Source organism: Microcaecilia unicolor, chromosome 2, assembly GCF_901765095.1.
Source record: "Microcaecilia unicolor chromosome 2, aMicUni1.1, whole genome shotgun sequence".
In the NCBI taxonomy this organism is placed as follows: Eukaryota; Metazoa; Chordata; class Amphibia; order Gymnophiona; family Siphonopidae; genus Microcaecilia; species Microcaecilia unicolor.
In genome coordinates, this window is record NC_044032.1 from 351,950,541 (window position 1) to 352,094,719 (window position 144,179).

A 144,179-nucleotide genomic window follows, 5' to 3' on the forward strand; every position below is an offset into this window, starting at 1 on the left:
CTACTAGGGCATCAGCCCTGCACCTGATTTCCCCTCCCCATCTCTGTTCTTCTGCTAGTAGGGTCAGCTTCAGTTTTGCCAGCCAGCAGCCCTCAGGTTCCCCAAAGACAACCGCTGCTGCTGGTGCTCAGCATCTGCAGCTTCTCCTCCCAAACCCAGCGGGGGATGTTGTAGTGGCTGGTGCAGGAGAACCTGAGGCAACCATAGAGGGGGTGGTCAGGGAACTAGAAACAACCCTGGAGAGGATTCTCAGCAAGACACTTTAGATCTAATTTCTCTGATCACATCCACTCAAGCATGCTCACACCCAACTCATCATATCTATGTTGGGCAGACTGGATGGACCGTTCAGGTCTTTATCTGCCGTCATTTACAATGTGACTATGTATATGTATGTTACCTTCTTGGACCTTTCCTTATCTCTCTGAGATCCTTTGTGTTCCCCTTGGTTTATATCTAGGGTTCCTCATTTTTGATTACAACTAGAAACCCCTGATAAAAGCCCCAATGGAAAATTTAGGCTTTTTGGTTAAGACCAATAAACCAAAAATTGATGGTCACCCTACTGTTTCTATCACAGCTGATAAATGTTCCTCCCTCCAACCATCCAGCTGCCACTGCTAAGCAAAAAGAACTTCTCTGCATTCACCTGTGAGGCTTTTAGTAGGTCTGAGCTGCCTAGTGCAGGAACTTCTGTACTAATCTGTCCCCAGTCCTCTGAAACTTCAGATCCTGAGATTAACACAAGAGCTCTTGCACCATACAGCTGAAACCTACTGAGAACTGCATGGGTGAAGACGTTTTGTTTTTTTAGCAGTGGTTTCATGTAGTTCTTGTCCTGACAGGAAAGCTTTAATCACTGTGGCTATTATTCCGAGCAAGCCTGGTCCCCAGTGATATGTATAAACTACCTTGGCATCCGTTAAAGGACTTGGCAAATGAGCAGTATTTACATCTGCTTCTGGGAATTTCAAACGTATCTATGCTGAATCATTTCGGGCACCACAAATGCCAAAAAGCTGCTGGAAATTCTGTAGCTCCTATCTGTAAACTCCAAGCAACACTTAAAAAAAAAAATCTCTGAAACTGAAATCAATAACAGCAATCAGACTTTGTGTAGTCCAGTCATTATCTTGATTTGAGAGGTGGGGACCGGAGAGGGCTGTTAGATGAGGAGACTGTCAGGGATAGGAGGGAATATGAGAGACACAAAACTCAGATAAGAGACTGAGAAAGACAGACTGCTAGAGATTGGGGCGGATAAGAGTGAGAGAGACTGGGTGAGGGCAGAGTAGTCAGAATGACAAAGGCAGGGAATATAACTGCTGGGGTTAACGATAGGGATTGAGAGCAGGAGAACGTGACTTCTGGATATGATGGAGTGAGAGGGGAACATGACTGCTAAGGATGATGAGGGGATTGAGAGACAGTATATCAATTTTAAATATTTAAGAAGGACAAGTAAAAAATGGAGTCCATCTAAAAGTGTTCCTGAAATTTTATTCATAACTTGGAAGCACCTGTATACACAGATTTTAGTGCCTTCTCAAAGTCCCTAATTGGCTTCAAAATAAACAACTAAATTTCAATTTATAAACACTAGAATCAAAAGATATTTTTATATTTCTCTATTGCTTCCTTTCCACTTCCCCCATCCCTGCTAGTTTTCATACTAGTACACGTAAATAAGTAGTTGGATTCCGTTTTTGAAAAAGCTGCTGTTATGCCTTCTTTTTCATTAATGGGGCCCCATCAATCATGACCCAAGATGGCAGGCAATATATATAGAAAGGCAGGAGGTGAGGACCCCATGAGACATGGAATCCCTTATAAATTCTTTTACATAGTCCAAAGGCATAGCCAGACTTCCAGGTGGGAGGGGGCCACAGACCAAGGTGGGGGGCACATTTTGGTCACCGCCGCCCCCCTCCACTGCCTCACCCCCCCACCACCACCCACTGCCACTACTGTCCCCAATCCCCACCAGCTGAAGCACCACCACTGCAAATACCTTTGCTGGCGGGGGTCCCCAACCACCGCCAGCTGAAGACTTCGTCCAGTGCTGGTCTGTAGTGGCGCCAACGCATTGTCTGCCCTGCTTTCTCTTCCCCTCACATCCGGCACGCCCCTTTTAGTGAAAATGAGCATGCTCAATTTCACTAAAAGTGTGTCTGACGTGAGGGGAAGAGAGAGCAGGGCAGACAATGCGTTGGCGCCACTACAGACCAGCACTGGACGAAGTCTTCATCTGGCGGGGTTTGGGGACCCCCGCCATCCAACCAGGGGCCCAGAGCGAATTTGGGGGGGCCCAGGCCCCTATAGCCCCACCTAACTATGCCACTGACATAGGCATTCAGAACCCCCCCCCCCCCCCTCCATATTAGAGAGGTATAGAGCAGCTGAGGTAGGGCTTACTGTGGGGTTAGGCAGCTAGGGAAAGACTCTTAAACACCAAGTCCTTTACTTCATTTTCTACCACTGAATAGGTCAAGGAATGCCCCCATAAAAAAGTACCACATACAAATTAGCCATATCTGCAAATGTTAGGGACCAAGGGGGTCTTTTACTAAGCTGCATTAAGCACCTAGAGCAGGCTTTACCACACAGTACACATTACCATGGACCTGCGCTAGTGTCTAGCACATGTTAAAGCCAGCAGTGTTGTACATAAGTCCACATTAGCTGCTTAACACAGGTAGGGATGGGAACCAGGCATGAATACAGCCGGTTGGAGGAGTGGCTGGCTGTGACATCTAGTTCATAGGTCAGTACTGCATGCTAGCTGTCACATCTGCCAACAGTATGACTGAACTTACTGCTATCTTAAAAGGAGGTGGCAAGTGCAGCGGTGCTATTGCATGGGCGTAGTTTGGGGGAGCGAGGGGTGAACTGCCCCCCCAAATGAGCTGATCTGCCACACCAATCCCCCAAGCCACCGGCAGCCTCTGCAAGAAAGCAGCATGCATGCTGCTTTGGACCTGCCTCAGAAGCCTTTCTTTCTCCTTCAACTTCCTGTTCCCGTATAGGCGGGAAGCTGTAGGAGAGAGAAGGGCTTCCAGGGCAGGTCTTAAGCAGTGTGCATGCTGCTTTCACTGAGGCTGCCAGCGGCTCGGGGGATTGGAAGACTTGGGGGTGGGGACGATACAGGGTGCCACTGGAAGACTCCAGTGCTGTGGTGGTGGCGGCGGCGGCGGTGGGAGGAGGGGGGCTCGAAGGAGATCAAGAGAGACAGGGGTGGGCCTGGGCAGGGAAGTGTAAAAAAGATGTGGTAAATGTCTGTCCTATGCATTAAATGCAGGACAGATGCTGGACACACCCCCTAATTTACCACACAGGCTTTGCACTTACTGTGCACTAGTACAAAAACTTACTACACTTTAGTAAAAGGGCCTCCAAGAATCACCACATGCATCTTCTTCATGGTAAACCTACTAACCACGCTTAGGAGCTGCAGCAGCTCTTACTCCAGCATCTAAAACTTGAGGGCACATGGGGACTCTTGGTTGCTATTACAATACCCTCCTCAGCACTTTGCATGCAATGGCAAGAATAGGCCTCCTTTGGCTGCTATTACCAGTTGTGTCAATAGTCAGAAGTATTCAACGGGGCAAAAACAGGACAAGGCAGATACTGGGGGGAGGAAGGGCAAACTGAAGTGGCATTTCCGCATCACACCCAGGACATCATAGTTCTCCACTACTCTCAACTTTAAATTAGCTATAAGAGATACTATAAGAAAAAGTTCCAAAGGTTTTCTATGCATAAGGTGGAGTTTCCCAGTCTTTTCAAGTCCACTGCAGATCTACATTTTCAAAAAGGTTGTGTGGCACACCAATATCCACGGACCAGGTGGTACAGACATAGGAGAGGAGACATATAGCTGAAAGATAAACTATGGGATCACTGAAAACTCCACCAGAGGCTGGAAAGGCTCATAGGAGGGGGAAGAGGAAGAGGTGTGTGTAATACTACTACTATTTATCATTTCTGTAGCGTTACTAGATGTACGCAGCACTGTACACATTATGGACTAGATTCAGTAAATGGCGTTCAAAAACTGGTGTTGAAAAAAGTCTGAGTGGAACGCTATTCTATTAACAGCACTCTGAGTTGTGTACAGTTTATAGAATAGCATGTAGAACCAATGTCTGCGCCCAGCTTTGGGCACAAGGATTGACACCAACTGAAACCTGGTGTAAATCCTGGCACGTAATTTAGTTGCAGATCCCCGGTATTCTTGGGTTAGAATATAGGGTTTATGCCGATGACATTCAGGTTCTTCAGAATAGAACAACCTTTTACCGAGACTTCAGACGCTTGTCATAAATTGAATTTGAGTAAGACACAAATCATGTTACTGTCCAGTCATCCTATTCCAACTTTTCCAATCTCTTGTGTAATTGAGGGAATTGAAATTAATTTTGTTCAGAAGATTGGATCGTTAGGTGTGCTACTTGATTCAGCCCTTACAGTGCAGGAGCAGGTTTTGTTACATTTGTTCCCCGCGCTTTCCCACTCATGGCAGGCTCAATGCAGCTTACATGGGGCAATGGAGGGTTAAGTGACTTGCCCAGAGTCACAAGGAGCTGCCTGTGCCTGAAGTGGAATCAAACTCAGTTCCCCAGGACCAAAGTCCACCACCCTAACCACTAGGCCAGGTTCACAATCTAAGTATATTGAGCCCATCAGGGACAGTGCAAGTACCTGTATAGTTATATGTAAACCACCTCGATTCGTGCTTCGAAAGAGGTGGTATATCAAATTGATAAATTTAAACTTAAGACTATTGGGGTGATCTTTCCTAAACTGAAAGTTGTCAGGCGTCTGAAGGATTTTCTGGATCCTGACAACTTTAAAATGGTAGTGCAACGCACCATCATTCCATATTTTGATTACTGCAATAGTTTGTTAGTAGGCATTCCTAAACAATTTATGAAGTATTTATAAGTGCTCAGAATACTGTGGCACGTGTCATTAAATGATTGTGGAAATCTGAACATATCACTCCCACCTTGGTGGAGTTACATTGGTTGCCTATTGAATATAGGATCGAATACAAGATTTTCATGTAAGTTTTTAAAGTTCTGATTGTTAAGATCTCTCCAGTGGATCTCCTTCTTTGCATTTGCATGAATCCTTGTGTTCTCTGCAGTCCTCTATGGCTAGTTTACTAGATGTGCTCTCATTTTGTGTAGTGCATCTTGAGGAATACAGAACTTCCATGTTCTACATAGTTGGACCAAAATTCTGAATCACCTTGCTGGTAAGCAACGTGGAGGGGCATAATCGAACGGGGCGCCCAAGTTTTCCTGAGGACGTCCTCGAAGGACGTCCCGGTGAAGGGACAGGGAAACCCGTATTATCGAAACAAAATGGGCGTCCATCTTTCGTTTCGATAATATGGTCGGGGACGCCCAAATCTCAACATTTAGGTGGACCTTAGAGATGGTCATCCTTAGAGATGGTCGTCCCCGATTTTCGGCGATAATGGAAATCGAGGACGCCCATCTCAGAAACGACCAAATGCAAGCCCTTTGTTCGTGGGAGGAGCCAGCATTCGTAGTGCACTGGTCCCCCTCACATGCCAGGACACCAACCGGTAACCCTAGGGGGCACTGCAGTGGATTTCAGAAATTGCTCCCAGGTGCATAGCTCTGTTACCTTGGGAGCTGAGCCCCCCAAAACTCACTCCCCACAACTGTACAACACTACCATAGCCCTTACAGGGGCACCTACATGTGGGTACATTGGGTTTCTGGTGGGTTTTGAAGGGCTCACATTTACCACCACAAGTATAACAGTTAGGGTGGGATGGGCCTAGTCCACCTGTCTGAAGTGCACTGCACCCACTAAAACTGCTCCAGGGACCTGCATACTGCTGTCAGGGAGCTGGGTATGACATTTCAGGCTGGCATAGAGGCTGGCAAAAAATATTTTTAAAGCTTTTTTTTAGGGTGGGAGGGGGTTAGTGACCACTGGGGGAGTAAGGGAGGTCATCCCTGATTCCCTCCAGTGGTCATCTGGTCAGTTCGGGCACCTTTTTGAGGCTTGGTCACAAGAAAAAATGGACCAAGTAAAGTCGGCTAAGTGTTCATCAGGGACGCTCTTCTTTTTTCCATTATCGGCCGAGGATGCCCATGTGTTAAGCACGCCCCAGTCCCGCCTTCACTATGCTTCCGACACGCCCCCGTGAACTTTGGTCGTCCCTGCGATGGAAAGCAGTTGGGGACGCCCAAAATCAGCTTTTGATTATGCCAATTTGGGCGCCCCTGGGAGAAGGACACCCATCTCCCGATTTGTGTCAAAAGATGGGCGCCCTTCTCTTTCGAAAATAAGCCTGATAGTAACATAGTAAATGACGGCAGATAAAGACCTGAATGGTCCATCCAGTCTGCCCAACAAGATAAACTCATTTTACATGGTATGTGATACTTTATATGTATACCTGAGTTTGATTTGTCCTTGCATTTCTCAGGGCACAGACCATAAAAGTCTACCCAGCACTGTTCTTGTACATAAGTACATAAGTATTGCCACACTGGGACAGACCAAAGGTCCATCAAGCCCAGTATCCTGTTTCCAACAGTGGCCAATCCAGGTCACAAATACCATAGTCAGAAACCTATAAAGAAAAGAAGCAGGCTGGAAGTCCTGGGAGGAAAAGAGAAAAGGCAACCCGAAGGATCAGAAATCGCTATCCAGCCCGGGGATTCCATGGAGGTGGTTGGAGCGATGGAAGCCCTCATCTCCACAGACATACTGCGCACCTCTACCCTGGTCAGGGGATCCATACTCCTCCACCTGTTTCAGGTGCAGTGGAAGAGGACATATAGCTCGAGACTGCCCAGATATAGGTGACGGTTCCATGGATGTGAATCTGGAAGCCACTCACAACTGCAATTTTGTGGAAGCTTCCCATCCAAGAAGTAGGAATTGCATACTACAAGTTGAGCTAGAAGGACACCCATACCAAGTAGTGGACTTCAGCAGTATTAAGACCCTTGTTCAAAGAGAGATACTTCATCGCTTGCAATTGAATTATGAGCAAACTGTGATCCTGGCATGTGTACATGGTGACCAGAGTTGTTCTTTAAAACTCCTTAGGGCAAGCTCATCTAGAAGTAAAAATCTTGCCTTGGCTACCTTACCCAGTAGTTTGGGGCCAGGATTTCCCCAATTTCGGGGCCATCTGGGCCCAGCTGATCGGAAGCCCAAAGAAAGAGGAGGACCTTTCCCTGAGATTCTGCCATTGGAGGACCCTGATTTGTATATCGAAACTCCACAGTTGCCCAAACTCCAGCAGTGCTTAGAGAAACTGCGTTGCTCTCTGAATCTAGGAACTACATTAGATGGAGATCTGGAGTCGGGGAAGATGGCGGGTCAGACAACCCTGACCCTTTGAACAGTCTACCTGAGTGGAGTGGTGAGGGAGCTGCTGGAAATTTTAAAAGGGAACAGCCAGAGGATGAGTCTCTTAGAGTAGCCTGAGCTAGGGTTTTTTTCAGTAGATGGGAATCCCGTGGGCAACCAGGACCCCTCTAAGGTAGCACTCCTGTATTTTGTAATAAAGAATGACTTGCTGTATAGGGTGGCCAACAGAACCCTGGAGGGGTAAGAGGTAGTGCAACTGTTATTCTCTCAACCCTAACATAGGCAGGTCATGCAATTAGCTCATAGTCACCTGTTAGTAGGTCACCTGGGGGAAAAGAAACCTGATTTTGGCCATGTTTTTCTGGACGGGTGTATTCAAGCAAGTTGAGTTCTTTTGTCAATCCTGCCCAATTTTCCAGCTGAGTAGTCCTGCGAGAGTTCCACTAGCCCCTCTCATGCCCATGACTCTTGTCAACACCCTATTCAAAAGAGTAGCGATGGGCTTTGTGGGAACCCTGCAACTCACCACCTGTGGTAACAAGTATATTCTGGCCATTTTGGATTATGCCACTTGTTACCCAGAGGCCATTGCCTTGCACAATATGAAAATCACCACAGTGGCTAATGCTCTGTGAGAAGTCTTCTCTTGGATAGAGATCCCAGCAGAAATATTGACTGACCAAGGTACTACCTTTATGTCCAGAGTTATGAAGCAAGTTTGTGCCTTGCTGAAAAAAGTGAAGACCTAGCAGACATCAGTTTATCATCCATAGACAGCCGGTCTGGTGGAACGCTTTAATAAGACTCTGAAACAGAAGCTGAACAAGTTTGTGGCTGAAGACAGGAAAAACTGGGATTCTCTACTCCTGTATATAGCATTTGCAATCCGAGAGGTGCTCCAGAGTTTGACAGGATTCTCTCCATTTGAACTGGTATATGGGAGGAGACCAAGGGGAATCCTGGTTGTGGTTTGAGAGGCTTGGGAAGAGGAACCCAGTCCGGGAAGGAACTTGGCCAAATATGTGCTCACCATGTAGGAGAGGTTAAAGAAAGCCGGTGAGGCTGCCAAGCTTTGCATGGAAAAGGCTCAAGTGGGCCAAGCCTGAGCCTACATCTAGCAGGCAATACAAATGAACCTTCCAGCTGAGGGGATAAAGTCTTAGTCCTTTTACCCTCCTCCAAGAGTAAACTATTATGCAAGTGGCAAGGTCCTTAAGTTACTACTACTAATCATTTCTATAGCACTATTAGATGCATGCAGTGCTGTACACATTATATGCAGGTACTTTCTCTGTCCCTATAGGGTTCACAATCTAAGTTTAAGTTGTGGAAAAGAAAGGACCTGTCAATTATAAGATGGCCTAACCTGACAAGAGAGATAAGGTGAAGATCTTCCACGTTAATTTGTTGAAGAAGTGGGTCCTCATGACTGCAGCTCTGGTCCAAAAAGATGACTTTGGGCCAGAAGTCTCGACAGAGCCCAGATCCTTGCAAGTTCCATATGGTGAACAGCTCTCCGTCTCGCAGAAAGTCGACCCGGAGCAGTTGGTATGCCCGAATGAAGATGTGTTCTCTGACCATTTTGCAACTTATGATATTATCACCGAGCCAGGAATGATAGTCCGGCAACATCCCTACCGAATCCCAGAAGCCCGGCAGCAAGCTGTGGTGAAAAAAGTTGTTGAGATACTAGAACTGGTAGTCAACGAAAAGTCAACCAGTAATTGGTCATTTCCCATTGTGCTGGAACAAAATGTGGATGGGAGCATTAATTTCTGGAAGGTGAATGCTGTCTCTAAACTAGAGGCCTATCCAATACCAAGGGTGGGTGAGCTCATTGAGTGGCTAGGAGGGAGCCCAATTCATTTCGACCTTGGACCTGACCAAGGGATATTGGTAGATAACTCTCACTCTAGCTGCCAAGGAGAAGACGGCCTTCTCAACACCCCAGAGTTTGTTCCCGTTCACAGTGCTACCGTTTGGCATTCATGGAGCTCTAGCTACCTTCCAGCACCTTGTGGATCACCTACTTAAACCCCATGGAAAGTACAAGGTTGCCTACTTAGATGACATTGAGGGGCATAATCGAATGGCGCCGGCAAAATAGATGGCCGGCCATCTATTTGGCCGGCGCCGCAAAAAGCAGTCTCGAACCGTATTATCAGAAAAGATGGCTGGCCATCTTTCATTTCGATAATACGGTTGGGGCCAGCCAAATGTCAAAGATGGCCGGGTTTGAGATGACCGGCATTGGTTTTCGCCCATAATGGAAACTAATGCCGGCGATCTCAAACCTGGCCAAATCCAAGGCATTTGGTCATGGGATGAGCCAGCATTTGTAGTGCACTGGTCCCCCTCACATGCCAGGACACCAGCCAGGCACCCTAGGGGGCACTTCTAAAAATTAAAAATAAAAATAGCTCCCAGGTGCATAGCTCCCTTACCTTGGGTTCTGAGCCCCCCAAGTCCACCCCAAACCCCACTCCCTACAACTCTACACCATTACCATAGCCCTTATGGCTGAAGGGGGGCACCTAGATGTAGGTACAGTGGGTTTTGGAGGGGGTTGGAGGGCTCCCATTTGCCACCACAAGTGTAACAGGTAGGGGGGGGGGGGTGGACCTGGGTCCACCTGCCTGAAATGCACTGCACTCACTAAAAACTGCTCCAGGGACTTGCATACTGCTGTCAGGGAGCTGGGTATGACATTTCAGGCTGGCACAGAGGCTGGAAAAAGTTTTTTTTTTTGGGTGGGAGGGGGTTGGTGACCACTGGGGGAGTAAGGGGAGGTGATCCCCGATTCCCTCCAGTGGTCATCTGGTCAATTGGGGCACTTTTATGAGACTTGGTCCTGAAAATAAATGGACCAAGTGAGCCGGAGCCGGCCATCTTTTTTCCATTATCAGGTGAAGCCAGCCATCTTGTAACCACACCCCATCCCGCCCCCGTCCCGCCTTCGCTACCCTGCTGAAATGCCCCCTTGAAGTTTGGCCAGCTCCGTGATGGAGCGCAGTTGGTGCCGGCCAAAATCGGCTTTCGATTATACCGATTTGGCTGGGTTCAGGAGATGGCCGGCCATCTCCCGATTTGTGTCGGAAGATGGCCGGCGATCTCTTTTGAAAATAAGCTGGATTGTCACCTATGGTAAATACTGGAGGACCCATCTCATCCAGGTAGAATCAGCAAATCCCAAAAAATGCTTCTTGGGAGGACAAGAAGTCCAGTACCTAGGGTACTTGGTTAGAACATGGCAAGTGAGACCCCAGATCCAAAAGGTAGAGGCAGTCACCTGGGTGCCAGTAATACAGATGAAGAAGCAAGTATGAGCTTTTCTCAGGCTCTTTAGTTACTACCGCCGGTTTATTCCAGGGTTTTCTGAGAATACAGAGCCACTGTAGGTGATTTACAATAGAAAGTAGTGGAATAAATACAGGTAGGGAGGGAGGGAGGTTCAGTAGATAGACTGTTAAATTACAGAGAGCAACTGCTGATTTACCAGGTCCAAACAGTGACACCGGGAGATTTAAATTTGGAGCTAGAATGGATGTCGTTGTTATAGGCCAATCATAATGAATTTTGCTGTGGCTGACCACAGAGTGGAGGGGGAAAATGATGTCACTTCCAGGAAGTAGTATTTAAACTTGTTAGTAAGATGCCGTCACCATCTTAGCAGGGGTTTCCCATAAGTTCAAGCTGAGCTGGCGCTAGAGATGGCTATGGGTAAGAGCTGTAGAATTGTACTTTCTCTATTTGGGAATAGTAAGGGATGATTTTCATGCAGTGATTTATATTTTTCAGGGAACAGTCCTTGAGACAGCCCGCGGAGGCGAAACATGCATTTTGGACATAGTGCCCTGTAATGGAAGTGAATTTTAAAGATTGTTTTTCAACCCTGTCTTGAACGACCAGTGCACTCGGAGTATGTATTATTGAAGAAGTAATTCTGTTTAAAAGTGATTGTTTAAGTGTTATCTTAAGGGATTGCTTTTCAACCCTGCTTTTGTCCGATAATACACTCTGAAATCTTGTCTTTGACTGAAAGTAACTTTTCTTGTAAATACAAAAATAAGTTGGAATGCAGAAGATAAGACACAGCTCTAACTAATTTGGTATGCAAAGGGGAGGATGGTTCTTGTTTCCAGGTCCAGCCTGGCCACCTGGAGTTGGAAATCATGTGACCATGTTCCCACAGACCTAAGCAGAGAAGCATTCTGTAATTTTCCTTAGCTCTGCACATGAGCTAAGAGCCTAATAAAAAGGGAGGGCTTGTCACAGCAGAGTCGGGAGCTCATCTGTGAGTAACGTACGTACTGCGCAGAGGGTCTGTTCCTGGTCTGAAGCTCCTAGCTCTCGCTGTAACAGCCCCCCCCCCCCCCAGCTGATGATAAGAGCCTAGATGACGGAGACCAGTGATAATTGTATGTATAGTGATGTCATTATTGCCTCTTTCCCTGGTCTAAGAACTCTTGGCATTGCTTAGATGTAGAGACCAGCGATGTAATGATTGTTTATACAGCTAATCATTGTGTGTATATGTCTTAACCATTGTATATATCCTAATCATTGTAGAATTTAGCTCCTCTAATAAAGGTTTTCATTTACTTATTACAAATCCAAAAGAATCCACAGTAATTATTGAGCAGTCTGTGTTAGTGAGACAGGCTGTAAATCCATAGCAGTTCATGCCCCCTGTCTGACAATATTTAAGGTGAGTACTAAATAGTTTCATTATTTGTAAATTAAATTTGAATTGCATGTAAGTTTGTTCTATTGGATGTACCAATCAGGAGGGGGGGGGGGGGCTGATTACTTTGCTAGTGTGATTGCACAGGCAAGTGGCAATGCTGAGGTCACCAAGAATTTGAAAATCATTCTTTGTTGAATACACTTTTGGAAGATCAGTCTGCATATTAATGTTGGACTTTGTATAAGATTGTGGGTATTGTTGATATAGTGGGAGTTAAGAGATTGCATTCACAACTGTAAAAGGGGGGGGGGGGTCCACTTCCTCCTCTTGGGTGGAGCAAGCAAGCTTGCGGGGCTCCCAGGATCCCTGGACAGAATACGGCTGATACTGGGACTCAGGGCCAAAGTATTTTATTATCAAGGCAATTTCATACCAAAAATCAAAATATATTCTTTAAAACAAAAAGGTACAGCCCTCTTAATATAGTCTTCAAAAGAAAAAGGTACAGTCCAGGTCTCGAAATCCCTCAGCACACTTCCAGTATAGTACAACAGTTCAGAACAAATCTTCAGGGACAGTCTTTGCACATCAAACCAATACCACAAATCACCTGCCTTTTCACAGCACAGAGGGGACCCTGTAAGGAGCAGGGTTGGCAGCTTCTTCCACCTCTCAACACCACGCCCGGTGTGGCCTCCTCCACTGCCATCAAGTGCAGGGCAACCTTTGAATTCTCCCACTCCATGGTAGCTGGCTCCTCTCCCTTAGGCAGCTCTAGTGGCAGGCTACTTCCTTCCTCCACATACTCCATGGAATCTCTCTCTCCATTCGTCTCCCCTCTCTCCTGGTGACTGAGAGCCTCCAGGAAATCTGCTCTCTCTTTCTCACAGCTGGGGGCAATTATATACTGATGGCGAAGCCAGGGAAACTGAGCTTCATCCTTCCCTCGCCCTCTAGTGGGGAAAGGAGTAACAGGCTCCCCCTGCCTCGAGCCATTGCTCCCCCTGCTGGGACTGGGAATCCATTCCATCTTTTTAGGACTAATCTCCTCACTCATCCTTGAAAAGACTTCTGGGACCCGTAGTTCTGGGCTCAACTGCTTCACTCTGGAATCTCTGGGGCTTGCCTTGTCACACAATGTAGATCAATCTTGTATATCTGTGACCCGGTCTTGTACGTCAATGACCCGATGCTGGCTGTATTTCAGCACCCAGCACCTGCATCAGGAGTCATATGACAATATTAGTCAAATATAAACATGCCCAGCATTCCATTTGAAAGCAAAAACTGAGAAACTCAATATTGTACCAAAATTGAAAAATAATGTTGCCTGAGCAGCAATATTCAGTGGAGGCAGTGCATTCATATCTCTCACATGACTATTCATTGTGGATATCCTGAAAATCTGACTGGCTGGGGTGCCTCCAGGCCCATGTTTGGGAACCAGTGCCTTAGCTTCATTGAAAAACTGTAACACCCTTATTTAGGGGCTCATTTTCAAAGCACTTAGACTTACAAAGTTCCATAGGTTATTATATAACTTTGTAAGTCTAAGTGATTTGAAATTTCACCTAGTTTTTCTTGTATATAAGCCACATTGAGCCTAATCTTGTTTGGGATAATGTGGGATACAAATGTTACAAATAAATAAATAAAATAAAATATAAGGAAAGAATATGCATTGTTTGCGAAGAGTGCACAGTCTTTTCAAAAGAGTGCACAAGAAAAAAACTTGAAATGTTATGGGTTTTTTTTTGCTTGTTTTCATTTGCCAACAACTTGAATTGACATTTCCTATGTTGTTTCAAATGAATGCACATCCTACTTAAATACCTAATCAGGTCCCGAAGGCACACTGTTTGAGAACTGTCCCAACCCTCCAACCCCCCCCCCCCCCCCAATTCACCTCTTATATTCAGCCACCCATTAAAAATGCAATTACAGCTATGTAATAGCAGCATTCCACAAATTCTACATGGAAATGAAGTCTAATATTTATAGAGAATGGGACAAAATCTCAGTATAAACCCGTAACCTCTACTGAATCAGTTCGTCAAGCTCCTGCTCTGGCCATATTCAAATTTTGGCTAAAAGCCCTCCTTTTAGAGGCTGCTTTTAACTCCTAACTCCTATTCACTTGTTCAGGATCCATGTCTGTTTTATCATCCCTACTATAAGTAATTCCCTAATCCCTTATTTGTCCTATTTGTCTTGTTTGCTCTGTCGAACAGGGACTGTCTCTTACATGTTCAGACTACAGCGCTATGTACGTCTAGTAACAGTAGTAGTAGTCCTGTGCATGCTGTCAGGATAGCGCCAGCACAGAACGAGAGTGACGCCTGGATTTTCTGCCTAACTCTTTGGAGAGCCAATAATATTCAGCCACTGTCTGTATAGCTATGAAGTTCAATGTAGGACAGCAAAAATGGCTGCTCTAAATTAAACCACATAGCTGCAGAGACAGCTGCTGAATATTACTGCAGTCTGTATATCCGGCAGAGATTAGCAGTTTGCATTTATATTCAGTAACACAGAATGTATAAGGGTTTTTTTTTTTACAATGCTGAGGCCAGCGTTTATTTGAAATAAATCCTCACCACAATACCTGAATATTAACCCATTTATTTTGTTAAGTATAGAACTAGGACATTTATATTTGTAACTCTCATAAACATATCAAATAGTTATTACAGATATATCTGGTTCTAGAAGCTGCTATGACCTAAGTTTCTGAATAGGTTTGAGAGTTTGCCAGCTGGAATTAGGGAATAGTGTTGAAAATACAAAGGTCAGCGTTATCTGGATTAGAAAAAATGATTATTTTCTGACTTTATAAAACATGGCTTGAAAAGCACTTCACATATTATTGTAAGAGAGAAAATAATTCAAAAGAAGGTTCTTCAATTTTCCATTTCTGACCTCTAGAAAAATGGGGGGAAACTGTTTTGTTTTTAAATGCCCCCCCCCCCCCACAATTCTTTACACCTCTTAAAGAGGCCAGTTTAGTAAGCATAAGGGGGGGGGGGGGGGTAGAGATTTTAATTCTATACTGTCAGTACAAGCTATGTTTATTTTAAAGGTCAAGCAATGTACATTCCCCACCTTCTTAATCATCACCATCAGCCTGGGACCTACAAGTTCTGCTGACTGGCCACCAAGCTCAGAGGAGATATGAGAAGAGGGGAGAAAGCAGCTACAGGAGGAGAAGGAGGATGAGGAGAAAGTGCATGGCCATATCTACAGTACTGTGAACCTGCTGAGCTGGTGGTGGGTACTGAGAATGTTTTACTGCTGCTGGAGCTGTTATTGTCACCTTCATGAAGAAAACAACCAGGTGCTCACACAACAGCTGCTTCTATTCTGTCACCAAAACTAGTGGTGCACCTGCCCACTGAAAGACAGGAATTGCCATCTAAAGAAGAAGCCTGGTCTAAAGGCCTAACCTCTAGAAGCATGGCCGGCCAGAAGAACCATACCTTCATAGTTCATCATGGACTATACTCTATGACATGAGAAGTCAGATGCCTGCAGGTGATGAGAGCATGTTCAGCATAAACATTTCACAAGCTCTCTTTTGTCTGTAAGGCAAGGTTGTCTAACATGAACTCTGCCAGGTACTAAAGGATCCACAAACACAATCTTCCACCTTCATCTTCAGCACTTGAAGCAGTCCCCCCTCACCTCACGAGAGGCGAAAGGTCCACCAAAGGGAGGGGAAGTGGGAGGGAGGAAGAAAAGGAATATGAAAAACTGAAAATGGTATGGAATTCAAATTCTAATTCTATCCAAGATTAATTATAAAAACATGACTATAAAAATATATTTGTCTATTTCTTGATTAGGACCAGAAGTTCTTAAAACTCTAGGGTGTTAAATATTAAGATAAATATTTGATTCATTCTTAATAATATCAGGTCGATATCACCTCTTCTTTTTGGAGGTTTAACAACTGAAAAGACACCAGTATGGTATTCAAAGGATTGTTTTCTTATTTATTTAGGGGTAAATATTCAAAGCAATTTAACTAGCCAGAAACAGCCACTGACTGGATAAATCGCTTGCTTGTAACTATCCGCTAATTTTTAGTAGCACTTAACCAGTTACTGCCGGATTCTATATATTGCGCCAAGAATTCCATGCAGAAATGGAAGCGTATTCTATAACAATGCGCATAATCTAATTTGTTAAGAAGCCATTCAGCGTTGATAATTGCCAATTAACAAGCAATTATTGACACTAATTGGCATTAATTAGAATTTATGCACAGAACTGTCTAGGTGCATCCTATAACATGCTGCACGTAAATTCTAAACGGGGGTGTGGTCATGGGCATGGAATGTGCCGGTAGTGGGCATTTCTAAAATCTATGCGCATTGTTACAGAATACACCTGGCCATGCCTAATTTAGTCGTCGGCATTTACACCAAGTTTTACTTGGCACAACTGCCGACGATTAAATTTAGTCATGCAAGCAGGCACGCGGCGTCTTCTAAATTAAGGAGTACTTTACAGAATGCGCTTAGGCGAATTTCATTTCTGCACCAAATTTTTAGGCATGATATACAGAATCTAGTCCTTAGTGCCACCGAAAATGGCCGGTTAGCACCAAACTCAAAATCAGCTAGTTTGGGGGCATTTGAGGGACAGAGTCAGCACTTAAACACATAAATGGGACCAAATAAATGTCAGCCCTGTCTTTGGGCTCCTTTTACAAAGCGGTGCTACCAATTAATGGTGCACTGAATGTAAAGAAGACCATTCAATTCTCATGGGTTTCTTCACACTCTGCGAATGATAATCGGTAGTGCTACTTTATAAAAGGAGCCCTTTTTGCGGAAACCAGTTGTTGTTGTTATGCTGAATATCAATTTAACAGGCTATGTGTAAGCTGGCTCTGCAGAAGCCAGATATTCAGTACCAAAACTTGGACATAGCCCAGCATTGAATATCCGGGAATAATACTGGGAGCAGTCAGAAAAATGCCCACTGCTGCCGGCTGAATATTAAATAAGAACATACGCATTGCCATACTGGAACACAACGAAGGTCCATCAAGCCTAGTATCCTGTTTCCAACAATGGTCAAATCCAGGGCACAAGTACCTGCCAAGATCCCAAAACAGTAAAACAGATTTTATGTTGATTGTCCTAGAAATAAGCAGTAGATTGTCCCAAGTCCATCTTAATAATGGCTTATGGGCGTTTAGGAAAGGATCCAAACCTCTTTTAAACCCTGCTAAGCTAACTGCTTTTAACACTTTCTTGAGTAACAAATTCCAGAGATTAATGACACACTGAGTGAAGAAATATTTTCTACAGTTTCTTTTAAATTTACTACTTAATAGCTTCACTCCGTTTTCCCATTCCTAATATTTTTGGAAAAAGTAAACAAGCGATTCACATCTACCTGTTCCATTCCACTCATTATTTTATAGACCACTATCATATGGCCCCTCAGCCATCTCTTCTCCAAGCTGAAGAGCCCTAGCCGCTTTAGCCTTTCTTCATAAGGAAGTTGCCCCATCCCCTTTATCATTTTTGTCTCCCTTCTCAATACCTTTTCTAATTCTGCTATATCTTTTTTGAAATGCAGCACAATATTCAAGGTGTGGTCGCACCATGGAGACATACAAAGACATTATAATGTCCTCATTTTTATTTTCCTTTCCTTTTCTAATAATACCTTAAATTCTATTTGGTTTCTTAGCCACCACTGCACATTGAGCAGAGGGTTTCACGTATCATCAATGATGACACCTAGACCCTTTTCCTGGGTGGTGACTCTTAATGTGGAACTTTGCATCACATAACTATGGTTTGGGTTCCTCATTCCCACATGTATCACTTTGCACTTACTCACATTAAGATGCCCAGTCTCCCAGTCTCATCTTGGTTGATCTATAAAATACTTATTTTGATATTTAAGATTTGGACAACTGGTATTCCTACTTACCTTGCACAGTATTTGATTGCTTACTTGCCTAATTGTCCTCTCAGATCATCCCAATCTAATTTACTGGTAGTGCCTGCTTATATTTCCATACTTTTGAAAACTCTTAGTAGGCGATTCTTTGGTATTATGGGACCCCAGCTCTGGAATGAACTTCTATTGCTTCTTCATTTAGAACTATCGTTGGGTAAGTTTAAAATAGGACTGAAAACGTATCTGTTCATGACAGTCTTTCCAGACTGATTATGTTCTGTTTTACCTCAGTCACTGTTTGACCTCTTCTGGTACTCTGCTACTCTATTGCTTTATATTTTTTCTCTCTCTTATCTATACTTTTATCTGTAATTTCTTTTACTATCATACTGTTTTCTTCCCTATTGATTTTGTAGTTCCTTTTTTAGTTTATGGTTTGTTATTGTAAACCACTCAGAAGGATTTCGATGGTGCGGTATATCAAACTGTAATAAACTTGAAACTTAAGGTCCTCTTGCAATTACTCACAATCCTCTTGCAATTTAACAACTTTGAATAACTTTGTGTCATCAGCAAATTTAATTACCTCTTTAGTTACTCCCATCTCTAGATCATTTATAAATATGCTAAAAAGCAGCAGTCCCAGCACAGACCCCCTGAAGAACCCCACTATCTACCCTTCTCCATTGAGAATACTGACCATTTAACCCTACTCTCTGTTTTCTATCTTTTAACCAGTTTTTAATCCACAGTAGGACACTACCTTCTATCCCATGACTCTCCAATTTCCTCAGGAGTCGCCCTCCGACTCAGTTTTAAAACCCAAATCCTTCATAAACCTCATAAATTGAGTAGCACTTTGATTCATCAAATCAACAAAATGCAAATTAAAATCTCCTAAGAGTAAAAGATTGGGAAACTTCACAATCAAATCAGCAATACTCTGCACAATCAATTCCCAATCAGCAGTAATTAATGATTGAGAACAATAAAACAAAGCCACATGGAAAGTTGAAGGGAAATTAACTCTAATGACTAAAACTTCTGGATAAACTAAAAATGGAAATACAATTCTCTGTATCTTTAAATGGGACCGAAACACCACTGACATCCACCCACCCTGACATGCCCAATAATTCCCTGGCAAATCATCAGTTAATATACTTTCCTCCCCTCCTTCAACTACGTTTCCGTAAGGAAGCATAGTTGCACATTCAGATCTTTCATTAAAATGGTGAATATCACAGCTTTATCCCTCAAGGTGTGACAATTCAACAGCAAAGAACTTAATTCCCTCTCAGTTCCCCCTTCACATCATTTTCCCCAACTCTATAATCAACCAAATATCTCCTACCCTCCCTAATCTCTCTATCAGTACTACCCTCCAACCAATGCCCTCACATTGCCAGAATCGGTTCCCCCATCTTCCCCCAACCTAAAAGCCTAACCCTAAAAACAAACTCAACACCAAAACCCAATTCTAAAATCATACCTAAACCTATACCTTCCACTCTCATTCTTCAGTCACCCTAAGGAGCACGACCTGCACACCTTTGTTGCGTGCTCGATGCAGATGCCGCTAGCATCAGTTTTAAAATAGTGGCAAGACAGGAAGTGCTCTGACATAAGAACATAAGTTATTGCCATACTGGGACAGACCGGGTCCATCAACTCCAGTATCCTGTTTTCAACAGTGGCCAATCCAGGTCACAAGTACCTGGCAAGATCACAAAAAAGTACAATACATGTAACGCTGCTTATCCTAGAAATAAGCAGTGGATTTTCCCCAACTCCATTTTAATAATGGTCTATGGACTTTTCTTTTAGGAAGCCATCCAAACTTTTTTTTAAACCCCGCTAAGCTAACTACTTTTACTACATTCTCTGGCAACAAATTCCAGAGTTTAATTACGTGTTGAGTGAAGAAAAGTTTTCTCCGATTTGTTTTAAAATTACAAATTTTGCAGCTTCATTGTGTCGCCTAGTCCCAGTATTTTTGACAAGAGTAACAAGCAACTCACGTCTACCCGCTCCACTCCACTCATTATTTTATAGACCTCTATCATATCTCCCCTCAGTTGTCTTTTCTCCAGGCTGAAGAGCACCAGCCGTTTCAGCCTTTCCTCATAGGGAAGTTGTCCCTTTTATCATCTTTGTTGCCCTTCTTTGTACCTTTTCTAATTCCACTATCTTTTTTGAGACACGTTGACCAGAATTGTACACAGTATTCATGGTGCGGTTGTGCCATGGATGATACAAAGGCATTATAATATCTTCGTTTTTATTTTATTTTTTATTTTTATTTTTGTTACATTTGTACCCCGCGCTTTTCCCACTCATGGCAGGCTCAATGCGGCTTACATGGGGCAATGGAGGGTTAAGTGACTTGCCCAGAGTGACAAGGAGCTGCCTGTGCCTTTCCTAATAATATGTAACATTCTATTTGCTTTCTTTGCCACCACAGCACACTGAGCAGAAGTTTCATTGTATCATCAACGATGACTCCTAGATCCTTTTCCTGGTCGGTGACTCCTAACATGGAACCCTGCATCACAGAGCTATAGTTCAGGTCCTCTTTCCCACATGATTCACTTTGCACTTGCTCACATTAAACATGATCTGCCATTTGTATTCCTAGTCTCCCAGTATGATGAGGTTGTCTTGCAATTTTTCACAATCCTCTTGCGATTTAACAACTTTGAATAACTTTTTGTTGTCGGCAAATTTAATTACCTCACTAGCTATTCCCATATCTAGATCATTTATAAATATGATATAAAGCAGCAGTTCCAGCACAGACCCCTGGGGAACCCCACTATCTACCCTTCTCCAGTGAGAATACTGACCATTTAACCCTACTCTCTGTTTTCTATCTTTTAACTGGTTATTAATCCACAGTAGGACACTACCTCCTATCCCATGATGCTCCAATTTCCTCTGGAGTCTTTCATAAGGTACTTTGTCAAATGCCTTTTGAAAATCCAGATGCACAATATCGACTGGCTCATCTTTATCCCCATGCTTGTTCACCCCTTCAAAGAAATGTAATGGGTTGGTGAGGCAAGATTTCCCTTCACTAAATCCATGTTGGCTTTGTCTCATTAATCCATGCTTTTGAATATGCTCTGTAATTTTGTTCTTTATAATAGTCTCTACCATTTTGTGTACCAATGTCAGGCTCACCGGTCAATAATTTCCCAGATCTCCTCTGGAATCTTTTTTTTAAAAAATTGAGGCTATATTGGCCACCCTCCAATCTTCCGATACCATGCTTGATTTTATTTATTTTTTATTTATAGATTTTAATATTACATTCATATAACAAACAGAAATGCTTAGCAATATCAACAATAGAATTAAAGGATAGGATTTAAACCTAAAATTTAGGAAAAAATTACCCTCAAACTTTGTCCACAACATGTTAGACCAAGATACAAGGAAATACTAAAATAAATACATTATAATCAAATGGAGCAGGGAAGAGCTGCAAACACTCGCAGTCAATTTAAACAGCATATTATTAACAGGTGGGAACATTCAAGGAAGCATCTCTTTCACCTTCCTTAGAAATAATAAATTCCTGCAATTTCTTTGGGTCAAAGAAAACATAATTAATCGAGTTTAGTGACACTAAACATCTACAAGCAAATTTTAATTCAAAAGATCCACCCAAGGTGAGGACTCTTGGTTTTAAGGCCAAAAATTCTTGTCTTCTTTTTTGCATGTCAGGGAAAACTTGAACCTTAGATCCCAAAAAGAGTGCATTCATATGTCGAAAATGTAGACAAAATATATTGTCTCTGTCTGGCTCTAAAGCAAAAGTCACTAGAAGAGTAGTTTGTTCAGTTATGACTTCCAAAGAGCTCTCCAAAAATTCAGTCAGATTTAATTCAGGTTGAGCATTCACTGATGAAGTTCTCAAAAATCCCATTATATATTGGACTCTGACTATGGGTGGAAAACTCTCAGCCGGAATTCCGTATTTCACAAAAATATCTTGTCAGCATTTCTAATGCAGGAATTAGTGGTGATTTAGGAAAATTTAAGAATCTCAAGTTATTCCTTCTTCCATGATTGTCTAAATATTCAAGCTTTCAAGCCAGTTTCTTAAAGCTTCCAGTACCACTAGAAGCAGCTCCCAGGTTATCAGATGTTGAAATTCCTGCGGATGAAGCAGCGGCAGGTCCTCCTCTTGCAGCTAGGGAAACCAACTCCATTTTGGGCGTCTCACCAAGCCAATCTGCTTCCAGGTCATGGGCAGCTGCGCTGGAGGGAGGGCTAAGTAAAACTCCCTCTATGCTACGATCCGCCGAAAGAACCGAGGATCCAATTGAGGTGAGTGCAGACTCTGCAAGCGTTTGAACGTCAAATCTCTCCAGAGTAGTCTGGCGCAAGGTAGGATTTTCTCCAGGGCTAGAGGAGGAAAGAGCCCTGGTTTTCCCTTTTCTTTTCCCCATGTCCAGCATGAGGAAAGACTTCAATGCATCAGGCACAATCACGGAGACTAAGGAGCTCAACAAACGCCTGACTGCTCCAAACGCCATCTTGGGAGAATGTATCCCATGCTCAATTTTAAAGATAAGTTACACATTACTAACAATAGTTCTGCAAGTTCATTTTTCAATTCTGTCAGTACTCTGGGATGAATACCATCCAGTCCAGGACATTTGCTACTCTTCAATTTGTCAAATTGCGCCATTACATCATCCAGGTTTATAGAGATTTCATTCAGTTTCTCTGACTCGTCAGCTTTGAATACCATTTCTGGCACCGGTATCTCTCTGAAATCTTCCTCGGTGAAGACCGAGGCAAAGAATTCATTTAATCTCTCCACTATGCAGGCCCACCAAGCTGGGCCTGGGGCAAGGCCGCCCCCCCTGCTCCCAGGCTGCCAGCGTTGCAGTCCCCGGTCTCACCTGCCTGCCCTCGGCTCCGTCGACAGCCCCCCTCCATCTGCAACTGGGCCCCCTGCATTAAAATCAACAGCACCTCAGCTCCTTGTGGAAAGGCATAGATTATGTACTACCATAGGTGCCTGGTATAAGAGGCTTGGGGAGGCTAAGCCTCCCCAGTCACAGCAGGAAAGAGTTAGGCGGCGCCGTGAGTCTCCCTTTTCCCTCCCCTTGTTTACTAACTGCCCCGTGCCATCTTTAATTTACCTGCGTCCCAGCGTCGGCCCGCCGCGTCATTTCAAAGCCCGCCCTGCTGCCTGTCTCTATTCTTCCCTCCCTTCGCGACGTGTTCGTTCGGCAGAGTCCAGCCCTCGAGGAAATGATGTCAGAAGGCGGGACTCTGCCGAACGAATCACATCGCGAACGGAGGGAAGAATAGAGACAGGCAGCAGGGCGGGCTTTGAAATGACGCGGGAGGCCGACGCTGGGATGCAGGTAAATCAAAGATGGCGTGGGGCAGATAGTAAACGAGGGGAGGGGAAGGGGAGAGGAGAATCGCGCTGGCGCTGGGTATGCATGGAGGGCAGGGGAGAGGAGGGTTGCTGGAATGGTGGATAGAGGGGATGGCATGGGAGAGAGGAGGGTTGCTGGAATGGGTGGATAGAGGGGATGGCAGGGGAAAGAGGAGGGTTGCTGGAATGGGTGGATAGAGGGGATGGCAGGGGAGAGAGGAGGGTTGCTGGAATGGGTGGATAGAGGGGATGGCAGAGGAAAGAGGAGGGTTGCTGGAATGGGTGGATAGAGGGGATGGCAGGGGAGAGAGGAGGGTTGCTGGACATGGGTGGAGGGGAGGTCAGGAGAGAGGAGATTTGCTGGACATGGGTGGGTGGCTAGAGGGGAGAGGACGGTTGCTGGACATGGGTGGCTAGAGGGGAGAAGAGGGTTGCTGGACATGGATGGCGAGACAGGAAGACAGGAAGGAGATACACATGAATGAAGGGGAGAAATTCTGGACATGCATGGAGGGGAGGGAAGACAGAGGAAGGAGATGAGATGAGGGAAACGGGGGAAAACCTGCACATCGATGGAGAAAATAGGCAGAAGCTGGATCCACTGGACAGTCAAGTCTGCAGAGGACCCAGCTTTTACTTACGGATGTAAGGCAAGAAATGAAGAAGAAAGGCAGAAAGTAAATAAATAAATGGAAAGGAAGCCCTGGAACCGGAGTTAAGAGGACAGATAGCAGCAGAATCGGATACTTGGCCAGCATGATCAGAAAAACAAAGTCACCAGACAACAAAGGTAGAAAAGATTATTTTATTTTCATTATAGTGTTTGGAATATGTCCACTTTGAGAATCAGGTGCTCAACATTAAAAGTTTATATTTACTTATTTATGGCATTTTATCCCACATTAAACATGAATTAGGGTGTTTTGTGGCTCTACATGAGAATTGTGATATTATGATCCCTTGTTTCATATTGTTGACAGTCTGCATTTTCCAATGGGTGGTATATTGGTGTATTAGGTTCTGCCCAGTGTAATACTTATGGTACAGTAAGGTTCTGAGTGTGTTTTTGCACAAAGTTGTGCATTGTGTTTTGCAGTTGAGCGATTGTGGTTAGTATATGCTTTGAGCAACCACTTTATTCTTTGACATATGATACATAACTAATATCTAAATTTAATAAAAGGTATTAATTGTGACTTTTATTTTTATTTATTTATTTTTTCTGTGTGTTATCAGACAATTATGGATTTAAGCTCCACCCCTGGCCCCACCCCTAACCCCGCCCCCTTTAGCCTCCCCAAACAGTTGGGCCACCGACCGCCTATGTGTACTACACTGTGTTTTGGGGGGGCAAGAGGTGGGAGTAAACTGATCCCCAAGAATGTGAATGTCTCCCAAACCCCCAGATCTCTATTCCAGACCATTGACCCACTCTCAAGCTTGACTGCATTTGTGCTGGAACTGATGACTAAGAGGAGAGTGGCCCTGAATGTGACTGCTGTGTTTTGTGGATCGGGGCTGGAGTTAGCGCACAGGACCGCCAAGAGGGGGAGCAAAATTCTCCAGGGCCTAGCCTCCAAGGGGAGCCCAGTGCCCGCCTGGCACTAGCATGGCTTTCCTGCTCTTGTGTGCCACAGAGAAGATTTATCACATTAACTCTGCTCTGCTGGCCACAGGTCCTTCTTCCTGCCAATGTCACGCCTCCTGTGTAAAGTACTTCCTGTTTGGACATAGCAGAAAGAGGGATCTGTGCAGCAGAGTGGAACTAGCAGGGAAAAAAACCAAGCAAGTAAACAGGCCTGGGGGGGGGGGGGGGGGTGCATGGGCCTGAAGTGGGGGCGGTGTGCGGATATGAAGGAGGCAGCACATGGGCCCGGAGGGGGGTGGTATATGGGCCCAGCGGGGTGTTTGCCCCGGGCCCAGCTTTGTCTCTCAGAGTGAGAAATGCAGAGTGATGCACCTAAGGAGTAGAAATCCAAGAGAGCCATATGTGTTAGACAGTAAGAGGCTGATATGCACAGACAGGGAGAGGGACCTTGGGGTGATAGTGTAACCTCACTTGTCTTAGAAATTTTTTAGGGCCCATCCTCTATTCTGATATATTAAAGTCCGGCTGGGGTAAACTCTGTGTGCTTGTGGTGGGGGAAGGAGCACAGTCTGTCGTTTTTTCTAATGAAGATACTTAATTAGATGCTACTCCAACTCACAACCTTGAGTTCCTAGTCATCCCCTCCCCCAGCCCCCCTCCCCGAGCATGTTGGGTTTGATAGTGGTACGAAGAACTGGATATTTTAGCCTTACTGAGGATTTTTTTTTTGGGGGGGGGGGGGGAAGGGGCAGTTATGTGACAATATTTGCAGCTACAATAAAGAGACTGAGAAATGAGTGTATGTTGGGGGGGAGGAGGTCAAACATTTCAGAAGAGGATAAATTAAGCCATTACCAATGCTGCCTCTGCCATCCCCTGGCATGTTCCATCAGTAGCCCACCTGTCACCTTTTCTCCCTTGTCATTTAACTAAACAAAGGATCTGAACAGTCTTAGGACAGAAAGGTATTAATCCGCAAACAAACCTTTTCCGGAGATGGGAAGGCGGTAGAGTTAGAGGACATGAAATGAGGTTGAAGGGGGGGCAGACTCAAGAAAAATGTCAGGAAGTATTTTTTTCATGGAGAGAGTGGTGGATGCTTGGGATGCCTTCCCATGGGAGGTGGTGGAGATGAAAACGGTAACGGAATTCAAAAATGCATGGAATAAACAGAGGAATCCTGTTCAGAAGGAATGGATCCTCAGAAGCTTAGCAGAGATTGGGTGACAGCACCTGTGGTTAGGAGGTGGGGTTAGTGGTTGGGAGCCAGGGCTAGTGCTGGGCAGACTTCTACGGTCTGTGTCCAGAAAATGGCAGATACAAATCAAGGTGAGGTATACATATAAAGTAGCACATATAAGTTTATCTTGTTGGGCAGACTGGATGGACCGTACAGGTCTTTATCTGCCGTCATCTACTATGTTACTATCTGAGGATCTGAAGGCGATGGAACAGTGTGACAAGGTGGTAGCTATAGCCAGAAGGATGCTAGGCTGTATAGAGAGAGGCATAACCAGCAGAAGAAAGGAGGTGTTGATGTCCCTGTACAAGTTGTTGGTGAGGCCCCACCTGAAGTTTTGGAGGCCGTATCTTGCTAAGGATGTAAAAAGACTACAAGCGGTTCAAAGGAAGATTACAAAAATAATATGGGTCTTACGCTAAAAGATGTATGAGAAGAGACTGGAAGACCTGAATACGCATACCCTAGAGGAGAGGAGGGACAGGGGAGATATGATACAGACATTTAAATACTTGAAAGGTATTAATACAGAAACAAATATTTTCCAGAGAAAGAAAAACAGTAAAACTAGAGGACATGAGTTGGTTGTGGGGTGGTAAACGTAGGGAGTAATGTCAGGAAATTCTTTTTCACGGAGAGGATGGTTGATGCCTTGAATGCCCTCCCGAGCAAGGTGGTGGAGAAAAAAACGGTGACGGAATTCAAAAATGCGGGGATGAATACAGAGGATCTCTAATTAAAAGATGGTTTAAAAAACAAAACTTAAATGCTTACATATGTGTTTGCATGTCAAGTGGTCCTTAGCCTCTGTCTTTAAAAATTAAGGCCGTTGCTGGGCAGGCTTATTTGGTCTGGTTCTCACACATGGTAATCCAGTTTAGAATGGGCTGGAGAAGGCTTTGACAGAAACTCCAGTAATTTGGAACATGAGGACAGTGCCAGGCAGACTTTTACCGTCTGTCTCGCAAATGACTAGATAGATTCGGATAGGCTGGAGTGGGCTTTAATGGCAACTCCAGTAGTTGGAACATAGGAACAGAGCTGGGCGGACTTCTACAGTCTATGTCCCAGAAACACCAAAGAAAGACCATGATCAAGTATATAATATCATGTTCATTGTTGATTTAATCATGAATTGATAATGAATGTGACTGTTGGACAGACTGTTCTGTATCTGCCGTCACTTACTATGTTACTATTCAAATTACTATGCGGACAGCCCGGACAGAAGGAAATGGTCATGGAGCCAGCCATGCAAGAGATCTGCATAGCTCAACAGGTCCCGCCTCCCTCTCATGCACAATTGAGGGCGGGACTGGTCAAAAGGTATGCAAAGAGCCTGCATGACTGGCACCGTGACCATTTTCTTCTGTTTGATCCACCTAGGGGAGAATATGGAGGGGATCAGGACACAGGTACTGCCACAGTTTGTGGCTGTTACAGATCGGGAGGAAGGGGAGATGCTTTATCATGTGGGAGAGAGGCACTGGGCCCCCTACAGCTCCTGGGCCCTTGGGCACTGCCCGGTTGCCCGTATAGTTATCTGTCCCGGCGCTAACCACTAATTTTCAGGGGTGATAACCTTTTAAGTGCCACTAAAAATTAATGGATAGCCCTGAACAAGTCAGCATCCATTTCCGGCTGGTTAAACTGCTTTGAATATCAATTTCAGTTCAACAATATTGCTATCTAAACTATGGAGGCTATAATAGTGACCATCCCAGTGGCTGGGTACCTTAACTAACTGAAAGGTCCTCCATATTTGTATACTGTGGCCCATAGGTGCAATTTAAATACCTTTAAAAGTGGCCACATTTTTTAAAGCAAGGAACTAGTTCATCTAGGTTCTGTATGGCTCATACAGATACACTATCCCATATGTTGTGTTTATCTTCTCACCTAAAGATCTACAGTTCTGGCAAACAGGATGGGAGTGGGTTTGGGCAACCTTAGACATTAGGGACATGTGTATATTGTAAATTTCTAATTTGGAAATCAGTAAACTAAATGCAAACTGCTCCCATCACAAAAAGAGGTATTTATGGATCTTGTACTATCTGTATTAATCAAACTTTATAATGAACATTTTGAAAAGTAATGTGCCTCACTCATAAATATGAAACTATATAGCTGTGGGAAAAGGTAAGAGATTTTGGCAGTATTGTATAATTTGGAAACCTATAGATATCTTTGTCTAAGCAGAAGATATGTAATTGGATTTCACTTCAGAGAAAAAGGTCTTAGGGTATATTTTAATTGCACTGTGTTGTATAAATGTGTTGCATCAGAAAGACAATAATGACAAAAAAAAATTTTTTAAGTGGAAACATTTCCTTAATGGAAAGAGGTAAAGTGAAAAATAAAGAAGATATAAGTTAGGTCTCATCAGCTGGGAAAAGAGATGACTGAGGGGGGATATGATCGAAGTCTACAAAATCCCGAGTGGTGTAGAACAAGTAGAAGTGAATCGATTTTTCACTCTTTTGAAAAGTACAACGACCAGGGGACACTCAATGAATTTACATGGAAATACTTTTAAAACAAATAGGAGGAAATATATTTTCACTCAAAGAATAGTTAAGCTCTGGAACCCGTTACAGGAGGATATAGTAACAGTGGTTAACATATCTGGGTTTAAGAAAGGATTGAACAAGTTCCTGGAGGAAAAGTCCATAGTCTGCTATTGAGACAGACATGGGGAAGCAACTACTTGCCCTGGGATTGGTAGCATGTAATGTTGCTAATATATGAATTTCTGCCAGGTTCTTGAGACCTGGCTTGGCTACTGTTGGAAGCAGGATACTGGGCTGGATGGACCATTGGTCTGACCCAGTATGGCTATTCTTATGTTCTTACAGATGGCATAATAAAGAAAAACACAAACAACTGACTAAAACCTTCTGGATGAAAAAATTCAAAAATCTGTAGGAGTGGGAATGAGTTGAATAGGACTTAAGTAACAGAAAATGAACAGAAAATGAGAGTGAGATGGGGAGGCTGGTGAGCAGAGAAGTGGAATAGTGACTGTTAGTGGACAGAGCAGATGTATTTCTGCTCCCTAATGCTGACCATGGATCATGGTTAAAAATATTGGACAGTTTTCTAACATTATTAACATTTTTGTGTATCATATAATTGAGAGATAACGTTAAAGAGAGATAGAAAAGGAAAAGCAAAACCATTCCTTTAGCTAGCTAGGTGCAGCTAGGCACTTACTGGCCAGTATTCAAATTGATTTACAAGGGTAGAAGAGACTCCTGCCCGCGTAAATCGCCTAGAGCCACCTAACCACCAATATTCAGCAGCACATAACCAATTGGTCCCGCTGAACATTTTGCAGTTTGCCTGAGCTGAAACCAGCTAACTTGTAGGCGTTCCATGAGTGGTTAAGTGCCGATGTTCAGTCAATGATGATGAAAAGTAAACGCGGGTGCTAGAGGCCATTAGCGCTGTACTAGCGCCCGCATTTACCAGCGCAGAATGATCAGAGGGGTCTAGCGCAGCAAACAACAAGCGCGCCAGGTCTTAGTGCAGATACGCTGGGGTTTACTAAGCCGTAGTGAGGCTGGTTGTGCGCTAATGTTGACACAGCCCATTCACTTTGAATGGACTGTGTCGGCAGTGCCGCGTGGAAGCAGCTAGCGTGGCTTAGTAAATAGACCCCATAGCATGAATGTAGTCAAGCTCCTATAAATAAGTGGCAGAGTGGCCTAGTGGTTAGAGCACTGGTCTTGTAATCCAGAGGTGGCTGGTTCAAATCCCACTGCTGTGCTTGTGATCTTGGGCAAGTCACTTAACCCTCCATTGCCTCAGGTACAAACTTAGATTATGAGCCCCCCTGGGACAGAAAAATATCCAGAGTACCTGAATGTAACTCACCTTGAGCTACTACTGAAAAAGGTGTGAGCAAAATCTAAATAAATAAATTTTGTATTCCTCCCCAATGATCAGAAACAAAGATTCCTTACCAATGCAAATAATAATGCCAGGTCAGAGCAGGCGTTAGGGTGTTGGAAGAGAGGGCTTCTCATGCTTCTTTCTGCTTAGTCTACTGGTTCCAATTGCTTTTGGAAGCAGAAGGAAGCCTGCGCAAGCCCTTGAGCGCTGGTTGTGAGAAACAGCAGACCCGAACGTGAAACACACATTGGCGTTCTTGTCCTGCATCTAAATTTAAAGCGGCCATGCTTTAAAAAAAAAAAAACCCCAAAGCACACGTTGGCATCTGTTACTTGCATCTAAATATAAGCATCCAGGGAAAAAAAATGAAACCACTTAAATTTAGGCTGCAGAAAACAGACACTAATGTATGCTTCACATTCGGGTTTTATCAGGCGCGTGCGCACAGCAGCTGAGCTTACCACTGAACTCTTCTGCGCATGCGCCAAGCACAATCCTCCCGCCGAACTCCGTAATGCTTAAATCTATGAGCATACCTATATTTACATCTCATTAGTTTTGAGCTTTAGGGCATTGTTCTTCTGTGCTGTTCTGGTGGTATTTTTATGGCATTCTGAGCAGTGCCGGCGTTTTGAACATCAGCCCCTCAGCCCTTTACCATATGAGATAACTGCATAAACTGGGCCACATAAATAATAGTCCTAACTTTAAGCGGGTCACCGACTCTATTCAACTTAATGATGATACCCTTGGCCAAACTACTTTCAAACCAAAACCTCAACCCATACATATACGCAGATGACGTAACGATCTACATCCAATTTAAACAAGATCTAACGGAAATTTCCAATGACATCAACCAAAGTTTATATATCATGCATACATGGGCGGATGCATTTAAGCTGAAACTCAATGCAGAAAAAACCCAATGCCTAGTACTCACCTCTCAACATAACATGAACAAATTCACCACCATTAACACACCAAAACTGAATCTCCCAACCTCGGACACCCTAAAAATTCTTGGAGTTACCATTGATCGACACCTAACACTTGAGAACCATGCAAAAAACACAACCAAGAAGATGTTCCACTCTATGTGGAAATTAAAAAGAGTAAGACCTTTCTTCCCAAGGACCGTCTTCCGTAACCTGGTACAATCAATGGTACTCAGTCATCTAGACTACTGCAATGCACTCTACGCTGGCTGCAAAGAGCAAATAAACAAGAAACTTCAGACAGCCCAGAACACTGCAGCTAGACTCATATTCGGTAAAACAAAATATGAAAGTGCTAAGTCGGTACCAGAAAAGCTACACTGGCTCCCACTTAAAGAACGCATCACGTTCAAAATATGCTCCCTAGTTCACAAAATCATTCACGGAGATGCCCCAGCCTACGTGTCAGACCTGAGAGACTTACCACCCAGGAATGCTAAAAAAATCATCCTGCACATTCCTTAATCTTCACTTCCCCAACTGTAAAGGTCTAAGATACAAACTAACGCATGCGTCAACCTTTTCATACCTGAGTACACAATTCTGGAACGCGCTACTGCGCAACTTAAAATCGATTCATGAATTAACTAACTTCCGCAAACTACTGAAGACCCATCTCTTTAACAAGGTATACCACAAAGATCAACAAATGTGAACTCCTCCACATATATCCAGAATTGCCTTATAATAACTGCTTGTTATACTACTATTATGTTTTATCATTACAATGTTAACCAAGATCCTTCTGTAATACTAAATGTCTATTTTCTTCTATATTTCCACTATTCATGATGTATTGTAAGTCATATTGAGCCTGCAAAGAGGTGGGAAAATGTGGGATACAAATGCAATAAATAAATAAATATGGTTAAGAGCTGAATACTGCAGTCAGGACCCTTTTACTAAGGCATGCCTAAATGTGGCATGCACTGGTGTAGATGTGTGTTTTGGATGCACACTGGTCCATTTCCTCAGCGCGCCTGAAAAAATGCCAACTTTTTATAAGTGCCGGAAAATGGGCGTGTGGAAAAATTAAAACCAGCGCGTGTCCATTTTGGTCCTGAGACCTTACCTCTACCCACTGACTTAGCAGTAAGGTCTCATGCGCTAACTGGGCAGTAAAGGTTCAATGCATGTAAGCTGCTGATTACCGCTGGCTAAGCACCATGCGGTAAAAAATAGAAAATATTTTCTACTGCGTGTCTTGGGCGCACCCCAAAAATAGAATTGCCATCCGGGGCATGTGTTGGACACACATAGGTGCCTACGTTAAAAGGACCCCTCAACCACATAAGTATTAACAGCCAACCTATAAGCGGATAGTCCATGCCAGTGTACGGACATAGCCTGGCATTGAATATCCAGGGATACAGCCAGCGGTGCAAATTAAAATGCTGACCACCGCCAGCCAAATATTGTCTAATATGGATTTATTTATTATGAGAGAAACCCTGCTGAGGCAGTGGTCTAGCAGTTTAGAGCAGGGGATCTGAACCAGATTCTCGGCCTACCCCCAACCAGTCAGGTTTTCAGGATATCCACAGTGAATATACATGAGATACATTTGCATACAATGGAGGTAGTGCATGTAAATCTCTTTCATGCATATTCATTGTGGATATCCTGAAAAGCTGACTGGCTAGGTGTGCCCCTAGGACTGAGTTGAGAATACCTGGTTTAGAGAATCCTGGTGTGGTTTTCTTCTCCCACAGGAACTGGACCCTCAGCATTGATCAACTAAGCAAAGTTACACAGCAATACATGGACGCATTGTTGAGTAGACAACATAATTGCAAAGTATGTGGCTTCTTGTACTGTGTGCACTCTGTAGCTAATTTTCAAAGGCAAGAAAGGCAGGTAGTTTTCCTCTGAAGATTAGCTGGGTTAAAGAAAGCGTGCAAAAAGTACCAGCTGGTTCTCCGGGCAGCTGGGGTTATGATGGGCAGAATAAAATAGTGTATGCACTCAAGGCCAGTTTTAGACATGATAGGGCCCAGGGTAGAAATTATGAAGGGGGCCCCTAATCCCTCTCCCCCGCCCCAATCTCCCCACCCGCATTGCTACTACGCGGTATGAGCATCTCTTCCCCTTCTCCACACCACAGTCTACCTCCTTTCCTTCCCCTCACCTTGCAGTACTCTTTCACAGTTTTATTTCCCTTCTCAGAGGGGCCCTGGCGCAGTAGCCATCCTCACAAGCTGCCTCTGGCTGTCCCAAAGCTTTCCCTCTGTACTGCAATCCAGATCCGCCTGCGCAGAAACAGGAAATTGGTCACAGGGGTGCGGATTTCGGCAGTGAAGGAAAGCTTCAGGGCAGCCACAGGCAGCTTGTGAGAATGGCTGCCGCTCCGGGGTCCCTCTGAGAAGGGAAATACATTTTTAATGAAGATCGGGAAGGGAGGAGGAGATGTACTGTGATAGGGAGAAGGGGAAGAGATGCCTGGACCACGAGGCCCCCTGGAGCTATGGGACCCAGGGCAGTTGCCCTGTTTGCCTCCCCCCACCTCCATTAACACTAGCCCTGCATGCACTTCTCTTGTAGGCCCACTGTTATTCACTCCTGACCTAAGCATACCTTAAGAAATGCCTCTTTGTGTGGTTCTAAGTATGCATTGTGCACTTCACACATATTTTTTAGTAGTTCTCAGAAAAGCATGTGTCAGACCCGGATATATAGCTGCGAAAATTGCCCTTTCTGTGATAATAATCTTCTTTCATGCCTTCCTTAATTCACACATTTTTACATTTACTTCTCTGCAGTTTTAGAGGTGTAAAGATATTACTGTGTTACTAAAATTATTCTGATAACAAACGAGCTTACTACCTAAAATAACACTGCCACGTAGCAGAATACTTATTTATTATTAGATTCTTGATAGGAAACTCATGTCATCAAGTACATTTAAAACTGAGATACATAGAAACATAAAAAATGATAGATAAAAACCATATGGCCTATCCAGTTTGCCCATCCATATCATCTACTATCCCATCCTCTTCCTTAGAGATCCTCTGTGCTTGTCCCATGCTTCATATCTACCACCTCTACCGGGAGGTCATTCCACACATCCAATATCCTTTCCGTGAAGAGGTATTTCTGTAGATGACTCCTGATTCTGTCCCCTTTCATCCAGCGGTGTACCGAGGGCAGGGTGGTGGGGGCGGTCCGACCCAGGTGCACGCTGCGGAGAGGGTGCAGGGAGCAGCCGCGCGGTTGTCGGCTCCGTGGGTTCCCCGTTCCCTCTGATGTTACCTCCTGTTCCGGGGCAGAGGGAGCAGGGAACTGGTAGAGCCGACAGCCAAGCAGCTGCTCCCAGAACCCCAGGAGATAAGAACACTCGGGGGAGGGGGTGTTTCGAGGATGCGCCGGGGGGGGGGGGCAATGCTGCATCAAGGGGGAGGGAGTGAGTGACGCTACACATGGGGGGGGGGGGGGGTGCAGCGGCAATCCACCCTGGGTGGCAATCGACCAAGGATCACCACTGCTTTCATCTTCATCCTATGCCTCCTCATTCCAGAGCTTCCTTTCAATTAAAAGAGACTCACCTCCTGTACATTTATGCCATGCAGGTGTTTAAATGACTCTTTCATATCACCCCTTCACCTGCCTTTCTTCCAAAGAATACATATTATATCTTTAAAACTCTCCCTATATGTTTTTTTTAACAAAAACCACTGACCATTTTAGTAGCCACCTGCTGGACTCACTTCATCCTGTTTATATCTTTTTGAAGGTACAATCTCTAGAATTGCACACAGTACTCTAAATAAGGTTTCCATCAGAGACTTATACAGAGTCACTATAATCTTTTGCCTGCTGACCATTCCTCAGCTTATGCACCTAAGTATCCTTCTGGCTTTTGCTGTCACTTTTTCTGCCCAGGACCAGCAGACAATTATTCATGCAGTAATTAGGCTGCATTTCGATTAAAGATTGTAATCACGATTAATCGCATGATTAAAGGACCGATATCTCCCTCTCTGCTGTCCCCAGGTCCAACATCTCTCCCTAACTTATAAGCAAAGTTGGAACACAGAGATAGGTAAGATAGAGTAACAGGAGTTAGAAAATAAGGGGACTAATTTAAAGAAAATGCACATGAGGTCGGAGAGGTGATTAAATATGATCTCAGCTAGGGTAGGAGTGGATAAACATGTCCTGCTGCAGTATGTGCAGCCCGTGTCACTCCTTGTGTGTGTGAGTGAGACTAACAAGTTAGTTATTTCTTCCATTAAAGGCCTGGTTAAAGAGCCAACTTTCACCTGCTTTCTGAAATACAGATTGTCTTGGGTTAAGTGGAGCCTTTCAGGGAGTGCATTCCAGAGTGTGGGGACTACTCAGAAGAGGGCTCACTTGCGAGTATCACATCGTGTGATATTTTTTGGAAAGGATGTGGTTACGGATATTCCTAGGGAGGTTCTTAGTGATCCTGTAGGAATGTAAAGGGTGATCCTGTTCGTCAAGTACTCAGGGCCATTTCCTTTAAGGGCCTTGAAGGTCAGACACAGAGTTTTAGAGTTAGCCCTGTATTGTACTGGTAGCCAGTGAAGTTTTTGCAAAAATGGTGTGATGTGGTCATGTCACTTACAACCTTCTATGAGTCTTGCTGCTGCATTCTGAATCAATTGGAGCTGGTGCAGGCCCTTTGTAGTCAGACCATTGTGTAGTGCATTACAGTAATCCAGTCTTGATGTTATCATGGCATGCACAACTGGGATAAGATTTGCTTTCTCAATGTAAGGAGAGAGGCAGCGTAGTTGTCGCAGATAGTAGAAGTAGCTCTTGAAGGTTGCTTTGATTTGGGGAATCAAGAGTTGAATCTAACCATATTCCAAGGTTTCTGCATCCCAAATGAATGATCCTGCATTTTTAGTATTAAATCTTAACTGCCAAATTTTAGACCATTTTTCAAGCTTTGCTAGCTCTCCCCTTATGTTATCCACACCAGGATAGGTTGCCTATATATAACATAGCACAAAGGATCTCAGTGGTGCCACTTAAAGGAATATCATCTTAAAGAGGCAGATAATTAGTCTATACACAGTGCTGCAGATCCGAAATAGCTTGAGGCTATAGGAGATCACATAGCCGATTCACTTGTTCTATGATGCCTCAATACTGAACTTACCTTGTGTATTTAACATTATATTTATTTTTTGTATACTGCTTGAGTAGTTTCACATGATTTTTCACCACCGTTGCTCTTTTAAAATACTTCCTTTTACTGTTTCAATCTTTTGTTTTGGAGTGTCACATTTTTCCCTTATTTTTTGGTGACTGTTTGGGTTTCTGCCAGTTTCTTGTGACCTGGACTGGCCAATGTTGAAACAGGATATTGGGCTAGATGGACCACTGGTCTGACCCAGGGTGGCTAGCCTTATATTCTTAATCTTATTTCAAGTGAAATTTAAGATCCTTATAATGGTATATTGGGTAAACTATACAGGTGTCCCCGCTTATTTGCATTCTCTTGTTCTATCTTATCAGCCCACTCGTAACCTGTCTGCACAACTCGCTATGCGTATTCTGTAATGTAATGTGCGTAAATTCCAAGTATTATAGTTCAAAAGGGGGCGTGGTTATGGGCTTCAAATGGGCGAGTCATGGGTGTTTCAAAAATCTATGAGTATTATTATAGAATACACCCTAATTTAGGCATTGGGATATACAGCAAGTGAAACATGGACTAAATGGATGTAACCAAACTTGGTTGTGTGGAGCAGGGGCGTAGCCAGACTTCGGCGGGAAGGGGGTGCAGAGCCCGAGGTGAGGGGGCACATTTTAGTCCTCCGCGGTGCCGCTGACCACCCCGCCATTGCTGACCCCCCCCGCCATTGCCGACTGCTGCCGCCGCCACCACCACCAACAACTTTGACCCACCCCTCCTGCTGACGACCCTCTCGACCCCCCTCCCGCCGCCAACCCTCCCTCGCCACCACCTACCTTTGCTGGCGGGGGACCCCCAACCCTCGCCAGCCGAGGTCCTCTTCTTCCAGCGCAAGGCTTTGTTCTGTTTCTGTGAGTCTGACATCCTGCACATTGTACGTGCAGGACGTTAGACTCACAGAAACAGAACGAAGCCTTGCAGATCAGCCAGCGAGGTCCTCTTCTTCCGGTGCAAAGCTTTGTTCTGTTTCTATGAATCTGAGAGTTGCTGGACATGGATGGATTGAGGGGAGGGAAGTCAGGAAGGAGATGCACATGGATGGAGGGAAGGGAAGAGAGGAGAAATGCTGGACATGGATGGAGTGGAGGGCAGGGAAGAGAGCAGAAATGTTGGACAAGGATGGAGGGAAGGAAAGACAAAGGAAAGAGATGCACACGGATGGAGGGGAAGAGAGAGAGGAGAAATGCTGGACATGGATGGAGGGGAGGGGAGTGCAGAGAAATGCTGGATATGGATGGAGGGAAAACTGCTGAATTTAAGGGCTGGATCGGAACACTTTGAGGGCAGATACTGAAACTCAAGGAAGGATAGGGACAGGGCTACAGATGGTAGACAGGACGCATAAGGACACAGGAGGATGGTGGGCATGGTGAGTGAAAAAATATCAAATGGAAAGAAGACACTGCATATAACAGAAGACACTGGGACCAAAGCGAATAGAAAAACTAAATGATCAGACAACAAAGGTAGAAAAAAGTATTTTATTCAGATTTTATTAATTGGAATATGTTAGCTTTTGGAAATGTGCATCTGTGATATTTTGCATGCAAGTTTCAATTTTTCTAGTATTGCTGCATACTGAGTCTAACTTCTTGAGGTAGCTTTCCAGTTCAGTATTTTGCCTTCATATCTGTTGTGTCATGTGTTTTTCATGTGTGATCAAGGTGCAGTATTCTGCTAGTGTGTAGTATTTGCAGCCCTTTTTGTTTTGTTTTTCATTAGGTAGTGTACTGGTGTTTTAGAGCCCGGTGTAATTACAGTGCTGCCTTTCCACGCATAAGGTTGTAGCTCGTCCTGTCCTTGGAATTAGTGCTGTTATGGTTTGGTAAGGTTATGAGTGTGTTTTTGCACAAGTTTGTGTATAGTGTTTTGCAGTGGAGAGATTGTGTGCTGGCCTTACTGAGGTGGCACCAAAACATCAGAGTTAGAGCCTAAATCATGACACACTACCTCTTGAAGGATCTACACTGGCATGGTATGGGAAAGGGGGTGGGGAAATACTACTGGAGAAAAAGAGGGAGTGCTGGGTAAGGAGGAAAGAAGGAAGGAAGGAAGAGCTGGCTTTTTTGGAAATAACCATAATGTATATGTATGAGATATCTCATACATATACATTATGGTTATTCCCAAAAAAGCCAGCTCTTTCTCCCTTCCTTCCTTACTCCATATGAGCATATTCATTTGCATATATATATAGCATTTATATCCTAAAATATGCCCCGCCCATCCTTTGACCCCCCCCCCCCAAATGAAACAGTCAAACTACGCCCATGATGCAAAGTTATTTTAATGAGCTAATTACTAGTCAAATGTGCATTAGTGATGCACAACCGGTTTCCTAGCAATGCACAGAAAGGACCGCCAACCTTTAGGATGAAATTTTTATGGGTGGTCAGGAGCTGTTGTTGCATAGTGACTGCTTCCTGGTAGTGCAGTCAACAGGATGATCCAAGGATGAGTGTAGCAGTTCAGAAGCCCCTGCTCACATGTGGAAGCCAGTTCCTGCTGAGGAAGGGCCCCGGTGCCGGGCACAGGAGGCACTCTGGCGGTCAGACTGCAGCACCATGCTGCTGCTGGGCAGGGGAAGAGCATATCTCTCCAGCAATCAAAGGCTCGCAATTACGCCGCTGATTTAAAAAAAAAAAAAAGCTACACACAGATTTTGTACACACTTGTATGTGTGTATGAAAGTTGTAGCATGCACACGCATGTGCAGAGTAGCCACTCTTAGTGATTGGCTGTTCTGCGCATGCTAAGCTGACCGATTGGCTTCCCTCCTACCAAGCTTCTCGCTGTTTTTGTGAGCAGCTCATTTGTATCCTGTTTCTTTTGAGCATCGCTCGCTATTTCCAACTCAGTAATTTATACCGAGGTGGAAATAGCAATCGGTGCTTTACTGGGACTTTGGTGAATCTGCCTCGTAGTCTCTAATTCTTCTGCTCTCTCCAAGCAGTCATTCAAGGACCTCTCACTGGTATTCAACCTGATTGAAACAGTCTATTTCAACAAGACAGCTGCACTTTAAATTGACTCCAAAGTCACCACCGCTGGATGCTGAACCACTGAGGACTCTCTATTCATAGGCCCCACTCAGACCTGGCTGCCCTCCATAGCAAAAAACTCAGTGCAAAGTCACCAATCAGCACCACAGTTTCTTATTGCACTGTAGCTGATTCCAGTGCAGGGCTGAGAGGGGAATCTTTCTGCCTAAACTTCCTCCTCTAAGTGCCTCCCTATGACTAGCTTCCTCAGCAGGTGGAGAGAAAAAATGCATCCTCAGGCACAACCAAGCTATGCAACAGTCGGGGCTGAGTGAAATCTTCACCTCAAACCAGGCTGGCTCTTCCAAGAGGCTCAGCCCTAACACTTCACTCTTGCCACTCTGAACAAACTAAGGAATCGTAGTTTGGCCCATGTGGATGCAACTGAGGAAAAAAGCCCCTGCTGCCTGACCTTCCTTTGTACTATTGGAAAAATAATAGCAGGGGGAAACTACATAGAACAGCAAAGCAGGAGCATTCACACACTAACGGTCAGCACCATCTTATCTACCCTACCACCACAAGGACCGGCTCAAGGGACTAAGGTGCCCTAAGCCAACTTTTGCATCAGCGCTCCACCCCACCCCCATCCTGTATCTTTCACTCTCTCTCAGTTCTACCCCCTCCCTCTTGCTGGTTGATAAAGAGGGGCATCTTCGAAAGGGATGTCCAAGTTGCGATTTGGATGTCCTTGCAAAACGGCGAAATCCAGGGGCGTGGAAACCCGTATTTTCGAAAAAAGATAGACGCCCATCTTTTGTTTCGAAAATATCTTCAGAGATGTCCAAATCCTTAAATTTGGAAGTCCCTAGATTTGGACGTCCCTAGACATGGACGTTTCTGACTTTCGGCGGTTTGAAACCAAAGACGTCCATGTCAAAAACATCCTAATGCAAGCCATTTGGGCATTGGAGGAGCCAGCATTTGTAGTGCACTGATCCCCCTGACATGCCAGGACACCAACTGGGCACTCTAGGTGGGTATTGCAGTGGACTTCATAAATTGCTCCCAGGTGCATAGCTCCCTTACCTTGTGTGCTGAGCCCCCCAAAACCCACTACCATACTGTACACCACTACCATAGCCCTTAAGGGTGAAGGGGGCACCTAGATGTGGTTACAGTGGGTTTCTGGTGGGTTTTGGAGGGCTCGCTGTTTCCTCCTCAAATGTAACAGGTAGGGGGGGTATGGGCCTGGGTCCGCCTGTCTGAAGTGCACTGCAGTACCCACTAAAACTGCTCCAGGGACCTGCATGTGCTGTCTTGGACATGAGTGTGACATCTGAGGCTGGCATAGAGGCAGGCACAACATATTTTTAAAGATGTTTTTTGAGGGTGGGAGGGGGTTAGTGACCACTGGCGGAATAACGGCACGTCATCCCCGATTCCTTCTGGTGATCATCTGATCATTTCGGGCACCTTTTTGTGCCTTGTTTGTAATAAAAACACGTCCGGGTGAAAACGGCCAAGTATTCGTCAGGGACGTCCTTGTTTTTTTTGATTATGGGTCAAGGACATCCAAGTGTTAGGCACGCTCAAGTCCCGCCTTCACTACACCTCCAACACAACCCCTTGAAATTTGGACGTCCTTGCGACGGACTGCAGTTGGAGACGTCCAAAATCGGGTTTCGATTATACCGATTTGGACGTCTCTGTGAGAAGAATGTCCATCTTCCATTTTATGTCAAAAGATGGACATCCTTCTCTTTCGAAAATGAGCCCGAAAGATGATAAAATCCAAAATGCTAGGTCCAGTTTCTATCTTTCCCCTCTGCCCCTCATGCCAAACTAAGATTTTGGTGCTCTTTATCACTAGCACCCTGAGCCAGTGCCTCACCTGGTCCATAGGTTGAGCTGGACCTAACCACCACGCCTCACATTCTAGTATATGTAGATTCAAGCTCTTGTATGTTTTATTCTTTCTGTTACCTGCCTTGAATCCTGATCAACAGAAGTGGGCAATAAATTAAACATAAATTAAATTAAAGCTTGAATTCCAAACATGTATTGCAACCAGTGCTCATATGACCTGTCAGACGCATGTGCCGGCATACTGCAGCAAAGAAAGAAAAAAGATGTTTATAGTCGGGAAAGAATCACAAATACTCTTATAAGACTAGGTATGGAGAGTTCTATGGTCTTGAAAGCAGAGAATGACCTTACATTTTTTATGAGAATCTGAGTCAGTAATTGCCTCTAAGTGTGGAATCTTGGCATTCATTTCAGACACTCTATTGATCAAACTTCAGTGAAGTGCCACTTTGGCCAAAGTAGTTATTTAACATCCTGAATCTGATAAGAAATCCATTATTGCTAAAGCAGTGTTCTTAATTTTCTTGTATTGAATTACTGCCTGATTTCCACTTTAAGCCACTTACAGACATTAAAAAGTGCAAAAATGGTCCAGAATGTAAATAGCTCTTAAGCTTTCTGTAATTTAGAAGCTAAATTTACACCACACTAATGAACTAATGAATGTATTACTAACGTTATAACCCGTAACAAGTTACAGTACAATAAAGAGTTAAATCTAATGAGGTCAATATTTATTAGGATGATAGTCTCTTAAAGATATATGAATAAGTTATCCTTATATCTTTATACAGACTTTCAGCCAGTCTATTTGTATGTCAGGCTGCTGAATATATGATCTCATCATTATATGGAAAACTTATCTGTATATCAAAATCTGTATAACTTGATATATAGAGATAAGTTATTTATGTACTGTAGCTTTGTAGAGATAGGTTATCCATTTAAAGTTAGGATTGCTATTTCTGTATTCATCCTTAAACAGATAACTTATATGGATAGTAGGTGAATATCACTGCTATCCATATTAAATTTTGGCCCTGCCATCAAAACACAACTGACCTCTCTTCAAGTTATTGGATATATTGTGGTCAAAAATTGACCTACTGGCCAAAGTTTATCTGTTTACTTACAGCTAATTGTCATACAATTATGCATCTGCACTTTGATGCTAACTTGATGCACTTGGGGTGTAAAAATAAGCACTGAATACAAGAACATAAGCGTTGCCATACTGGGACAGGCCGAAGGTCCATCAAGCCCAGTATCTTGTTTACAACAGTGGCCAATCCAGGTCACAAGTACCTGGTAAGACCCAGATCAGTAAAACAGATTTTATGCTGCTTATCCTAGAATGTGCAGTGGATTTTCCCAAGTCCATCTTAATAATGGCTTATGGACTTTTCTTTTAGAAAATTATCCAAACCTTTTCGAAACCCTGCTAAGCTAACTGTTTTTACCACATTCACCGGCAATGAAGTCCAAAGTTTAATTACTCATTGAGTGAAGAAACATTTTCTCTGATTGATTCATTTAAAATTTACTACTTAATAGCTTCTTTGCATGTCCCCTAGTCCTATTATTTTTGGAAAGAGTAAACAAGCGATTCACATCTACCTGTTCCACTCCACTCAGTATTTTATAAACCTCTCCTCAGCTGTCTGTTATCCAAGTTGAAGAGCCCTAGCCTCTTTAGCCTTTCCGCATAGGGAAGGTTTATATGATAGGGTGCAAGAGGCTGATAAGCACAGATCAAAAGAGGGACCTTGGAGTGATAGTGTCTAAGGATCTCAAGGTAGAGAAACAGTGTGACAAGGTGGTGGCCAAAACTAGAAATGCTATGCTACATCATACCAGCTGAAGAAAGGAGGTGTTAATGCTCCTGTATAGGTCTTTGGTGAGGCCCTATGGTTGTGTGTTCAATTTTGACAGCTGTATCTCACTACAGGCTTTTAAAAAAAAAAAGGGAGGTGGGGTCTGCTCCAATAAAGGTGAGAGAAGAGAATTGAAGACCTGAACATGTATAACCTAGAGCAGGAGTTCTCTATCTCTGCTTAGGACACATCCAGCCAGTCAGGTTTTCAGGATCCACACAATGAATATGCATGAAGTTAAATTTGCATTCATTGCCTCCATTTTATGCAAACTATCTGATGCATGTTCATTGTGGATATCCTGAAAACCTGACTGGCTAGCTGGATGTGTCCTAAGCACTGGATCGAGAACTCCTGCCCTAGAAGAAAGCAGGAATAGGGGAAATATGATACAGGCGTTTACTTGAAAGGTATTAATACATGAACAGATCTTTTTCAGAGAAGGGGAAATGGTAGAACTAGAGGACATGAATTAAGGTTGCAGGGCGGTAGACTTAGGAGTAATATCAGACAATATCTTTTTACAGAGAGGGTATTGGATGCCTAGAATGCCCTTCCGGTGGAGGTGGTGGTGATAAAAACAGTGACGGAATTCAAAGAGACATGGGATAAACAGAGGGGTTCCCTATAAAAATAGATCCTGGAATCAAGGCAAATCAAATGTCCTTCCAACTTTAAACAAAGCGTAGAGGGGTATAAGCTGCATGGAGCAGCAGGTACAACTCTGGCCTCAATTAGGGCAAATTGCCATTTATCTAAAGGCTAATTCCCATTCAACAAAGCTGTAAGAATTTGACAGTGGAATAGTTGACCCACATCTTTGATGGATGAGGTCCAAAGGCAGAACATGGAGGAAAAAACAATCGATAACTCCCAGATTTGGGAGGCGTGGACAGTTGAAGTCTTTGATAAAATGTCTCATTTGTGGGACTAGTGCTGTAACAGCAGTTTCAGTTAAGGAAAAATATGGCATCATATAGAGACTCCCTTATTCCATATGTACGCATTTATAACAATTCTGGGGAAACAAATCCCAAAGTTTGCAGCTTTCGGGTATTGTAACTGTGTAACTCAGATAATTACACTTGGGGCATTTTTGAAAGAACATCCAAGTCAGAATTGGGACGTTCTGCTCATAACATCCAAAGCCCCCCCCCCCCCCCCCCCCCATCTATCTCACAGGCATTTACAGGAAAAATGTTGGACTTTCCTATTTGAAAATACATGAGAAGGATGTTCTTGTGCTGAAAACATCCAATATTTATTTATTTATTTATTTATAACATTTGTAGCCCACATTTTCCCACCTATTTGCAGGCTCAATGTGGCTTACATAGTTCCGTAATGGTGATTACCAGTTCCAGAAAAGATAAATACATAGTTAAGGTAGAGGAGACAGAATTGATTAGGTATTCAGGTAAGGAAAGTTCATCTTATAATAATAAATGAAAGGTATTAGATTAAACTTCATTGGTGATAAATTAGCTTGAACAATCAGAAATATTAAACTTCAAATCATGATAAAAATAGCATGAACAATTAGGAAATAAAGAATTACGTTTTATGTAGGTCCAGTGTACATCTTGTTAACTGGTAATTAGGATGAGTTATTGTGGTATGCTTTCTTGAATAAATTGGTTTTCAATAATTTACAGAACTTAATTGTGTCGTGGGTTGTTTTTATGGATTTTGGTAATTCATTCCAGATTTGCGTGCCTATATAGGAGAAACTGGATGCATATGTTAATTTATATTTTAGTCCTTTACAGTTGGGATAGAGGAGATTCAGTAACGTAAGTGATGAGATAGTAGTTAGTTAATGGTAGTTAGTTAGTTATGTTTAATTTTATTTATTGATTTAATTTTATAACAAGAGTACACTTGTATTCAGAAACATAGCTAGGCAATTAACATCTTATTATTCTCAATATAGACAAATTTAGGAAAAACAGAAAAGGAAATAAATATAAAAATATGAGAACTAACAATTCAATTAAATAATATCTTACACTTTCTTAGACCTCAATACCTGAGGGGGGGGGGTAGTAGTTAGTTAAATGAACAGCCATTTTCTAAAATAAAGTGACCAAAATATAAACGCAAAAAATGCAGGCACAAAAATGTCTCTGGTATCATTTGTACAAAAATGGCCACACTGACATCCCTGCAGAGCAGAGGTGCAGCCTAGTGGTCAGTGCTGTGGACTTTACACAACGGGACTCAGGTAGAAATCCCACCTTAATTTCTTCAGATGTTATTGTGAGCCCTCCAGGATCAGATGAAAGGCCCACTACTACAATAGCCATCATGCTTGCAGATGTCTTACGAATTCAGGTACAGTAGGTATTTCTATGTTCCAGGAGAGCTCACGTATTTGTACAGGAGGAGACCATATACTCAAGAGATAAAGATGAAAAATCATCAGGGAATAAAGAAGCCAAAGAAGCAGTAGAATCGGGATCACGGTAGGCATATTGAAAAGCAGAATATACACTGGGGCTGTCAGGAGAAATAGAGGAAGAAAAGCAAGAAAACAACACTGCCCCTGTAACCAGAAAGTGATCAGTTCATGACAGAAGCAGAGAATGAATATTGGAGACTGAAAAAGAGGAGGAAGCCGAAGCTATCACAAGATCGAGAGTATGACCTACAGTGTGAGTAGGAACAGTAACAGCCTGAAAGAGACCGATATCATCCAAGAATGCTAAGAAAAGAGGCAGTATAGGGTGATAGCACATGGATATTGAAGTCACCAAGCACCAAAAGACTAGAAAAATGCACAGCTGCATCAGCAAGCGATTGTTCAAGAGAAGACCGAAAATGCAATGGAATAGAAGGAGGACAGTAACAAACAAGAATTGTAAGAGAAATAGGGGCCATAATAGACACTGCAAGAAGTTCTGGGTAGGGAAAAGTACTGGCAGAGAGCTCAACACACCGAAAAAATGAAGGCAGACAGAGGGCCACAACGACTCCTCTCCAAGAGGAGCGGGCAGTATGAAATGCTATAAACCCCGAAAGGGAGAGCCTGATATAAATAGTCCTCTTTGCCATCGCAAAGGCCAAGTTTCAGTGATAGCTAAAAGATCAAAAGAAGAAGTAGTGAAGAGGTCGTGCACTAGCGAAGATTTGTTCCAAATAGAGTGAACGTTGACAAGTCCTAAGTTAAAAGAGGTAAGATCACTTACCAGACTGACCGAAAAAGATTCAGGAGTAAAACTACACTGAATGAGATTTTCCATATTACGAGAAGAATGAGAGAGCTGCATTGTGAATAGGCCTAAGATTATCGTGTTTCCCCGAAAATAAGACACTGTCTTATATTAATTTTTGCCCCCCAAAATGCGCTAGGTCTTATTTTCAGGGGCTGTCTTATTTTTCAAGGAAACATCGGGGTTGGATCGGGGTTGGCCCGCCCGCCCTCCGTCGCTCCCGGAACTAACCTTAAATGCCTCCTTTCACCTTCGCAGCAAGCAGCAGCAGGGCAGGCCACTCCTTCCTTCCGTGTCCCGCCCTCGCCTGATGTAACGTCCGCGAGGGCGGGGCACGGAAGGAAGGAGAGGTCTGCCCTGCTGCTGCTTGCTGCAAAGGTGAAAGGAGGCGTTTAAGATTAGTTCCAGGAGCAACGGAGGGTGGGTGGAGGGGGGGGGGGCCCGGCGACCACGGGTGGGGGGGGGGCGGCCCGGGGGCGGCCTTGTCCGGCTCTCGGCAGCTCTGCTTTCAAACAAAAATTTGCTAGGTCTTACTTTCGGGGGAGGCCTTATATCTACCAATTCAGGAAAACCTCTACTAGGTCTTATTTTCGGAGAATGTCTTACTTTCGGGGAAACAGGGTACTAAGCACAGGAATTGGAAGGCCAACCAGATCCATAAATATTAGCCAGGAAAATAGACAAAACAGAGAAAAATTGAAAAGACAACCTACCACCAAAAGAAAGAGAACCCATGACAGCCCCAATTTGCCCTTGGAGCTCACCCCAAGGAGTTCAACCAAGTCCAATTTTTCTCTCTGAAAGTACCAGTACCATAAAATCTTCATACCATTGTCCCTTTGAACGAAGATAATATTAGATACATATCATGTGCATAGGCCCAGTATTTTAAATAGCCATTGGAATAAAGCTAGGATTTCTGCATTGGGGTGTTTCTAAAATGAAAATTTTAAGGATGTGCATTTGGTTTTGAATTATTGGTAGAACATGATAAATAAGGGCATTTTCAGTTCATACATTTTGTATGAATTGAATGAACAAGAAACTGGCTTGAATCGAATCCTCATTTATTCCTTTGTGTTTTTTAAAACAGCAAACACACCTGGGGTGGGGGAGTAGGGGATGGGGGAGTATGGGGGAACAGACAAACTGAAGCCACTTTGGGAGGAGAACGCAGAAGCATGAGGTAGTTCAATCATGTTAAAAGATTTTGAAAAGCAGCCATAAAAGCCTACCCCCTACCACTCATCCCCCAAATCTCATGGTTCATAATGTCACCAGCAATTGCCTAGGAAAGTAAAAGAGAGAAACAGAGAGGACCACCATTTTATGTCCTGTATTCAAATGCAGAAATAAGAGAGAAAGGTGCTAGGTTAAAAAAAAAAAGCCTCTCTGTCTCACAGCAAAGTAAAGACCCTCATAAAAAAATCTCAGGCTGTTTGGGTATGAGCAGTGAGCAGATCACAGAGTGACAGTAGGAGGAAAACCATACAGGACAAGGCAAGGAAACACAGGCCAGCTTGTGCTTCATCGGTGTCACAGAAAACTGAATTTTAAAATGTTTTGTGGGTCCAGATAGCCTGCTAATCTTCTATATACATAAAAGGCACTTTGAAGCCTCAAGCCGGAAACTTGAGGCGCCCGAGATATCCGGTTTGGCCTGCAGGCTCCAGTCACTGTAGCTCCGCCCTCGTGTCAAAACGCGATGATGTTGAGGGCGGGGCGGCCCTCACGTCAAAACGCGATGATGTTGAGGGCGGGGCGGCCCTCGCAACCACGTCACTGAGGGACGAAGGGACGAAGAGGAGAGGTGTGCAACTCGGAACGGAGGCACGGAGGGGGTGTCTGCAACTCGGGAGGGAGGGAGGACGGGGGGGGGGGATTACCCTGCTAGCGCCCGTTTCATTTTTGCCAGAAACGGGCATTTCTTACTAGTACATACATAAGCCACAAAAATATGAATCCAAAGAGTGCAAGCACAGCAGATTGTCTTCATGCCTCTGCCTGTCATCTACTAATACTTTATTAATTCTAAAATATTACTAGACATACATAGTTCTGTACAGACCAGTGCTTTTTTTGTGCTGGTGCAGTGTAGCAGCACCTTTTTTTACCTCCCGTTCATGGTCGCCATTTTCTCTCGCTGCATTCTTGAGAGTCTGGGCCCGCAATCACTCAGTACAACAAAGCCCAGCACCAGCACACTCAGCCTTAGTTCCAGCCTCTGCTCGTGGAGGCCCTGTTGGTACCACCCCTCTGACGCATACGTGCCAGAGGGCAGAACTAACAGGGCCTTGCCGAGCGCATGGCATTGGGCACGAAGGCTTCTCAGCGCTGAAACTAGGCCTTGTATTGGCTGATTACTGTCAGCCCAGGGGCCCGGACTCTCAAGCAGGCAGGCAGTGGGAGGAGGAGGAAGGGCAGTGGGGAGAGGAGAATCTCCTTTCTACAAGTTAGCGACAGCAGCCTGGTTCCATCCCGGTTAAGATGGAGCCCATTCTTTTGGACAAGGCAGAAGATAGTAGTTTGCATTTCACTAGCAATAACTGGATTAGTCAGAAAACTACACTTGCCTTCCTTTCTCTGATGGGACATTGGGGGCAGCTGGATATTGCAGGGATATGATGTAGGTACAGTAGGGCTGCACCAGCAGGAGGATACAAGTGGGCTGTACTGCACACTCAAGTGATGGTTGATGGCCATACCTTGGCCCACATCTTAGCAGAAATAAGGGGAATAATGGGGAGCTGGTAGCTAGGCTAAAGGGAGAGAACCATGGTTGCTGCCTATTTTGTAATAAATGGTAGGAATAACATGATTAAGACAGTTGGGGTGGGCTTTTATGGTATCCAATGATTTGCACACTTGCTGCACTAGGTACTAAGAGATTCTCTGGGCCTGGGGAATAAGACATGGGGTAACCATATCCTAAAGCTACTGACTGAAAAGTGCAGACAAAATAGGAGGGTATTTTCGCTGCAGTTTGAAGGGCAGACATGAACTGCATGAGAAACAAGAAGCACCAGAGGCAACTTTCCACCAGATCATTCAGGATGTTGGCAGAAGCTTGAATTCCACCTTTCTGGTGCTGGAAAGACAATACGGCAACAGACAGCCCTCCTTCAGATGTCACTGCAGTTCAAGATCAGTACTAAAACCCCCATGGAGATTCAGAATTCGACAAATATGACTCAGGTCATAGAATTCCTAAAGACCTTAAAGAATGCCGAGGGAAAACTTAGTTCAAGAAGGACCACCCTGAGACTTTTGAAGCCAATTGTGAATATCCCAGAGGCAAAGTTAAAGGGTTTTTTCACAGTGAGAAAGACTGACTGCAGAGTTCCTTGCATGTGTAAAAGAAAAATAGGATGAAACCCCTTACCAGTGGCGTAGCCAACAGTAGCACATATTTAGAGGTAGCTGGTGGGGATCTCAAGCTCCCTGATGGTAACGAAAACACTACTCTCCATGATACCGGCACCTGCGCATGCTCAGTTTTCAGCGCATGCCTGCTACAGACAGCCAAGGTGGAAAGAAGTATTTTCCCGCCAGCTGAGATATATTTTTGGTGGTAGTTGGGGGGGGGGGGGGGGGGATGAGCACTTGGTGCCCACCCACTTCTTGCCTAGGCCCACCCAAAATCTGTAGTCTGGCTACGCCCCTTACAAAGAAGGATGTTTACTTGCTAACCACCCTATGTGGCCCACAGATGAAAAGCAGTATCACACTCCAGTAATATGCACTGAGATACTGGAGGGATAAGCTGGTGATTCAGGAGGAAGAACGGCAGTGACAGAAACAGAGGGGCAGTAGGGATGCAGCAAGGGAAAGATAGGCACACCAATAAGACGTACTGGCAGCATGAGTAGCATCCTCTCAGGAACCACTTAGTCCCCAGTCCTGTGTGGGCATCACTAATCCATCTTTGTTGACACAGGCCCTTGATATGGTGGTTATCAGCAGAGACCAGCATCAGCCCAGTATACATTATATTACATTACAAAGCATTTCTATACCACTGAATCCACTAGGTTCTTAGCAATTTACAATAATTAAAAATGAACCAAGACAATCACTTGGGAAATTTAGATTAAAACCAAAACCGCAAAACATACCTGGGGTGACCAGTATTACTGAGCCTTGAGAGGGGGACATAGTTGACACACCTAAGTGGTCACGTGACCGTGAAATGTAAGAACTGCATTCTATAAATGAAACAACAGTTGCAGCATATGCACCAAAAGAGCACACCCAAGGAGCAGGGCTTGCTCCTTGGGTCGAGCTCCGGGGGCAGGCGATGTAGAATGATAATTACGATGAGATAGTGGTGTTGGAAGATATCTTGAAGGGGAAAGGGATGTGTAAAAGGTAATGCTTGGGTGGTAGGGGGGGTCATTGTCCGCCCCCCCAAACAATCTGGAAGGGGAATGGGAAGGAGATTAGCAGGCTTATTTTCGAAAGAGAAGGGCGCCTATCTTTCTACACAAATCGGGAGGTGGGCATCCTTCTCCCAGGGTCGCCCAAATCGGCATAATCAAAAGCTGATTTTGGGCGTCCTCAACTGCTTTCTGTCGCGGGGATGATCAAAGTTCACGGGGTCATGTCGGAAGCATAGCGAAGGCGGGACTGGGGCGTGCTTAACACATGGGCGTTGTAGGTGTATTTACCTGAGATCTCACCTTTGCTGGTCTTGGCCTATACAAGCCTGAACCATTCTTAGAACAATATGGATTCTGCAACCTGTGACCTGAATACATCTGTAACTATCAGAAACCAGTTTGGTTACAGAAAGGAAAATTACTGCTTAGCATTGCCTGATTACGTCATCCAAGGACATATTCTCTGTTTTGCCAATTAGCCCTGTTATCTCCTGGAAACGTTGGGGGAGAGAAGCTCTCGGCTACAGGAATATGCAATCATCCTGGAGGATCTGAGCTAACAAGGAGTTGGCATGACATCTATAACAAAGGTTTGCTTCTGAAACATGCAGGTGGCTGGACATGATGTCATCATAAGTGATTGGTCCATAGGTATCATCTGACCTTTTGGATACCAAAGATTTGGACAGAAGAAAGTTCAGTCAAAGAGGAGAGTTAGGAGAAGAGGAGAAGGAAGAACACCAGACGACTGGAAGGTGGATAGAAAGCTCTGAAGAGCCAGAGACTGTTTTCCTAAACCAGTGAACTGCATACCTTGTAAGCAATTGACAAGGTTAGCTCAGCTACAACAAGGCCTCATCTACTGACGGTGATATCTACATTCAGATACATAAATCTTGGACCTTATTCCCAGAATGAGAGGCTCGCTGAATCTTTCAGCTAAAGACTCTGAGGAATTCCGCTTCTCCACCACTGGGAGTCCGACAAACAGCATGGTGAGATCAAGGGTATATTCCTATGTTCTGGTATAGTTAGTTTTTAGTTGTGTTTGAAATAGAGAGGTTTACGTTAGGACTTTGGTCTGTTTATTCAGCTGCTAACTTGTATTCTGCATAAGACAAGTGATAAGTTTTCACAATAATCATTAGGAAATCAGTTGTGATTTGTATAATCACTCCCTTTAGTTAGTCTGTAGTATGATATATTGTATTATCTATTCTGGTGATAATCTAATTTTATAGCGAGTAATTTTGTATTTAGCTTGGCATTTTGCTTCAGAACTATTTATATATATTTTTCTTTACATAATAAACCCTAATATATTTCATCTGTGGCATGGTTTTGGTTTATTTTCACAGCTAAGCTGGTATGTTGTCAGGGCTATAAGAGGTACCCCCTAGACACGAGTCATAGTTTTACTATCTGGTAATGTTATCTGATATAAGTACCTCTAAGATCCCTACAGCGTCCTTGGCCGATAATAGAAAAAAGAAGGGCGTCCCTGACGAACACTTGGCCGACTTTACCAGAGGGAATCGGGGATGACCTCCCCCTACTCCCCCAGTGGTCACTAACCCCCTCCTACCCTAAAAAAATTTTTTTAAAATATTTTTTCCAGCCACTATGCCAGCCTCAAATATCATACCCAGCTCCATCACAGCAGTATGCAGGTCTCTGGAGCAGTTTTTAGTGGGTGCAGTGCACTTCAGACAGGCGGACCCAGGCCAACCCACCATAAACCCATTGTACCCACATATAGATGCCCCCTTCATCCCTAAGGGCTATGATAGTAGTGTACAGTTGTGGGGAGTGGGTTTTAGGGGGGTTTGGGGGGCTCAGCACACAAGATAAGGGAGCTATGCACCTGCATTTCCCCCTAGCGTGCCCGGTTCGTGTCCTGGCATGTGAGGGGGACCAGTGCACTACGAATGCTGGCTCCTCCCATGACCAAATGGCTTGGATTTGGTCATTTCTGAGATAGGTGTCCTCGGTTTCCATTATCGCCGAAAATCGGGGACGACCATCTCTAGGGACGACCATCTCTAAGGTCGACCTAAATGTTGAAATTTCGGCGTCCCCGACCATATTATCGAAATAAAAGATGGCCACCCATCATGTTTCGATAATACGGGTTTCCCCGCCCCTTCGCGGGGATGTCCTGCGAGGACGCCCTCAGGAAAACTTGGGCACCCCATTCGATTATGCCCCTCTAATTGTCCTAGTGTGTTTTGTTATGGGTGGGAATTGTCCTCCCTGGTGTGGTGGGAATTAGTTCATTGGAAATTGTCCAGGTGGGACTTGGTGGGTGGGAATGGTCCGGTGGGAACTGTCCAGGTGGCAACTGACCAATAACCATTTCTGTGACCTTCCCAACTTTTTAGTATTGCGCAGTTTGATTATCTGTTATTGTCAGCTACATTAATTATTGCTGCTACATGGTGTAAGAAGCTTTGGCAAATAAAGAAAGTGGAACAGCTTTTGGAACTTAGAGAGGAGAAACTTTAGATCCGTTGAATTAACGTGGGACCCCCTTCCAAAATATGCTGAGTATCATTCACTCAGCAGCACATTCCAAGCATAACAATAAGTACAATCCTGGAGCTTGATTGACTGTACCAGTGATTTGATTGTCTTCTTTCTTCTCAAATTGCATGCTTTGTTATATTCTGTTCTGTTCTATACCTTTTGCATAACAAAAGTTTAATAAAGGCAAAGTAATAAAAAAATTTTTTTCAATACTTGTCAAAATGAATTTGCAGCATATGGAGGATGTCCTTATGGAAGAAGTCACATCCCATAAAAAGAAGGCCACACATCTTTAAAGTTTTACACGTTCTTCACACCCAGGCATCAGGTGTATGTGCTCATATAATTTTATTGAACTCACAAGAATTTTTAGTATACAATTTTCATTTATTAAAAATAACATAAACAGTATTCAAAAGGAGATATATGTTTACTGGTGGCTGGTAAACATATACCCCCCCTTGTTACTAAGCCACGCAACAATGCTGACACAGCCCATGGCTTAGTAAACAGTGGGGATAATTCCTTAAACCACCAATTTTCAAAGGTACTATCCCCCTAATTCTAAAAACTTGCCTGCTTAATTTGATGCTTAGCGCGGAGTTGTATGTGAAAGTTATAGACTAGAGTAGTGGTTCCCTGGAGGCAACCCAGCCAGTCAGGTTTTCAGGATACCCACAATGAATATTCATGAAATATATTCATGCAGTACCTCCAATGCATATAAATCTATCTCATGAATATTCATTGTGGATATACTGAAAACTTGACTGACTGGGGTGCCTCCAGGACCAGGTTTGGGAACCACTGGAATAGAGCCAGTTATGCACATAGCTTAATTGTTAAATTAGCTGATAATTGGTGTTAACCAATCATTGGCTGTAATTGGTGTTAATTGGCATTACTTTGCAGTTATACATGTAACAGCCTTAGTTGATATTCTACAAATTGAGTATGCAAAATCCATAGCATTCAACTGCAAGAGAGGTGGACCTGGGAGGGGCATCAGAATTTGAGCTAATATAAATGCATGTACCTAAAGTTAGACGCTGTCGCCCCGTGCTGGTGGGTAGGCTGGTGAGGCCGCTTTTCAAGCCGGACACAGGATTCTTCTTTATACTCTATGAAGACTTTCTTAGAAACATACTCTCCAAGGAAGACAGGAAGTCAAAAACTTTATTTACACTCAGCATTTATAACTTCTCAGATGTTTGTACCCATGTTTCTTGGCTATAGTGCTCACGATGGACCCGGGACCACTTTTGCTATTTGATAAGTTTGCATTTACTGCACCAACTCCGGAAGGCTTCCAAGGTTTTGTGAAACGATCAGTATTGATAGGAAACAAGACTATTCTCCAGTGCTAGTTACTCCCAGAAGCTCCATCTCTATCTCAGTGGAGCTCCTTGATGGCGATTTAAGCACCTTTTGAACGCATGATGTAACTGACTTGGACTCTACAGCGGGGACTAAATTTTGTCATACCTGGGAACCATTTTGGAACTTACTCCCTCCACTGGCTAATAGCAGACTTCTGAATGGTTGAGTAGCTTGTGCGAATATTTCTTAAGTGTTTATAAGTTGCATGTGCCATCATATACTTTTAGGGAAGAGAGAATACAACTATTAAAAACAATTCTTTTCATATTAGCTGAACACAGATCTAAAAAAGTGGGCTTTAAGTAAACTTCTTAATGACATATAATCAATTGAGTGTCTGATATACTTGGGTAATGAGTTCCAGAGTTTGGTACTTTGGTAAGAAAAATTAGTATTATGGATAGTTCTTTAGGTTACATTTTTACAACTTGGGAACTGTAATATGAGATATTCTCTAGATGATGAGGTGGCATTTTGTGGTAATAACATAATGAGATCTATCGTATAAGATGGCAAGATACCATAAAGAACCTGATGAACAAGAACACATAGCTTAAATGAAATTCTTTCATTGATAGGTAACCAATGTAGATCCTTATGAAGAAGAGATGCTTTAACGTAACAAAGTGATCTATATATAAGGCAGGCAGCCATGTTTTGTGCAGTTTGTAATTTTCTTAGGAGATTCCGCTTACTACCTTCATAAATTGAATTGCAATAGTCAAATTTGGGTAAGACTAACAACTGAACTAAAGTGCAAAAGACTGATCTTGAAAAGAATGTAGATTTTACTTTTGTAAATGTTTTGTCTTTTAATTTTATATTCATGGACTCCTGATGCAGGCAACATTGCATATTATTGATGCTGAGTCTCATGTACCATCTATTTCTCCAAGGCCTCATTTAGATATGATGTTTCTGTGTTAGTTTTAATGTTAACAATTTTCTTTGCATATTGTGTGCACCAAAACCAAAAGAGGTATCAGCCTTTATGAATTCACCATCTAATCTGAGGAAGGATATTGAACAAATTCACCTGAATCAGATGAAACAGTATGAGAAACTGATTGAATCATGCAAGAGAAACAATGAACTTGAAGAGCCTCAAATAACAAATAAAGTGCAACGTATACCGCACAATCAGTCGTTTCCAAGCTCAGGCACTCAAGGTATAACGCAAGCTGCTCTGGATGACCTAATCATTGACCTCATTATTCACGATATGCAACCTTTCAGCATTACAGAATCAGCATCATTTCGAGATTTGATTATGTGCATTCTTACAAATTAGCCAGTTATGACAAGAAAAACTGCTGTACAATGGATTGATGAATGTTTTCAAGAAACGATGATGAACTTGATTCAAGAACTGAAAAATCAACAGTTTGTTGCTACTACAGCGGATTGTTGGTCTGTTCATCACAGATCCTTCCTTGGGGTTACAATCCACTGGATAGATCAGATGATGATGCAAAGAAGATCTGTGGCTTTGGCATGTTGTCGCCTAAAAGGATCTCACACATATGATGTTGTTGCAGCTGCATTAGAATCAATCCATTCTGAATTCCACTTCCAGGATAAAATTACCAAACAGCTACTGACAATGGGTCTAATTTCTGCAAAGCTTTTTAACCATTTTCCAAATATCAACAACATGCTAATGAAATTACATCAAGTGACGATTATGAAGATGAGATGGAGTTGCATAACTTGCACAATAACTTATCATCATCATCAGCTGGTGATTTTCATTTGCTGCCACATGCGCATTGTGCTTGCCACTCCTTAAATCTGATTGCCACACATGACGCTACAGAAGCAGAATCTGATTTGGTTTACAAAAAGCTGTATCGCTTGACTTTTGCCAAATGCCAAGCGTTATGGAACAAACAGTCACGAAGTGTGATGTCTGCTGAGGTTCATGAACAGGGTAGAGCGAAGGAGGATTCCAGACTTGGTGTCCGTTATTGGTTTAAAGTTCTGATTTTTCCCTTTCTGATGAAGACTTGTGAAACTTGGCCAGAGTTAAAGGGAACATTTATTGTGATGGCAAGTATGATTTGGATGAATGGATTATGATTTGATTTCATGAAGCACAAACATGAGCACGATATATCCTCAAGGGAAGTGGAAAAATGTTTATATATGTTTATGTCTTAATTTAGTAGTATTATATGTGGGGACTTCAATATCTGTGTCACTAAGCATTACATACCTCCCTATGGTTTAATCTAATATCTGTAGCACCTGCATTATAATGTATGTGTAGTTTCTCGAGCTCAGCTTAATACTATGTAGCATATATATATATCAATGTTTAAGAATGTACTTCTCTAATCTAGAGAAATTTAAATACTATAATGCAGTAAGACATATATGCCGAAGATCTTTTAGTTGGCTCTGATGTATGTATATACACGATAAGGAGGCCGAACATCGAATGTGCGATGATGGTTCCATCTGTGACACTACCACATATTCCTCTTGGGGATATAATAGTTGGAATGGGTATGGACTGAGCACATTTGAAACACATTTAAATGCATTTAAAACTTTTTATAAAAAAAGATTTTAAAATTATTTTGTTTATCCAAGTTCTAGTACAAAACAAATAGGAGCACAGATTAAAGTCTGCTCACTGACCAGAATAGAAAATAGTTAAGCAAATTCATAGAAAATATACATTTAATCAATGACTTTCTATCAAACTCCTCTATAATTGTACTAACAGTGGTCCATCTAGCCCAGTATCCTGCTTCCAACAGTGGCCATTCCAGGTCACAAGCATTGGAGCCGACTCTGTGGGTGCTGTGGGTGCTTGAGCACCCCAATATTGAAAAAATTCCTTGTTTGTGTCCAGGGAGGGGTTATTTCCATTGGGCTTAGCACCCCCAATAATTTTAAAAAGTTGGCTCCTATGGTCACAAGTACCTGACAGAAACCCAAATAGTAGCACTATTCCATGCTACAAATCCTGGGACAAGCAGTGACTTCCTCCATGTCCATCTCAATAACAGACTATGGAGTTTTCCTCCAGGAACTTGTCCAAACCATTTTAAAACCCAGACACGCTAACCGCTGTTACCACACCCTCCAGCAATGAGTCTCAGAGCTTAACTGTTCTTTGAGTGAAAAAGTATTTCCATGCAATTTCATTGAGTGACCTTTTTGAATGAGTGAAAAATCGATTGACCTCCACCCACTCCACACACCACTCAGGATTTTGTAGACCTCAATCATATCCCCCCTCAGCTGTCTCTTTTCCAAGCTAAAGAGCCCTAACCTCTTTAGCCTTTCCTCATATGAGAGGAGTTCCATCCCCTCTATCATTTTGGCCACTCTTCTTTGAACCTTTTCTAAATCCACTATATCATTTTTGAGATATGATGAACAGAATTAAATGATGATACACCACCATAAGACCCACCCTTAGGTCTTTCAACTAGTCCATTGGAAATCTAGACTCTAGGTTCTAGTACCTGGGGAGAGAATTACTCCTAAAGCCCTTCCATTCCCTCCTGACATGACAGTCATCCATAGGGTCAATGACAGAAGACACAAGGGTCACTGTTGGATATATTCAACTTACTTTTCCATTTCATTGTAAGATCTGAAGTTCTACTCACAGTGTCCCCTGGGTGTGATTCAACATAGCTTACCTTATGGTTGCATCTTGTAACAAGGAAGAGGCTGTCCTACCCTGGGTAGGCCCCTAGAGGGCGCTGTTGCCCTAAAACTGTCCAGGGAGAAGGGCTGGGTGAGTTGCTGAAAGGAGCCAGTAAGGGCAGGTATAGCTGGAGGTCGCTAGGACCGGGGAGAGTCCTGGAGGTGGGAACAGGTGCAGCCGGTTAGGGGCTGGGTCCTGTTTGGCCATTAACTACTTAACACCCCTCCTGAGTTGTGAGAGGAGGGAGGAGAGCCAGCAGCTGCAGAGGAAGGCTGGTAGCTGAAGCAGGAGGAACCCCATGAGAAGTACTGGCTGGGCCTTTTGGATGGGTGGTAGAACTCTGTGTGTCCCAGATGAAAAGACTGTGTCTAGAACAGTAGAGAGGTACTGTGTGTTCCCAGCTGAAGAGATTGTGTGTCAGGGGACTGAGTAGAGACTGAGCCCAAGGCTTGTGAGAGAGGGCTCAGGGGGAAGAAATCTATGACTGAGCCCAAGGCTTGTGAGAGAGGGCTCAGGGGGAAGAAATCTATAGATATTGAACTGTGCAAGAAGAAATGTTTAAAATGGAAGAGTGCACTGAGTAGGAAGAACTGAAATGGTTAAGCTGGAAGAACTGTTTAAGCTTGAGAAAGTGTTTGAAGCTAAAAGAAGTGTGCCCCAGGGGTTGGAATAAAGATTTGTATGAAAGAAATCCTGTTGATAAGACCTGACTCTGTTTGCCTTTGTTTGAGAACCAGGTCACCCCGAGTAGAAAGGGGTAGGATATTAATTTGCATAAAATCTGCATACTGAGAACCAGCTCACCCTGAGTGAAAGAGGGATCTGGGAACCTGAGGTGAGAGCTTCATCATCACAAGCCTCATCCTTTTTACAAATGGTGGCAGTGGTGGGATACTGTACTGAACTTCCATGTGGGAGCAGTTGGAGTCCAGATCAGACCAGATGAGGGGTTGGAGTGAGATGGAGGTGTCCTGGGAGGTTCCAGAGGCGGTGGTTCCAGAAGCCCGTCGAAGGGGCCAACACTAACAAAAGCGCTTTGCTCACCTACCCCAGGTAAAGGGTACCTAGGGGGGAGGTGAGGTTGGATACGTAAGTGAGAACTGGAGGCTTGGGAGTGGCTGTAGGGTATGGAGGAGGCCACAAGACCCTCCCCAGGAGGGGGGGAGGACACACAGGGAGGTGCAGCACAAGTGAGGGGGCCAGGCGAGTCAACAGGCCACACTTGGATTTTGTTTTGTGTGATTGCAGGCTGCACCCCATCGGACGGCCAGGAGGGAGGCCTGAGAAGCCGGAGAAAAGTTCAGCCGGAGAGGCGAAGGCACGAGCACTCACCTGAGTCAACTACTGCTGGAGAGGATCTATTAAAGCTGGACATTAAGAACCAGGTTTTGGGACTTGCAGGGGGAGGGTCAAAAGGGACCTACTGCAGGGGCCCAGCCTGGGGGAGCATGGTGGTGGCGGGCACCCTAGTGAGAGGGAAGGGCCCGGGCCATGTGTGGTGTAAGAGAAGAGTCGTCAGGTGACCCCTTTCTCGGAGGGATCGTGGTGAGGTCGGAAGCCCCAGGAGGTAGGAGGTGGCCGTGGTTGGAGGGTCAGACAGGACCTGCTGCGGTCAGGCACCTCAGGTCCCCGGGAATGGGGGGATGGGCCAAGCCATGTGAGGTGCTAAGAGGAAGATAAGGGACCTAGGCGAGCTAGGTGACCCCTCCCTCGGAGGGCTCATGGTAGCGTCAGGTGCCCAAGAGGTAGGAGGGGGCTGCAGGAGAAAAGGGTCAGGTAGGGCCCGCTGCAGTGGGAACCCCTCAAGGCCTGGTGAATGGGAAGGGCCCGGGGCCATGGGGTGTGCTAAGAGGGGGATGAGGAGCCTAGATGGGGGGTTGGTGAAGCCCAGGGATAGAACAGGGATGAGCCTGGAAAAGTGTATGCCCTCTTGGAGGAATTGCTGCTCCTCAGTGGAAAAGGCTTGAGAGAGTTGCTGAGGTAGAGCAGCAATTATCTTAAGGGTGGGGGTATGTAACAAGGAAGAGGCTGTCCTACCCTGGGTAGGCCCCTAGAGGGCGCTGTTGCCCTAAAACTACTTAACACCCCTCCTGAGTTGTGAGAGGAGGGAGGAGAGCCAGCAGCTGCAGAGGAAGGCTGGTAGCTGAAGCAGGAGGAACCCCATGAGAAGTACTGGCTGGGCCTTTTGGATGGGTGGTAGAACTCTGTGTGTCCCAGATGAAAAGACTGTGTCTAGAGCAGTGAAGAGGTACTGTGTGTTCCCAGCTGAAGAGATTGTGTGTCAGGGGACTGAGTAGAGACTGAGCCCAAGGCTTGTGAGAGAGGGCTCAGGGGGAAGAAATCTATGACTGAGCCCAAGGCTTGTGAGAGAGGGCTCAGGGGGAAGAAATCTATAGATATTGAACTGTGCAAGAAGAAATGTTTAAAATGGAAGAGTGCACTGAGTAGGAAGAACTGAAATGGTTAAGCTGGAAGAACTGTTTAAGCTTGAGAAAGTGTTTGAAGCTAAAAGAAGTGTGCCCCAGGGGCTGGAATAAAGATTTGTATGAAAGAAATCCTGTTGATAAGACCTGACTCTGTTTGCCTTTGTTTGAGAACCAGGTCACCCCGAGTAGAAAGGGGTAGGATATTAATTTGCATAAAATCTGCATACTGAGAACCAGCTCACCCTGAGTGAAAGAGGGATCTGGGAACCTGAGGTGAGAGCTTCATCATCACAAGCCTCATCCTTTTTACAATCTGAAGCAACTGAATGTAACTTATTCATTGCTTTAAGGTGCGCCAATGAGAGAGGTGGAATTTAAACCAAGCCTCCAATGGCTATTCCTCCAATTGGATAAGAACTATAGACTGACATTCATTGACTAGAACGTAAATGCTGCTGTAATGCACCTCTCAGATAAGGTTCCAGCTGAGGGCAACCCCAGAGGCAGGTACACATTAGTTTAGCGATAAACACTATACAATTCTCCACAAAATCCTTCAACAAGCACACAGACTAGTATAAGGGTCCCCTGATGACTGGCTATAAAATTAGAATGCAATTTCTGGGCAGACACACCAAAATCACTTTGAGAAAGTGAATGATTAAGGCTGTTAGGCATTCTAATAAACTCTAATTTATTTTATCCTCCCCAAATGCACAAATATATATATATATATATATATATATATATAGTAACAGGGCTATGAAAATAATGAGGCAGTCAGTCCATAAAAATAAAGTAAGACAGTTGCAAAAGATATCAGAATTGTTCAAAGTATTTATAGTCCTTGGTCTGTGCTGACGTGTGCTGCCTGCTTTATTCTCCTGCAATATCTTGTACTCTTTCAGTGATCAGGGCTAGCTTAACCTACGGAAGAGGTGAACCTCTGGCCCAGGGCACCAGAGATAAGGGGTGCCAAATGCCTGAGCCTGTGACATCACTGACCCTATAGGTTATGCTGACCTAGAGCTTACCTGGCAGCATTGCATATGCAGGGTAAAAAGAAGAGTCGGCATAACTGCTGTTACCACATCCTCCGGCAAAGAGTTCCAGAGCTTAACTATTTGTTGAGTGAAAAAATATTTCCTCCTATTTGTTTTAAAAGTATTTCCATGTAACTTCCTCGAGTGTTCTCTAGTCTTTGTACTTTTGGAACGATTAAAAAATCGATTTGCTTCTGCTCGTTCTACACCACTCAGGATGTAGTAGATCTCAATCATATCTCCCCTCATCCGTCTCTTTTCCAGCTGAAGAGCCCTAACCTCTTTAGCCTTTCCTCATATTAGAGGAATTCCATCCCCTTTATCATTTTTTCGCTTTTCTTTGAACATTTTCTAATTCTGCTATATCTTTTTTGAGATACAGTGAGAACCGAACGCAATTCTCAAGGTGCGATTGTACCATGGAGCGATACAAAGACATTATAGTATTTTCGGTCTTATTCGCCATCCCTTTCCTAATAATTCCTAGCATCCTGTTTGCCTTTTTGGCCGCCGCCACACACTGAACAGAAGATTTCATGGTATTAACTACAATGACACTTAGATCTTTTTCTTGAGTGCTGACCCCCAAGGTGGACCCTAGCATCAGGTAACTGATTCGGATTATTCTTTCTAATGTGCATCACCTTGCATTTGTCCACATTAAATTTCATTTGCCATTTGGATGTCCAGTTTTCCAATTTCCTAAGGTCTTCCTGCAATATTGCATAGTCCACACATTTTTTAACAACCTTGAATAGTTTTGTGTCATCTGCAAATTTAATCACCTTGCTCGTTGTTCCAATTTCCATATCATTTATAAATTTGTTAAATAGTACCGGTCCCAGTACAGATCCCTGTGGCACTACACTGTGTTTTGTGTACAGTGCTGTGTACATTGAGTACTGCTATAGAAATGAAATGTAATAGTAATAGTAGTAGTAGTAATAGCACCTGTTTCAAGTTTATTGAAAATGTTCTCTCCCACCCAACAAAACAACTATCTGGGCAGCGTACAGTCTAAAAAAAAGAGGGGAGATGGATGGAGATACCTTTCCTTTTTGATCGTGATTACTGTGGCTATTGCAACCCTGTTTTAAAGGTTAGATGTATTGGGGCGGACCTAAGATGGCGGCGCAATAGGTTGTACGGAACAGCAGCTCTGAACCCGACTTGGTAAAAAAAATTATTTCCTCGAGGAAGAATGCCACATACTAAAAGAAAGGGGACAATGAAGGTAGTTCCCCCACCTACCTCTACTCCCACGGTACCTCAGTCTGGTCTCGAGCGCTATTTCGCGCCTATTTCCCGAACAATAGGAGATACGGATCCTATAGCGGGGTCCTCTGGGGAAGCGGAGGCCCTGCTAGGAGAGGAAATATCCCTTTCACCACCTGCAATTGTGAGACCTCCATGCCCGGCGTCTACGACGAGGCCCGATGAACAGCGACGCCCTACCGGAAGTGTTTCGGGTGAAGCTGTTTGTGAGGGGCGGGAAGCGCCGGAGAAGACGCCGAAAGTACAAGAAACATCTCTAAGAACTACGAGAGAGGTAAATCTGACAATGATTTGGACAATGTTGGGAAAAATGGACGAGACATTACAACAAACTTCAGGAGAAGTGAGTACATTTAAAAAAAAAGTTTCAAGAGTTGAATTTAAAGGTGGACCAGTTAAAAATGGATATTGCTGAAAAAATGACTGATTTCCAAAATAAAGCAGACGCTTTTCAAGAGTTTAAAGTTAGTGTGGTTAAAGACAATGGAAGGAAACTGGATCAAATTGAGAACTTCAATAGAAGATTAAACTTGAGACTATTGAACTTTCCCAAACTCCCTGGGACTAATCCCTATGATTTACTTAAAAAATACTTAAATGAAGTTTTAAAAATGCCTCTGGAAGCAATGCCGCCTATTAACAAGATATATTATATTTCAAGCCCCAAAGGAGAGAACGGGAAAAAACAGAATGGTTTACACTCTAACTTAGACATTGAGAATATTTCAGCTATACTAGAACAGACGGTGGATGAAAATGCAGACCGGTCCACCTTGATAGTTTCCCTGGTTTTCGAACAGGACTTGAACAATATAATGAAACTTTATTTCAAAAATCTTCAAACCTGTTTTGGTGGGATAAAAGTACAAATCCCTGATGTTACAAAATCGACTCAACAGAGAAGGAAAGCTTTTCTAGCATTAAAATCAAGAACACTGGAAATAGGCGGGTTGTTTTTTTTTGCCTATCCGTGTAAATGTTTAGTTAGGTTGGGTCAGGTCAAATACACTTTTTTCTCACCAGATAGTCTAAAATCATTTCTAGATTCTAAACAAATTTAATAGTTAAATAATTTGGGAATATTTGCACCACCTATTTTCTTTATATAAGTTCAATTTAAAATTTCTTCCCTAACTCTGTTCGCCTCAGGATTAAATGTGGTCTAAGGAAGCTTAAAATATATGTCTATGACAATATGTATTAATTTCTTTTTAGTTTTAATTGCTTATATGGGAAATTATTGAATTTCTGTTAATGTAATTATTGCTGTATTTCAAAACAAGTGTAATCTTGTTAAAAATTGAAAATTAATAAATAAATTGGGGGGAAAAAAAAAAAAAAGGTTAGATGTATTGAAGTCTGCTGCTGCGTTAGTAAATAGGTCCTGTTGAATAAAATTGGATATGTATTAAACAGCCTGTGTTCAGGGTTGGTGTTAGGGGTGGGCAAACAGGGCGATTGCCCAGGGCCCCAATATCACTGGAGGCCCCAAACCTGCCTGAAGTCTGCAAGCAACCTTTGGGGCCCCCTCCCTATTGTCTGCCCTGGGCCCCATCATGTCTAGCACTGGCCCAGCCTGTGTTAGTGCATTTTAGTAAATCTAGCTCAGAATTTTACAGTAAAGTAGGGACTACAGCAGCATAAAAGCCCTCTTTAAAAAATCCAGTTCTTCATTAAACTCCTTTCTCTGCAGTTCTGTGCGCTTACTTGTGTCTCTATCACATAAGGATTGTCCTCTAAAAGCTTCTTATAACTTCTTTCCTTCATTAAGGTCTATTGTCTACCCTTCTGCATCTGTGAAAAGCTTTCCAGAAAACAATGATATTAAATGTAACCAAGTCCACAGCCTCAAACAAATTCACAGAGAGAAATGCAATGTACAGAAAGAAATACAATAGGCGTAGCCTTTCAGAAAAATAGCCCAAGGTATTTGCACTTCCCTCTTCCTTTTGTGCATTCCTGTTTACTTTTACAGATGTCCTATGTATTTTAGGGGTAATTCTGTAAAGAAGCACCAACATTTAGGGATCAAGAAGACATGTAAATGGCATATACGTAAGAATGTGTGTGCATTTGCGTATAATGGCAATATTCCAGCTATGTACTATTCTATGAAATGGCATCTAAATCCGACCGCATGTAGTTTGAAAGAGGGTGTGCACATGAGTAAAATCTGGGTGGAGTGTGGGTGAGGCACACAGTTACACACATAAATCATACAACACTATAATTTACACACATTTTCTTAGCAATCTACGCATGAGCATGTGCACCAGCAGCAGCTGTATGCACTGTTCCCTTTAAGCTGAGTGAGAGTCCTCCACCTACAGTCCTGCCAGTGGGTCGCGCTGTTTTACTATCACATTTTCAATAGTGAGGGACAGGCAATCTCTGCAGGACTCCAGGGCCATACCTAAATTATACACACAAATTTGAGCTATAAAGGAAGGTAGATATGACAGACTTGATCAACCTACCAACTAGAAACACATCCGAATCAACACGAACGTACCTAAATCTGCACCACCCAAGCTGCAAAGGACTCATATACAAATCAACTTACGCGTCCAGTTTTTCCTACATAAGCACACAAATGTGGAACGCATTACCAAAAGCCTTGAAAACTACGAATGACCACCTAAACTTCCGGAAAACACTAAAAACTAACCTGTTTGAAAAGGCAACACAACAAAACTAAAGAACGTAATGGACATAAACACAACAACAACTACTACTACTACTACTACTACTACTTAGCATTTCTCCTCCGTTGTACGATTCCCTAGTGTAGCTGTGCCACGTGAACTTTATCTTACCACAACATCGCTTTGTATTTGTTTACACCAGAGCCTGCAAAGGCCTCTCCGGTACTATGTAAGCCACATTGAGCCTACAAATAGGTGGGAAAATGTGGGATATAAATGTAACAAATAAATAAAATAAATAAGTACACACCCTCTTTACACACAGGGGTAAATTTTCAAAAGGTCACCAAAATGTAGCAGCCAGCGTTGATGTGCTCTAAGCACAAATTTTAGAACAGCAGTTGAGTGTGGAATTGCTGTTTTCAAATGCTAGTGTAAGTCTGCATTTAAACACCGAACACTAGGTGCAAGCATTTACCCTAGTTATAATAACCCGCGTGCATAAGTGCCTGACATCCCCAAATCTTGCCCATGCCCCTCCCAGGTCCTTGCCCTTTTGAAGTTGTGCACTCTGGAATTTGAGGGCACAACTTATAAAATAGCAACTAAGGGCAGTTACATGTGTAACTGCTCATTGCAGTGGCATATCTACCTTGGTTGCCACCCAGAGCGGAGCATACCCCTCCTGCAGGCACATCCCCACCCTCCCTCCTCCGAGCAAGGGGGTGTGCTGAGCACGCGCATGGCTGTCGGCTCTGCCGGTCCCCTGCCCCATCTCACATCAACTTTCTATTCCAGGGCAGCGGGTCAGCAGAGTCAATAGTCACATGACTGCTCAGCACACCCCCTTGCTGCCTGTATCTGGGGTGGACCACCCCCACTGCCCCGCCGTTGGTATGCTAGAGGCTAATTGGTGCCAATTTAGGCCAATGAAGTCAAATTATAGCCAATAATTGGCTGCTAACTCCAAAAGAAGCAGGAATGATGCCCACTTATTCCTGCATCCAGTGCTGCCATCTTCAAAATGGCAGCACCCGGTCCTGTCCAGTGCATCGTAGAAGGACCCGAGAAGGGTCAATCGGCATGACCCTTTGTGCAAGAAAAAAAAATTAGAGAAACTGAACTTAAAAATGGTGAAATTGGAGACATTTGATATTGTATTGATGAAAGACTGCTCAGTAATTAATAAGAAAATGGAAGCACGGGAAAACACAAGATAAAAAATATTACATTTTATTAACTTTCCAAAGTAAAATCATATATCTTCTATGACTTTGATGACTAGATACATATGTGAAGATATTAAAAAATTACGTCTGAACCTAAGATTGCTTGAGTTTATTATGTGCCTCTCTCTCTTCTGAACAACAGGAATCTGTTTCTTTTGATCTTTCAGACCATTTAAGTGTCTCTGGTTACTTTGGGGATTCATTTCAATATTCAACTTTATTTGTTGTATTTGCTGAGACTAATGATTGGAATATGGTCTTCAGAAAGTTTTATTTTTTTAAAGAAATAGGCAAAATTTGTTTTGTAATTCCGAGGTCTGGGTTTTTCCAGATGTGGCAAGAGGTACTCAGACTTGGAGAAGACAATTTATGCTTCTGAGGCCTGGGGCCTTACAAATAAGGGTTCAGTACTACTTGAAGTTTCCTTGTAAGTGTTTGATATGGTATAAAAATGTGAAGCATATATTTTTTGAGCCAGCACTGCCTTCCTTCTTTTTACCTAGTAAAAGCTTCATCATCCTTTTGTCAGATGGTGACAGCTAGGCATGCTCCCCTGATGGATCAACTTAATTTCTCATTGATATATGGTTGGGAATTGTTTAGCACACTTGCTTTTTGCTTCTAGAATATATAATTTCTTTTTCTTCTCCTTTATATGAATACTCTGCCCCATTGTAGTGGACTTAAAATATTGAGTCCAATATTCAGACTGCAGGAGGGTAAGAGGTGTAAGAGGAGTGGGGATCTAGCCCAAGGGGGTGGGTTCTGGGATAACTTGCAGAGGAAAAAGTGCTATTGAGTAATGATTGATAGATGGGGAGGAGTCAGATTTGGTAAAAGAGATTACAGAGGGCAACACAGTGTCTTTGGTTGCCTGTACTCCCACTGAGACCCTTGGAGGAGAGGGGTGTCCTGGAGTAGCAGACTAAACCAGGGCTGAATTAAGGAGAGTTGCTGCTCCTAACAGTGGCAACTGAGGAGTGAGGAGCTCCGGGTGAGTAAGGAGAACCCAGCCTGGGAGCAGGAACCAGAGCAGGGAAGCCTATTCAAGGCAGGGTGCAGCTTGAGAAGTGCATCGCTGGAAAGCGGACAGCCAAAAGGGTCTGTGTCTGAAGGAGAACTAGATTTAGCTTAGCAGGGTTTTAAAAGGGTCTGGATGGCTTCCTAAAGGAAAAGTCCATAGACCATTATGAAATTGACTTGGAGAAAATCCACTGCTTATTTCTGGGATAAGCAGCATAAAATGTATTGAGCTTTTCTGGGATCTTGCCAGGTATTTGTGACCTGGATTGGCCACTGTTGGAAACAGGATGCTGGGCTTGATGAAACTTTGGTCTGTCCTAGTGTGGCAATACTTATGTACTTATGTAGATTGTGATCAGAAGTATCAGGAGCAGCCTTGGATTATTGCCACAGGTAAAGGACAGGTGGAGCTATAAAAAACGTAAATACTTCGAGCTTTCTAGGTGAAACAAGTTGGAAAGTGATTGAGGTTGTATCACACAATCTTGAATGGACGGGAGGACTGTTGAGACCAAATGTTGACTTGTACAGAAGAAATTATAAAATGGTTTACCTGCTGGTTGCAGAAAATTCAGTAAAGTTGAATTTGCATAAAGACATAATCCTTGGAGTGCTGTGTGGTTCTATGGAGTAGGAGTGAGGATACTTGCTCCCAGGACTGGCAGAGAACCCTTTCTGAAGCCTGACTTCATTCCCCACTGCTACCGGATCTCTATTCCAGACCTTGACCTACACCCAAGCTCGACTAGAAAGGACTGTACAGTATGGAAAGTGTGGAGTGAGTGAGTGCAATGCTGTGAGAAAAGAAAAAAAAATCTTTTGGTGACCCTGTTTGGACACAGGAACTGAGTGAGCTAGCTAGTGGCGGGGAGCGAGACTCAGCTTACATATGCAAAAACTTCTGAACAGTGCATGGCCAAAATATTGGCATTTACATGAACATGTGTACACATATGTATATATTTGCTAGTATTCTGCATTCTTGGTGCCTATATTTTAGTACTCACTTTATAGAATTACCCTCCTAAAATATACCTGTATGTATAGTAATTCTGTCTCTGCTCTGTCCAAATGCCTTCCCTGAAAACACCTACTCTATACAAGCCAAATTGCAGCGCATATACTGTAATGCATAGGGTAATTTTATTTGAGGCCTTTTATGTGCGTGTACTGGCATATATGTGTATCAAATCTTTCAAATTATCTCCTAAGTGCCTTCTAAAGATTTGAGCTCTTGGACTAACCCTGGGGCTGGTGCAGAAAGCTACCACTAGCAGAAGCACATGGTTACTGTCAGTCTATGGTATGGTGAGCCTATGCACACAGGGTTTTAGTGCAGAAGTTAATTTGCATGGTACATATGGCTTTATTTTAAAACAGATAGTAATGAGTCCTTAAATTATGAGTTCATTTGGAACAGAAAAGTACCTGTAAATATAGTATATGTAAACTGTTTACAAAAAGGTGGTATGTGATAGGGTATATAGCCTTTTATGAAGAGCTGAGGAACCCTAACCCAAGAAATATGCCACAACTAAACTTCATAGATCAACCACCTAGATTTGAAGTTAGTCCCACAGCCCACCCATTCAGTTAAGGCGAAGACCTGGGACCCCCTGTGTGGGAGGTAGTAGCTTATCAGGGAAGGCTAAATGGGAGCTGACCAGGGGAGGGGGGAGGAGAAACTAACCCTTCTGGGGTTGGATTGAATAATTCCCTGAGCACTGGAAGTGAGAGGCAAGCATCCAGTAACTAAGGTATGATACTCATTAGCATAAGATTTGAATAGGCAAATCAGACTATGGACATTCCTTGCTGATAAGTTTGTTGAAGAGAGGTAAAACCCCTGTTGGTCTTGGGGGAGCAGAGGAGGGGATATTCCCACATGCAGGACCTTGTAGAATCCATAGGGGATGGATTGCAAGACCCCAAAGCTGCTGAATCTGAAGAATTGGAGATGATTCTGTTATCTTCTGGAAGGTGAGAGGCTGTCAGGTGGAGGAATGTAGGCTACCCTTTGCTTTGGATTTTTATTAAGGATTTGTAGATTCACCTTAGTTTTGTAAAGAGGATCACAGGCTAACTAATTTTACTGGATGATCCTGGTGGGTTGGAGCTGAATGTGGGAGGAAAGAGAGACCTTCACAGGTATTCAACCCATGCTTTCAGGTGTTTGGTGATGGTACATGGATACTTGGCTCACATTCTCAGGTGAGCAATGGACTGCTCGCCATCATCGATGGGATGTCTGGGGAGCACTGGTCCCTGATCCCCATTTCTTTTACAGTGACTTGGTACCTCCCGGTACCAAACAAGTTTGCAGATTCATCAGCTGAAGTTGTTCTGGGTTAGCCACTACCATCCCCTTGAGTCCTTCCCCTGAGGAACTTGTGGCTAGGGACTTGTCCCCCTCCTCTCGCATATCCATGTCCAGATGTAGCGCTGGTCACTTGCAGCCTTCTGCTCCTCTCCACCCTTCCTCTGGCTTGAGGTCTTCCCAGTAGGGATCACCGCACTCTTCTCTCTCATCTAGAAGTTCGCACCACATGCCTGGCAGCACAGATGCACTGGAAACGGGTCACTACAGTAGGTGCACCCCGAGCAGATGACTCAGCCCACGTTAGCGCCATCCTCCACTGACAGTTCAACTGTGGTTTGTAATCGATAGGCCATCTCCTCCGATATATTCACTCCTCCAATGATTGTGAACTCCAACTCCTCCATGTGCTCCACTCCAACTTTTATTCCTCTATGCGTCACCTTCGGTCCTCGTGCTCGACCTCCACCCTCATGCGCTGTGAGTCAGCAGTCCAATCGTAATTCACTCCCAGTATTCCATGCAGCAATTGACCGATGGTGCACTCTCCTCCATCCCCCCAACGCATCAAGTGAAGGAACGGTGGCCATGATGCTCCCTCAGATTTTTTCTGCCATTCACCTCAGGTACTCACAGTTCAGATGATATGTTTCAGGTTCATTCTGGTGGTTGTTATTGCCAGCTTCATAGTCCTCCTGGGTGGGAAAAATTCAAACTCACAGTTGTCTATCAAGTAGTCCTGCTCTGGTACTAGATACAACTGTAAAGTCCCAGGTCTGAATCAAGCTGTCTCTGGGCTTATTTTATCATCCCACATCACACTCCTCCGGTACCAAGCAAATCAAATTTGTAATCCTTAGATAAAAGTCCCTCCAGCTCAAACCCTATCACCACACATTACGGACATCATTTGTTTAACCCTGGTTTCCACCATACACACAGTTCCAGTGCACCATTTAGCTCATCGCAGGTCTGGGACCACCCTAGACCAGGGCCACAAAGAAAAAATACATTTCACACTTTACCAAGTTCTTAGTCCTTCTGATTCACTGAATTGGGTGCAGGCTGGAGACAGATAAAAACTGGAAGGCCATAGGGTTATGATTTGGGGCTTTATTTCTCTTTTTTTTCTCTGCTCTCTTTTTCCCAGTCTGGGAGTAAATGAATTCTACTCTCACTCAAAGAAGAGACTCCATTCCAGAGAGTTATGCAAAAAGAACCAAACTTTACTGAACATTCTGCAACAGGCAGTTCAGTTCTTCTTTGAAGCAGTCAATTTATAATCCACTTAAAGTCAAGAACAAATTGTAATCCAAAGCAAGTTAGGGATATGGTGTATCTTCACAAAGGCAATTTATAATCCAACAGTATGTACATATTTACAGCTCCTCCTTGTTCTGTCCTTTGACAGCCTTGCCTTAGCTATAGTAGGTTCCTGAAATGTGTTTAATGCGTTACTGCAGATCTGTCTGTAAGTTAGAGGAGCAATGCATTATGTGTAATATAGTTCACAGCTAGTGCAGACACACTTGTCTGTTTGTTTAAAAAACTGTTGTTGTAATGTTGCCTGAACCTTTTCTCCTTTTCAGCCTAGCTTGACTGCTTTGCTACCTGATGGCTCTGTCTCATTGGTCTTTATGCTTTTGTTCTTTGGGCTTGGGAGCCCCCCTGCTTTTCCCCTTGTTCTAGCTTTGAAACTTTCTCCATCTTGTTTTCTGTCAGTACTTGGCCTGATAAACTCCCTGAAGAAAACTTGTTTTTTTTTACCTTGTAAAATATATCTTGTCAATAAGATATAGCACGTTCCAGGCATCCATTTCTGAGCTGTCTCTGCCTGTTCATCTGTTTTCCACCTCAGCAGCAGAATTGTTTTTCTTCACACTTCTACCTCCAAGCATTGTTTCAGCCCAGAATAACGAAGTCTCTGTGCTATGAAGCATCCCTTCTGACTGTGAGTACATTGATGTGTTTATGCAATAAAGAAAATATCAGAAAAAGAAAGAGGCTACAGGGTGTGCTGGTGTGCCAAGGTTTATGCTTCAGGATATTAAGATTTTATTAGTTTTCAAGTCTTAAGAGAACTGAATAATCTTGTCTATTTCCATCCCTTCTGGGTGAAACAGTCTAAGGCTGTGCCTGCAGCACTTGTGCAGCAAGCAGATCTTCCATTTGGATCAGACATCACCTCCTCTCTTCCAAAGGAGTACTTCTATGGCTCCCAACAGCTCTTCACTGTTCCTGCTCCCAGGCTGGGAACCCTTATTTCGCACCTGGAGCACTGCTCCTTCTCAAGGTTAATGCCGGCATTTGCAGAAACCACATCTTTGGTCAGCCTTAGTTTCTTGAACCCATCCAGGTTTTCCACTCTCCTCCAAGGGTTCCAGCGGGGTACAGGCAACCAAAGACCTCATGCACTCCCCATCGCTAACATTTACCAATTTTAACTCATCCCCAAGAAACATTTCCCTCTGCAACTTACCCAGGAACCCACCCCTTGGGCTGAATCCTTTACCACCCACAACGCCAGATCCCTCATGTCAGAGACTCTGGAGCATTCTCTCAGATGACACTTAGCAATCCCCAATATAATGGGGGATTACACAAGGGTCAGCCAATTTTACCCCCTTCTATCCAGTGCCTCCTCTCTATCTGACCTTTTCCATTCAAATCTCCTCTTCTCTTACTCTCTCACCTCTTCCATCTATCATCTCCTCTCTCCCTCTTCCATCCAGCATCTCCCTTCGGTCTCTCCCCCTCCCATCTAGCATCTTCCCTGTCTCTTCCCCTTCCAACCAGCATCTGCCCTCTTTCTCTTCCCTAGCACTCCCCCCTTCCATCCAGTGTCTCCCCACTCTCCCCTTGCATTCAGCACCTCCCCTATCTCCCCTTCCATCAGTGTATCCCCTCTCTCTACCCCATACCATCCAGCATCTCTCCCCTTCCTTCCATCCATCATCTCCTCTCTCTGTATCTCTCCCTTCCATCCAATATTTCCCCTCTTCCCCCTTCCATTCAGCATCTCCTTTCTTTCTTTCATCCCTTTCATGTAAGGTGAGAATCCCCCAGAATGAATGAATGCATGAATGAATTACTATTATTGGCAGCATGATGGATCTGGTATGTCAGAAATCTATATATTATGGGTATGATTGGCATGTGTTTGATTGTTACAATCTTTCCTATCTATTACTGGTGTTCTTTTCAATCTTGCTGATTTTTATTATTAACTGCTTTGATGTGTGCACCAGTTTAAGCGGTATATCAAGATTTTAATAAACATAACATCCAGTGTATCTCCCTGCTTCCATTCAGCATCTCCCCTAGCTCTCTCCCTTCCATCCTGCATTTCCCCCCTCTCTATCTCCTTCCAGCCAGTGTTTTCCCTCTCTCCCCTTCCATTCAGCATCTTCCCTTTATTTCTCTCTGTCAATCCAGCTTCTCTCCTCTCTTCCCCTTCCATCTATCATCTCCTCTTTCTCACCCCTCTCCCATCCAGTATTTCCCTCTTCCTCTCCTTCCATCCAGAATCTTCCCCCCTCCCTTCCATCCCGTCTCCCTTTCTCTCCCTATCTCCCCATTCCATCCACATCTCCCCTCTCTTTCCATCCAGCATTTCCCCTCACTCTCCCCATTCTATCTACCATCTCCTCTCTTGCTCCTTGTTCCCTTTCCATCCAGAATATCTCTTCTCTTTCTCTACCATCCATCTGTCTCCCCTCTCCCTCCCCACTTCCATCCAACATCTCCTCTCTCCCTCCCTTCTGTGCATTTTCCTTCTCTTTCTCTCTCTCTCTTTCTCCCTTCCAATCCAGCATGTGCTTTATTTCCCTCTTCTGATCCAGCATCTTCTCTCTCTCTCTCTCTCTTTCTCTCTCTCTCTCTCTCTCTTTCTTTCTCTCTCTCTCTCTCTCTTTCACTCTCCCCCCCCCCCCCCCCCGCGGTTAGGTATGAGCATCAGATGGGCTACATAAATTTATTTTTATGGACTGGTTGAAGGTTAGGGCTAGCAAAGCTAGAAGGCCAACTGGCACAGAATCAACTCACTCTCTCTGCACACTTCTGACATTCAATAAATCGGTCAACACAGTTTAAAATATGCTCAAAAGTCTGGAGGGTGTAGTGACATTAGATAGCCATGTCTCCAACAACTATTTACACCACTTGTATATTTCAGTAAAGAAAATTAAAGTAAGCAATAACACTTGCAGTCCTATATAGTCTACTGTATTCTGCTTTCCTAATTATAGCTCTCAAAATAGAGCTGGTTTTTCCCAGTTGAAGGTTGGAGGTGTAGAGGAGCTTTTTTGGGGGGGTGATTTCCTTGACCCCAGCTGTTTTTTTGTAGCACTTCTCTTTTTCCTGCCTCTGCTCCTTTCAGGCAGTGGTAGAAAAACAGGTTCCCCATTCCTATGTTTTCTTGAAGCAGTCCTGCACTCTGAGGCTGGATCCCAGTCCTTGTTCCTTAAGGTCGGCAACTGTGTGAGTCAAAGACCTCTCTGAATAGAGTAGAAGATGCTGCAGCTTGGAGGTTAAAATATATTGTAGTCCCCTTGCATTGATTTTAGCAGAATGGCTAGAGACTCAGCCAAATCCTAATATTCTTCTACAGACAGATGGTGCTCTGGACAGGTATCAAAAACAAAAGACAAAGGCACTCCCCTGAGCTGGGTATTTATATCAGTCTAATTTTGCCTCCAAGAGCTGGCTCCTCCCACCCTGTCATCTCCCATCTCCCTGCTTCAATCCATCATTTCCCTTTCTCTTCTCTTCCATCCAGCATCTTCCCCCTTCCATCCAGCATAATCCCTCTCTTTCCCCTCCCCTATATCCCTCTAGTATTTTCTTTTCCATGTCCTGTGGCACCGTTACTGTTTCCTGGTGTCAGCAGCAGCAGTAACAGCATCAATACAATGAAAAAAGGTACACGACCTTTACCTCGATATGCACCACTACAGGTTCTGCTTGTCCCATCTCTCTGAAACATAGGGGTCCTTTTACAAAGCCATGGTAAAACGTGGTCTGCGGTAGTGTGGACGATCTTTTAGGCACATGCTAGGCCATTTTTTACCGTGGCTGGGAAAAAGAATATTTTATAATGGGCCTGCACTAATTAAAACCAGTGTGCGCATATTTACTGCCTGAACCCTTACCGCCGCTACCCATTGACCTAGCAGTAGAGGCTCATGCGCTACCCACGCAGTAACCATGCAGTGCGTGCCAATGTGGGTGTACTGCCGGTTACCTCCGGCAACGCTCCCACTGTAGAAAATAGAATATTATTTTCTACCGCGGGATTCGGCACATGCCAAAACTCAGAATTACCACCAGACGCACGCGCCAACCCGGCTGTAGTGCTGATTGGGTGCGTGCCACCTGCGCATTAGCCTTCCCACACCTTTGTAAAAGGGTCCCATACAGTCTAGCTCAGAGGCGGCAGGACTGGCAGAGCTAGCAACACTGCACATAGAGTGGAGGAGTGGCCTAGTGGTTACAGCACCAGTCTTGCAATCTAGAGGTGGCTGGTTCAAATCCCACTGCTGCTCCTTGTGATCTTGGGCAAGTCACTTAACCCTCCATTGCCTCAAGTACAAACTTAGATTGTGAGCCCTCCTGGGACAGAAAAATATCCAGAGTACCTGAATGTAACTCACCTTGAGCCAGGGCCGCGGACAGGGGGGGACAAAAGTCCCTGGGCCTGGGCCTCCAGGGGGGGCCCGGCGCTGCCGCTGCCGTGTGGCCCGCCTGCCCTCCTCGCTCCGGAACTAACCTTAAAATTCCTTCTTTCACTTCGCAAGCAGCAGCAGGGCAGGCCACTCTTTCCTTCCGTGTCCCGCCTTCACCTGATGTAACGTCCGCGAGGGCGGGGCACGGAAGGAAGGAGGAGGAGAGATCTGCCCTGCTGCTGCTTGCGCGAAGTAAAAGAAGGAGGCTTAAGGTTAGTTCCGGGCCTGGTAGCAGGTGGAGGGGGGGCCCGGCGACTTCAGGTGGGCGGTGACCTTGGGTGGGTGGGTGGGGGGGGCCCGGGGGTTGCCTTGTCCCGGGCCCGGCCCCGGCTCTCGGCGGCCCTGCCTTGAGCTACTACTGAAAAAGGTGTGAGCAAAATCCAAATAAATAAATAAAATAGAGGAGATGGCCCCATATGTGTTTTCAGGGCTTTAGTGTTGTTGTTTAGCCAGTGCTGGTCCTAGGAAGGAGGTGGGGAAGGTCATGGTTGGGGCTGGAGAGGCTTAGCCTTCCCCAGCTTCCTATATCACATGCCTATACAAATGAAATAAAGTGCCATGCTTGTGCTTCATTTTATCCAGTGTACTCCACTGCTAAATAACAGGCCCTAAGTTTCTATACTATTTTAAGCCTTCCCTTGAAGTAAGGACAGAGAATTCAATTAAATTGTGAGTGTAAAATATGCATTAAGCTGACCTGCATTTCCATTAAAAATAAATGGTAGCAATTAAAGGTAATTGAATAATGATCTTAATAACAGCTGTGGTGTTATATTTATTTTTTTTAATTTTCATTGTTTTCTTCCTAACATAACCATTGACCTTTCAAAGGCTCTAATAGAACATGTGCTGATTCTTTAACAGTACTGGCAAAAGAAACATATGGGGGTCCTTTTACTAAGTGGCAGTAAGCAGTACCCCATGCTTCCCACATGCCAAAAGCACTACCGAGGGACACACTCAGGCATCTGGTGGCAGTTCAGGCATGGAGAAGTAACCTAGTGGTTAGTGCAGTGGACTTTGATCCTGGGGAACTGAGTTCAATTCCCCCTTCAGCTCCTTGTGATTCTGGGCAAGTCACTTAACCCTCCATTGTCACTTAACCCTCCATTGCCCCTGGTACAAAATAAATACCTGAATATATGTAAACCACTTTGAATGTAGTTGCAAAAAAACCTCAGAAAGGTGGTATATCAAGTCCCATTTCCTTTTCCCTATTTGAGATTCTACATGGAATGTTGCTATTCCACTAGCAACATTCCATGTAGAAGCCTGCCCTTGCAGATCAGCAACGCGGCTGCGCAGGCTTCTGTCTCTGTGAATCTGTCAGACTCACAGAAACAGAAGCCTGTGCGGCTGCATTGCTGATCTGCAAGGGCAGGCTTCTATATGGAATGTTGCTAGTGGAGGAGTAGCCTAGTGGTTAGTGCAGTGGACTTTGATCCTGGGGAACTGAGTTTAATTCCCACTGCAGCTCCTTGTGACTCTAGGCAAGTTACTTAACCCTCCATTGCCTCAGGTACAAACTTAGACTGTGAGCCCTCCTGGGACAGACAAATATCCAGTGTACCTGAATGTAACTCACCTTGAGCTACTACTGAAAAAGGTGTGAGCAAAATCTAAATAAATGCATGCCTTACTAAAAGGGCCCCTGAAATAGGACATTTCAAATGTGGCTTATGTGTTGTGTGTCAGCAAACAATTGAATATAACCAGTTCTTACATTCACAATCAAAGTGGAAGACCAATTGTGCTTCCACTGGAGTTGTATATATTATAATATGCCTATGCCAGAAACTGTACATAGGTAAAACAATCCGTTCCATTAGACAAAGGATACTAGAACATTGTTTGGTTTTACATACTGTTAAAATTAATGCTCCTTTGGTTACATATTGGCAAGAAGCTAAACATGAAATTGAGGCTTTGAAATATATTGAACAGTTCTGACATCAAGCCGAGGCAAAAACTTAACTAGCCATTTTATCCAACGAGAACAAGAATATATGTATCGTTGGCAGACTTTACTTCCTTCCAGACTTAATCAGGAGATAGAATGGTCTGCAATTTTTTCTTAATGTGAATGGATAACTTGAGCTAAGCTTTAGTAGTGACAAATACTGATCCAAAAAGAATTCCCAGTATCTCGATAAAAGGAGAGAGAGAATATTTTACTTTGCCAACAATGATATTATCAATTAATGGATCAGGATTATTATCCAAAAGCAAAAATGTAGTCCTCTCAGAATTTAGTTTGAGCTTATAATTCAACATCCAAGAACCAATTACGAACATACAACTCTGAACAGATGGCGATATAGAATCCAGTGAGTCTAAAATTGGAATAAGGATAGTAATGTCATCTGCATAACTATGAGTAAAAAATCTACTAGTTCCCTTCCGAATGTATGTAGATATACATTAAAGAGTGTTACTCACTTATCTCCAAAAAGTTGAACAGTCAATTAAATTCCAAAAGGAACTGCCGCTCGGGTCAACTTTTTTGAAATAAATGATTAATATTAGGGGTGGGAAATGATTTAAAATTTTTAATCGCAATTAATTGTGCAATTAAAAATATTAATCACACAATTAATCGTGCTTAAGCACAGCATGCATTTTGGGCACCTGCTTCTCAACTTTTAATGTTGACCCAAACATCCTTTGAACATATGCTCAGTGTGGCTGATTATCCTACACAACATGTTATTCAATTAGACATGGGCAACAATGGAAAATTTTAATCAAAATTAATCATAGTGTTAAAAATTTTAATCACACGATTAATTGCAGCTCTGGACTGGATGGCTGGTACAAGTAAATTCCCACTGCATGGAAAAATTTTAATCCTATTGAGTATAATGCCCACAGTACATTGCTCCCCCTCCCCACCCTACAGGTCTCCTCTCAATTGCATCCTTCCCCTGTACATACACCCAAGTATCTCACCTTCTGCTGTTAAACCTGTTACCGCTGACACACAGACACCCATGTCTCTCCTCTCCTGTTGCTGCTGCTGACCCCCTCCTCCCAGCACACAGGTCCAGCATCTCATATACCAAAAATATCACAAGATAAGTGAACAGCAGACAACAAGCAGCAGACAGCTGATCCTCAGAGAGTGTGACACCAAAAGCAGAAACAAAATAATAAACCTTCAAAGGGCATTTAAATTATAGCAATGAAGTCACCTTTCTCAGATATTGAGGGACAGCATTCCACAGAGATGGTGCAAGACAAAAAAAATTGCCCCTTTCTGGAAGCTCTCAAATAAGCATCCCTCACTGAGGGTACTACCAATGAAAGCTCACCCTGTGATCACAAATTCCATAATAATACATAAAAACTCACTAAACCAGCCAACGGTTCGGAGACTTTTTCATGAATCGCTCTACGAGTAAGAACCATCAACTTAAATCTAATCCTGTAATAAACAGGTGACCAATGATCATGCAAATAATGAGAGGTAACATGATCAAACTTAGCTACCCTACCCAAAATCTGAATGACTGTATTCTGGAGTGTCTGCAATTTCCTATGATTGTCCTGAGAGACCCCCACCAGTATAGCATTAGCATAGTCCAACTGGGTCATAAAAAGAGCATGCAATAACACAAGGACATTTTTTCAATGGTTCAGCTCTTTCTATAAGACCATATCTGCCCTCCCCCACTTTACCTTCACATTCTTTCAGTTCTGTATAACCCAGGGATCAGAACTGGCACCTCTTTTTTTTGACATTTTGTTTTATTGAAACAGCAAACCAGTAACCAGAACCTTACAAAATGAAAAATCCCCCCTCCCCCCCCCCCCCCCTCACACACAGTTCAAAAAGCTTGTTGGAACACCCAGCCTCTGGACTTGGACTGCTTCAGCGGGATTGCTCTCCAGTGTCCAAACCATAGCTCCTTCTCCATGTTTCATATTTATCCCAAGTCTTTTGAAAACTATGCAGACCATCATATTTAAGTGCGGTCAATTTTTCTATACGATATACATAATGTAGTTTAGATAGCAATGCATCCCAGCCTGGTAAATTGGTTTGCTTCCAATTCCCCACTAAGGTCAGGCGAGCCACCATAGCAACTAAATGGATCAACACCATATCTTGTTTAGGAGTCCCAGCTACTGGGCTATTAAGTAACTAAACCTTCATAATATGTGCAAGGGGAGACCCTAGAATATCTCCCATATGTTGAAAAATAGTGACCCAAAAGGTGGTGACTTTGGGACAGGACCACCACATATGCTGAAAGGTCCCAATATGTTCACAGCCTCTCCAACAAATTCAATTCAATTCAAATCAATTCTTGTATACCACTAATATCCCTTTTCCAGGGTTCAGTGCGGTGTACATTCTAGGTGAAACAAAAGCAAATAGTGATAATGTGAGGTAGGATAAACATTAGAGACCATTGGATTGATGCATGAGACTAAAAACATTAAGGAAAGGATAATGGATGATACTAGGAGGTAGAAGTCATGATGGATTGATATGAAGCAGTCTTTGGGAAGAGAAAGGTTTTTAGCCTCTTCCTGAAGTTTTCTGTTCTGATGGGAATAGGTAGAGAGTTACATATTTTGACTCCAAGAACGGGGAATAAAGAGCTGAAAATCTTCTGATTTCTAATTGTCTTTTGGAATGATGATGCTAGCATCAGTTGTTGTTTCAGTCTACTAGACTGGACCAGACATAGCATAGTGGTCTTAGTAAGCAGTTCAGAGGTGAAGTCCTGTAGGATTTGAAAAACTAAACGAACAGTTATGAACCTGAGTCTTTCTGCTACGGGATTCCAGTGCAGTTTGTTTAGATGAGCTGAAAAACTAGTATATCTATTCAATCTGTATATTTATTTATTTATTTATTCATTCATTTATTACATTTGTATCCCACATTTTCCCGCATAGCAGTAGGCTCAATGTGGCTTACAGATTCCGGAGAGGAGAGTACCAACTCCGGGAATATATACAGAGTGGAAAATAGAATAACAGTAGGTGCAAGGAAGCTGAAAAGGTTCCGGAAAAAAGAATACAACTCTGGGACGAATATATAGTAGTATATAGAGAAAGGTAATCCCAATGAGTCTGATAAGTCTCCGGGGAAGGGACTACAGCTTCTATTGAGCAATACAGAGTAGGGTAAGGGTAGAAGCAGCTGTGTTCTGCATGATTTGCAGTTTTTTTCTGATTTTGACACTTAATACCAAGAAATAGAAAGTTACAGTAATCCAAGTGAGGTAGGACTAACATTTGGACTAGTAGTGTGAAGGCTTTTAGGTCAAAGAATGATCTGACTAGATGTAGCTGTTTCATTTTGAATAGTGTTTTCTTCCACAGCTGGTTAATATGGGAAGCGAAGGTGAGTGAAGAATCAAGTAAAACCCCTAGTACTCTGGTTTCAGATTCTACTGTAAAGATTTGACCATTGGTCAAAGATATTGATGATGGAACCTCAACTCCGTGATTTCAGAACTACAGGACCCTGGTTTTTTGTGCATTCAATTTCAGTTTATTGGTCAGGGCCCAGGTGCTGACAGCTGTCATACTATTCGTTACAGATTTGGATCTATGTTTGATGCTGTCACTGGTAAGAGAAACAGGATGTCATCTGCATAGGACAATAGTAGTTCATTAAGTCCCAGGTGTATTGAGGCAAGGGATGACATAAAGAGGTTGAACAGGATAGGTGAGGGTGGAGATCTCTGCGGGACACCGCAGTTAGGAGACCAGAAGGTGAAAAGTTGGTAGTTTTGCTTGACAGAATAACTTCGATTTGAAAGGAATTCGCTGAACCATTTGAACACAGTCCCTGTTATTCCTATCTGATCCAGGCATTCAAGTAGCAATGTGTGGTCAACGCCGCCGACATATCGAATTGGAGAAGAATTACTTAGTCACCTTTGCATAGATGTTTGACATTTGTAGTTAGAACTAGCAGCAATGTTTCCATACTATGTGACGATCTGAAGCCAAATTGTGACCAGTGTAAAACAGATTTTTTTCAGATATAAAGAAAGATGTTTACTAAGGTAGGTTTCTAATACTTTAGTAAAAAGTGGCATGCTTGCCACCTGATGGTAATTTGCAGGCTATGTTAAGTCTAACCCAGATCCCTTCAATAGTAGAGTGAGAACAATTTTGCCCATGTCAGGAGGAAGAGAGCCAGTTTCTAACAACTCATTGAGATTATCAACTAGCCAGTTTACTGCTTCCATAGGGATGGATTTGAGTAGGTGTTTTGGGCATTGATCCAGGGAGCAGTTGGCTCAGGAGCATTGCAACAGCATTGATCTTACATTCTGAACTATTAGTGGGTGAAAAGATTCCCAGTTTTGGTCAGTTTTGAGTCCTTGGGTTGTAGGATCTCTGGCATTTAAGGCTGAACTTCGGGTTGGACTATTTTTCTCTGTTGGTATAGTTTTAGATAGTTTGGACCTAATTTGGAGGATCTTATTGGTGAAATGATCAGATAGGTCTTGGGCGGTGGGATATGTTTTCTGTGATTGTTCATCCTTATTAGTGGAAGCTAGTGCTTTAACTAAGGAGAAAAGTGTTTTGTTGACCTATTAGGCTGCTATTGTATTGGCGTTCTGAGTCATTAACTTTCTTTTTGTAGCATTGGAAGACTGACTTCCATTTGGATTTATCAGTAGTATCTTTGTTCTTTCTCCATTGCTTTTCAAGGTGTCAACATTCCTTTTTTAGGATTGATAGTTCCTCTGTAAACCATGGCGAATTTCTGGATGTCTTGACCTTTTTAGTGGTAAATGGAGCAATTTTGTCTAGTATGGCTTTCACTTTGGTGTCCCAGCAGGATTTGATCGAACAATGTGTAGGAGATGTGGTAGTGAGGACAGACCAGAAAATGGCCTAGTTGATTTTATCTCTGTTGGAGATGAGTTTGGATGACTTGTGTCTGGTTAAGGTTGACATATAGATATCAATGGTGAAATCCAGTTGGAAGTGGTCAGACCATGGTACTGGCTTCCATTTGAATGAACTAATCGAGCTATTAGGATAGGAAGTCATGAAGTCTAACATATGGCCTTTTTCATGAGTTGCATTCTCAGAGAATGTAGTTAGTTCACAGTCCTTCAGGAATGATTTGAAGTTGTGGACATTGGTGTCTGCATCGTTTTCCAAGTGTAGGTTTAAGTCTCCCAGGAAAATAATCCTTGAAAATTGTGAGGAAATAATCTCTTCAAGTAGAGGTTCTGCCTTGTACCAAGCTCCCGAAGAATGGTAAATAAGGACAAGGGTAATCTGATTTGCCTCTTTTGAATCATCACAGAATTTGCACAGCATGTACAGTATTCCAGTTCAGGGAAAACCCCAGAACCAACTAAAGACACAAAAATGAAGAATACCATAACTGGGTAGATAGATGTGGGGCAGTATCGGACTATCAACTTCTGTGAACCATCTTTCTGAGATAAACAGAAAGTCCAGATCTGAAGATTCTAGCAGATCCCTGAGTAAGAGAGCCATGTTCCCCACAGACCTGGCATTGATATAAATGGTGGGGACAGGAGTGAGTTGAGACTTGTGTTCCAAAGGGGAGAATTGTTTGGACAATTGCAAAAGGTATCGAGGTTTTTTAGGCCGTCGAATGTTAGCCATTTGGTTCTGGTCTTTAACCATAGTAGTATTCTGATGGTATGTATTGGCATTGTCTAGCAGATATCCGACATTACAATTAGGGTGTTTCTTAGTACAGAGTTTTTAGACCAGTTATAGATTACGGGGCAAGGATTAGGCACACAACCTATGATATAACTTTCTTCTTCATTTCTGGTCCTCAGCTTCTGCCTATTTTCTTCATCCATGTGCAGTTTTTCTCCTCTCTTCCTTTTCCCTCATCTCATCTCCTTCCTCACTTTTCCCTCCCCTCCATCCATGTCCAGCATTTCTTCTCTCTCCCCTCCCCCTGCCCTGCGACCCTCCTCTCCCCTGCCCTCCATCCACCCATGTCCAGTGACCCTCCTCTCCCCTGCCCTGCATGCACCCATGTCCAGCACTGACCCTCCTCTCCCCTGCATTCACCCATACCCAGCGTGACCCTTGGTTCTCTCCCCTCCATCCACCCATGCCCAGCGACTCCCTTCTTTCCCCTGCCACCCCCTCCTGAATTGTTCCGATAATTCTCCTCCCTCCCTCCAGATCCTGACTCTTCGAATTCTTTGGGGCAGGCAGTTTTGCCTGCCCGCTGCGAGCGCTGACTCTCCCCCGCTGGCGCTGCCGGTGTTCGCGCATCAAAATGGCCGCCGAGACTTACAGAAGTCTCGCAAGGCCTCTGGAAGTCTCGGCGGCCATTTTTAAAGTGCGAATGCCGGCAGCGCCAGCGGGGGGGAGTCAGCGCTGGCAGCGGGGTGGGCAAGCAAGACTGCCTGCCTCGAAGAATTCGACGAGTCAAGTTGGTGACCGGATCCGGAGGGAAGGGGGGAGGGAGGAGAGCCGGCTCGGTGCGAGCCTGCTCCAGCACACCACCGTCGCTTTGGCTGGGGAGGCTTAGCCTCCCCAAGCCTCCTATACCGGGCGCCTATGCTGGAGACCTTTGGCATTGCAAAGGCCCTGAATGAATGTCCTTACCTTCCCTATGAGGGCCTTCACTGATGATGTCACAACTGCAGGAAATTGGCTTGAAACACACAGAATACCAGAGTGAGGCTTGAGGTCCACAGAACACCAGAGTGAGGCTTGAGGTCCACAGAACACAGAAGAAGTGGTAACAGAGGCAACAATGCAAGGAAAATACAGACTGGAGCCGTCTCTGAAGCTGACCACTGGGAGACAAGGTGAGACTGAAAGTGGGATCATGACCACAGTCGTGACACAATTACTATATTTTGATTAATATTACCCGTTTTATTAGCAGAGGCAATAATCAAGTTGCTGAAACTCGTGGTTTATTTATTTATATTCCACCTAAATTTCAGGCAAATCACAATGTAACACCCATAAAAACTTTGCACATACACAACAGTAAAATTCAACATAAAACAAAAAGTAAACTGAAAAGCTGTCCCACAGTATACCTGTACTCTCCAGAGGATATGCTAACAGAAACCAGTAGGCCTGCGCCTGCCTCTTAAATTGGGTCACTTTTGTGGCAAACTATTTCTACGCAAGTGGGTCCTGCAGTAGAACATGCAGCTGCCCTCATCTCTGCATAACACACTTCCCCCAGATTTACGATTTCCAAATAGTTCACATCCACTGAACGCAAAGGATGCATTGGTTGATACACCTTAAAAATCTGTGAAAAATACCAGGAAGCTGTCTCATTAATAGCCTTGTATATGAGAGTCAACACTTTGAATGAAATCCTACTAGACACCAGCAGTCAATGAAGCCGCTTCACTATTGGAGTTATGCGCATGTACCTAGAGGTTCCAGTAATTAAGGGGCCCCTTTACAAAGCTGCCTAGGCACCTATGTGTGCCCAACGTGTCAATTTGGAGAAACTGCCCAACTATTGCATGGCCCTTGTGGTAATTTAATTTTTGACACGCGACTGCTACGTGCGCCGGAAAATAATTTTTATTTTCTGGCAAGTGGCAGAAACCAGGTGGTAATCGTCATTCTACACGCACAGACAATTACCACACGGTTAATGCATGAGACCTTACCACTAAGTCAATGATTGGCGGTAAGGTCTCAGACTCAAAATGGACGCGCACCAATTTTTATTTTGCTGCACATCCGTTTTTATCAAAAATTTTAAAAGGCCATTTTTACAATCACGCTGAAAAATGGATCTGTGCATGCCCAAAACATTTGCCTACACTAGCGCAGCCCATTTTTTTGGTGCACCTTATTATAAAAGAGACCCTAAATGTGCTGCATTATTTAAGCGACCTGAAAAGCCTTGTAGTGAGCAACAGAAACCTCCAGGTACAATACATTGCAATAATCCTACTTACTTACTGACTACTAAGCTCTGAGCTACAATCCTAAAGTTATAACCTGCCAGCATCGGTTTCAATCTGCTCAGCAGATGGAGCTGGTAAAAAGACAAACCTGTCCTATTTGCACACATAATCCTGAGTCCAATACAACTCCCAAACGCGTCACACATTTCTTCACCGGAAGCCGTATACCCAGAACCCCAACCTCCCTTGGTACCTCCCAATCTATACATCTACCCACCAGCGTAAGTTCTGATTTCTCCACGATCAATACCAACTGGTTGTCTCCCATCCATCTCCCAAATTTCTCCAAACACAACTTTAGCTGTTTGACACACTGACATTGACCTTGCACAGGAAAAAAGATGCAAATCATCCACATAAAGCCGATAGGTCACCCCGAAATCCCTAAACACCTTCCCCATCGGGACCATATAAATATTAAACAGAAGGGCTGACAGTGCTGATCCTTGTGGTACTCCAATAGACGCAGGGTAAACCGGAGACACCGTATCTCTAACCTTCACTTACATTGATCACCCTGTCCAGCAAGACACAAACCACTCATAAACGCACCCTCGAAAACCAAGCTCAAAACAACAACACATCAATATTGGCCTCTATTTACCGACGCGTAGCATGCAGTATCGCCATTATCGTGCATTGCCTGTCACTAGGCCCATTGAATAAAATGGGTTTTGTTGCAGCTAATGCCCAGTGGCCCCATTATTGCACTGTAAGCTTTAGTAAATATGGGACATTTCGTTTGAAATTCTAATATTAGCGGTGGTGTCTGGACCCGGCCATTGTGGAAAAAGAAAAAGAATAGCAATTTAATGTAATTTAAAAATTCATTTTCCACCTTTTCAACAAAGTTATCACAAGGCAGCTTACAACTTAATATCAGAGAATGAAAATGTATCCAAGAAATTATAGTATAGCTTTTAGTTTTGAACATATCATAAATTCAATGAAATTCTATCCTATCTGAATATTGCAAAATTAGATTTACTCAATTCACTGAGCTTTTATCATTGAAGTATACCACATGTACAAAAAATAGCACTTTCCAAATCAAATAATAGTCCATTGTCTGCCAAGCAAAATAATAGAATTTAATGATTTCGGCACATCATATACTGAATCAATTACTGCTATTATGCTGCATTATAACTGAATTGTTCTGGCAATTAAAGTACTTTACAATCAATCCTCTATTTCCTAATGTAGGAAAATCGAAAGAGTTGAGTCTTTATACAGGTCATTTAAAAGCTGTCACAGAAAGGAACAATTTTTTCTTAGAATTTTTCTAAATGATTTAAGAAATAATCCCTGATGTCCTGTTTCCTCTGTATTTTTTGCTCACACAATCCTGCTTGAAGTAGGAGTCAAGCTTTTGTTTTTTTTTAATTAGTCTATAACCAGCAGTGGATTTTGAATTCCTTAACCTTGCTTAAAGTATGAAAAAAGATTTGAATTTCTTTTGGCTGCTATTCACATTGATAGATTAAGACACTGCATATGGGAATGATAATAAATATTAAATATTATATTGACATGCCAAATCTTCTCTTCTTGTGCTATAAATAATTCTATTCTTTTATACTGCCTGCTGAGTCTTACAAATTTAGTTTCTGATTTACTAGGCCCTTTCTTCCATTCTTTGTCTGCAGGGAAAATAGTAAATCAGATCCTCATTCCGTTCATAGGGTGCATTTTTTTTTATAGAACATTTACCTAAGGGGTGGATTAAGCTTTTAGCCCATTGGCCACACTAGAATAGTGTCAGGGTCTGAGTGGACCATACGTAAGTACATAAGTATTGCCATACTGGGACAGACCAAAGATCCATCAAGCCCAGCATCCTGTTTCCAACAGTGGCCAATCCAGGTCACAAATACCTGGCAAGATACCAAAAAGTACAAAACATTTTATACTATTTATCCCAGAAATAGTGGATTTTCCCCAAGTCCAATTTAATAATGTTCTAAAAACTTTACCTTTAGGAAGCCGTCCAAACCTTTTTTAAACTCTGCTAAGCTAACTGCCTTTCATTCTCTGGCAACGAATTCCAGAGTTTAATTACACGTTGAATGAAGAAAAATGTTCTCCGGTTCATTTTAAATTTACTACTTTGTGGCTTCATTGCATGCCCCTAGTCCTAGTATTTTTGGAAAGCGTAAACAGATACTTCACGTCTACCTGTTAAACTCCACTCATTATTTTATAGACCTCTATCATAGCTCCCCTCAGCCGCCTTTTCTCCAAGCTGAAGATCCCTAGCCGCTTTAGCCTTTCCTCATAGGGGGTCCAAAGAGTGAAATACAGGGCCCATTCTAGAGGTCATGGAGTGAGGAAAGCCAGTGGAAGACTTGCAGATTTCCAAATGGCTGACTGTCATTTTGGGCATGCAACTCCTGCTTGCACTTTCTCCAGGTGGTTTCAAAGTTCTAGATTTGGCCTATGGACTCTAATTTTTCCATCATTGATAAAGGGTCCTACTGTATTTATTAAGCTGCATGAAAATTACTACTACTACTACTACTATTTAGCATTACTATAGCGCTACAAGGCATACGCAGCGCTGCACAAACATAGAAGAAAGACAGTCCCTGCTCAAAGAGCTTACAATCTAATAGACAAAAAATAAAAAATAAGCAAATCAAATCAATTAATGTGAACGGGAAGGAAGAGAGGAGGGTAGGTGGAGGCGAGTGGTTACAAGTGGTTACGAGTCAAAAGCAATGTTAAAGAGGTGGGCTTTCAGTCTAGATTTAAAGGTGGCCAAGGATGGGGCAAGACGTAGGGGCTCAGGAAGTTTATTCCAGGCGTAGGGTGCAGCGAGACAGAAGGCACGAAGTCTGGAGTTGGCAGTAGTGGAGAAGGGAACAGATAAGAAGGATTTATCCATGGAGCGGAGTGCACGGGAAGGGGTGTAGGGAAGGACGAGTGTGGAGAGATACTGGGGAGCAGCAGAGTGAATACATTTATAGGTTAGTAGAAGAAGTTTGAACAGGATGCGAAAACGGATAGGGAGCCAGTGAAGGGTCTTGAGGAGAGGGGTAGTATGAGTAAAGCGACCCTGGCGGAAGATGAGACGGGCAGCAGAGTTTTGAACCGACTGGAGAGGGGAGAGGTGACTAAGTGGGAGGCCAGCAAGAAGCAGATTGCAGTAGTCTAAACGAGAGGTGACAAGGGTGTGGATGAGGGTTTTGGTAGAGTGCTCGGAAAGAAAGGGGCGGATTTTACGGATGTAAAGAAAGAAATGACAGGTCTTGGCGGTCTGCTGGATATGAGCAGAGAAGGAGAGAGAAGAGTCAAAGATGACCCCAAGGTTTCGAGCTGAGGAGACAGGGAGAATGAGAGAACCATCAACAGAAATAGAAAACGGGGGGAGCGGGGAGGTGGGTTTGGGGGGGAAAATGAGAAGCTCGGTTTTGGTCATATTTAATTTCAGGTGGCGTTGAGACATCCAGGCAGCAATGTCAGACAAGCACGCTGAAACTTTGGTTTGGATGCAAGGTGAGATATCAGGGGTAGAAAGGTAGATTTGGGAGTCATCAGCATAGAGATGGTAGGAAAAGCCATGGGATGAGATTAATGAACCAAGGGAAGAAGTGTAGATAGAAAAGAAGAGGGGACCAAGAACAGAACCCTGAGGTACGCCGACAGGCAGAGGGATAGAAGTAGAAGAGGATCCACCAGAGTGAACACTAAAGGTGCGGAGGGAGAGGTAGGAAGAGAACCAGGAAAGGACAGAGCCCTGGAATCCAAGTGAGGACAGGGTATCGAGAAGTATGCTGTGATCGACAGTGTCAAAAGCAGCGGAAAGATCAAGAAGAATGAGGATGGAATATTGACCTCTGGATTTAGCCAGTAATAGGTCATTGGAGACTTTAGTAAGTGCAGTTTCGGTTGAGTGGAGAGGGCGAAAACCAGATTGTAATGGGTCAAGAATAGCATGTGAGGAGAGAAAATCAAGGCAGCGGCGGTGAACAGCACGCTCAAGTAATTTGGAGAGAAAAGGAAGGAGGGAGATGGGTCGGTAATTAGAGGGACAAGTAGGGTCGAGTGAAGGCTTCTTAAGGAGAGGTGTGACCACAGCATGTTTAAAGGCAGCAGGGACAGTCGCAGTGGAAAGTGAGAGGTTGAGAATGTGACAGATAAAAGGAATAAGAGTAGGAGAGATGGCATTAAGAAGGTGGGTGGGAATGGTGCCATTTTAATGCTAGCCACTGCTTTTATGACTAGATTTGTGAAACTGCAATACATGTGAGACAGCTAAAAGCTTTAGGTCAGCTGCAGCCAGTTGGAGCTGGCAGGGCAGGGGCAACTGAGCATCGTTTATGTCCCAGAAGAAAGGCACCCCTTGGATAATGAGAGGGTTATGGGGAATTGGGGGAGGGGTTGGGTGCCCTGGGAGTGCACATTTTTTATGCGTAAGTCACACGGGGATGAAATTTTTACTGCCTAGCTATATTAGAGGGACAAGGGGTTATGCCACTATGCCAAAGTAAGGGCAGGTGCAAAGGCAGTTTTGATTTAGAAGGAGGAATTTGGTAAAAGGAGAGGCCAAGATGAGGCTAGCTGCCTCTTTAAGTATCTTGGAAGGAAACCCAGAACCATTGGCCAGAACATTAGCCTAACCATGTTCTCTGGGGATTGCTATCTACTCACTCCTCCGGATTAGCACAGACTGTAAACTGCATTACTTACTCCATGTTAAAATGAATGTGGTGGACCTCTGAGAAACATAGGGCTGAGAGAAACCCCAGAGGCAGATACATACAGAAGATTAATGGTGTCTGTGGCTAAAACACACAAAACTCTTTAAAATGCTTCTAAGCTCACAGACTAGTCAAAGCATCCCCTGATGGTTGAGTATTCACTGTGAACAAAGTCTCTGCCAGACACCACAACAACACTTTAAATGCAAGAGAAAGGAGGCGGCTGCAGAGTATAAATAAAAGACTAATTTATTTAATCCTTCCCAGGGGCCAAAATATATATAGTAACAAGGATATGATAAGGCCAAGAGCACATAAAAGCAGAGTAAAGTATTAGTTGCAAAAAAAGTATGAAAGATGCTTAAAATATTAGAAATTATTGGTCTCCCTTGAGATGTGCTTTCTCCTAGGTTCTCAGACATCTCCTCCAAGCTGTCTCAGCCTGCTTTGGCTGTCACCTGCCTTGCCAGTTTCATTTAGGGGAGGCTGGATGCCAGCAGAACCAAAAAAACAGCCAATGTAAGTGCTGGTTTTCTGCTAACGGACAACCTCAGAGGTGGTTCGGTCCACTCTCTCCCTTTCTTACCTGTCAGCTGACACTATCATTGCACTTTCTTGGATTCCTCACCCCTTCTCAGGGCCTGCAGCAGCACCAGCTGTAATAACAGAAACAAAACACAAACGGCCTCATTCAGACTGTGAATACAGAAGGAAAGTCTCTGCCTTATCCTACTCCCATAGAAACAGGAAGTATGTACTGGAGAGCACAGGACATGGCAGAGGTTGTCCTTAAACATGCTCGAAGGCTGAATGAACCCACGTGTTCCCTTTCTGTTATTACTGCAGGTACTGGACCAGGGGTGAGGAATCCAAGACAGTGCAGTGGTGGAGTTGGTTGACAGGTAGGGAAGGTAGATAGGTGTTGCTAAATTTTAGAGGAATTTGACTAATCAGGCTGGAGATCCTGGACTGGGCCTGGCTGAGGAAAGGTTTGAGGAGAATAGTGGCCATGATGAGGGAGGGGGGAGGCAGGAATAGGGACATTAAACATTGGAAATGAATAGGGGAGGAGATGGAGATGGAGGGAATTGCTGAACATGGGGAATATGAAGATGTCAACAATGCAGGATAGGGGGATGGGAACATGCTGGATATGGGGGAAGAGAGATACTATTTAACGTAGAGGTTCTGTCCTGCTTTGGTGTTCCTGGATGGGAAATAGGAACATGATAAATACGGGAGGGGAATAGGAAGATGGGGAGTTGCTGGATATGAGAAAGAAAGGGAGATGGAGAGATACTGTATAAAGTGGATAAGAAGATGGAAGACATGCTGGTCATGGTGGGAGGAATAGAAAGATGGAGAGATAGTGAACATGGGAGGAATAGGGAGATGGTTGATGTGCTGTTCAAGGAAGGAATATGGAGATGGGGGACATGCTATGCCCAGGGAGGGGGCTGAATAAGGAGATGAGGGAGATGCTGGACAGAACATGAGAGGGAAGAGTAAGGGAGATAGGGGAGATGCTCAACATAGTAGGAGAGACTAGGGAGATGAAGGAGATGCTGGGCATGGGAAGGGAGAATAAGGAGACAGAGAGGAGATGCTGGACTTGGGGGAAGGAACTGGAAGACAGAGAGGAGATGCAGGACATAGGGGGAATATGGAGATGCTGGCTAGGGAGGAGGGGGAGAGAGGTTAGTGTTAGACAAATGCTATCTAAAAAGGCTGGGGAAGGACAGAGTGATAACAAATGGGAGGCCTGGGGTGAGAGAATGAGAAAACTGAAGGTGGGGGCTGTAAAAAAAGGAAAATAAGGAGTGGTTGGAAAGGAATGAAGTCTGGATAGCAAAGCAGAAAAAGAAATAGAAGAGAGCTACAAGGAAGATATCAATGTCAGAGATGGATGTAGTGGAGAAAGTGAAGACAGGAGGAGAGGGACAAATGACAAATGGACAGGGCAGAAGACTTTGAAAAGGGAGTTTTAAAAGATGGACAGAGGAAAGCCAAAACCAGAGCCTGAAGCCAACACAAGTAGTAACATAAAATGATCAGAAAACAAAGGTAGCAAAAATGTATTTTCAATTTTGTAATTGAAATATCAGGTTTTTTCCAATGTACAAATACTATCTTTATACTTTGTGCAATATAAGGGGAAATATTTCCATTTTCCTGGTGTTGTACTCCAGGCAAGAGTCTGGCTTCTTGGGGTTTCAGTTTAATTTTTGTCTATATATTTATATTTTCAATTTTCAGTCACTTACCCACTGATATTCAAAATCATTTCACCAGCCAGGACTGGCACCTGGCCAGTTAAATGGTCCTTAGCAGATTCTCTAGTGATATTCAGTGGGAGGTAGCCGGCTGTCTCCTGCTAAATATCGCAGGATAGCAGCTAACTGGTTATCTTATCCGGCTATGTCACATTACATAGCCAGTGACCAGGCTAGCCGCTAAAAACTAATATTCAGCCAAGATAGCTGGCTATCTGACGCTGAATATAATCACTTAGCCGTCTTAAGGCTATTTAACCAACCAGGAGCCATTCCTGGCTGGTTAAATAGCGCAGAAAATCAAGCAGGATGTGCCTAAATGATAGATTAGCGCTGTGCACTCAGTTGATCTTACATGCCTAAATGTCCATTCACCTATATTCATTCTATAATCGTGGTGAGGAAGATAGTGACCCTGGGGGGTCACACCATGCCTACAGGATTTAATCTTAGAAACCCATTTGCAGTTTCCAAAACAAATATCTATTTTCTGCAGAGAAAAAAACTGTTTTAATTCATTTGAACCACGGGCTCTTAACCTTACTACAGGGTACATTCTCTAAGCAGCTCACTCATAAATCAGCCAGTCATTTAATAAAGTAAAACACATTTTTAAAACTTTCTCAAAGGGCAATAAACATTGCATCTATTTAATGACATAGTGCTTTTAATGTTGCATAGCATAGACATAAGCATAAACATGAATACACTATACTGCCATCGAGTGGCTAAATGCTGGAAGCAAATTAAGCAAATTTAACACTATCACAGCAAGAAATTCTGCCTTGTATCGATCAACAAAAATTAGTACATTCCTGTTGTGCAACATTTCAAACAGTTTCTCACACAATTATTTTCCTTCATAATTACGTAGCACATTATCGTCTTCATCCTAGATGTTAATAAGTGATCTAATTGTGCAGAAAATGCATCAAACTATCGTGCATTATTAGCAGCAGCTAATTCAGAGTTTGTCATATGCCTTCATTTAACCATATGTTGCATATGATTTTATTGAAAACTCATTTTTTCACAACTGCATTTGATATTTCTCTTGGTGATGTGAGGAGAGTTTACTGATGGGTCTATGACAGGATTTCTTTATATTTAAGTATTGAGCAATTTTTTTAAATTATATGGATGGGTGATCTTTTAGTGTGTCTGATTTAGGTCTTTTCTATATAAAGTTTGGAATTCTTTTATGCATTAAGGGCTTTTTTACTAAGTTGTGGTAAAATGGGTCCTGCGCTAGCAGCGGGGGCCGTTCTTGCCACGTGCTGAGGCCCTTTTTACCGCAGCGGGCTAAAATGGAGAAAAAACATGACCATGAGGTAAGATTGCTCTTACCGCATGGCCATGCGGAGGGGAGCACTTACTGCCACCCACTGAGGTGGCGGTAAGGGGTCCCAGGCTAAACCAGCGGAAACTGGGTTATTTCTGCCAGTGCTTAAAATGCTGTGTGCTGGGGGTGGAACTACCGCTGGCACCCACGTTGGGCTGGTGATAGCTCCAGATTGGCACGTGATAAGCCTTTGGTGGGCTTCCCACCGCTTAGAAAAAGGGCCACATAGAGGGGCATAATTGAACAAAAACGTCTATCTCCATGGGCGTTTATCTCCGAGAACGGGTCCGTGAAGGGGCGGACCGAACCGTATTTTCGAAAAAAATAGACGTCCATGTTTTATTCGACAATTTGTGAGCTGGGCGTTTTTGTTTTTCAGTGATAATGGAAAATGAAAGCGCCCAGCTCAAAAACAAATAAATCCAAGGCATTTGTTCGTGGGAGGGGCCAGGAGTCGTAGTGCACATGCCAGGACACCAACCGGGCACCCTAGGGGGCACTTTTACAAAAAAAAAAAAAAAAAAAGGTAAAAGAGCTCCCAGGTTTATAGCACCCTTCCCTTGGGTGTTGAGCCCCCCAAATCCCCCTCAAAACCCACCGCCCACAAGTCTACACCATTACTATAGCCCTAAGGGGTGAAGGGGGGCACCTACATGTGGGTACAGTGGGTTTGGGGGCGGTGTGGAGGGCTCCCATTTACCAGCACAAGTGTAACAGGTGGGGGGGGGATGGGCCTGGGTCTACCAGCCTGACGTCCAATGCACCCCCTAATAACTGCTCCAGTGACCTGCATACTGCTGCCAGGGAGGTGGGTATGACATTTGAGGGTGAACATAAAAAGTTGTGAAACGGCATATTTTTGTGGTGGGAGGGGGTTTGTGACCACTAGGGGAGTCATGGGAGGTCATCCCCGACTCCCTCCAGTGGTCATCTGGTCATTTAGGGCACTTTTTGGGGCCCTATTTGTGGGAAAACAGGGTCCAGGAAAAGTGCCCTAAATTCTCGCTAAAAACGCATATTTTTTTCCATTATCGGCGAAAGGCGCTTATCTCTGATCGTCCGATAACCACGCCCCAGTTCCGCCTTCACCACGCCTTTGACACGCCCCCATCAACTTTGTCCGCATCCGCGACGGAGTGCAGTTGAAAACGTCCAAATTCTGCTTTCGATTATACCGCTTTATTCGTTTTTGTGAGATAAACGTCTATCTCCCGATTTGGGCCGCAATATAGGCGTTTTTCTTTTTCAATTATAAGCTGGATAGTATCTTATTGTAAACTGTCGTGATCCATTCAGAGCAGGCAGTATATCAAATTTTAGTAAACTAAACTAAACTAATCCGTTTTTCCTTTGCCTGACAACTTCCTGGGTTGTCCAGGTACCAGGGAGAAGCATTTTAGAAAGGATGTCCAATCAGAATGTGGACATCCCAGTCAGTGCATCACAAATAGATGCTCATTTCGCATGTATTTTTATAACAGGATACAGCCTGTTCTAAACTACATGTAAGATGGACGTCCACATGATGGAAACGTCCAGCATAAACATCCATTTTACAAACTGAAACTTCCAAATTATGAACGGGGCACAATGAGAGACACAAGTGTGTATGGCAGCACAGGACCATCCATCATACAGATTTCTATGTCCAGGAATAGCTTCATGGGTAAAACAACCTACTGAAAAGCAGAGCAGCAAACCAGCACTGAAACTTGAACTCACAACCTCAGGAAATCAAGATGGGAAAAGGGTAAACAATATGACAAGGCAGTGGCCAAAGCCAGAAGGATGTTACACTGTGTAGAGAGAGGCATAACCAACAGAAGAAAGGAGGTGTTATTGCCCTTAGGGAGGGAGTAGAAACCATGAGAAAGGATCTCCAATGTTGGAAGAATGGTCAGGGGTCTGGCAGTTAAAATTTAATCTATAATCCACAGGGGCTCAATGTATATTACTCCTCTTTCCCCATTTTAAATTATTTACTCCCATTGTACTGAGTGGAAAAATTGAAACCCTTGAAGTTTACTTATGCTTAAAACATTATTTATTGAACTTAACATATAATATCATAACAATCCAAATAATACAAATAATAATACAAATTATTCCTATTTATTTATACACCTGTGCTTGCAAACTTCACTCTACAAAGCAATGGACGCCTCAAGTGATTGCATACTTTGTGAATCAATCAATCGCTCATGAGATCCACACAAAACATCAAACTTCATAAGCAAACCAAGCCACTTAGTCCTCTTAAAGGTTTAAGATCAGATGTTCCTTCTTCTTCAACTGGCTTTCTCTCCTGAGGAAGAAATGGTGTGTTTGTCATGCGCTCCCTCGGGCTCAATTGCCCATTCTATTCACTTTTGATCACTGAGCTTGATCACCATTTCAAAAGCCAATCTACTCCACTATTTTTCTTTGTGGTTAGGCATAATCAAAATTGTAATCCAATCAGTTAACCCCCAAACTTTCAAAGGTTAATCTGGCTGGCCCATGAAATGTCCATCCTCTGTTTATAACAAAGTCTTCACTAATGTGCATCCTTGACTCTGGCCGAGTTTCTCATTAATGCTTTCTCAAAAGGCACACAATAGGGCTCATTTTCGAAAGAGAAGGACGTCTATCTTTCGACATAAAACGAAAGATGGACGTCCTTCTCCCAGGGTCGTCCAAATCAGTATAATTGAAAGCCGATTTTGGACATCCCCAACTGCTTTCCATCGCAGGGACGGCAAAAGTTCAAGGGGGCATGTCGGAGGCATAGCGAAGGTGGGACTTGGGCGTGCCTAACACTTGGACGTCCTTGACCCATAATCGAAAGAAACAAGGATGTCCCTGACGGACACTTGGATGACTTTACCTGGTCGTATTTTTCTTACGAACAAGGCACAAAAAGGTGCCCGAAATGACCAGATGACCACCGGAAAGAATCAGGGATGACCTCCCCTTACTCCCCCAGTGGTCATTAACCCCTTCCACCCTCAAAAAATATCTTTCAAAATATTGATTGCCAGCCTCTATGCCAGCCTCAGATGTCATACTCAGGTCCATGACAGCGCTATGCAGGTCCCTGGAGTAGTTTTAGTGGGTGCAGTGCACTTCAGGCAGGTGGACCCAGGCCCATACCCCCCTACCTGTTACATTTGTACCAGGAGTGGGTTTTGGGGGGCTAAGCACACAAGGTAAGGGAGCTATGTACCTGGGAGCAATTTATGACGTCCACTGCAGTGCCCCCTAGGGTGCCCGGTTGGTGTCTTGGCATGTTAGGGGGACCAGTGCACTACAAATGTTGGCTCCTCTCATGACCAAATGGCTTGCATTTGGTCGTTTCTGAGATGGACATCCTTAGTTTCGATTGTCGCCAAAAATCAGAAACGACCAAGTCTAGGGACGACCAAATCTAGGGATGACCAAATTTAAGGATTTGGATGTCCCTGACAGTATCTTCTTTCAAAAATATGCCCCTGGTTCGGATGTTTTACAAGGGCATCTATATCAAAACATGGACGTCCCTTTCGAAAATGCCCCTCAATATCATTTCCTACAAACATACACAAATGAAAACCCATTACATTAAGTAACACTTCATGAATCAATTCTTCCACCTTCTGTACCATACAAAAAATGCATGAATCATGCGCCAAGTAAGTTCGCATATTGCAGCAACCATACCATGTGGGTGGGAACCCAAATCATAGAGACTCCCAGTTCTCTCTGCTCATGTTGACTCCCTAGCTCCTTTATATACCATAGAGGACAATCTCCTGTCTTACCTATCCCACTCAATCTCCTTATTAAGTCCTCAGGTTGGGTCATGTTCATAGGGAACAGTACATATGTGGAACAATGGAATAAGGCTATTTCACAGTGCGAGTTAGATTTAATGCTACTGACTATAGATTGCTTACAGGGATTAATAGGGGAGCAAAAAAGTGAATTAGAAATAAAAATGAAATGTTTGAAATCTTTGGAAGAACCAACCCTTTATGCGACCAATTTGAGGGAGCATACTAAAAAAATGGAATAATATGAAAAAGAACAGAGAGGGAGTAAAATCAATAAGTTTAAACGTGACAAGTATGACTATAGAAAGGGATATGTTTATCTATGAATGGATAAAACTAGACAGGGCTGCAAATATTGGGGCCAAATTGGGTCGTCAAAAAAAGTCACGTTTAAACTTTTGTCCTCTAGTGAATCCTCAGAGGAGGAGGGTACATCGAGTACATCGAATAGAACACAAAAGGAGGCTGATGGGTTGCACTAGAATCCACAGGGGTTATCTGACTCATTTTTGCAGTTACCCGGCACTAATATGGAGGTCCCTTTAGAGGCAGTACAGCCCATAATACAGAAAGTGAACAAGCCGAAAGGGGCAGAATCAATAACGGGGGTCATTAATATCTCACAAAATGACTTTTTGCCTGAGCAACTTGCGCTGTTAGATTTGGCTGTATCCTTTGTGCCCACAGAATATTATGATGGGGTTGAAACGCGACGCCATCTGAATAGATTTTTCAGAATTTTGAAGTTGAAAGCGTATTTTCATACGCAAGGGGGGGGGGGTTGGGGGAAACTCTGGATCACTTTATTATAGGGAGATTAAGATGTAAGTGGACACTTCCAGGAGCCCCAGACCCCTCAATAGTGGCATTTGAACGATTAGTACTCCAGGGTGTTCAAGCAATTGAACAGCAGGCCAGAGGTGTACACTCTAATTTATCCTATAAGCAGAAGCAGTCGTTAAAGATGTTTAGGAGTGACATAAAGGAATCCTGTTCAGAAGGAATGGATCCTCAGGAGCTTAGCCGTGATTGGGTGGCAGAGCTGGTGGTGGGAGGTGGGGCTGGTGGTTGGGAGGCAGGGCTAGTGCTGGGCAGACTTCTACGGTCTGTGCTCTGAAAAAGACAGGTATAAATCAAGGTAAGGTATACACAAAAAGTAGCGCATATGAGTTATCTTGTTGGGCAAACTGGATGGACCGTGCAGGTCTTTTTCTGCCGTCATCTACTATGTATGTTACTATGTATGACCCCCCCAATCATTAATAAAAGAGCTGATAAAGGGGGCGCAGTTGTGTTACAGGACAAAAGTTCTTATTTACACGAGGCAGCACGTCAGCTTTGGGACACTGCTTATTACAGGGATGTAGCTGTAGATCCGTCAGTCTCTATACAGTCACAGGTGAGTGAATTATTGCTTCAGGCAAATAATTAAGGGGTTATCTCCAGTAAGGAATATCAGTATTTGTTTAAGAAACATTATTCTATTCCATATGTTTATTTTGTTCCGAAGGTGCACAAATCCTTGAGTTGTCCTCCAGGCCGCCCCATAGTATCGGGGAGCGGCTCCATTTTGGAGCCCCTATCGGAGTATATTGATCATTATCTCAAACCGTTTGTAGGTCAGGCTCGCTCCTTTGTCAGAGATTCTTCCCACTATTTACTGCATTTAAATGCTATGAGCATTCCCAAGGGGGAGGAGGTGTGGTTAGTTACGATGGATGTCAATGCGTTATGCACCAACACCCCCATGGGCGCTGCATTGCAAATTATTGACCAGTATTTACAGCGGACACAGTTGTCTGAACTAAAGCGAGCTTTACTTTGTAATATGAGTGAGTTGGTGGTCAAATATAATTACTTTGTCTTTGAGGGACAATTTTATATTCAGACCAAAGGCGTGGCAATGAGGGCTACAGTAGCCCCCGCCATTGCCTGCCTTAATATGAGCAGGTTTGAGGACCTGTATGTGTATGGATCTCAATATTATACTCATATGATATCATGGATGAGGTAAATTGATGATGTTATCATGATATGGAGGGGCTCGGAGAAACAACTCAAGGAGTTTGTGACCTACATTAATCATGTGGATCATAATATTACATTCACGGCCATGTGGGACAAAGAGAAAGTAACTTTTTTGGACATATTAATAACTCTGACCGATCAGGGCAAATTCAGTACTTTGGTGTATAGGAAGGCTACTGATAGAAATACAGTACTTCACTATACCAGTTATCAAATGAAAGCGTTATGAAACAGCATCCCGGTTGAACAGTTCCTCTGACTGAAAAGGTTGTGTTCCGATGTCAATCAATTTAAAGTACAGGCTCGGGGCGTGTTCCTGAGGTTCTGTCAAAGGGGATACCCAAGGAATGTAGTGAAAAAAGCCTATAAAAGAGGATTATATGCAGACCGACAGTGGCTGCTACAAGGGGTGACTGAGAAAGAGAAGAGTAATGCACCAGTTTGTGTGCTACCCTCTTCCCCGCAGGCTAACAAAATTGCATGAATTATAAACCATTATTGGCATGTGCTGGGCATGTCAGGAGTGTTCACTGACTATCCCAAATTTGCCTACAAGCGAGGCAGAAATCTTGGACAGTTGTTGACTAATCAAATAAAGTCCTAAGGGAGGATAGGGGCCATTACAGGTGTGGTAAATGCAACATGTGTCAATATGCTGTCCAGACTATGGAGGTACAGATTCCTCATTCTCAGAGGATGTTCCATTTAAACTCCAGAACAGATTGCAATTCGGAGGGAGTTATTTATTGTGTGATATGCCCATGTGGGCTTTATTACATTGGGCGGACCACCAGGAAGACAAGGGTGCGCATAGGTGAGCATGTTAGTAACATCAAAACCAACAAAAAGGATGCCCCTCTTTCTGCGCATTGGCACAAGCAGCTGCACCACATGTCGGATTTACGATTTGTGGTGCTCTTGCAGTTGCAGTGGCACTATTAACCCTGATTGACTAATTCAGAAGGAACAGAGATTGATTTACATTTGGAACACGACCCAGCCGGGGAACTTAATAAGGAGATTGAGTGGGATAGGTAAGACGGGAGTTTGTCCTCTATGGTATATAAAGGAGCTAGGGAGTCAATGTGAGCAGTGAGAACTGGGAGTCTCTATGATTTGGGTTGCCACCCACATGGTATGGTTGCTGCAATATGCGAACTAGGATGATTCAAGCAAGTGATGTGTTTTTTTGTATGGTACAGAAGTTGGAAGAATTGATTCATGAAGTGTTGCTTAGTATAATGTAATGGGTTTTATTTGTGTATGTTTGTAGGGAATGATAGTGTGTGCCTTTTGAGAAAGCGTTAATGCGAAACTCGGCCAGAGTCAAGGACGCACATTAGTGAAGACTTTGTTATAAACAGAGGATGGACATTTCATGGGCCAGCCAGGTTAACCTTTGAAAGTTTTGGGGTTAACTGATTGGATTACAATTTTGATTATTTATGCCTAACCACAAAGAAAAATAGTGGAGTAGGTTGGATTTTGAAATGGTGATCAAGCTCAGTGATCAAAAGTGAATAGAATGGGCAATTGAGCCTGAGGGAGCGCATGACAAACACACCATTTCTTCCTCAGGAGAGAAAGCCAGTTGAAGAAGAAGGAACATCTGAACTTAAACCTTTAAGAGGACTAAGTGGCTTGGTTTGCTTATGAAGTTTGATGTTTTGTGTGGATCTCATGAGCGATTGATTGATTCACGAAGTGTGCAATCACGTGAGGCATCCACTGCTTTGTAGAGCGAAGTTTGCAAGCACAGGTGTATAAACAAATAGGAATAATTTGGATTATTATTTGGATTATTTGGATTGTTATGAGATTATATGTTAAATTCAATAAATAATGTTTTAAGCATAAGTAAACTTCAAGGGTTTCAATTTTTCCACTCAGTACAATGGGAGTAAATAATTTAAAATGGGGAAAGAGGAGAATATACATTGAGCCCCTGTGGATTATAGATTGATAATACTGCACAGGCATATGAGAGAGTTATTTCCCTGCTTTGGCAATTGTTAAGTTAAAATTTAATGCCAAGAAGTGCACTTGTGGTTCAAAAATCCAGAAGAGATATACCAGGTAGGAGGGGAGAGATTGGTAAGTTCAGCTCAGGAGAGGGACCTTGGGGTGATTTTGTCGAGGATCTCAAGGTGATGAAACAATGCGACAAGGCGGTGGCTGCGGCCATAAGGATACTAGCCTGCTTATAATCGAACGAGAAAAACGCCCAAGTTCCGACCTAAATCGGGAGATGGGCGTTTTTCTCACAAAAACAAATAAAGCGGTATAATCGAAAGCCGAACTTTGGACGCTTTCAACTGCACTCCGTCGCGGATGCGGACAAAGTTGACGGGGGCGTGTCGGAGGCGTGGTGAAGGCGGAACTGGGGCGTGGTTATCACCCGAACAGAGATGGGCGCCTTTCGCCGATAATGGATACGTTTGTAGCTAGAATTTAGGGCACTTTTCCTGGACCCTGTTTTTTCACGAATAAGGCCCCAAAAAGTGCCCTAAATGACCAGATGACCCCCAGAGGGAGTCGGGGATGACCTCCCCTGACTCCCCCAGTGGTCACTAACCCCCTCCCACCACAAAAAAAATGATGTTTCACAACTTTTTACTTTCACCCTCAAATGTCATACCCTCCTCCCAAGCAGCAGTATGCAGGTCCCTGGAGCAGTTGTTAGGGGGTGCAGTGGACGTCAGGCAGGTGGACCCAGGCCCATCCCCCCCCTACCTGTTACAATTGTGCTGCTTAATGCTTAGTCGTCCAACCCCCCCAAACTCACTGTACCCACATGTAGGTGCCCCCCTTCACCTCTTAGGGCTATAGTAATGGTGTAAACTTGTGGGCAGTAGGTTTTGAGGGGGATTTGGGGGGCTCAACACCCAAGGGAAGGGTGCTATGCACCTGGGAGCTCTTTTACCTTTTTTTTTGTTTTTGTAAAAGTGCCCCCTAGGGTGCCCGGTTGGTGTCCTGGCATGTGAGGGGGACCAGTGCACTATGAATCCTGGCCCCTCCCACGAACAAATGCCTTGGATTTATTCGTTTTTGAGCTGGGCGATTTCATTTTCCATTATCGCTGAAAAGCAAAAACGCCCAGCTCACACCTTGGCGAATAACACATGGGCGTCTATTTTTTTTGAAAATACGGTTCACTCCGCCCCTTCACGGACCCGTTCTCGGAGATAAACGCCCATGGAGATAGGCGTTTCTGGTCGATTATGCCCCTCTAGGCTGCATAGAGAGGGGTATAACCAGCAGAAGAAAGGAAGTGTTGATGCCCCTGTACAAGTCATTGGTGAGGCCCCACTTAGAGTATTGTGTTCAGTTTTGGAGGCCGTATCTTGCTACGGATGTAAAAAGACTTGAAGCGGTTCAGAGAAAAGTGACAAAAATGGTATGGGGTTTGCATAGCAAGATGTGCAAAGAGAGACTTGCTGACCTGAACATGTATACCTTGGAGGAAAGGAGAAACAGGGGTGATATGATACAGACATTCAAATATTTGAAAGGTATAAATCTGCAGAAAAACATTTTCCAGAGACGGAAAGGTGGTAGAACTAGAGGACACGAATTGAGGTAGAAAGGGGTCAACTCAGGAATAATGTCAGGAAGTATTTTTTCACTGAAAGGGTGGTAGGTACCTGGAATGTCTTTCTGTGGGAGGTGGTGGAGATGCAAACGGTAACGGAATTCAAAAATGCATGGGATAAACACAAAGAGATCCTGTTTAGAAGGAATGGATCCAAAGATAGCAACACCGCTTAGTGGGAAGCAAAGCCAGTCCTTGGCAAGATTTCTATGATCTGTGCCCTGATTGTGGCTGAAAAGATTTGGATGGGCTGTAGTGGAGCTTTTCAGGGGCTTCAACAACTTCAGAAATTTAGAACAAGAACAGTGCCAAGCAGACTTCTATAGTCTGTGCCCAGAAAATGGCAAGGACCCATCAAGATAAGGTATACATATGAAGTATCACATCATAACATATGTAATGAGTTTATCTTGTTGGGCAGACCGGATGGACTGTACAGGTCTTTATCTGCCATCATCTATTACTATGTTACTTAGAATAAGTCATTGGTGAGTCCCACTTGAAGTACTGTGTACAGTTTTTGGAGGCCATATCTCGCAAAGGACATAAAAAGACTTGAAGCGTTTCAAAGGATGGCGACATGTGAGAAGAGAATTAAATGTATATCCTAGAGGAAAAGAGGGACTGGGGAGATATGATACAGACATTTAAGTACTTGATAAAACTAGAGGACATGAATTGAGGTTGCAGGACTGTAAAATTAGGAGTAACATCAGGAAATACATTTTCATGAACAGGGTGATGGATGCCTTGAATAGCCGCCTGGGGGAAGCTGTGAGAACAAAAGCAGTGAATTCAAAAACGCAAGGGATAAACACAGAGGATCCCTATATAGAAAAAGGATGGAATCAAATGGTATTTTTTGCATGCAGATTTTATAGCCCTGAGTAAGTCAAGAAGTGAAACAGCAGGCCTTGGCTGGGGATGAATTAAGCTACATGCTGTTTTTTTTTTTAATGATGAATTGTTAACAAAGGCAAGAACTAAAAATAATGTTTTGTACAAAAAATTTTAGAAAAGTTATGGAGGTTTTTCTAGACCAGTGATCAAGGGTACAAAGAAGCTACCGAGGTCTTTTGCCTCTAAAATTACCACTGCTACTTATCATATCTATAACACTACCAGATGTATGCAGCACTGTACACATTATATCTTGCCAAGTATGTTCTCTTTCCCTAGTGGCTCACAATGTAAGACGGGCCTTTTGGTATCTGGAACATCAGCCGTGCTGCATCGTATTTGCTGCACGGGAATCATGGGCACGGTTTAGTAAAAGAGGACCCTAAGGGGTCCTTTTACCAAGTTATGGTGAAAAGGGCCCTGTGCTAGTGGCAGTGTGTGTTTTTGGCACGCACCATGGCCCCTTTTACCGCAGAGGGTAAAAAGGCCAAAAAAGAAATGGCCAAGCTGCCATTTCGAGGCTCCTGCACTAACCCAGTGGTAAAAATACAGAAATAAATTTCTGTTAACGCTGGAAATGGTGCATGTTGGAGGCATACCAATCCTTTAGTAAAAGGGCCCCTAAGTGACTTTACCCAGGATCACAAAGAGCTGAAGTGGGAATTGAATCTAGTTCCCCAGGATCTCAGCTCACTGGCGTAGTGAGGGCGGCTGCCACCCGGGGTGGTTCGCAGCTGCGCACCTCCTTCCCCCAGGTGCAGCATGACACCCCCTCTCAGCGCATCAACCCCCCCTCGGCGCATCACCCAAGCCCCCCCCCCCGAGTGCATTCTTGCCTGCCGTGTGGACGCCACTAGGGGGGGGGGTGTCGGCTCCACTGGTTCCCTGCTCCCTCTGCCCCGGAACAGGAAGTAACGTGTTCTGGGGCAGAGGGAGCAGGGAACCATCAGAGCTGACACCCCCCCCCCCAGCGGCGTGCACCAGGGGCGGACCGCCCCACCGCCCCACCCTTGCTACGCCACTGCATTAGGCTAATCCTCCACTTCCTTATATAGCAGCATGACCCCTGGTGGTAGAACTAAGGAACTGTCACTAGGGGTTACCAATGCCATTTTGAACCCAGCACCGACAAGGGGCAGCAGTAACTGGGGATTTCTCCTACCCCAACCGCAACCCCACTAGACACTATCTGATCAATATTCGGCTGGCGGCAGTTATCGTACTTGAGGTTCTGCAAGGCTGCCACTAGAGGTTGCAGCAGCTATTTTGTAGTGGCCTTGGACATGGACAGGTGTGAGTAGGCATCACTCCTGCTGATTTACCACTGGACCACCGGAGATTCTTCAAGATAGGCCCAAGGGGAGACTAGTGGAGATGAGGGACTGGACCTGTCTTGCCCAGTGGCATAGCTACATGGGGCCACGGGGGCCTGGGCCCCCATAGATTTGGCCCTGGACCCCCTGCCGCCAACCCTCTCGACCCCCCTTCCGCCGCCAACCCTCTCCCACCGCCGTCGTCGCCTACGTTTGCTGGTGGGGGACCCCAACCCCCGCCAACCGAGGTCCTCTTCTTCCTTCATTCTGTTTCTGAGTCTGATGTCCTGCACGTTCTAAGTGCAGGACGTCAGACTCACAGAAACAGAACGAAGCCTTGCAGATCAGCCAGCAAAGTCCTCTTCTTCCGGCGCAAGGCTTCGTTCTGTTTCTGTGAGTCTGACGTCCTGCACATACAACGTGCAGGACGTCAGACTCAGAAACAGAACAAAGGAAGGAGAGGACCTCGGCTGGCAGGGGTTGGGGTCCCCCACCAGCAAATGTAGGCGACGACGACGGCGGCGGCGGGAGGGGGGTCGAAAGAGTCGTCAGCAGGGGGGGTCAAAGTTGTTGGTGGTGGTGGTGGCGGTGGCAGTGGGGGGGGGGGGGGGGTCAGCAATGGTGGGGGGGGGGGTCGGCGGCGCCAGGGGGGGATAAAATGTGCCCCGTCTCCTCGGGCTCTGGACCCCCCTCCCACCGAAATCTGGCTACGCCCCTGGTCTTGCCATATCTTCAGGTGGTGGGTGGGAGGGGGGATCGGGCTTGGGGGATGTTTTCCATTCCAGGGGTGGGTAGATCAGGATGGGGGTAGCCAGGGCCGCTACCTGAAAGGTAACCAGGCACTGGCTGACATTCTGACCGGTGCCAATTTACCTTCACCGCATAAAGTTAGGACAGCCTTTTTTCCTGTCCTAACTTTATGCCGGTTCCGAGACAGTTAGAGGGCTGAATATCACCACTAACCGGCTAGATGGCCACTTCGCCCAAACTCCACCCCCAGCCTACCCCTAACCTCGCCGGATACGGGTTGGCCATTAAGAGGCAATATTCAGCATTACTGTCCAGTTAAATGCCACGGAATACTGCTGCTTAGTCCCAGACCAAGCGATTTAAATGGCCAGCAGTCTGTCCTTACAGTTTAAATTGTTTCAATATCAACCCACTAGAGATTATGAAATCTCTAGTGGGCCCTAGGGGGTCTAAGAGAGGTTGAGGATGTGTGGGGGATGTGATTTGGGGGTATCAGGGAAAAAGGAAAGGGGAAGTGCCTGGGTGAATCGGACCGTGGCTTTGTGGCCCAGTGCCCACAATATGGAAAAATACTTCCAGATTTTGCAGGAGGCATTTTTCCAGAAATAATGTGGCTTGTAGTGTTCACTACAAGCCACGTTATTCAATTTACATAGTAATCACCTGTTTTGCATGCATTTTCTTGCTTTCCATTCCATCACTGTGTAACCCACGGTACCTCACATTAACATGCTTGACAGTAATGTAATGTACGTTATTACCCTTTATCACACATTAAGGGGCAAATAGCACATCTTATGACTGTAACACACCTTAACACACCTTAAAAACTAACCCACTAAATCTCGAAAAGAAAAAGCCCAACTCTTAATTTAATTCATGTTTTAGTTTCCTGCAAAATAAACTTACAATGTTTCTTAAATGTTAACTTTATCCTCTCTGATTCAAAATAGAAGTTTTTTTCCAACTTTATTATAATAATTATCACTGTCACTTAGCAGCAAGCATATTTTCATATTCATTAAGTCATTCATCAGAGCAGTTCATGGCAGAGTGCCTTGTGATTCCACAATATCAAACCACGTCTTATTTTCCAACTCTGGGCAATCTACTTACATTTGCAAAATGCTTCATCACATTCTACTTCCAAAAGGCGCACAAAACTTTTTTGAAAAAAACGCCTTCATTCAAACTTGACCAATCATAAAATTAGAAAGAACCCAATTACTTGGCATTGTACTTTCATTTTAACATTTTAGCTAATTAGTACAATGTTACTTCATGAAGCTGTTTTACTGCCTTGTCGCTGCTGGCTGTTATAAGAAAAGGTTTCAACTTGACTCATTGACTCAAAACCAAATGTGTTTTAGGACACAGCTTTTCACTCGTCCCCTCATTCTATAACATGTTGCTTAAATTTATGCACTGATTGTAGACATAAATTTATAGGAGTCACTATTCAGCTGGTGGTGCTCAGCATTCTTCCTGGATATTCAATGCCGGGCCATATCTGGGCTTCAGCTCTGAGGGGCCCTTTTACTAAAGCGTATAGGCGCCTATGCATGTACAACGCGCATCAAATTAGAACTACCACCCGGCTATGTAGTAGAAGTGAATTTTAAAGATTGTTTTTCAACTCTGCCTTGACCGACCAGTGAACTCGGGGTCTGTATTTTTGATTAGAAGTAATTCTGTTTAAAAATGATTGTTTAACTTTGATTGTATGAAAATAAGTTGGAATGTAGAAGATAAGACACAGCTCTAATTAATTTGGTATGTGAAGGGAGAGGTGGAGTCTGTTTTTGAGTTCAGATTGGTCACCTGGACTGGAAAACATGTGACCACATTCCCACAGTATGGCTTGTTTCTCAAGCATTCTGTAATTTTCCTTAGCTCTGAACATGAGTTCTAAGCCTAATAAAAAAGGGAGTTTCTATCAGTGAAATTGGGAGCTCATCTGTGAGTAACGTATGAACTGCGCAGAGAACCATATTTCCTGGTCAAAGAAACTCCTGGCTTTCGCTATGAACAGGGCCCCCCCAGCTGATAAGAGCCTAGATGATGTAAGGACCAATGATGATTGTTTTATTGCTTCTTTTCCTGGTCTGGGAACTCTTAGCATTGCTTAGATATAGGGACCAGTGAAGTAATGATTGTTTATAGATAGGTTTTCTTTAATTACAGATAGAATGATTATAGGTATTGTTTCTTTTCAGTTATATAGCTAATCATTCTATATATATCTTAATCACTGTATATATCTTAATCATTGTAGATTTTAGCACCTCTAATAAAAGTATCATTTACCTAATACGAATCCAAAAGAATCTACAGTAATTACTGAGTAGTCTTGTGTTAGTGAAACAGGCTGTAAATCCATAGCAGTACAGGCTACCACATGCCCCAGGCAGTAATTTTATTTTTGACGGTCATACCAAATGCTTTTTCTACAGTATGGCACTAACTGGGCAGTAATCAGCAGTGTACGTGCGCCAGGGGCATAGCCAGACACCCAATTTTGGGTGGGCCTGGGCCCAAAATGGGCGGGCAGAAGAACCCCACCCCATCCCATCGGTGATTTGGTCTCTTCTCTCGCTTGCATGCCATATGGTCTCTCAAATATCCCCCCTCTCCTGCACACCTTTTAAATTTCAGATTTTCACCGGCAGTGAGGAGCAACTAATACACACTACTCATGTAGGCCATACATCCTTCCCACTGATGCAGCTTCCTGTTTCCGCATAGGTGGGAATACATCAGAGGGAAGGCTGTGGAGCCAGTGTAAGCAATATGTATCAGTCGCTGCTTCCTGCAAGCGAAGATCTGCTGTTTATAAGGTATACAGAAGGGACAGTTGTTGGGAGTTTTCAGCTTGGGAATCTCTGCTGGCCACATCATAGGTTTGCTGCTACTGGTGGACCTGAGCTCAAAGTGAGTGGGCCTGGGCCCACCCAAGCCCACCCTTGGCTATGCCACTGACGTGCGCTGACGTGAGACCTTACTGGTTTTAATTTTGCTGCATGTCCATTTTCGGCCACACACAAAAAAAGAGGCCTTTTTTGCAGGCACGCTGAAACATGGCCCTTTTACTAAGCAGTGGTTATGATCACTGTGGGCTTACTGCACAGCAATCCGGAACTACCACCGGCCCAACGCAGATTCTGGTAGTAGTTCCATCCCCAGCATGTGCCATTACCAGAGCTAGGGAAAACAGGTCCCTAATTGGCAGCATCTCAATGGGTGGCGGTAAGTGCTCCCCCCCTCATGATCAAGTGGTAAGTGCAATCTTACTTCATGGCCGTTTCTTTTTTTTGGCTTTTTTACCTACTGTGGTAAAAAGGGCCTCAGCGGGTGGCAAAAATGGCTGCCGCTGTTAGCGCAGGGCCCCTTTTACCACAGCTTAGTTAAAGGACCGCAAAAAGGACTGTGTTTTATGTGGTCTCATTTATGCGCTAAACCTGACCAGTTAAGAGCTGAATATTGCCATTTAACCAAACAATCGCTGACTCTGCCCCCGAACACCCTCAAAATAGCCGGTTTACAATTAGCCACTAATTTTCAGAGGAGATAACCATTTAAGTGCCACTGAAAATTAGCAGATAGCCCCGAACAAGCGATTTAACCGGCCAGTGGCTGTTTCTAGTCAGTTAAATGGCTTTGAATATCAATCTAACAGAATACTGCCATCTACTCTTACGTACATAAATGGCAGTATAACACTTAAATGCTATTTTATTATTACATGTTAAATTTCCATAGCACATAATTACACAATAACATTTAGGTGCTGTCAAGCTTCCTGTGAAACCACTGGGTTAGTGAGCCCTTGGACCCCTGCCGAGGAGCGGCAGCAGCAGGAGAATCACCCAAAACACAAGACAAGTGTATTATGTATATGTCAGTTTTTGAATGTGCGTCTGCCAGAACTGGTTTTAGACATTGCTGGAGCCCACAAGAAAAACCTCACTCATTGGCCTTCAATCTCCAGAATAGCGGTGGTAAATCTCCAGCTTTGAGATGGGCCACCCTTGGCATCGCTGAACTCCTCTACCTTTGCTGGAAGGGATACTGAGCCCCACCAGCCAAATAAATGGACTGCTGCTGCTCCCCGCTACTTGTTTCTGGCTCTGAGAAGCATGCCAAGACTTCTTGCACAAGTATGCATTCATTCAGCACCCACAATCATTTTGAAAAGTTGGCTCCTATGTGTGCAGATAATGTCCTATTTATCTGTGTGTCCCCACTATGTTCTGTTAGCTATTAAGTGTTTTGTGGCCAGATTAGGGAACTATAAGGGTGGGGCTGACTGCGGTCTTATATTGGCATGTTTTTGCCTAACACTGTCCCTTGCAGTGGCGTACCAAGGGGGGGCGGTGGGGGCGGTCTGCCCCGGGTGCACGCCGCTGGGGGGGTGCCGCGCGCCGATCAGTGTCATTCGTTTCCATGCTCCCTCTGCCCTGGAACAGGAAGTCACCTGTTCCGGGGCAGAAGGAGCATGGAGACGAACGACGCTGACCGGCACGCGGCACCCCCCCCCCCCCCAGCGGCGTGCACCTGGTGTGTGGGGGTTCTTTTGCTGGGGTGAGGGGGTGTCCCTTCGCCGGGGGGGTCGCACTGCATGGGGGGGCGGGGTGCATTGGCAATCCGCCCCGGGTGTGAGCGCCCCTAGGAACGCCACTGGTCCCTTGTCAAAACCCTTCTATCTTTCTCTTTAAGTGTCTGCTTCTCCCTCTTAGTAGAAATTCAAGGCTGTAGTTTCAGGGATTAAGTAGATTGATGAGGTGATGTGAGTGATGCAATACATGTGATAGTGTATAAATGAAACGTCAATGTAAATTATGTACTTTTTAGGATAATTGTGATATGCTTATTTAAGAAGATTATTTCAGTTAGTACAGGAAGAGGTGAAGAAATAAACATTTCTTGAAGTGTTTTCCTTTCTGAAACTAACGTCTTAAGCATTTCAGGACCTTTTGGACTAAGTGCACCCTGTGGGGCTCCATAAGTGAGGTAAGGTTCAAATATTTTTAAGGGGCACGTCTGCTATACACTGGCCTGGAAAATGATATCTATTCTATTCCATTCTATCTGGGTCTTGTATACCAACTGTTATTCCAAAAAAAAGGATTCACAGCAGTTCACAAAGAAATCTCTACAACAAGAGAGAATAGCAAAATCACAAAACAGTACTGCTTACTAATATAAACTCATAAACTAAAATTCATATAAATAAGACTTTAGAATCTTCCTAAATGCTAAATATGAAGGCAGAAATGTCAAACTGACAGGCAATGCATGCCAATAATATGCCCCTTGAAAAGGGAGGGAATTCACAAGAATTGATTTTAACTTCACATTTTTCATTGTAGGATAACTTAGTATAAGAATGTGGTGAAAGCAGAGATTTCTCCTAGAAGACGGAATAACCAACAAATTCACTAATCATCCTGCATATAATCCAAAAAAGTGATTTAAAAACTAAACATAACATCTGAGATCTAATGCGTTGACATATTGGTAGCCAATGTAAATCATTAAGAATAGGTGTCACACTGTCAAACCTACCCACTCCAAATATTAATCTAGCAGCTGTATTCTGTAGAAACTGCAATCATTTTTTTAATTTGCAGGTAATCTGAGAATATAATTATGAATTGCAATAATCCAACTAAGGAAGAAGACCCGCCTGAACCAAGACCCTAAAGTTATCTTTCCACAGAAATGATCGTATCAATTTTCTTCTGCCTTCAAAGACTATGTGTTGAAACCTACTAAACTGAAGTACAATCTGAGATTTTTTGTTTTTGTTTTCTTTTGTGGTTTTTTTGTTTAGACAGAACTATGTTTTAAATCCTGCAGCTGGAAAAAGCCCAGGTTCTGGCCTCTTATAAGCATACACTGTTTTTTTTTTCCTGGGAGAATAATTTTTTTTTTTTTTTTTAGGACTACTGTCCTAGAGAGAGAATCATGAAAGCCCCAGATCTTCCCATGAGCGAGCCTTACAGTTTGAGAACTCAAAGTTATTTTGCTGATCTGAGTTCCTTGTTTATTTGTTTATTTATTTATTTATTTATGGAACGTCTATCCGACATTAGCCCAAGTGGAACTCAGGTTCAATGTGAATTGCAATATAAACATAAAAAAAATAAAATAGAGTTACATTTAAAGAATACATCATAAAAATATGATAAAAGAAGTGAAAGGGGCAAATCCTTCCTGGTCAAAGTTGCTACATTATCACCTGCTACTCCCTGTGCATTCTGCCTGACTTTCCAGCTGACACCATTGGGATTTGACAGTATATAAACTGATTCAATGAAATTCTAGAGAACTGGGCTACTACTAAAGCCAATGGGGACAGAAGAAGATGCTGCTTTGGGAAATAAATATGTTTACCATTATATACATCTTTAGAAAGACTTTAAGAACATTTCTATTTGGCTAAGTAAAGATCTGTCATCATAATTATTTCTACAGAGATTGTTTTTATTTGATTAATAATTTGTCAGTATTGTACGTTCCTAAAATGTTGAAGGTATTTACATTATTAATCGCTATGAATCCTAATTGCAAACAACATCAATTGACTAGAATAGAATAGAAAATACGATACTAATAATCATGCCCTAAGCCTGTACCTGAAATGGCTGCATCTGAAAAAAAAAACTTGACTGTGGAAAAAGATGAATTACTTTATCCTTTGATTGTTTATCTACTTTCAGGAACGCACCCCCTAATGTTGCACTGACTATAAAAGAGAAGAAAAAACGTTTTGGCAATTTGGTATCATCCACAGTGTCCTGAACATACCAAAGCAGTGGTCCAAGCCTGTCATTCATAGGCTGCTGGAAAGGAAGGGCAAGTTTACAGATCAACTCCTGCACAGCTCCCTAAACCTTGGGAGTCATTCCTGTACATACAGATTGATTACACCAAGTGGCCTCTGGCCAAAGGGGGGCTTAAGTATCTGCGAGTGGCTTTCGACAAATTTACTACCATGCAGAAACTGATGTCAATTTCTTTTTCTCCCTTTGGTAACCTCTTCAGTTTGTGCTTTGAATCAGTAGTGTACTAAGGTCAGGGCAGTCCGCCCTGGGAGAAGACAGCAAGGGCTGCGCAGAGCAGGCTGTCAGCTCTGCCGGTCCCATACCCCCTCTAATGTTACTTCCTGTTCTGGGGCAGGGGACTGGCAGAGCCGACAGCCACATACCTGCTCTGCACACACATAGGTGCCCCGTATAAGAGGCTTGGGGAGGCTAAGCCTCTCCGGCCCAAATGCAACCTTTCTCTCTTCTTTTGGAGCACTGCTTCCCAATCTCTGGCAGCAGCATACCATTATGATTCTACTGAGACAGGCAGGGGAATGACTGGGACTCGCTTCTGATTGGCCTGTCAGGGATTGAGATGACGTCTGAAGCAGCAGAAGTCAGGCCTATTTAAACTTACCTCTCCCTACAGCTGACGCTCTAGCGTTAATTCCTGTCAGCTGAGCCCTGGTTATCTTACTCTGTCTGTGCTTGTGGCACAGTGTGTATTTTGAGGAGTTTTGCTTGCTGTCCTTTTGTTTGTGGTCTCCGTGTTTGTGTGTGCTGGTTGTAACCAGTGTATCCTTGATTGCTTCTCTGCAATGCAGCTGGGGCTGTCTTCTGCCTCCTTTCTCCCTGCCTCTGTTAAGCAGCCTTTCTGTCCATGGTAAGCTCCTTCCTGCTTTGTTTGTTTAAGTTTCCCTTTACTCAGTGTTAACCCTTTATGTGCAGGGCTTGATATTTGCCTTCTGTGAGTCCTGCTCCTGTTAGGCAGCCTTTCTGTCTGTGGTAAGCTCGTTCCTGCTTTGTTTATTTCCCTTTACTCAGTGTTAACCCTTTATGTGCAGTGATGGTATTTGCCCTCTGTGAGTGCTGCCTCTGTTAGGCAGCCTTTTTCTGGTGTCTGCCCTATCCCTTTCTGTATTCTTGAAGAGAGAAAAATGATAAATGGACAGGAGATATGGAAAGAGTTAAAAGAAGACAGAAAGGCAGTAACCAGAGATTGCAACCTGCACAATTAGAAAAATTAGATGCCAGATAGCAAAGGTAAAATTATTTTAATGTAGAATGAAGTAGCCATGTTAGTCCACTTTACAGGTTAATAAATAAAAATAAAACAAAAAATGTAAAATAAGATGACAACTTTTTATTGGTCTAAATACATTTTTGACTTGCTTGTAGACATCTAAACCTCGTTCCTCAGGTTAGTAAACTCCAAAAAGCTAGTCAAAAAAATTATTAAATTAGTTCAATAAACTGGTATCACCTTATTATACATTTTTGTTTCTAATATTTATTCATTTTTTTAATTTAGTGAGTGGAATGCGTCAGTTTCTGAAATTTAAATCTGTTGGTCTGATATGTTACAGTCAATTTGCTTTATAGGTCCTGAGTGACTTTTTTAAGGTTTCACATTACTTTTCAATATGCCTAATATTAGAATTTGGACTTGATTTAGCTCATAGCATTCTCAGTAGTAGCTCAATTTTCACTTGCTAACCTTGAATCTCACTAATTGGGGTGGTACTTTTCACATTTGGGATGGGTCACCCTTGGTATCTCTGCACTCTGGAAATTGGACCTTAGCACTGGTACTTTTGTGTCATCCAAAAGTTCTGGCTGCCTATTCTGTAGAAATGCACTTTCCTTCCAACTATACTGTTCAGCCATCAAGCTCTCAGACAGTTTGAGCAACCACTTTATTCTTTGACATATGATACATATCTAATATCTAACTCAATAAAAGGTATTACTTTTTACTATTTTACTTTTACTTATTTGCTTTCTGTGTTGTCAGATAATTATGGATATAAACCCCACCCCTGGCACCGCCCCCTGACCCACCCCTTTAGCCTCCCCAAATAGTAGGGCCACTGATCGCCTAAGCACACACATTCTTGCTGGGAGGAAAGGTCTGGTGATGTGCATCGGGGAGGAGGGGTGTGATGTGCTTGGGGGAGGGAGTGCAGCGGCAACCGGCCCCAGGTGGCAAATAGACTAGGAACACCACTGCCTTGATTTTACTGTTTTGAATTAATTCTGTATATTTTCTAGAACCTTCTTTTAATATTTGTTGAGGCCTTCCATTTACAGGTTTTTTTTCCAAAGGAGGCCAGACTAAATGAAAGGTGCCACAGTGCAAGATTTCACTGAAACCTTATGCAGAAGGTCAAGAAGGCCCATAGTACTGAGGCCCATCATGAATCCGTATGATTCAGTCTTGAGTGAGCTCACTGTAATTAAGTGTGGCCCAAAACTTCCTCGCTGGAAGCTTCTGTATATACTACTACTACTATAAATCATTTCTATAGCTACTGTGAGCTTTCTTTCCCTTGGCTTCTCTCAGTGGGGAGAAACGGATTGGGGGTTGTTGCTTGTCTAGGTGAGATCCACAAGCAATCAAGGGAAAAATAAAACTTCCGAATCAACAGCTATCTGCTGAACTGCTGTTAGGGTGTGCAAAAGTGATCTTTTCTTTCTTCTTCTTTAAATTCAAACAAGCTGACTAATTTCTTTTTGAACTTGCCAGGTTTATACATCATGCAATCTGTGCAAATCTTTTTTTCAGATGGAGCCCTTATTGTTTTGGGGCCTGATTCAGCAAGATTTTTGCCCGTAAGCAAACAAGGAATAAATTACATCCCCAATCATTGTGAGACAGCTCTTTGTTTTCGCTCACATTCTTCTAAAATATTTGGTTTGCCCTGTGCCCCTTTGTACATTTATAGCAGCAATCAGGTTCTTTAGTAAAGAGTATTATAATTACAGTTCATGAATACAGATACAGATGGTTAACTTATAGCCCGCCAATACCAGTCATATAGTTCACAGCGGGTTAGAGTAAGAGAACTTGAACACACAAATGTCTAGGATGCAGAAAGAGACAGAATACATCGAAGTTAAAGCCTAACCAAAGAACTTGATCAATCGTTTCTTTGCTACATATTTCTCAAAGAGTAATGTCTTTAAACCCTTCTTAAACATATCATAACTGGTCAAAAATATCAAATCAGCTGGTAAAAAAAATCCAAAATGTTTGTGGCCTGATACGCAAATAAACATGTAAAGAACTTTTTAGATGTAATTCCCCAAGGATTAGGGAAACCAAAAACAGAGAGCTTCATAGACCATGCATACGTCTCACCGATGAATAACATAGCATAGGAATCATATATTGTGGATTCTTCCCATTCCAAAGCAAAACAGTGTAAATGCAAGTCAACAAATTTCAAGTAGTAAATGAAGTTATCACTTTTTCCTAATGTATTCGGTGCTTCTGATGGAATGCAGTCACAGCTGCCTTGCTACATAAAATGATTGTTTAAATTTTAAGTTTCCACATAGAGAGAGGATAATTGCTAGGATGCGTTAAGGGAATAATCACAGTTTTGGCCAAATAATGCACATTACAGACTAGACTCAGTAAATGGCACCCAAATTTGGCATCGAAAAATATGAATGCTAAGTGCTATTTTACAAACGGCACCCCAAGTTGGATGCTGTTTACAGAGCAGTGCGTAGTGCCGGGATCTGCACCCAACTTTTGGTGCGAGTATTTACACCAACTGAAACCTGGTATAAATCCTCGCGTGTAAATTATTTATTTATTTATCTCCAAGACTTTCTATACTGCTCTAAGGGGCCTTTTTAATAAGCTGTGATAACAAGGGCCCTGAGCTAGTGGCGGCGGCTACTTTTGTTGCATGCTGAGGCCCTTTTTACTGCAGCGGGTAAAAAGGCTGAAAAAAGAAATGGCCATGCAGTAAGATTAAACTTATCGAATGGCCATGTGGGGGGGGGAGGGGGTAGCACTTACCGCCACCCATTGAGGTGGCAGTAAGAGCTCCCGTGCTAACCCAGCGGTAACCCCCTGTGGAAATATTTTTCAAATATTTCTGTTAGCGCCGGAAATGCTGGGCGTTGGGCTTACTGCCGCTTAGTAAAAGGACCCCTAACTGACAGGCAGAGTGGTGTACAGGCTACATGAGGAAACAAGAAAGGAACTCCATTAAAATACACCAAGAGGCTCATTTTCAAAGCACTTAGCCTCCCAAAGTTCCATAGAAACCTATGGAACTTAGCCTCCCAAAGTGCTTTGAAAATATGCCTCCAAGGGTGTCACGTACCTGAGACATCAAGTTTGGAGCCAAGCCTTCTCCCCTCAAACAAACTTTATTCTTCCCTTCTGACTTCTACACTTTGGACACGCCTACACTTAGGGTGCGCCTGTACTTTGGGCATGCCTACTATGTTGTCAGTCGCCTTCACTTTAAAACCAGGAACTTCTCCCTACTTCGTTGCCTCAGCTACAACCTGTTTGGTGTCTGATGTGTTTTTCTCGTTGCTGTTCTGCCTGATCTGACTACTCCCAGGACCTGACCACTGCTGGATCACTGCCTGACCTGACCTCTGCCTGGATCTGACCACTGCTGGATCGCCGTCTGCCTCGACCACTGCCTGGTACTGACTTTTGCTCTGCTCTGTCTTTGCCTCCTTCTGTCTGAGCTGAGTCCTCTTCCTCACCTAACTGCTAAGTCCTGTTGGGCTCCTGAACTCAGGGGCTCAACCACTGGGGAATGGTGGTCGCCGCAGCTGAAGCGTTGGGTTTCTGACTGCTGGTCTTTGGATCAGCACAAGGGCTCACTTCTACTCCTGACATTGTGACAAAGGGAGAAAATAAGAGAGGGGAAGAAAGGGAGAGGGGAAAAGAGGGTAGGCAGCCTACGCAAATACAGCTGGTAAATTCAATCACACTGTCCATAAGCTATTTGAAAAAGCCAAGTTTTAGGTTCTACCTTAAAATTCCTGAAAGAAAGATTGCTACGGAGGGTTAGAGGGAGATTATTCCAAGTATGGAGTGCTAGAAAGAAAAAGGCACTATGATGTGTAGATTCCAAGCAGGCAGTGTTGGGCGGGGCAGAAGTAAACAGTGGTCGTGTAGGGAGTGTAAAGACCTAGCAGGACAGTGGCCATGGATCTCCTATATTCTATAATACTGTATGCATCTTTAGTGAACTCTCTTGACCCACCCATGCTCCTCCCATTGCACTGTAAGATTTATGTGTGCATCTTTATAGAATAGCACTTGGTGAAATGTGTGTGCAAATCCAAATTGTTGCCAATTAACACCAAGAATTGTTAGTGCCAAATTATTGGCATTAATCGGCTCATTACTCAATTAAATTTACTTTTCCTCCATTAAAGAATCTAAGAACTAGGTTATTAGATACTCTCTTCTCGTATCAAGCGACTTGTCTAGAAAAGGATGTTCAACCTTTATTAATGTCTGTGACAAATTGCAGTCAGTTTTGTAAGCAAATTAAAACCTATTTATTTAGAAAGTTTGTTTTGAATTGTAATGACTAGTAATGTTATAATCCTTTTAGTTAAATTGTGTATTGCCATTCTATCATATTGACTAGTCCTTTGTACATCCTGGAAATGCCCAGCTTCTTTGTATCTGTAATCCACATTGAACCGAGAGGTATATGGTGGAATATAAGTTTACTGTTAATGTAATGTAATGTAATGTAATGTAAATTGTGCATGCAGATTGGATGCCATATATAAAATGTGGGGGTAAAAGGGCAATTCTATAATAAAAGGGTCAGCTGACTCCCGCGGTCTGTGCTAAGCCTAGATATTCAATGCCGGGCTATTTCTGATGACGGCATTAAATATCTGGCATTAAATATCCAGGTTATTTTGGATGGTTTGAAGAAGGGAATACAGGAGGGCCAGAGGCTGGATGAGGGGTAGAGAGGGGTCAGATGCTGGATAGAAGGGGACAGAGAGGTGGCAGATGCTGGATATAGGGAAAAAGGAGGGCCAGATGCTGGATGAGGGAGAGAAAGGGGACAGATGCTGGATGGAAGGAGTAGAGAGATGGCATATGTTGGATATAGGCAGAAGAGGAGGGCCAGATGCCAGATAAGAGGGAGAAAGGGGACAGATGCCGGATGGACAGGGGAGAGAGATGGCCAGTGCTTTTTTTGTGCCGGTACCGGCACCTTTTTTGTGAGGTCCGGCTCACCTGCCCGCTCCCTTCCGTTCGTGCATCCATGCTCCCCCCCGCCCTCCCTCAGATCCCCCCTCCCTCCCTCAGCCCTCAGCTTCCCCCCCCTGCCCGGCCTCCCTCCCTGACTTTCCTTGAAATCTTTAATTTAGCCGAAGTCGCGGTGAACCGGCAGTAAAAACAGCTGGCAGGCAGGCAGGCTTGCCTCCTTGTCGCTTCCCTTCCCTCTCAGTGCATCCCGCCTTCCTCTGATGTAATTTCCTTTCCGCGAGGGTGGGACACGCTGTGAGGGAAGGGAAGCAACAAGGAGACAAGCCTGCCTGCCTGCCTGCCTGTCAGCTGTTTTTACTGCGGATTCGCTGCGACTTCGGGTAAATTAAAAATGTTAAGGAAAGTCGGGGAGCTGAGGGAGGGCGGAGGGCTGCGGTTTGAATGAATCGCTGGACATGGAGGGGACAGAGGGCAGGGGAGAGAGGAGAATTGCTGGACATGGAGGGGAGGGCAGGGGAGAAAGGAGAATCGCTGGACATGGATTTGAAGGGAAGGCAGGGAAGAGAGAATTGCTGGACATAGATAGGAGGGGAGGGCAGAGGAGAGAGGAGACATGCTGGACACGGATGGGAGGGGAGGGCAGGGAAGAGAGAATTGCTGGACATGGATGGAAGAGGAAGTCAGGGGAGAGCGGAGAATCGCTGGACATGGATGGGAGGGAAAGGCAGGAGGCAGAGGAGAATCGCTGGACTTGGATGAGAGGGGAGGGCATGGGAGAGAGATTCGCTGGACATGGATGGCAGGTGAGGACAGTGGGCAGAGGAGAATCACTGGACATGGATGAGAGGGGAGGGCAGGGGAGAGAGGAGACATGCTGGACATGGATGGGAGGAGAGGGGAGGGGAGAGGAGAATTGCTGGACATGGATGTCAAAGGAGGACAGGGGCAGAGGAGAATCACTGGACATGGATGAGAGGGAAGGGCAGGGGAGAGAGAGGAGATATGCTGGACATGGGTGGCAGGGGAGGACATGGGGCAGAGGAGAATTGCTGCACATGGATGAGAGGGGAGGGCAGGGGAGAGAGGAGACATACTGGACATGGATGGGAGGGGAGGTGAGCAAAGAGAGATTCGCTGGACATGGGGGAGGTCAAGGGAGAGAGGAGAATCGTTGGACATGGATGAGAGGGGAGGGAAGGGGAGAGAGGAGAATCGCTGGATATGGGAGGGAAGGGCAGGGGAGAGAACAGACATTCTGGACATGGGTGGAGGGGAGGGAAGACAGGGAGGAGATGCACATGGATGGAAGGGGAGGGCAGGGGAGAAAGGAGAAATGCTGGAAATGGATGGAGAGGAGAGCAGGAGATAGAGGAGAATTGCTGGACATGGATGGATGGATGAGTTGGCGGGGAGAGAGGAGAAATGCTGGACTTGGATGGAGTACATAAGTACTGTACATAAGTAATGCCACACTGGGAAAAGACCAAGGGTCCATCGAGCCCAGCATCCTGTCCACGACAGCGGCCAATCCAGGCCAAGAGCACCTGGCAAGCTTCCCAAACATACAAACATTCTATACATGTTATTCTTGGAATTGTGGATTTTTCCCAAGTCCATTTAGTAGTGGTTTATAGACTTGTCCTTTAGGAAACCGTCTAACCCCTTTTTAAACTCTGCTAAGCTAACCGCCTTCACCATGTTCTCCGGCAACAAATTCCAGAGTTTAATTATGCGTTGGGTGAAGAAAAATTTTCTCCGATTTGTTTTAAATTTACTACACTGTAGTTTCATCGCATGCCCCCTAGTCCTAGTATTTTTGGAAAGCGTGAACAGACGCTTCACATCCACCTGTTCCACTCCACTCATTATTTTATATACCTCTATCATGTCTCCCCTCAGCTGTCTCTTCTGCAAACTGAAAAGCCCTAGCCTCCTTTGTCTTTCTTCATAGGGAAGTCGTCCCATCCCCGCTATCATTTTAGTCGCCCTTCTCTGCACCTTTTCCAATTCTACTATAACTTTCTTGAGATGCGGCAAGGAGATGAGGAGAGGGGAGGGAGAATTATTGCTTTATATGGATACAGGGGAGGAAAGAGAGAGGAGAAATGCTGGACATGGATGGAGGGAAGGAAAGAAAAAAGAAGAAGATGCACATGGATGGAGATGAGGGGAAGGGAAGAGAGAGAAAAACTGCACATGGATGGAGAAAATAGGCAAAAGCTGGATCCACGTTATACCTCCTCCAGTCAATTCCACGGAGGAGGACCCAGCTTTTACTTATGGATGTAGAGCAAGAAATGAAGAATAAAGGAGGAAAGTAAAGAAATATATGGAAAGGAAGCCCTGGAAATGGAGTTAAGAGAACAGATAGAGAGCAACAGAATCAGAGACTGAGACCAATATGGATAGAAAAACAAAGTCACCAGACACGAGGGAGGGCTGGCGGCAGGAGGGGGGGTCGAGAGGGTCATCGACAGGAGGGTCCAGGGCCAAATCTACGGGGGCCCAGGCCCCCGTGGCCCCACGTAGCTACGCCACTGGATACAGCTAATATAGAAACACATATTATCTATATTAGCTGTACCTAATTTTTAATAACCATTTTCTAAAGGCTAGCTGAGCTGAAGCCTGGTGACCATTTGGCAACCTCCCAAAAACATTGCTAGGTAAATTATTTTATGGTTGCCAGTAACCTCAGGATTTCTGTTATAGTGCTGCTGAACATCACTGTTCACATGGGCAACGGGAAGATGCTGGATGGGTGAGCTAGGGCTGACAGAGTCAAGTATTAAAGTACCTGTGTATATTTCCAGAATACTGAAAAAACATTTCTGTTTAATATGCTGCATTATTAGCCATGCATTATTGCCTGTCCCTATCCTACTATCCACCTGTCCTTATTTCTTTTTGTACATAATTTTTTGAAGTGTATTACATAATACCATCAGTGACAAAGGTAGTGGAGGAGGCAGAAGGTAGACAGTGAAGGGGTCCTTCCCTGTTGTGTTCAAAAGTGCCCCTATTGTCCCTTTTGAACAATACAATACAGAGAGAAGCAGTGCTCCCTCTAAGCTACGCTATTCATCCACTGAGTAAAGTTCAGAGTAGCTATAAACATAGTTAAACTACAGGTGAACAAGGAGGGAAAGCATGCAGAGCGTGGCTCATGGAATTCTTTTCAGCCTCCCTGTGAGTTTTTACATATGTGTGTGTATACTGTTTGAAGACGTGCTCACAATGTAATGTAACAGAAAAGTTTTGCTCATGTCAACTTCGGTCCTTAGAGGGCACATTGCTCCAACTTCTCCTCTCCATCTTTCTCGCCTCCTGCAACAAGTTTACTACCTCACCTTCCTTCTCCAGGGTGGCGATACTCCAATTGGCCCAGCACCAAAAGCACTGAGGTTGGCAGGCATGGGGTCTTGAGCATGAAATAGGAAGTTTGGAGGGGGAGGGTGTAGGCAGGCCTTAAGCATGCACAGATGCTCAAGGCCCTGCACCCACTGGTCTTTATGCTTTTGGTGCTGTGCCAGTTGGAGTATGGCCACCCTGGGGAATGGAGGTAAGGTCCTAAACATGTCGTGGGGGTGGGTAGGTGGAGAGAAGTGCTGGAGACTAAGGGAGAGTTGAGGATAGAAATACTGGGCACTATGGTGGGGAGTTCAAAGGTTGGGAAGGATGCTGGATGCCATGGGAGGGAGTGACTATGGGATGTTAGGTAAGGGAAGATACTAGAACTGGGGGCAGAGCATGGGTGGGGTGACAGCAGAGCTCCCCCCCCCCCCCAAATAAAAAGGTATTACGCTACCCCTGAGTAGCAGTAGCTTCTCTTGCCTTTGCTGCTGTCCGCTTCACCCTTCTCCCTCCATTGCGGCTCCATCTCCCTCTCTCGAGGGCTAGGGGGCAGTTTCATGAATGTATGAAAGCTCTGTTTAGGACACATGGCTTTAACACATGCACAAAAATAAACTAAGAAACCCCTATACACAAATGCCTCTTGCTTGGGTCCTCTGCCTGTCCGGTAAAGAGGCAGCGGCTGCAGGTTTCCGACTCTGAGGCACTTTCAAGATAGTTAAATGACAAGAGGAACATGAAAGAAAAAAGGGCTGTGACAGTCCAGCTGATGTGCCTTGAGCTCTGCTTCCGCGGATCTGGTGCAAAAGCGCTTTTCTACAGGCAGCGCTAGCCTCCTTCCCAGGACACATCATAAAATCTGTTCTTCTGCGTCAGCCCTCACTTATTGGAGGGCTTTCATGTGCTGTGGTAAGCATGTCTGCATTTTAAAAAGGTGTAGCATCCCAGGATTCCCAATCAAAGATAACCTCCGCTCCCAGCACCATTATTAATATTGCCATCTTGCCTGGGGCTAATCCGCATACAGAGCATGTGCAGAGCTTAGTGACTGACGGCTCTGATCATGCCCTGGCAGCCTTCCCTATCGAACTGCATAGTACAAGTCTATGCAGCTCATTTGCAGATGATATTTTTGTGCATCACTCACTATTTGCACCTCGGTAATTTTTACCGAGGTGGAAACAACGATCAGTGTTCTACGGAGACTTTTGTGCATCTTCCCCTGAGAGCAGTGGCATTCCTTGGTTGGCTGCCACCCAGGACGGATTGCCACTGCGCACCCACCCCCGGGTGCAGCACGACCCTCCCTCCGGGAACAGCATCCCTCCCCCAAGGCACATTCTTCCTACCTGCTGAGAGCAGCTGCGCGGCTGTCGGCTCCGCTGGTTCCCTGCTCCCTCTACCCCGCAACAGGAAGTAACAGCAGAGGGAGCAGGGAACCAGAGGAGCTGACAGCCAAGAGACAGAGGACAACTTTTGGGATGTGGAATGGGAGGTGTGGGATTTTGGAGACAGTGAGAGTTTAGTGAGGGAAGGGGGCAAGATACAGAGGAAGAGATGGGTGTGGCTGGGGGGGCTAGCAGGTGCAGGCAAGGACCTAAGGAGGTGAGACACAGAGGCGGCAAGTCAGGAAATGTAAGGGTCAAAAGTTTCAGACTGGAGCAAACACACAAAGGTAACAAAGCACTCAGCAACCCTCCACTCTTTCTCACAAATGACCATTTCCACCTTTCTACTCTGCAACTCAACAAAATCACAAATGAGTCTAAAAACTGGTTTGTCCTTACCCGAGACGCTTTTAAAGCAGGTCTAGCACTGGACGTTTTTCTTCCTACCAATAGGAAGCTGTTTTGCTATCCATTAAGGGCTGAAGACATTCATCACGTAACCACATCTTGCCCGTGAAATGCCCCCTCTGGGGATGCTTTTTTTGGTAAATGACTAGTGGTCTTGGCTGTTCTTATCCCCTTTCTTCAATTATATGCTAGAAAAATATCCGTCTGCTATGCCATTCTTTGGATGTTTTTCTTTTTTTAAAACTAAGCCCCCTAATCTTTTAACTAAACAAACATACACAAAGAATTTCTGAATGAAATAGAGGAAGGCTTTTACATATTTTCAGGATATTACCTGAAGGAATTGAAAAGAAAGCTGGTTTATGTTACCTACATAATTTTTCTCACGTGTGCAAAAGGTTTATGAGTGCCCAAGTTATTCCCATATTTGAAGATAAATGAGTGTGATGTCACTCTAGCCCAGACATACACTAGTCTTCAGCAAAAGCCACAACTTGGTTAGGTTTTCAGAGTGTCCCTAATCAACATGCATGAGATGGATTTACACACTGTGGTGCTAGCGTATGTGCAAATCTCTTTCACACATATTAACTGGGGATATCCTGAAAACCCATCCTGTTTGCATCCCTTGAGAAACGTCATTAAATACACCCCTGTTGAAAACATTTGATTTGGAGAGACTATTGACATTTTCAAGAAGACTAAAAATTTCAAGTTAAGTCTCTTCTGTTTGTTCTCAAGTCCTTAAGGGCCAAATTCCCTTTTACTAAATTCTGAATTCGCATTCTCCGTTCCCATCTGGGAAAGCAGAGATTCTAATTTAGCCACATGATTCACAAAGTCAGCATTGTAATCAGAGACAATTTAAATGGAATATCCTTAGAAGAATCAGAAGCTTTATTGAAATTTTGAATAACATTTTTTCCATTAAATTTTATAAAAACAGACAGTAACAAGCATTAAGTGTGAACAGTAACAATAGCAGGAAGTAAAAAGAGAAGAATGATACATTTGCAATAAGAGGCTATTATGCAAAGCAGGCCAAAAACAAAAAAGGAAGAAAACAAGTAACGAGCTTTGATCCCAGCATCCTGGGTTCGATTCCCACTGCAACTCCTTGTGACCCTGGGCAAGTCACTTAATCCTCCATTGCCTCAAGTACAAAAACCAAGATTGTGAGCCCTCTAGGGACAGAGGTAAACTGTACAGCACTGCATAACCCTAGTAGCGCTTTAGAAATGTCAAGTAGTAGTAGGTAGTACCTGCTTATAATTGGATTGTAAGCCACATTGAACCTGAACTCTGTTTGGGATAATGTGGGATACAACTGTCATCTCTCTATATAAAACGCACCTCCAACATTCTAATGAAGCCTCACTTTCCCAACGTTCTAAAGTGAGGCGGCAGAGACCACTTTTTGAACATCAGTGTTTGCCCCGCCCACGTGCTGCTGATTGGCTGTGCCTCAGGTGATGCACACAAAGTACGGTTCCACCTCCCAAACACTCACATGGACTTAGAAACCACCAAGCCTTTGAATGGGACCGGTGCTGCAGAGGAGCAGGAGTGGGACAGCGAAGAAAATGCAGCGGCGTTCAGGAAAAAAAAAAAAAAACACACACGAGTCCCGCCCCTTCCTGAGGAGGGGGTAGCTACCAGCACGGGGACCAACCGCGAGGAAAGCGCGGACGAAGAACGCCACTAAACAACCACTACATCACGGACCTTACTCTGCAAGCTGTTCATGCGGTGAGTCTCCAAGCTGGCGTTCAGTGCCTACAACAGAGACTTCCAAACACATGCGCCCTCAGCCCCGCCCCCCCTACAGAACGCCACCCACATTCCACACTAAAACCAAACCAACCCCCCCCCCCCAAAAAAAAACACCCAAACGTAAACCTCCGGCGCCCAACCCCCCCTAAAAAAAACGGATCACAGCCCACCTGAGTGCCCAGCTGAAATCAGTGCCTACAAGGAGACCTCCAGATACATGCGCCCTCAGCCCCGTCCCCCCCTACAGAACACCACCCACATTCCACACTCGAAAAAAACCCATATCTACTCCTACTGCCTGCCTGCAACGGATCCCTCTGGTTTCAACAAAACACAAGTGCCTACAAATACCACATCAGAGTGCCCTGCTGAATTAAGATTACTGTATCACACTCACACGCAGAGAATCACCCCCTACCAGCCACAAAAAACCCCCACATCTAATATGGACAATCAGCATCACTCACTAACACACATACATACAACCAAACTGCCCACCACCCAAAATGCCACACACTGCCATGGACAGACAACATCTTGCTTTCACACTCATACACACACACTCCCTCCCCCAACCCCCTCCCCCTCCCCCAATACAAAAACTGAAACAGTAAAAACCTACATCTCTCTCTTACAAACACCCACAGACTCCCATAATCCCCCCCCCAAAAAACACAAACACTCATACAGAACAACCCTACCCCACAAACACCCCCCCACAAAATGGCACACACACCCACAGACACCCACAACCCCCCTCAAAACCACAAACACTCATACAGAACAACGCTACCCTACCCCACAAACACCCCTCCCCCCCAAAAAAAAATAGCATACACCCATAGACCCCCACAACCCCCCCTCAAAACCACAAACACTCATACAGACTTTACAACTTTAAAAAAAAACCTCTTTTCCTTTATAAAAAAAAATATATATCCCTTAATATCAAACAGAAAAAGAAAACAAACAAAAAAAAAAACACATGCTAGCGCCCGTTTCATTTGTTTTGGAAACGGGCCTTTTTTACTAGTAATAAATAAACCTCATATGCAGACATACTACTACTAATCATTTCTATAGTGCTACTAGATGTATGCAGTGCTACCTCTACACTTTATATGCAGTTACTTTCTCTGTCCCTAGAGGGCTCACAATCTATGTTTTTGTACCTGGGGCAATGGAGGGTTAAGTGACTTACCCAAAATCACAAGGAGCTGCAGTGGGAATCAAGCCCTGCTCCCCAGGTTCTCAGGCCACTGCACTAACCACTAGGCTACTCCTCCAACACACAGAGACATATGGAGGAGCCTATTGATCAGATACTCGTAAAGTGCTCGTCTATTCAGCATGAGGGGACCAGACTGTGCCCTTTTTTGACAAGTGATCCCTTAAACTCAGCAGATGTTAGTTCAGATTTATGATACCACAGAACTGATTGCCACCAAAAGTGCTTGTTTAGCATATTAGCGCTTTTCCAGTTTGCTAAAATCATTTGCTGTACTATTGTGATCAATAAATCAAATAGAGCTCAATGGCAATCAGGTAAAACAATTGAAGGACAGCAAGACTTAAATATGATTAAAGGGAAAGAGATAAGAGACCGTTAATCTTGAACATTTTGAATATAAGAATAGTCATACTGAGTCAGACCACTGGTCCATCTAGCCCAGTATCTTGTTCCAACAGAGGCCAAATATGGAGAACATATTTTTGAGTCTCAAGTCACATCTTTAGGCTTTATTAGATCACTGCACTGCTTTGTTTAGTCTGAACTAGAGAATGACACGGGGACAAAGTTTGTCTCCATCCCCACCCTGTCCCCATGGGTTCTGTCTCCGTCCCCACCCCATCCCCGCAAGTTCTGTCTCCATCCCCGCCCCGTCCCCGCAGGCCCTGTCTCCATCCCTGCCCCATCCCTGTCCCTGCCCATCCACGTGGGCTCTGTCCTCATCTGCAGAAGCCTCGAACATTTATGATTTTATATTTAAATCTTTTTATTAAAATATGAAAAGGAACAATATGCTGTGCAACTGTTGTGAATAAATTACAAATAGAGAACAATAATAACAATGAGCAGCTATAATAACCACCACCCTCTACCCTCTACCCTTCCAACCCCAACAATAGCTGATTTCTACTACACCAAGGAATCCTAATTCACACTGTTAAAATGTCCAGGGGTATAAAATACAACCCATTCTATATGCCTTAGAGGGGGAAAATATGCCCTACAAAGCACTGTTTTGTTTTTTTAATCTGTCGACAAATACAAAGTCATCAACAATCTCAGGATTCAATCTAGCTCTCCTGTCTTCCACAGTCCTTCCTGGAATAGAAGTTGTCTTCTTAGAAGATGTGCTGGTAGCAGGATGTACAGGATCTCCCATGCAAATTTTGCTTCTTTTTCCAAAAAATCAAAATATCTTTGTAGGCATCAATTAAACATAACAGTCCAGTTCATTAACAGGCTTCAAAGTAGAAAATGACATAGGGACAAAGTTTGTCCCCGTCCCTGTGGGCTCTGTCCCCATCCCCGCCCCATCCCTGTGGGATCTGTCCCCATCCCCGTGGGATCTGTCCCTGTCCCCGTGGGATCTGTCCCCGCAAGCTCTGTCCCTGTCCCCATCCCCGCGATTACTGCGGTTCCCCGTCCCCGTGTCATTATCTAGTCTGAACTCACAGGAAAGTTTCCTCCTCATTGCTGACCTGAGCCACTGTCAGAAGCTTCCTAGTTTGTGGCTTCTTCCAGTGGTGTAGCCAGGAATATTTAACAGGGGGTACGTCTCCCACGCCCTCCTGTGCCCCCATCCCCCCTGGTACCTTGAAATCACCTCTGCTTCAGTTTTCACCCGGGCAGTGCCAATGGAACTCATAGGCTGCCTGCGGCCTGCACTGGGACTTTGTGTCAGAAGGGGTGGGACAATTCAGAAAGAAAGTCCTGGTGCAGGCTGCAGGTAGCGTATGAATGCCACTGGCACTGCCTGGGAGAAGACTGGAGCAGAGATGATTTTAAGACATGGACGGGGGGGGGGGGGGGGGGTAGGGGGGCCGGGTCTGACAGGGTTTGTACACAACACACGCAGCTTGAATAAATACACCACTGGCTTCTTCACAGTCACTCTTGGGCATAGGCATCTATATTTCAAAATGATTAGGGGTTCCAAACACAATACAAATGACCCTTCCCTAGACACAGTGAAGGATCTTGCTCGATATTGGGGTGTTCAGCACCTACTGGTACCCACTGAGATGGTTCCTATGCCTTTGGGTTTGCCTCCATCCTCTTCAGATTTAAGCAGAAATAGCTTTCCCAGGACCCTTGCCAGGCTCTGCAATATTGTCTCTTCTTTCTGATGGTCTAGGCCACTTCTTTTCTATCAGTTTTATAGCAAGAAAACTGAGACATCTTTCCTGCTGCCCAGCATCTTTAGTGGGTAGCTGCACTTTGGGGCACAGTGTTGTTTCCAGCTACAGTTGCCAAGTTTCATTCATTAGGATTACGTCACACAGTTGAAAGCTCTGTCACTCTCACGCACTCTAAGGACAAAATTCTATAAATTACGCTGGAAAAAAAAACACGCTCAAAGTTAGGCACCGTTTAGAGAATAGTGCTTAGCGCCAGGAATCATGCCTAACTTTAGAGATGAGGATTTACACCACATAAATTTGGTATAAATCCTCGTGCCTAAATTAGATGCAGATCCCCCTTATTCTATACCAGCATGCATAAATTGCGGAACACCCCTGATCCACCCATGACTGTCCCATGGCCACACCCCTTTTTTGGAGTCACACGTAAAATTTATGCATGGATCCCGGCGCCAAAAAAATGCACACGTAAATTTTAATTCATGCTGTTATAAAACAGTGAGTTTTTAAGCCTGTGATAATTGTTTTGATATTTTCCTGCAATGTATTTCTCTAGTTTGGCCAGCAGGTGGTGCATATTATATTTTAAGCTGTTGCAGAAAAGTGAATGATTCCTCCTTTAGTTTAGAAAAGAAGTGGCCTAGAGAGGAAGTGCCTGCAGTAATGTGGCCAGCTATTTTCAAATGTTGTTGTTCTGGGCTCTGATTGGCCTGGAGTTTGAAATTGCCCAGGAGTTACTGGTTTTGCCTTCAGTTTCTGCCAGGGAGAAGAAAATAAGATGATACCTTTTTTATTGGACATAACTTAATACATTTCTTGATTAGCTTTCGAAGGTTGCCTTTCTTCGTCAGATTGGAAATAAGCAAATGTGCTAGCTGACAGTGTATATAAGTGAAAACATTCAAGCATTACTATGACAGTCTGACAGGGTGGGAGGATGGGGGTGGGTAGGAGGTATGCATGGAGACATCAAAGCATATCATTGATATTCTAACAGGATGGGTGTGGATAGGTGAGGGGTGGGGTGGGGTGATCAACAGAGACATACAGCTTTATGGTTTATAATGGGCTAGGAACCCCAGATCCTTGTTAAGTCCTTTCTGTTGGGTGTTAAAATATTCAATCATTCTGACTTCAAAGGTCTTACGTTCTTGTATGGTTTTAAAGTTACCTTTCAGGATTCTCACTGTGAAGTCACTGGTACAGTGTCCTGGTCCTGTAAAATGTTGACCAACAGGTGTGGGAACCCTACTGGCACCAGCATTGTTCATGTGATGTCTATGTAAATTGAATCTTGTCTTAAGCATCTGGCCTGTTTCTCCAATATAGCATCCTTCGTTACATTTTTTACACTGAATGATATATACCACATTGGAAGATGAGCAAGTGAAAGATCCCTTTATGTTGAATATCTTTCCTTTGTGGATGACTTTGGGGTCCTGTGAAATATTTTGGCATAGTTTGCAACTGGATAAATTACAGGGAAGTGTGCCCTTCTGTTCCTTTTCAGTCTGTGATGGAAGTTTACTTCTGATTAGCTTGTGTTTTAGTTGGGTGGCTGTCGGAAGGCCAGTACTGGTGGGGATGGGAATATCTCTTTCAGTAATTCATCCTCCTGGAGTATAGGTTGTAGATCTCTTATGATTTTCCTCAGTTTTTCCAGCTCTGGATTGTATGTTACTACAAGGGGGATTCTGTCTGTAGAATTTTTCTCCTTGTACTGTAGCAGATTCTCCCTGGGTGTTTTGAGCCTTGTACTGTAGCAAAACACCCAGGGAGAATCTGCTACAGTACAAGGAGAAAAAATCTACAGACAGAATCCCCCTTGTAGTGACATACAATCCAGAGCTGGAAAAACTGAGGAAAATCATAAGAGATCTACAACCTATACTCCAGGAGGATGAATTACTGAAAGAGATATTCCCATCCCCACCAGTACTGGCCTTCCGACAGCCACCCAACTTAAAACACAAGCTAATCAGAAGTAAACTTCCATCACAGACTGAAAAGGAACAGAAGGGCCACTTCCCTGTAATTTATCCAGTTGCAAACTATGCCAAAATATTTCACAGGACCCCAAAGTCATCCACAAAGGAAAGATATTCAACATAAAGGGATCTTTCACTTGCTCATCTTCCAATGTGGTATATATCATTCAGTGTAAAAAATGTAACGAAGGATGCTATATTGGAGAAACAGGCCAGATGCTTAAGACAAGATTCAATTTACATAGACATCACATGAACAATGCTGGTGCCAGTAGGGTTCCCACACCTGTTGGTCAACATTTACAGGACCAGGACACTGTACCAGTGACTTCACAGTGAGAATCCTGAAAGGTAACTTTAAAACCATACAAGAACGTAAGACCTTTGAAGTCAGAATGATTGAATATTTTAACACCCAACAGAAAGGACTTAACAAGGATCTGGGGTTCCTAGCCCATTATAAACCATAAAGCTGTATGTCTCTGTTGATCACCCCACCCCCCCCTCACCTATCCACACCCATCCTGTTAGAATATCAATGATATGCTTTGATGTCCCCATGCATACCTCCTACCCACCCCCATCCTCCCACCCTGTCAGACTGTCATAGTAATGCTTGAATGTTTTCACTTATATACACTGTCAGCTAGCACATTTGCTTATTTCCGATCTGACGAAGAAGGGCAACCTTCGAAAGCTAATCAAGAAATGTATTAAGTTATGTCCAATAAAAAAGGTATCATCTTATTTTCTTTTCCATGTTTTATTTTGTTTGATTTCTATTGATAACCTTAAGAGTGGACTAACATGGCTACCACACTCCTCTAGCCAGGGAGAAGAAAGAGAAAGATCTTTGTTGAAGCCCTGTAAACAGTTATATTTGGTAACTTGTGAGCAGCTATATGTCCTGATCTCCCCAGGTATATTTAGATAGTTAACAAATATTTAGTAGTGTTATAATTGATCCATATTTCAGTTACTTGTTACTGTTTGCACCTTTTCTATTCATTGTTCTAATTTTTCAGTCAATAAACATTTTTTTTTTTAGTTTATTGCTTCTGCCTGTCTGGACTGACTAAGAATCCTGGTGGTTTGTGTGTTGGATCTGTGAGTGTTTTTCAGGAACTGTGGGACCACAGTAACCTAGAAATCACTGGGGATAACTGGAGAGCGGGAGACTCACCCAGAGGCGGTTGGAACCCAGTCAGTGGGAGGCAGATGCTGATGTAGAGTACAAGCGGCAGGTGCCGGTGGACATGAGCTGTGCTAGGGATAGACCCTCTAAGTGGCCGGGGTGGCTAGGCATTCCGTGACAAATGCCAATTGGCACCGATAATTGATTGGACCAATTGTCAGTGCTGATTGGCTCATTATTCAATTAAATTGCACATGCAAATTGGGTGCATGTCCAAATTTGCCAGTGCAGGGAGTAAGCCAATAGGCATCAAAATGAAGTGGTCCACAAGAGCTACGGCCTGACCAAAATTGCAAACACAGTTGCTTGAGGCCAAGTGTAATTCTTACTCCTCCTAACCCAATTACTACCTTATTCAACGTGCATCAGCACTGCCATAAAAGGAGGTTTGCCACATGCTGCTCACTCCCCACAGCAGATCTCGGCCCCACTAAGGCCAATCGCACCTGTGAGGCTGCACAGGTCACACTGTCCCACGACGCAGATGTAGACTGTAATACTGCCACAGCCACCAGACCTGCATCCGTCCACTGATGGACTTTGAGTTATACCTGTCATTGCTAAGAAGTGCCAGAGAGACCTGGTCCTCCACTGTGACTACCAAAACAATTTGCATCAGGTCAGAGGCAAGTCATGCGAAAAATCATTTCAGCGATTGCACCACATTTTTGGGATAGTGTACTTAACAATAATATGAGTATTTTTGATTATGTAACTTTTCATAAACAATGTGGCAAAACTGAGCCTAGCTGCTTAACACAGCTTAATAAAAGGGTCCTCCAAAAGAACATATTTTTCAGCTTTTAAAACATTAACAATCTGTTAAGTTTATTCATCTTATTAGAAAAGTGTAAACAACTGAATAGGTACATCAAATCCTTAATTAATAGAGAAAATCCCACGTTAAAGGTGAAATCTTTACTTAGTTTTGTCTGAACCTTTAAATCCTATTGGGACTGAGAACAAGATTGGGAAAGTTTCTTTTTAAAAGGAAAACAGTGGTATTGCTATTGCTGCTGTAAAGGTAATATATAGAAATAAAACAAAACATAACTCCCCCCCTCCCAATATTTAAAGCTATTCAACTGGCCAGAAATAGGCGTTGACCAGTTAAATAGCGTTTTGGCACCTAACCACGAATATTCAACATGAGGTAACCGGTTACCTCCACTGAATATCCATGGTCAGCACCAAAAAGTTAAACGGTTATATCACACGATAACCAGCGATATTCAACAATGACAGGCTAAGTTTAGCGAGCAAATCAGACCACATATATAACAGTCCTATCTTTGCCTACTATTAACTTTACCGGCCAGTGCTGAATATTCATTTAAGGCCCGATGACCAATTCCCTGCACTGTCCCAAAACAGCGCCGTAAAAATAGCACCAGAACAGTGTGGGGAATTAACTCCCCAATGATCAACACTAATAGCATGCAATTTTAGGCACGTTATTAGTGTTGATCATTGGGGGAAGTGCAGGAGGATTGTGCCTGAGTCCTCCTGCACTTGTTTGACAGGTCCAGGCTGTCAAAAAAGAAAGTCTGGACCTGTCAAACATTCCAAGAGGCTGGATGTCCTGTGGATCCCCGGCCCCCTACCAAAGGCCAGATCCTAGTGGTCTAGTGCCCCCCTCCTAGCCCCTATAATCCCAGGATGCACTGGACAGGGCACTGCTATTTTGGAGGCGGTGCTGGAAGGAGGAGGGAGGGTTTGGGGCTGCTAGATCACCGGGGGCACCCTAGACCACTAGGTGTGGGTTGAAGGTTCAGCAACCTCCATCCCTCTCTTCTGTTGGGGGGAGGGGTTAGGGGGGCTGGAGGTCCACTGGACCTCCAGCCCCCCTCCCCCCATGTTGGTGTTGAGGGTGGGGCTAGCGGTCCTACTGGACTACCGGGGTCTTTTTAGTGTTTAGAAGGGTGGGCTTAGGTTTGGCAAGTCTGGGAGAAAATCCCAGACCTGTCAAACCTCTTCTGCTGGACTCCCCCTCCCTTCCTTGCTTGGCAAGGGTTTGCAGCAGAAGCAGTGCCTTTGTTTGGCACACTGCCTACTCATCATAAGGGAAGAATGTGGGAGACCCTCATTTGCAATTAGAGCCAGCGAGCGCGTTGTTTTACACACGCGCTGGCTCTGATCATCATGCGGGAGCCAACGCAGATACTAGTATGGTGCTATTGGCCTCTAGCACCCACGTTTGCTTTTGATCATCTGCCCCTTAGTCAGTTAAGATAGCCCCAGCTAAAAAAAAATACATATTCAATGCCAGTCACTGGAAACAGTCCAGCACTGAATATCCGGGGTCAGCACTGATCACGGCACTTTTGCAGGTTACCACCCGCCAGCTGAATAAAATAAGATGATACCTTTTTTAATGGACTAAGAATACATTTTTTGATTAGCTTCATCTTCAGATCAGAAATGAGCAAATGCTGACCATTTTTCATCTGAAGAAGAAGGGTTTTTCAGATGAAAAATGGTCAGCATTTGTTCATTTCTGATCTGAAGATGAAGCTAATCAAAAAAATGTATTTTTGATTAGCTTTCAAAGGTAAGAAGGGTTACGTTTGAAAGCTAATCAAAGATGTATTTAGTCAAATTTAAAAAAGGTTTCCTCTTATTTTCTTTATGTTTTGTTTTATTTCTGTATATTACCTTTAAAAGTGGACTATAATGGCTACCATATCATGTTGCTGAAAAGAACCTGTCATGAATTTCATCTTCCTATACTGCAATTTTTGCTCAGAGGAAAACTGGAGAACTAGCTGTTCTCTTATAAAATTGACAAGATTGGTACTGAATTTAAAATCCAGCTCAAACTAACCTTTCTGACACAGAGATCAGAAAAAGCTAAAATAATCTCCCAAATCTGAATTGTTCCTAGATTGGAAACGTAATTAAATTAGTAAGCAGTGAGTTGGAACTTTGAATGGCTCTGGTGGTATTCTGATCTCCTCAATAGTTAGGAAAATTCAATTATCCTTTAATTTCTTAGCTAGTAAAAGTGACTTATACATGCAGGACACCAAGGAGCACTTTTGTTTGGGAATAAGTTAGTCAGATTGCTTTATTGATTTGTTATAGTTTGGATATCAGGTGAATGAGGTCCCTATACATGTTTCATACTAGTCACATGTTTTTAAGTTTTTAACTAGAGATATTTTTATGCTATTTTAAACAGAGTTCTTTTCATTTGGTCTCATTTTTGTTTCTTGTTTCTACTCCTGTCTTCCTTTTCTCTCTACATCTGTCTCTGACTGTGGTTTTTCCCCTTGTTTTTCACTATTTCTCTCTTCTATGCATCTCTACTCAGCAGCTGGATTTTACCCTTCATTCTCCCCTTTTCTCACCATCTATTGTTCAGTTTCCCTCTTTTCACATCTCACCTACCTATAAGCTTCCCATCTTCCACTCTTGCTTCTCTCTTCAGCCTTCATTTATCTTCCTCCAAGACTCATTCCCTCACCAACTCCAGCTCTTACCTGTCTATCAACACCTGGCATCAACCCTCTTCTTCTTGCTCTTACCTCCTACCCAGTTTCCTTATTCCCCTCTCAGATCTGTCCCTTTCCAGTGCCTTTCAACCCTTTTCCTTTCTCTCCAGCTCCTTTACCCCTTCCCCTCTCCACCTCCACTCTTCCCTCTTCTCACACATTTCCCTTATTACCTCCTCTTCCATTCTGATCCCTTCTCATCACTTCCTTTCCTTGTTCCCTCCAGTCTGCTCTACTCTCTTCTCCCTTCTACTCTGCACTCTGAGTCCCTTCTCACCCTCTGCCTTCTCCTATCACCCAATCTCTGCATCAGCCCCTAGCCGCAGCATCAGACCCATCTCTAAGCCCCAACCTCCTACTCCCACCCACCTCCCTATCAGCCTCAGTCTCTGTGTCAACTCCTGCCCTCGGCCTCCTTCCTCCAAGTTCAGCACTAGATGAATCTCCAATCCCCATCTCCTGTGCTAAGTCCAAGTTCCCTTCTTCTAGCCCTAGCATCAGACCTTTCTCCCAGCCCTAATATAAGCCTTCTTCTACTACCCCCAACACACACACCACCATCAACCACTTTCTGCCATCCTCAGCTGTATGTCAGCCCCCAGAACCATTCTGCCATGTCCAGCCTCATCTCAGCCCCCATTCTTCCTTCTTCCACCCCCAGCCCCTGTGTCAACACAAAGCCCCAGCATCCGCTCTAGGGCAATAATTTGGGGACCCCTGGCATAGAGGGTAACAATCTTGCAAGTCCCCTTTCCTTTTCTTCCAATGTAGCATTTCTCTTTCTTTCCCCCCCTCCCCAACTTCTCTGATCTCCTCTCTTCCCTCCCACGGTCCAGCATCTTTTTCTCCTTTCTGCTCCTAGTCTAACACCTTCCTCCCTCCTCTCCATCCCAGTATATTGTGACCTCACCTTCAAGAGTGAAAAGTATATCCTACAGTACCCAGTTTAGTACCTTAGATATGCTTTCACCAAAACGGAGGTAAAGGCCCAAATATTGTCACTAACCTCGCCGTCCTATTTCAAAAATAGGAGGGGAATAAATCTAAAATAAGTAACTCAAACAGGCAGATGTTATACCTTAAAAGTAAAATAAATTTATTAAAATTGTTAATTTAACATTGAAACTTTGCTATATATAACAGTGTTTTTATTGCTCTATAGATTACCAAGTCAATGCTTTTCAAAACTCTTACAGAAAACTTTTCAGATAAGTACCTTCTTTGAATAAACAAAATTTGTATTTTAACACAGATTTAACATCAACAGCTTACTCTAAATTACTTTAATTTATAGAAATTGATCCTTTGTGTTTTATTTAACAAGTTCCTCACTGGTCTTCCAGGTAAGTATTAAATATTTGTTTAGCTAGTCTCTTATGTATCTCAATTCTCAGTGCACTTGTGTAGCTAAATTAATAAACTTAGCTGTTTCTTCCAGCTTTCTTGAATTTCTTCTGATCTTGGTCTTTCTTTTATCGTTGGATACCTTTGATGTGTTGATAATAACTGGAACCAGATCCGGCTGTACCTAATACACTATTCTTTACAAAACTAAAGGGAGAAACCTAATCCCTAACTAATTTATTTCACTGAAGAATTCTCTTTAAAATTGTATAATACTTTCCTAACTGGCTTTCCTCAATAAAAATAATTTATAATTATAGATCCCTGTGCTCATCCCACACACAAATAATTTTAAATATCAATATTCTTATCACCAAATATTAAATCACTGGGCTTATGATAACATTCAGAGACTTTAAATTTTAATTCAGTTTAATTACTTTTCTTTTTCAAAATAATTTATTTTAAATCTCTGTAGAGCTTTATTACTCAAATATTTCTCACAGAATTTACTTCAATATGAACCAGTCCAAATGTGTATATAAGACCACACATTTGACATTAATTTTCAGTGTGACTAATTAGTAATGTACTAAGCCACATCAAATGCTCAAACCATTAATAATATTGTTAAAAATATTAGATTATCTTCCTCTTAAATACAGAGCTTCTCACCTCAGCTCTCAAACACACCTCTAGAAGCTTAAAAACACCCGCGAGGCTTCTTTAATTAATTAACTAAGCCCAGTCACTTTTACACACCTCAATCAAATCAAAATATTAACTCTATCTGTTTTTTAAACAGATATTTTCACTTTACAGAACTCAGGCCACCAATACAGGTCTGTTCAGCATCAAACTCACCTCCCGACTGCCAGCCTGAGCTGTTTGTCACTCACCTGAGAGTTTCATCAGCATGCGAAACACTCAGCGAATGCATACAGACCACTCAGTTTCACTGCACTGCTCACTGCCTCTACACCAGCTCTAGAAGGAGCCACGTAATCTTTTAAAATTTAACCCATAGGGATACACCAGGCAAGGTATTTCTTCCTCCTCTCTCCCCCTGTCTGTGGTATTGCATCTCTCCATCCACTCTATTCCCCTAATGCAATCCAGCATCTCTCCATTTCTCTCAGCCCCTATCCCCACCCCAACACCCCTGCATCTAATTTCTGTGGTTAGGGTGGCTGGCAGTAGCAGGACTTCACACCCACTGCCTGTAGCCTGCCCTGGAACCTTCCCTCTGATGCTTCTAACCCATGTGAAAAAAGAAAGTTGTGTCAAAGGAGGGCAGGATACATCAGAGGGAAGGTTCCACTGCAAGCTGCAGGCTGTGGGTATGAAGCGCTACCACTGACAGAGAAATTTGAAAGTAGACACAAAGGTGGGGGAGGGCTGAAAGAAAGGGGGAGATACTGGACTGTGGGTAGAGGGTAGAGAAGTAGAGGGAGAGATGTTATTCTATAGGAGGGAGGACAGGCGTGATTTCGGAAGTTTTATGTCAGAAGGCTCTGGGCCTGCAGATGGCCAAGAGTTTTTAGGCAAACTCACTCAATGGTAGCTACACCCTGGCTGCTGGGGCCATATCCAGATTTTCAGCAGCATTATCCAGATGCTGCTGCTGAAAATCTTCACTGACCACCCTGTCACCATCCAGGAAATGCCAGAATGGTTCTTGGGTGGAGCCTAAGCAGAGCCAGAAACTATCGGGTTACTGACAATAATCAGCACCAGTAGTCAGATATGCAGACAAGTTATATATGAGAAAGCAAAGACTAATTACAAGTATGATGTCCAGTTATGCGTTTTTATGGAACTGTTGCGTGATGATCATGGGGGGAGTGGCCTGAAAGTTAATTAAGAAAGACATGAGGGCATAATTCTGAAGGCTTGCCTAGGGCACACAAAGCTCTTGCACCAGCCCTGTTGCTCTTCTTTTTTGTCTCTGCCTCTCTCTTCTCCTCTGCTTTCTGACTCAGCTTCCCTAGGGTACCTGAGAATAAGTTCTGCAGCACTCTTGTTTATAAAATACCATCAACATTAACACTACCTTTTTACACATTATTAGAACTGTATTCAGCAGATGATGAAAATGTAATAGCTCATAAAATAAGCATATTTCATTGATAGGTAACTAGCAAATTGCAAACTCCCTAGTGTGTTATTACATCACAAATACTGCAGGAACTAGCAACAACAGCTCTATCGCCACCTTAGGAAAGCAAGGATTTTCGTAGTTTCAAAAATACAGTTTTACCTAGTCCAAGGATGATCTGAACGGATGCTATGAATCCTCTTGAACAACACATCTTTACTATAACATATTGGACTGAACAGTGGTTGTTTTCAATAGTCATAAAATGTTTAAAGCTTCAAAAAACTACAATCTATGAAATAAAATCCAATTTAAAAAATCAAAGCAAAGAATCCCAAGGGTTTTTTTTTTTGCCAAAGGAAATAAAATATTAGATGAAACACTTTCCTGATATATTTGTAATATAATTTTGAATTCTCAATTGAAAAGTGAATTACCAGAGCCTGGAAACATTAGCATTTTCCAGCTACCTAACAATTATAAGAACATAAGAAAAGTCATGCCTGCATTCAATGAGCTCAGCATCCTGGTCTCTAAAAGTGACTAGTACAGGTCACAAGCACCCAGCAGATCCGAAAAAGTAGATGTATTTCTCATAGCTGTTTTTCAGGGATGAACAATGACTCTCCCAAGTCTACCTAGCTAATACATTTTTTATGGACTTTTCCTCCAGGAACTTGTCCAACCCTCTTTAAACCCTTTTATACTAGGCACCTTTATCACATCCTTCAGGACATATTCCACTAACCTTTTTCCTGGCACTCCCAGAAAAATATAATTTTAATACATGTTTTCTTATCATTCAGGATCCAAATAAATCACAAATGTATTACAAAAACATTTTGAGTCTTTTCCAGATGACCTTATTCCTTTGTTCCTCTACAGGAACAATGCCAGCTTAAATGTACAGTATAACATAATATAGTAACATAGTAAATGACGACAGATAAAGACCTGTACGGTCCATTCAGTCTGTCCAACAAGATATTTTATATGTATACCCGAGTTTAATTTGTCCTTGCCTTTCTCAGGGCACAGACCGTAGAAGTCTGCCCAGCACTGTTCTTGTACTATACAGCATAACAAATATACAATGAACATGTGAGCCAGTGATGCAGCCAGACCTGCCCCCTCCCCTTTGGCCTGCATCTCTCTCCCTCTCCTTCACTTCCAGATCTGGCATCTGCCCCTCTCCCACACATATCAACTCCCTCTCTCTGAATCTTCCCCTTCTCTACTCCACTTCAGAACTGTCACCGGCAGCAGCAGTGATTCATATCCACTGCTTGCACTGACCCCACTGGCTTCCCTCTGTTGTGTTCCACCAGTGAGGAAACAGGAAGTGATGTCAATGAGAGTGGGACGTGGCAGAGGGAAGTTGGTGGGGCCGGCCCAGGTAGGGATATGAATCACTGCTCCTGCCAGCGATGGCCTGAGGTAGAGCAGGGAAGGGAGGGTCAAGAAAGAGGGAGTTTACTTATTTACCATTTTATTTATTTAAAGTATTTATATACCGCCTAGACTTAAGCAGCCACGGGAAGGGGCAATGCTGGATCTGGGGGCAGAGAAATGAGATAGAGGGGAGTGAACTGGCCTCCACTGAAGAGTTTTGGGGGTCTCATAGGCCATCAGACTGGGTGGGCCTGAGCTCACTGAGGCCCATCTGTCACTATAGCTCTGATGTGAGCGTAAGTTGCTCAGAACAGCAAAGTGGTAAGTCATCAAAAACTCCATAATACATCAAATGTAAGCATATTGGGATAAATTCTATAAGTTGTGCCTAAAAATTGGCACCAAAATGAAACGTGCTTAGTGCAATTCTATAAAGAGTATGCATCCTTTATAGAATCGCGCTTGGCACTAAGCTGTGCCTAACTGTACGTGGCTGCAATTAGGCCTGCTATAAGCAGGCTTAAATACTGGTGCCTAAGTTAGACATGATTCTGTATCAACAAGCATAAAATTTGGGAACGCTCCTACACACACTTCCAAATTGTTACACGTGATAGGATGTAGGCACATTCCGTTATAGAATCGGATATGCAGGTAAATCCTAGTTATTGCCAATTAGTGCTGATAATTGGTTGTTAATTGCCAAGTATTGGCACTGATTGGCTTGTTCAATTAAGTTGTATGCACAATTTTGCCACTCGGCCAAATTAGCACACACAACTTTAGGCACCATATATAGATTTGGGGGAATGTGTGTATAATTTGCAATAATCTACAAAGCAGGTTTTTCTCTTGTCAGTGTGCAGTTGAACCTTACAAATGCTGCATGTCACCATTTTATTTTTCATGCATATGCAACAGTGACCTTGTGTCACGATTGTGCCCATGTTTTATGCTCTCATGCATCTCGCCACCTGGTGGCTGCGATGGACTGTCTGTTTGCTGTTTCCCATGTTCCAGAAGTCATGCCATCTGGTCCGGATTTTCCAGCCTTCCAGACTGGCTTGGGATTTTTGGAACCAAGCAGCACCCTTACGTGGTGACCTCCCTTGTATGTTGCCTTTATTAACTACCTGGAAACTTTCTACTTTGCCTTATCAACAGAGGTCTTGAGTTGTGTTCCTGTCCCTGTTGGTCTGTTGCGGTTCCTGCCCTGAACGCTTTCTTTGTCAGCTTGACCCTGCTTGTTTTCCTGGATTATTCTACTGATTGCTGCCTGCCTTTGACCCTGCTGGTTTCCTGGTTTATTCTACTGTCTGCTTTCTGCCCAAGACCCTGCTTGGTTCCTGGCTTATTCTCCGGTTTGCTCCCTGCCCAAGGCCCTGCTTGATTCCTGGTTTACTACTGATTGCCGCCAGCCTATAGACTCTGTCTGGTTCCTGGTTTCCCTTCTGCTTGGCTCGTGCGCTATTCTCCTGCTTACTGCTTATTGCTTCTGTTCCAGTCCAGCAGCTTCAGTCTGGCTGTTCCAGTTCTGGTGGTACCAGTCTGTTCTGCCTTGCCTCCTGTTTGGGTGATTCGCCTGCCGCTGCCGCTCCTCGGCAGTGGCCCATGGGCTCACTATTCCTGAGCAACGTGACACCTTGGCTACAGCCAATCCGTTTGTGCTGCAATTCATGTACCTGTCTGACATGTTATGGCAAGTGAGCAAACTGGTGACTGCACACCTGTAATCTTGGGAGGAGCAGCACCCTTCAATAGGCACAATGTGATTGTGCCTATCGAAGGGTGCTACTCCTCCCAAGATGTCTCGTCTGAAAGTTAGATGATCCATTTCATTGCCTGCATTTTGTAGTAGATCCTCCATGCAGCAACCAATGAGACATAGGTAATGTTCATGTACAAAGGCCACACAGAGAAAGCCTGTAGCTTGCAAGCACTCTATCCATGAGATCAACTCCACCCATTCCTTCATTGTATCACTGATGACAAATGGCTGATTCACTGCAACGTTAAATGATCCTTCGACATGAGGATCTTCTCATGGGTCAAATTGTTGCTGGCTACACAGACCACTGAATTATCATGCCACTTCATCACATGCACAGTTTCATCACAGCAGTCGTCAAAATCACCTCATTGGCCACTCTTTTTGTGCATCATCAGTTCTGAGTTCACAAATCATTCTTCCCTGTAAAAGCAGCATTTTTATCAGCAAACAATTTGATCAGGACATGATTTGTAAAAAATAATAAAAATAATAGGTGGTGATACTTCACCTCAATATGTTTTTTTCAATTGCATCAAGCATGTGGTTCACCACTTTCGAGCCAAGAGGTTGCTCCATATTGACTACAACTTCATGACCAGTATAGAGCTTCAAAGGGAAACCCATTTGAGCCAAATGAGCACCATCATTTGAATCCAGACCTTATGAACATTTTCATGCTGTGACATCTAAAATAAGAAGTCATTGACTCGTTGATGCTCAAATCCTGATTGAAGACTACAAAGTGAATTAAATTCTCATTGACAGCAACTGTGAGAGGTGCAACTTTGGCTACCTTGTCACCCACGTGAAGTTGACTATTGTCAGCTAAGTGAAAATGCTGTTTGATAGTCTGATATTGCTTGCTTTTCATTGCATCAGAGTCAACAGGTACACCAAGATCTTGCTGACTACTCCAGTAATCAGATTTCTGTAGAAGGCAGTGATACCCCAACAATAAAATTATGCCAAAAAATTGACACATTTCATCATGTGTTACTGTGAACTGTTGGTCATTCTTGTCCCAATTAGCATATAGATTGCTTTGTTTCACAATTTTATTATCTTGCTGTCAAACCTAAGGATCTATATACCAAAAGGAGAAA